Source organism: Pseudoliparis swirei, chromosome 15 (assembly GCF_029220125.1).
Source record: "Pseudoliparis swirei isolate HS2019 ecotype Mariana Trench chromosome 15, NWPU_hadal_v1, whole genome shotgun sequence".
NCBI lineage: Eukaryota > Metazoa > Chordata > Actinopteri > Perciformes > Liparidae > Pseudoliparis > Pseudoliparis swirei.
This window is the reverse complement of record NC_079402.1, coordinates 16,684,930-16,816,763: the sequence shown is the minus strand read 5'-3', so window position 1 is coordinate 16,816,763 and position 131,834 is coordinate 16,684,930. Positions and strand designations below refer to the sequence as shown.

Below are 131,834 nucleotides of genomic sequence, written 5' to 3'. Positions count from 1 at the left end.
AGCTCAACCCCCGAAAATCAGATCTGAGCCCATTTTTAAAAGCCTGCGTATAAAGTTCCAGCTAAAGAGGAAAGAAGTGAAAATTAGAGCAGGAAGTACATTCATATGATTGTGATCTGTCAGATGTGTCAACAGAAGGAACAAAGAGTGATGACTCACAATAGGAAGATGTTATTCCCCCTATTTCCCACAAACTTAATTTTGAATTCATTTTAATAATGATAGACAGCTTCAACAAAAAACGAATGTAATTTGTAACAGTCTGAGGAAAATGTGAATTGTCTACAGGAAGATATAAATAACCATTTTAAAAAGTATACTATATATAGTATCTTTTATCTTGACCTTTCAATCATTAGGATAAGATGCTAGTTGGCAAAGTGGACACAACTATTTTGTGCTTAAAAAAGAAGAAGATACTTTTCAAGCTCTTATTTTGGAGACTTAAGCATCCAACTTCCGGTATCAGTATGTATTATCATGTTTTCTCTCCTCACCAGTGAATGATGCTGTTGGAGGGAACTGGAACGTTTCTCGCTCGCGCTCACCACCGTGTGGCGGATGAGGGAACTGCACGTAACGATGGAGCGGGTCAGACAATGACCCAGACCCGCGTGTTTGAGTCTCTTTGGAGCCCTTTATGAACCCTTTCCGTAAATCCGCATTTCTGCAGACTTACCCACAATGCATAGCAACGTGACGGTAAACATGACAAAAAGAATGAAAAAAAAGGTAAACAAAGACTCAGAAACATTAAGGATTAAAGCTGGAACATAAAAACGCATGAAATCAGAATAATCATACGATTATATTCCGCAGATTTATTCATCAAACATTTCATTTGAGTTATTATAGCATTTTTTACATATAAGAGTCAATAGATTATTTGAAAATATCTCTCATCTCGTGAGGAAAAGAGCCCCAAAGACGAATAAAACATATAAAATAAATACCCACAATTGTACATCATATTTTTGGACATTGTCATAGTTGCAGCAAAGTGCTGTTCAGGGGTCAGGGGTCAAGGCCTTCAGGCCTGCAGGGATCGGGCCAACCAGTGCCCTCCCGAGTTCTGCTTTAACGTGCCGACAACTACATTAAATTCAGTTCCCTTTCAGATAATTTATAATCAACTTATGTAATCAGCCGGCGTTTGGGGCTGTTCTGAGTGCGCGGTGTGAAATACGCAATTGCCGGCGGCTAATAAAACCTGCGGAATAAATAAAGCATCCACAAATCTCGGCGTGGCGTGCGGACACAATTTGGCAAAGACGGCCGAATAGCTCGCATCCGTCGCCCAACGACGTGTTCAAAGACACAATTAACAGCCGGTTTTCCCGCGCGGTATGAATGTCATATTGTGTGTTGGGTAATTCACATTGTTAATGTCTCAAAATGCTTGTTTGTCTCCTCCTGGTTGGATGATGAACACATGAGGGCCCAGAGGAGGCTGCATGCCTCTTACTGGGATGTAATCTCAGCCTCATGAAGACACTCTGGGCTCATGCAGCAAACCAGTTTGGGGGATTCATATCATTTGATGGATTTTTGAGGTGGATTTTTTACCATTTAAATGCACCTGTTCACCAACACAGCTTAATAGACTACTTTAAAGTGAAGAGTAAACACCACACACTCTTAAACATCCATCGATAGTAATAATTTGGATTTTAATGGATGTCATCATGATCCCCTTGTCGCACATTTTTCATCCAGGAAAAAATATATCACCACAAAAATGAAGATGTATTATTTAGTTTCTTATTTTTTTATTTAGTTGGAACATAAATGAAAATCCTTGATTTCAAAGAGCTAAATAATTTAAGCTAGAAAACTTCTTCTATGTGATGCAATGCGAAACATTATAATTATGACTATATGGTAATGAGTCATAAGTTATTTTAAAATGTGTTTGAAGTGTCTCCAGCTGTAGAAGTTGTGGAAGTTGCTGCTGAGTGAGAAGCTGCGGGTGGTCGGTGTGGACGCGTCCACCATCTCCTGGATCACTGACTACCTCACAGGCAGACCACAGTTTGTCAGAATGGGCCGTGTGCTGTCTGGAACGGTGGTCAGTGATGTTGGAGCCCCACAGGGAACTGTTCTGTCTCCCTTCCTCTTCACCCTGTACACCAGTGACTTCCAGTACAACACGGAGTCATGCCATCTGCAGAAGTACTCTGATGACTCTGCAGTGGTCGGGTGTATTAGGGATGGACGGGAGGATGAGGACAGGGCAGTGGTGAGCGACTTTGTAAAGTGGGCCGATGAGAACCACCTGCGGCTGAACGTGGCCAAGACCAGAGAGATGGTGGTGGACTTCAGGAGGAAGGCGACAGCTCCTCCACCTCTGAGTGTCCTGGGAGTGGACGTGGACATGGTGGAGGAGTACAAGTACCTGGGTGTCTCCATCGACAGCCGACTGAACTGGAAGGCCAACATCAACGCTGTGTACAAGAAGGGGAGAAGTCGACTCTTTTTCCTGAGAAAGCTTCGATCCTTCAACGTGTGCAGCGAGATGCTGGAGTTATTCTACCAGTCGGTTGTGGCCAGTGTGCTGCACTTTGCCATTGTCTGCTGGGGAGCAGCATCGGAGCCGGTGACACCAGCCGTCTCAACAAACTGGTTAGGAAGGCTGGCTCCATCATCGGCTGCCAGCTGGAGCACCTGGAACAGGTGGTGGAGAGGAGGACGTTGAAGAAACTTGTGTCCATATTGGACAACCCGGACCACCCTCTCCACCACCTCCTACAGGGACAGAGGAGGACTTTCTCCAGACGTCTCCTCACGCTCCGCTGCCACAAGGACAGATACAGGAGAACATTCCTGCCGACGGCTATGAGGCTATACAACAGATCACCTCTTGCCAGATCGTAATATTTACACTATGTTGATCTGCACTTCACACATTTCATTTATTTACACTACACACATACACACACATTTCATTTTCATTTACACGACACACATACACACACTTTGCATTTTGCACACTGTCTATATTTAATATTAATATTTTTATATTTAATATTTAATTTAATTTTAGTCATTAGTATTGTATTGTGTATGCATATATGTTGTATATATACATATATATTTTATATTGTACTTTGTATACTTCTTGTATACATCTATATCTTTCACTTGTATACCTCTATATCTTTCATCCCTGTTTTTTATATTTTATTTTTTATTCTCGTGTGTTTAGTTTATTGGTGCTGCTACTGCTACGACAAATTTCCCCTTGGGGATTAATAAAGTATTTATCTATCTATCTATCTATATTAATAATATATAACATTATAGTGAAGTTGTGTTGGACTCATTTAGGGGCGGTTTGTCTCCCCCTTGTGGTCATTTAGTGTAACCGTCTCTATTTTGGTTGGAAACCGATGATATGAACGATTAATTCCTCTTTTTCAGTTTGTTTTATTAATATTATTCAATTAAAATCTACTCTAGCTTCAGGTCTTTACCCTGGAGCATTAAACGAGCAGAGAACAAATAAATTAACACACACGGTTGAGGTTTAACTACTTCCCAGTAAAATCTTAGATTAACTAGATATTAACCAGCAATTTTAATAACAGTTTTGCTTCAGGCAATGTTAGCTTGTTGTGTGGAGTAAATGTCAACACAATCAGAAAAGCACACATTTACAGTAATAGGTCAATGGGAATATATAAAAATAATAATACATAATAAAATAAATATATATATACCTTCCTGTGAATACCAAACCTATAGATGCTCACAAGAGGAGTATGAATCATAGAAACACATTAAACCAAAGAAGCCACTTTATAATAACAATGCATTATGCATGAACACACATGATGTATTGTTAAGTGTCTGTAAGGTGCCCTTTATTTACCTCTTTATATTTATTGTATGTTTCCCCCCCTATAACGAGGCTCTCTGCGCCACTGTCTCTGGGGTGTAGCGTTGGTGTCGCTCCGTTCATTAGATGACTTCATACGCATAATTATGTGTTCACACTGGAAACGTTAAATAAAAGGTGCATAATGAGCTTTAAACAACGAGGTTCCAGCTGTTTATTCCCTTTTGCATATGCATGTATATTTGTGATGCAATGTTAAAACATTTACATATTCAACCGGAAAAAAAAGTGCTTTAAAAAAATGTTTTTATGAATAAGTACCACAGAGAAATACACAGGCGGGATCATTCATTGTTTTTATGGGATTTAAATAGTTCCACATGAGCCTTGTTGTTGTTCTGTAGGAGTCCCCCGAGGGACTCCTGGGCTCCTGGGGCCACGGTGAACATCTGGGGCTTCGGCATTAGAGACGTCGTCATGCGGTGTGAAACAGAATAATTGAGTTCGCCGGGCCACCGTGTGAGGAGGTGGAACACTGACTGCAGTTTGATGTCATGCAGGTTAAGTACAATCAGCTCTTTGGTCTGACAGGGTGTGTGTGTGTGTGGGGGGGGGGGGCTGCAAAACCTGAACGGAGGGAGATAGGAGCGATACTTCAGAACCACTGGATGAAAAAAGGAGATTGCAAGGGGAATTAGGAGTCAAGGGTTCAGAGGGTAATTGCTTCCTCGGAGGGGTGTCGACCCTCTTTTAAAAGTGGGAGACGCAGTCGTCTGTGGACGGAGAACACGAGGTCAGAGAGGGTTTCATCACAATCTAGAAAGAGAGAGGGAGGAGAGTGTGAGGAGTGAATGGAGAGGGAGGGGAGTGTGTGTCTCCCAGAGGACGAGGTGCAGCGTGACTGATTGAGCCGAGGAGCCCACGGTTTGGTTTGATAGGGAGGCGAACACCTGGAGGAGCAGAGGTAGACCACCAGGACCAGGAGGGATCGGGTTTGTGACCTCACGGGGCAGACGGACGCCATTGGAAACGAGACACTGAGCACGGAGCGCACCACAGGAGGGCAGCAGTGACACGCACCACGTTTGCGCTGCAGCTCGTCTTCTCAGAGGAAGAAGAGCGTGAAGAGGATCAGTGGAAACAAGAGGACACAGAAGAGAAAAACACACTGACACAATGAATTGGAAATCACACAGCAAGCTAAATATATATACAAATATAATAATAATCATTAGTATTATAATAAATATATATATATGCTGGATGCCAAAGAGTTGTACATATTTTAAATATATATAAATGTATATATATAAGTATAAATATATAACAATATAGAAATAATCAGTATTATTATAATATATATATATTATAATAATACTGATTATTTCTATATTGTTATATATTTATACATATATATATATGTTAAATATATATATATATTTAACATATATATATATATGCTGGATGCAAAACAGGTACATATTTTAAATATATATATATTTAGATTTATACAAATATAATAATAATCATTATTATTATAATATATTATATATATACACATATATATTTGTTATAACTGAGCCTCATTGAATAGAGCTGAGATTGTTCTGGAATGGTTGATGTATAACACGTGGGTATGTGTCATATGCAAACGCCTTTAAAAGGTGAATTTTGTTGTTGTTGTAAAATGTATAAAATGAGCCCAGACTCCAGAGGGTCACGTGACATATGTGAATGTCAGTCAGTTACCAAGGCCACTGGTTCTGCTGCTGTTCAGTGTTAAAGATGACAGGACCAATGGGGTCTCAATATACTTCTTTTTTTTAACTAATCTGATGTTTCACTGAAGAAACAATTTATCATCCACAATATTAAATACCTCGCTGGCACTTTATATGTAGGAGCCTCTTTGAAAACACAGCTCTGTGTGAAGTTTGGTCTTTAAAAAGAATGAACTTTTAACTTTTAACTGCGATTAATCGCGATTAATGAATTTCAAAATGTGCGATTAATTAGTTAATTTTTTAAAATCGATTGACAGCCCTAATACATATACATATACATACATATAATTGAACTGCTGTTCATCATAACGACTCTAAAGTCAGCTGCTCGTCTCTTATACCTGATGGAGTTTTTATACCTGATGGAGTTTTTATACCTGATGGAGTTCAATAAGGTTCCTGCTGAGCTGCGGAGCTTATGAAGATGAATGTTAGAAAATAAGACTAAATTCTCGCCTAAATTACCTCTGAAAATCCAGCCAGAGTCTTCCAGAATACGAGACGATTGAACAGGGAAAAAACCCTCTCAGATATTACTGAACCTGTGTATTTAAAAAGATTAGTCTCAACTTTTTACTTCCTTATTTATCTTTCACGACTCGACAGCGAAGCATCTAAAGACAGTGGGCGGAGACTGAAGGGTCAGATTATTTCAACAATGTAAACACATAACAGATGATAAGGCTGTTATGTCACCGTCATCGATAATTAACCTCACAGTTTTCATTAAAATATTAAATCGGTAAACAATGCAGGAAATTGACAAAATAGTCCTGTGTGTTTTATTAGATGGCAATTAACTTCTAAACGATGACTGATGCACTGATTAGTGTGACCATATTCATGAGCTTGATCTTTAATTGGATCATCTAACAAAATCATGTCTTCTGCTTAGTGAATAAACTTGAGCTGCTTTAGTTCTGAGGATGAATTATAATTGAAATGATTTTTGTCTCGTCCAAACTTCGGTATTCCAACTTACTGCTCGCCATTTTTTGACAGGATTTCCACGCATTGTGTCTTTGTGAGTGTTAGGATGGAAAAAGTCACCAAATATTTGATAAATAGTCCATAGTTACCTCTACCTGCCTTATCTACCTACCTTATCTAACTACCTACCTACCTTATCTACCCATCTACCTTATCTACCTACTCTACCTACCTCATCCTACGTTAACCTACCTAACGTATCTACCTGCCTGCCTTATCTACCTACATTATCTAATTACTTCATCTACCTACCTACCTACCTACCTTATCTACCTACATTATCTAATTACTTCATCTACCTACCTACCTACCTTATCTACCTACATTATCTAATTATTACATCTACCTACCTTATCTACCTACATTATCTAATTACTTCATCTACCTACCTAGCTACCTTATCTACCTACATTATCTAACTACCTACCTACCTTATCTACCTATCTACCTACTCTACCTACCTCATCCTACCTTATCTACTTAACGTATCTACCTGCCTGCCTTATCTACCTACATTATCTAATTACTTCATCTACCTACCTACCTACCTACCTTATCTACCTACATTATCTACAAGCCTTATCTACCCACCTTATCTACCTACCTACCTACCTACCGTATCTACCTGCCTTATCTACCTACCTTATACACAATTATGTTTTAAAGTGCAACATGTGAGAGACATAATAGTCTGTCCAAGAAATACTTTTAAAAAACTCCTGTCTGGAGTAGCTCATCCATTTATTCTGAGGGGCGATGTGTGAGTCTGTATTTCTCCTGGAATACAAATAATAGGACAACCTATTAAAATCCCACAAAAGGAAGAAACATGGTTTCATTGAGGGGCCTGAAGCAAGGTCACCCCAAACATCTGCTACACCCCCCCCCCCCCCCCATATCTTCAAATCCAATTAGCTGTTAACCAGCTATAGCCAGCAATCCTGTTGTTTAAAAAATAAGCTCAGCACATGCCACACTAATCATATTTAACAAATCAATGTGAGGACCTGGTCCTACAAGCAATGCTCTACTTCTTCTTGTAGGATACTTAAATATATCTATATATTTATCTATCTACCTTATTGACCTACCATGTTTATACCTACCATATCTACCTACCATATCTGTATACCTTATTGACCTACCTACCATATCTATCTACCTTATTGACAGTGGTGTATAGTAACGAAGTAGAAGTACTTCGTTACTTTACTTAAGTAGTTTTTTTGGGTATCTGTACTTTATTTTACTACTTATATTTCTGTTTACTTTTACTTCACTACATTTTGCAATGAAAACTTGTACTTTTACTCCGATACATTTCCCCTGAAACAGTATCGTTACTCGTTACTACGGGGGAAAAAAATCATGAGAAACATCGTGGACTGTTGTGGAACACGCCGCAGCGCACCTGAACGCAGCACGAACACCAGGTTGGGGATCAGGGGTCCTTACCGCGTGTTTTCTCTTCCCAGTGATGCCCAGGATGCTAGCGAGCGGCTACAGATACGACTCATTTCATGTGGAGCAGCAATGGAAGCTACTCGAACAACCACGGTGACCAAGATCAACGTCCGTGGCCATATTTGGGCGAACTCTTTTCTTTTGTCGGAGTGAAAGTTTCTTCCTACCGGATGAAGTGCCTCTCATGCCGACCGAAAGCTACGGAGATATGGCCTTCAACAACTCACCAACCTCAGGAAACACATTGAGGTAAATTAACATTAATCCCATGAGCCGCAACGTTAATGGTTGGTCATCATAAACCTGTTAAGATATCTAGCAGTGTTGTCCTCAGGATTGGAGTAAATTATATCTTTGGCAGGAGAGGGGGGGAAACAGGTGTCTGATTGTCCTCCGCATGTTGTATGTTAGGCTAACGTTCGCTAGCTATCGTCAATTAAATGAGACAATTAGCGTGAGTGGAGTAGACGGATCTCTAGCGAGTTAATGAGCTGAAGAAGTGTTGACAGTTGTGAGAATTTGTTGATTTGAGTCGTCTTAGCTATAATATAATGCTAATCATTACAGCATTATTATAATTATTTGTATTAATATGATAAGAGTGACGGTCCAGTAATGGCGACGATATTGATTTGGGACTGTTGTTGTGTTTAACTACAGAGATACAAGTACATATTCACAAATCAACTCTGGATGCACGGACAGTGCATGAAACTAAATGTATAAACTTCAAATTAAAACAAACTATTTTGTACAAAACTTTAGGTTGGGGTCATGACATGTTAGGAAGTGTTATTAATTATATCATGTCTGTAATACTCTCACTTTATTTCAGGAATGGACTAATCAAGCAGCACATGGAAGAACCCTCCCTGCAGCTAGGTGATGCCACCAGGTCCAGTTCATCTGATGAAGAGGACTTCTTCTTTGTCATCTCAAGCGCATGACAGCAGCAAACAGCTGGATGGAGACGTGGATCACGTTGACTTGCTGAAATGCTTCCCAACTGTGTGCTGCTGTCTGTGAAGCTAGACACACTCTACCTGCACCATCAGGGCCTGTGAAGCTAGACACACTCTACCTGCATCAGGGCCTGTGAAGCTAGACACACTCTACCTGCATCAGGGTCTGTGAAGCTAGACACACTCTACCTGCACCAGGGCCTGTGAAGCTAGACACACTCTACCTGCACCAGGGCCTGTGAAGCTAGACACACTCTACCTGCATCAGGGTCTGTGAAGCTAGACACACTCTACCTGCACCAGGGCCTGTGAAGCTAGACACACTCTACCTGCACCATCAGGGCCTGTGAAGCTAGACACACTCTACATGCATCAGGGCCTGTGAAGCTAGACACACTCTACCTGCATCAGGGCCTGTGAAGCTAGACACACTCTACCTGCACCAGGGCCTGTGAAGCTAGACACACTCTACCTGCATCAGGGTCTGTGAAGCTAGACACACTCTACCTGCATCAGGGCCTGTGAAGCTAGACACACTCTACCTGCACCATCAGGGCCTGTGAAGCTAGACACACTCTACCTGCACCAGGGCCTGTGAAGCTAGACACACTCTACCTGCATCAGGGTCTGTGAAGCTAGACACACTCTACCTGCACCAGGGCCTGTGAAGCTAGACACACTCTACCTGCACCATCAGGGCCTGTGAAGCTAGACACACTCTACCTGCATCAGGGCCTGTGAAGCTAGACACACTCTACCTGCATCAGGGCCTGTGAAGCTAGACACACTCTACCTGCACCAGGGCCTGTGAAGCTAGACACACTCTACCTGCACCAGGGCCTGTGAAGCTAGACACACTCTACCTGCATCAGGGTCTGTGAAGCTAGACACACTCTACCTGCACCAGGGCCTGTGAAGCTAGACACACTCTACCTGCACCAGGGCCTGTGAAGCTAGACACACTCTACCTGCATCAGGGCCTGTGAAGCTAGACACACTCTACCTGCACCAGGGCCTGTGAAGCTAGACACACTCTACCTGCACCAGGGCCTGTGAAGCTAGACACACTCTACCTGCACCAGGGCCTGTGAAGCTAGACACACTCTACCTGCACCATCAGGGCCTGTGAAGCTAGACACACTCTACATGCATCAGGGCCTGTGAAGCTAGACACACTCTACCTGCACCAGGGCCTGTGAAGCTAGACACACTCTACCTGCATCAGGGCCTGTGAAGCTAGACACACTCTACCTGCATCAGGGCCTGTGAAGCTAGACACACTCTACCTGCATCAGGGCCTGTGAAGCTAGACACACTCTACCTGCATCAGGGCCTGTGAAGCTAGACACACTCTACCTGCATCAGGGCCTGTGAAGCTAGACACACTCTACCTGCATCAGGGCCTGTGAAGCTAGACACACTCTACCTGCATCAGGGCCTGTGAAGCTAGACACACTCTACCTGCATCAGGGCCTGTGAAGCTAGACACACTCTACCTGCATCAGGGCCTGTGAAGCTAGACACACTCTACCACCAGGCCTGAAGCTTTAATGTGTATCTGTGGAGACACATGCTAGACACACTCTACCTGCATCAGGGCCTATTCCAGCATGAAAAAACACAAAAAGTCCTTTAAAATCACTTTTTACAAAAAGCATCTAGTAAAACACACAACCCACCAGCTGGCTCAGACCAGCACTGCTCTGCTTTTTACTTTTTCTTTCACGAGCAGTGGAGTTATTGAGGCCGTACAAGTTCCCCCGACAGCAATAGTCCAGTTAATAAACGCCAGATAACGTAAACTGCACTTACCTGTCGAGGAGAAAAACAACCCGGCTTCTGCTTTCATTCCCTCAGACTCTCTCGGCGTATTGTTGTTGATGGCCCGACTCCATCGGTGACGATTTGCAAAGGCACACTGGATATATTTGGGGACTCAAAACACTGAATGCTCCTCCATCATATTTTGCATTACACACCTGTCCTCAAGACGGGTTGCAAAGCCTCTCGGAGCCACAGCGCCGCGCTGAGCTCGCTGTACGAGTCACAGCGTTTCAGTCCGAATAGTGTTTTTCATTGCAAACATGTTTTTCTTTTTTTTATTGTTCAGTCAGAACCAAAAACAACATTTTATTTATTTTTATTTTCTGTTTATGTCATTATTCACAGAAACATATTTCCCCGAATACTGCATGTTGGGCGAGCTATTCTTTTGGTATAGCAATGACACAGCAAATAATAACTTTTTTAAAAAAGTGGCAGGTTGTTATGTGGCACCAGAAAACAGAGAGGGATGATGAAAAATAAACAACTGGAGGCAAAAACCATAGCCACAAAAAAAAAAAAAAATGGATTTTTATTAAATTATAAATGAAAAAGAACCAGGCGCCTGAAACAAACCCCAGGAAGTTTAACAAAAAACAAACTTATAAGTGAAAGAAAAACTAATCACACACACCTTCAAGCGTTCCTCTGCCTCCTCAATGACACACCAGTGACCTTGACAGCCTCACCTAAACCGGGTCGTACCATCTGCCCAGGCAAACACGGGGGTGACCTACGCAGCTGTGAATTTACACACAAAAAACCACAATAATCTGTAATTTAAGTTCCTGAATTCAGTCACGCGCACACACACACAACCACACACAAACACATATAACTTATCCAAGAGCACAGAGATCATCAGAAGGTCATAATGTGACTGCCCTGTCCCTCACCTGAAGGAGATAAACACACACACACACCTGTTTCCAATCATCAATCACAATCAACCCTCACAGTGATTGTGACACGCGGTCCTTATTTACATAAACACACACATGATGAATGTTGTTATTAAGCCCGCAGCTTCTCCCCAGCAGGTGTGGTTATGTTTCTGGGGCACATTAAAATGTATTATAAAGCATGTAGTGTAACAAAAACTAACTCTGAGAGTTCCCAAACTTCAAGTTGCTTGAATCTCTCCCAAATACAATTATATGTGCATGACTACTTTACCATAGAAGAAGAACTCCATGATATCCATGAACAGGAATTCCATTTAAAGTGTAAACAAAAAACAAAAAAACACGGAGCCAAACAGCGACGTGGAGCCACGATGATAATTAGAGGGTACACAACACGTCAGCCAATGAGAGCCCTTTTATAATTGGGCTCTAGCCAAGAATAATACAAAAAAACATGCCACAGTCATATTCATACGACAATTATGTGAGTTAAAAAAAGGTCTGAGGACAGCAGGTAGGAAATGAGCCTCATTGTATTCATTAAATAATATAATAAAACATAAGTGAGAAAAAAAGAGATATTTAGTTGCAATGGATTTGTTTTGAAAATCTAATCTTAAAGCTGACACACACACACACACACACACACACACACACACACACACACACACACACACACACACACACACACACACACACACACACACACACACACACACACACACACACACACACACACACACACACACACACACACACACACACACACACACACACACAGCTCGATACCAGAGGAGATCACAGAAGGTGGAGCAGCTCCTGGTTCCCTTCTGTACTTTCTCCCCCTGACATGGATCCATGTTCTGGTTTTGGGTGGATAAGACATTTCAGGTCCAAACACATCTTCAGTTTCCTCTCCGTGAGTCATGTGACGACTGTGAGGTGGGACGAGGGGCGCAGTGGGGGGGGGGGGGGGGTCAGCAGCAGCAGCGACCTTTGATGTGGAGGATTTGCTCCCGAGCTGCCGGCTCCAGAGCCTGTCAGGTATTTTGGCTTCTGTGCTATTTTCGTGTGTTGTTGTTGTTGTTGTCGTCGTGTGGATTTATCATTTTTTATTTTTCCTTCAAACGTCTAATTTGACATCGATGTGTTCTTAGTAATCTATCCTCGGCACATGGTTGCCGCGTGAAAGACGTCCAGAGCCGACTGTCTGACTGCCAGCAGGAATGTGAAGGTTGATGCATCCTATGGGTGTCAAGGAGCAGCTGGTAACCCCCCCCCACCCCTCTTCACCACCAGAATAGCCAAATAACATCTAAGGGTCACTGCCAATTTCTGTCTGGCTCTCGGCTTATTATCACAGATCCAGCTCTCACTTGTCTGCTGGTGGCCATTTATTTTTGTGGACCCTGTTTTCCTGTGTGTGTGTGGGGGTGTGGTGGGGGGGGGGGTATCTGTGCAAATGAACATGGGAGGGAGGGAGAGTTCTAGTTGATTGAAGAGATGTTATTGATGTCTTAAATTTACTTTTTTTGCACTCAAGCAGTACACTGTTTTTTTCCATGCACATTTACTTACTAATTAGACCCTGGATTATTATTATTATTCCCTGGATTTTTATTTGACATTTTTTTGGCGGGGGCATTTGCCGTTATCCAGAAACATCACCAAATGTTGCAGACTTGTAAAGCTTGGCGAAAATAGCACCTCTGATACAGGCGTCATGTTTGTGTATAACACAATGTCTCTCTGGCGCCCCCTAGAGGTTGGAGAAAAGCCTCTCAGACCTCTAAGCCCCGCCTCACTAAATGTTCTTTTTAAACTCCTCTTCCCCGCCCGGTCCGATTTACACCAAACATTTTACACTTTATTAAAGTGAGATGTTGAGTAGCGAGCTCTCGTCACATTTAACGCGCAAACATGAGCGCAGTGAGGATCTTGTAATCTGACACTATTTTAACACGCATGGACAAATATAATGAACCGTTTGGTACTGAAAGGACATTTTATCTGAGCTGTTACTCAAACGCTGATGCTCCTCACCAAATGTTTTTAAATATCGAGCTTCAGGGATGAACATTTAATCCATTGTATTTTATTATTATTACCAATATCACCTTCAAACGCAACCTCGTAATCAGTTCTGAGCTCTTTTATTTCCATTGTGCATCGCAGCGTTGTACAATAAAGTTCAGTAAAAATAATTTGAGTGTGAAAAATGGCCCGATTCAAGTGTGAAGGCCACGCGGACTCAAAACAATTAGTATAAGGAGATGTAGATGTCCCACCGGAGCTGGTTGCATGAGAGTGTTTGTCTAAATCTGTTATTTAACGCGATAAAAAACAGAAATATGTTGCATCTTGCATCGCTTTGCTTAACCGTCACGGCGGTTTCTTGCAGAGACACAGTGGGACATGTGACCGCGACCCCGAGAACGGGAACATTGACCATTGGATCGTCACCACTGCGTTACGGAGAGGAAGGCGCTGTGAGCTCTTGAAGCCCGACCCGAACTCCGCTGAGGCCGCCGGGGACTAATTGTTAATTAAACCAAGCTGATGAAATAGAGCTCAAGTGTAAATGAATGTGTCAGAGTGGAGGAGCACTCAGACGCACCTTTTACCCCCGGAGAGGAACACAAAAAAAATCTGGATTATTTAAAAACTTGACGGGGCACTCCAGCGGTTCAGAACGGGCAGTTTAGTTATTCATGGGGTAATTAAAGTTCTGATGTTGTTGAGTGGGAGAAAGAAATTAAGGAGAGAGAAAAAAGATAGATGAGGTGTGAATCGTGGGAGGCGTGTGGCGAAGTCCACGGCTTCATGGTGAGAGCGTGTATCAAGGTGGTGAAATAAAATGTATCTCGGGGCGAGAGTTCTAAAAAAAGGGAAGAATTTAACGTTGTAACATAATTTTTTTGTAGCAGGTTAGAAAAATAAAAAACGACCATATAGACACCTTTTATTAATAAAATTTGTGGTGAAATAAAATAAACCTTGGGGCAAAAAAATCCAAAAGAAAAAGCAGAATATTAATGAGAAAAAAAACACCTTTTTTTTCTGAACAAAATCCTCTAATCATAACCCGATGCGTCTCATGTGCAGCATCTAGCCGTTACCTGCTCAGGTGGCCTGGGGGCACGACGGCGGCAGGTTTAAAGCAATGTCCCTGAGACTGTCTCTCTCCTCCCGGATCTCCTGTAAGTCCTGTTCGATGAAGGACATCCTGCTGTGCTGCTCCTCGGCGGCCGACTTCAGCTTCTGGATCTTCGAGCCCAGCGTCGGGCTCTCGACGCTCCCGCGAATCGTGCTCAGGCGGCGCGCCGTCTCATCCAAGATCCGGTCGAAGCGCTCCAGCGGCACGTTTCCATCTGGTTCCAGAAAAACACGAAGAAGAGGAGAGGATGCAGTTGAAAGAAGAAGAAAAAAACCCAGATGGAGGCATCAGGAGTTTTGGAAGATCGTGGTTTGTGGACGTCAGTCCTACATCAGTGATTACAAGCGGTGGATCAGCCGTGACGGCCTAATTACAGTGAATTTCAGTCATTATCCTCTTAATAAGCACCGCGGAGTGCAAGTTGCACAAAGCATTAAACAAGAATGTGTTTGAATAAACAGGGTCAGATAATATCGGGTCAGAAAGACGCCGCTTTAGACGTAGTCTAAGCTGGAACCCCGGCGAACGGCAGCGACTCTCACTTCATCACGGGGATACCAATCTGGGAGATATTTCCATGTTCAATGAGGCAGTAAAAGCAGAGAGCTCTTTAGTGACTTGACATTTGAGAAATAATGAAGATTCACGATTTTTAACAGATATGGAAGAAAAAGGTTGGCGCCGTAAAAAAATGATCTATAACTTACCAATCTTGCTGATTAGCTGGGTTAGTGTATTGGAATAGGCCTCCAACTGGAGCGTGGCTGCTTCCATGTCCTCCATGACGCCGGTCAGGGACACCTCGGGCTGGAAAGGAGAAGACAAACTCTAGAAACCTCTACATGTGTCTGCGTTAGCTACCTGAGACCGTACATGTGTCTGCGTTAGCTACCTGAGACTGTACATGTGTCTGCGTTAGCTACCTGAGACTGTACATGTGTCTGCGTTAGCTACCTGAGACTCTAGATGTGTCTGTGTTAGCTACCTGAGACTGTACATGTGTCTGTGTTTACTACCTGAGACTGAACATGTGTCTGCGTTAGCTACCTGAGACTGTACATGTGTCTGCGTTAGCTACCTGAGACTGTACATGTGTCTGCGTTAGCTACCTGAGACTGTACATGTGTCTGCGTTAGCTACCTGTGGGCTGATCTGGGAGCTGATTGTGTCTGTGCTCATCTCCTGCTCGGCCAGCTGCTGTAAAGCAGCGTCTATGTGGGAGCTCAGGTGAGCCGATGCAGTCCTGGTGTGCTTGGCCTGGATCAGAATGGCTTTGGACTCCTGCACAGACACAGAGAGAGAGAGAGGAAAACAAATTCACTTTTGGTCTCAAAGCTCTGGAGTTATTGGACATGTTTGGATCACTCCACTGGCATTTAATTCAACTAGTATAACACTATAAACATGAGCGTACGCCTTTATCCGTATCTGCAACTGTGCAGAAATGGCATATTTAAACAGAATGAATGTGTAAAATAAAAATGACAAAGAAGCTGTGCGCAGCTTTCAAATGTGAATGAACGTGTTATGAATAAAACTGTGGAGCTTCAATCTATTCAGCACAGTCCTAGAATTGTTTCATATAAATGAGTTTCATATGGTGTTTACTGATTAAGAAGCCACTCCGTCTGCAGTTTGTCGCATTGGCAGAGGGCGCCGACTACACTTCAACGTAGGAGGAAGGAAGGAAGGAAGAAGGCATCAAACCGCCAACCTTTTAAGGTACTAGATTTCAATATGACACACACACACACACCTTAGCCACAGCGTGCGCCGTCTGCTCCGCCTCCTTCGTGGTGTCGCTGGAGAGGTTCAGGTTTTCCAGCGCCGGGTTGAGCGTCTTCTCGATTTGCGAGAGCTTTTTCCGAACGTCGGCCAGAACCTTATCCTGCAGCGGCCGCTCCTTCTTCAGGGCGGTCTTGGTCTGGGCCTGCCGACGGGGCCACTCCCGCGCCATGTCTGAATGGATATCGAGGTGTTTTTCATTTTAATTAAACGGGAATAAATAGGCACAATTTAAAGTTAGGGAAAAGACATCCAGAGCGTCAGATATGTAGAAAGCCTGATTGGCGCGTGGATGGATGAGGAATCACATATTTACGACTGAGCTCAGACAACATCACACATACTGATATATCTCATGTGCAATAACCAGAATAGGTATTTGCGTTCCTGTAGAACTCGATGATTCATCGTAAAAAGCTGATTTAAGAAAATGGGTTTATTGGGCCTTAAAGACCGATTAAGCTTTCTATTAAATGATTAAATGGTGGATTCGAATAGATCATTGTCTATACCGGCTGGATTATATTTCCATTATTCATCCGTTTTTCTGCGCCGCTTTGCTAATGCAAGAAAAGTCAGAGGAGATAAAATCCCCTCGCGTCTCATAAAGCACAATTCGTTCATGAAAAAAAGAAAAATCTGAAAACATTCCACTTCATTGCATTTCCCGTACAAGACGCCGCTGCATTCAATACGTGACAATTAGGTCAACGTGTTACAATGGCGATGACACGTTCGCTTAAAATAACACTTCAGTCTGTCGCGCTTATATTCGTGTTCAGTCCCCGCACTCGACATTTCAATTTCAGTTGAACGGTGCAGTCGGTTGAACGTAAACAACACAAACAACATTGTAAAAAAGGAAGAAGAAGAGGAACAAGTCGGTTAGAGAGTGATAGAGAGACTCACGCTCTAGTCCTCTGTGCAGGACGATGGCGTCAGACTCCACCTCTTTCCCCGCCACCACGGACGACAGAGCCGTGACCTTTGACCCCTGAGCGCGAGCTTGCAGCTTGAAAGGGGGAGACACGTGAGAGGACGCATGACCTTCCGTTAGACTGTATTCGAGGCTCGTAAACAACGGGCATCGAGGCCAACCGAGCCGGCGACAGCGTTGAAGCGTCTGCAGCTCGGCGCCGCCGCGTTGAGGGCTAAACGATGACAGCAACACGCTTTCTCTTCTCTTTTTTCTCTTTCCTCATTGATTTGAAACCAAGCAGTTCTTTGTAGATTGAATGGAAAGGTCCTTTGTTTCATGACCATATCTCTCATAAAAGTAGAAGACTTATCAGGGTCAGCCTTATTAGCATGCTAACATTATATATATATATAATAATATAATAATAATATATTAGCTAGTTAACAATAAACACAAGGTACAGCAATGTCTGTGGGTTTGCAGGTATTTTGGTTGTAATGCAAAGAATTGCACAAATTAATTAATACATTTTGACTCGATGATGGAGCAGTTTATCCTCAGGGCGGCACAAGTTTCATGAAAATGCTTCCAGACATTAAATGGGATTAATAATTCAATCAAAAAATGTTAATCTTAAATCAAATTAACCTGTCATTTAGAACCACGAATGCGAATCTCAAAAAATGTCAATACACATTAAAAGTATGGAGACATAAAGCCCCGTGTGACTCACCTCACTGATGTCACCCACCACCTCCAGTTTGTCCCTGGCCGTCTGTTTCAGAGGCTCCACCTCCTCTCCGATCTTACTAATGAGCTCGTCTTTGGTCCGGATCTGCTGCTCCAGTTCTTCTTTTTGTTTTAGCAGGTCCTCGCCCCACTACACAGAAAAACACACAACTTTATATATACCGGTACACATACACTACCGTTCAAAAGTTTGGGGTCACCCAGACAATTTGGTTGTTCTTCAAACTTGTGGCTCAAAGGAAGGCCAGTTTTATAGCCTCTCTCAGCATAACTGTTTTCAGCTGCGCTCACATAAAAAGGGTTTCAAGGGTTTTCTACCCCTCTGTTAGTCTTCTAAGGCGATAACACAATGTACCACTACAGTAGAACACTGGAGAAGGGCCTCTACACACCTCTGTAGAGACTTCATTAAACACCAGAGAATAGTCATTTACACATTAACTATGTAGAGAGAGGATTTATGATTCATTTAATGTTATTCATTGAAAAAAACTGTGCTTTTATTTTGAAAAATAAGGACATTTCTACGTTTTTTTTCTTTTCTAAGTAACTCCAAACTTTTGAACGGTAGTGTACATATATACAGTATGTAATTTGTTTTAATCCCACGCTTTCTCTATCAGATTTACAAGACATTCTGCCTTTAATCAGCCATTTTTGAGCAGGAAAATTGGCCCATTTCTGTGTACGATGTTTGGTCTGCTCAGAGAGGCTGCGCTGGTTAATCGCCGTCCTCTGGAACAACATGTACCCTCGTGAGCGGCCAATCTTGCCAGGAGCCTCTCCGGGGCCTACTCTGTGTCCCCTCTGCTCGCCAAATGCAACATGAAGAAGGAAATAAAACCCAAATGATGTGGAGGTAAATGAGATACTCTCATCTGTGTATTAGCCTTAGTTACATGTCCCCGGAATGGTTTCTTATAGCCATCCAAACCGGCTCTAATGAGATCAAAATGATCCATTTACGAGTCTGTAATGCAACGTAATAATGCTTCAAATAACATTTGTGCTCTGCAGGTGGTGCGTGTTCCAAAACTGACCTCTGCTGTCTGGCCGCTCGTCTGCGTTTGGTTGAGCCGCGGTGGAGACGGGTCGCCGGCGGCCGGGGCCAGCTGGCGGAGGGAGGACGTGATGTTTCCCAGGGCGAGCTTCACGCCGGCAGCTTCCTCCTCCAGGGCCAGCTGGTGGGCCGCGGTGTCGTCCACCTGCGCCGTCAGGTTCTCCTTCCGCTGCTGCATCTGTGTTATTCTGAGACGAAAGGTGTTGTGAAATGTAGCGCACTGTAACCGGACGCCATTAAAACATCGGCACGCCTTTCCCGCTCACTCCATTCATATTAACCTTATAAGCACCAAGCTTTTTGTAGGCCTCTGCTCCGAAAATTGCATCACCAAACTAAAAAGGCTGTATCTCTGCAACCACTAGGGGGCTATTTTAATCATTTTTACCTTTAAAAAAAATAAAATCTTTTGTTCACATGTGTATATATCAGTATATATGTTAGTGGGTAAGAGTAAATGAAGATGGCACACAGGAAAAATATAAAAATTTCACGTGTTAACATTCTCCCTGCAAAGTTTGACTTTAAAAAGTGAAGCAGAACAAAGTTAGAGAGGTTTTAGTACAGAGAATTTAGGCGAGGTCTCAAAAACTGCCATTTTGTCAAATTTTGGATTTTAATTTCTCATTTATCAAACCATATATTTCACTTCTATGTTACTCATGATGTTCAGTATATACAAATACAGTATTTAAAAAAATTTAAAAAAGGAAAAATAATTCCACCCATTTAGAGCGGCGCACATTTAGCACGGAATGCGGCGCGTTGAGCTTCACATCGTCGCTACAGGAGTCATTTAAAAAGCATCACGCTGCGCCGCGACGAAATCAATATGAATCTGAGAACGAGGCATCGCTGAGTAAAGAGGATTAAAAAGGCACGCCGAGGTTTTCGTGCAAAGGAAGCGTTTTGAATTAGCGGAAGGTGTCGAGCAACACGCGGTGGGTGTTTTAAAGTGCCATTTCTATCACCTCCACAGCTGCATTGACATCCAATCTGTTTCACCTCAAGAAAGCAGAAACACACGGTGTCACACTGCTTCCGTTTAAACACGCATTCATTTAACGTGTTTGGTGGAACACTAGAACACTGGAAATGTAAAAGTATCAACACAGCGATGTAAAAATACTCCCTTACAAGTAGTACAAGAAGTATTAGATGAATACACTTTGAGCATCAACAGTAGAGACGCTCCTACTGAAGAGAAAAGGCCCCTGTGATGAATATATTTAGATATTATTCTACGTAGAATTGATGCATCAATGCATTAGCGTTACCGTTAAGCATCTTTGAGTGCTTCAAAAAGCGCTATAAAAATGTAATGCATTATTATTATTATTAGGACTATTTTACTGGTCACGGTTGAGCTGGTTTTAACTACTTTAATACAGTTATTTAATCCAGATGTTACCAACCCAGGGTACAAGTGTAGCCCCAAAAAATGTATGTAAAATGTAAAATCCAGTATGTAAAAAAAAAGAAAGAAAGTACAGTATGTAAAATCATAATATGAAAAGTAGATAGTATTTATATCGGGTAAAGAAATGCATGCGCGGAGTAAAACATTACGATATTCCACTTTGAGTGTAATGCAAAGCAGGAAGTGGAACATACGGTATCTCAGCGTGATTTAATGTCACACTACTTCTGCTTTTCTCTTCCTGAACATCAAGGATGTCTTTTATTGTCAACACGGGGCTACGTATTTTAAGGTAGGCTACAGTGGTCTTCACTGTAGCCTCGGAGGACTCGTGTTGGCAGCTGGTGGGGGGGGGGGGGGGCACTTTTGTTGTTTTCCTAATTGGATACAATGTAGCTATAATACAAGGAAATATGTGTAGAAAATGCCATTTTTATGCCGCCCATCTGTGCATAAACTGCTACATTCACACCCTGGAAACTGACACACACACACACACACACACACACACACACTGTCATACAGCAGCGCTCTACACAGATTAACAGAAGCCTCCTGAACTGAGCTGACGACTGTTAGAAGGAGGGGGGTAGGGTAATCAATTTCGAGTTTCTCGCTTCCTGCTCTCATCGTGGCCACCGGAGGGCTTTTAAAATTTATTTTTTGCATCACTCTCGTCTGGCGTCGGGGATAATCCTCGGAGCAATCACACGCTCCGAGATGCAGCGAGAGTGCGGCGGCAAATCCGAGAAAGCAAGAGGCTTACGGCGGCGGGGACGCTGTCCCCCACGCGGCTAAACGTCTTACTCCTAAAACTCCAATGTGCTTTGAAAAAAACAGTGAAGTGGAGGACCTCGAGCGGCTACGCAGGGAGAGGTGTACTTTGTTAGAAATATACTGCGACAGCGCCAATAATCCGGGGAGTCGCGCAGCTTTTCGTGCGGGAGACGTTTTCTCGCGTGTTTTTTCGGGAGGGTCGGTTGCCGCGCTCACTGTTCCGTTAGCTTCCTGATGTACTCCTCGGTGGAGTTGTCCTGCAGCAGATCCGTCAGGAGAGCCCAGGTCCGCTCCGAGGCCGCCGCCGCCCTGCTGGCGATGGCCTCGATGTGGTCCGCTGTTTCTCTGTGACTTCGGAGGGAGGGAAACAAAACGAAGTGAGCAATAACAGAGCATCACTACCGCAAGAGATGGAGTGGATATTGAGGCATCGACCCCCCGGCCTCAAGATGCTAGACGCTACGTCAGGGGTCCTTCTCCTCCGCCTCACCTTCTCATGAGGGCCTGTGAGTCGTTGACCAACATGTTCCACTGGTTGGGCTCTGACGGCGCCTCAAAGGGAATGACCTGCGGAGAAGAGGAGAGAGGGAACACGCTGAGCAGGCCGGAGAACTCACGTGAACTCAAGTCTCATAATTAAGGCTTTTCTTTTCACAGCTGGGTGGAGCGTTTTTTCTTTAGACCCCGTGCTGTTCGCTCCGACTGCTCAGAAAGCGGTGATCAAAATCTGGGCTCAAATTAAAACAATATAAATATATAGATATATATCTATATATTTAAGAGTAGAGGTTTAGATTAGTTTCGGCTTGATTTTAAATGCTTTTCTGGACTCCGGTAATGGTGGCCTGTGGTTTTTTATTAATTCTGAAAGTAATGAAACTCATCTAATGAACCTCTGCACTTAAGTATATGTGTTCAACATTTTTCAAAGAAATATATAAAAAACATCCCTCAAAATAAAACCCCCTCGAGTTGAGTCTGGATAAATGTAACCTGTAATGTGTAGATGGTCAAACGCACAATTCTTTTCCCCTAAGTGACATTTAATTTGAGAAAAATGCAAATACAAATGGGGAAAAAAACAACAACAACAACAATTGACACTCTCGCGTTGCTCTGCTTATTAATATGGAATTAAAATAGCTGCCGCTTCAGGAGATAAGGGCAACAACACGGACACACAATCAGAAATAGAGAAATAGACAGTTATACACTGGCAACAACAACAACAACAACAACAACAACAAGCTCTCTCTCGTCTACAGAATCTGAATTCCTGTCCAGCGTCGTGGTGAGAAGTTGTGAATGTTAGCGTCCATCAAACAGTCTTCGGAGGAACAGGGAGAAGGGGAGTTTCGTTTGGCCTCGGGGAACAGAGGAGCTCCACCAAGAGGAGGGAACACAGTCTCCATTAATAAGACACACACAAACACATGCTACGTTATAGCCGCTCGGGGGCATCTTGTGTAATACACACAAACTTCGCGGGCCGTTAGCCAGGCACGAGCACAGATAAATAGACCCCTAGTGGTGCTCAAGCTCCTCCCCTTTTGCCCTGGATGAGAAAAGTGCCCCTTCTGCTGGAGACACATGTTTTCTTCATTATTAAGTATTTAAGAATACAAATTACTCTCTGTCATCGATTCCCCCCAAATGTGTTTTTATATGTAACGGGGCATCGATTTGAGTTCTTGTGAGAATTTCGCCCCGATATGCCCCTCCCTCCTCCTCCTCCTCCTCCTGCGTTTATTATATGGCATTTTTTAATCCTATCATTTGGTAAATGAAAATAAATTGTAATTGCTAATAGAAAACATGTCATTTTGTTGAGCTCTCATGTCTCACGACACAATGTGTTTCAGGGGTTGCGTAGCAACCAATTACTTGCTAACTTTAAGTTTCAGTGATCAATAGATAGATCATTTTGGTGATGGGTGCCCCCATGTCTGTGCGTCATACGGTTTATTCTCCTACCACGCTGTCCAGGTCCAGCGCGGCCTGCTTCAGCCGCTTGTGAGACGCTGCGACCGCGGACATCGTTTCCGTGAAGGTTCGACACACGGCCTGCTTGCTTCCTCCATCCTTCCTCCCCTCCTCTTCCTCCTCCTCCTCCGTCGTGCTGCAGTTCAAGGTGGATGTGATGCCGTGCAGCTGGGCCAAGAGCGTGCCGGCGGACGCCTCCAGCGAGGAGAATTGTTTTATGAAGGCCTCCCGAGCTTCTGAGAAAATAACAAGAAAAGAAAAAAAAGAGCAGGAAGCGAATAAAAAAACCACGTTGAATCCATCACGGATTATTCCACAGAGGACATCACTCCTAAAACACAGGCTTATTTATCCTTTCTGTACACACCTGTTTTGTAGTAAAGAAAACAACAACAATATACAGAGAGTACTGTCTCACTTTGTTCCTAGTGCTACTGGATGCCTCTCCAGTCGGGGGGAGGGGGGGGAGGGGGGGGACTACAATTAGTCTTCATAGTGTGAAACATACTTTGCTTGTCTCTTTGACTTTGTCATGTGGAATGAGAGATAACAAGTGTGTGTGTGTGTGTGTGTTTGTGTGTGTGTGAGCGCCGGTGTGATTTGTTAGGCTCCCGGATGCCCGCACAGTGAGCCTGTTTGCTCCCACACACTCAATAAACCATTATTGGGCCCCTTAGTGTCATAAAGGGCACGGCTGGTCACTACATGTGTGTTGGCGTGGGGGGTGGGGGAGGGGAGGGGGGGGGGGGGTGTAAGACAACTATCATCGTGATTGCAACTACAATCGTAATAAACCGGGGATTAGAGATGCACCGTCTGTCACATAAACAGGGATTAAGTTGGTCGCCCGGCGCCTCGCTCTATATATATTGTTATGATCTGTCTCCATTGGGCCTGAGCAGCTGAGCCTGTGAGCCCTCCAAAGATAATGAGGACATCTCAGCATTGTGTTCAGTAATTGGCCGAGGTTCGCATTGTCGCCTTTTCCGCCCGATTTAATGGCTTTGCATTCGCTCGTATCCGTAACAGCGAGGCCACACAGACGGTCGTGGGAGGTTTTTTTCATGTCCCGATGTCTTCGCCGTGCTTTTGCGTACTGATATGGCGCCGTTAGCGCCTTCGCAGCCGAAATGTGACACTGTAGGGGACTAAGGACGAATTCACGAGGGCCCTTTAAGAGATGGGGCGTAACCCTGGTGACGGGGGGAGGGGTGTTAAAGAGCACCAGGAAGTAAATGTCAACACAGGTGTTGGGAAGAGAAATAAACGACCACAGGTCACGGCCGAAAAGGAAGTACCAGACTCCTCGTTCTTTCCACACTCCTACACTGGTGACCCCGATGCGATCAGAAGGTTGCGTGTTCAAATCACGATCAAGGCCCCCCCTCTTCTCTTAAAGGGCCCTCATGAATTCGTCCTCAGTCCCCGACAACGCGACACTTACGACGAGAGCTTCAAGCGTCTCTCCGGCGGTACCTTGGAAGGCCAGAAAGTCCTCCAGAGCGTTGGGTAGAGCGTCCTCCCTCTGGTGCTCGTGCTCGTACATCCTGGTCATGTGACGCTGCTGCTGCTGCTTCCCAAATCTACCCCGGCAATCAAAGTGAGCCAGCAGCTTCTCCAGATGCTGCAGGCGAGCCTTCGTCTCTTCCGCCTGTGTCAACGCACAGAGATTTATCATGAGAACAACGAGCAAAACAACAACAACAAAAACACACGCGCCAAAGACTAGCGCGGCAAAAAGATAGATACAGCCAGATGTGTGTTTATGTATAGAGACACGAGGAGTGAGATAGGACTTTGATTCTTGGTACGCCGTGACATCAAAATGTAGTATTTCAACAAAAAGCAATGAATAAATGAATACCAACAACAGGAACACGGGTTCTCATATCCACACACACATACACACACACAGACACACACACACACACACACACTGCTCTCCGCATAGCATGTGGCCAAAGAAAAGCTCTTCAGAAGATAACTGGACTGGACTCCTTCGAGAATGGAGGATCCGGGTCTGAGGTGCTGCGATTGGCACCACTTGTGTTGACCCTGGAACTTAAACGGTCCAGACCTATAAAAGGAGACCCTGAACGCACCTCATTTTCAAACCATCGCGTTGCATACGTCTCACACGCGCGTGTGGTTACGAGACGTCGTCCCTCGGGAAGCGGAAATAACCGCGCTTGGCGATTAGAAAACCGCGATGGAAGATTTTTGGGGGAAAAAGGGAGGGATGAAGTCTCCGAAATCAAAAGTTGCCTCTTGTCCTGTTTATTTCTCGCAAGGATGAACATGAACATTTTGGGACACGAGATTCAACGAAGTAAAAAAAGCCGCAACATGAGGGGTTACGCCTCGAAGCCTCAAACAAACTAAAAGTGCTGAGTCATGGTTTGTGCGAGAACTTCAAAAAGAGACGTTCTCTCTCTCCTTCGTCCCCGAGGGTCAGCTCCTTATCGGATGGAGACCAGAGACCTCGCCCCCCCCCCCCCAGAGTTTTCTCAGTCTTTTATAAACATGACACTACTATATTTTACCATTAGAATACCGAGGTGTTAAAGAGTTCACGTCTTCCATCCGGTACATTTTTGCATAGGTGCTCCTCTGTCTTTGAATGAGCACCCAGCAGCCGGCTCTCATTTATTACTTTCACTGTTATCCGGAGCCTTCTTGATCATCGATCACACATCCACCGCCTTCTCTCTCTCTCTCTCTCTCACTCTCTGTGTGCCCTTGTTAGTCTCTTCCTTCCTGGGCTGCAAAGCCGGATGAAAATGTGAGAAGAGATAGAGGGTGGGAGAGGCAGACAAAAAGGAGAGCCGGGGGGGGGGGGGGGTGTACCGAGGAGTAATTGCAGGTGTTCAGAGCAGACGAGGCCCGGCTTGTTCCCCTAATTGCTAAAACTGGAGGGGAATCGCAGCGTGTATTCACACAGGGACAAGTCAGTCCGATAGGGGTGGGGGTGGGGGACGCACAGCCCAATGTAGCCGTAAAAAAAGATGGTGTTCGGAGAGAAAGGGCGGAACATGTCGGCGGTATTGGATGTGCTTCAGGAGACAGACACCTTGGCGTAGACAGACGTGGGCTGCAACAGGACAGGAAGAAGCTGCCCACGGGGTCATTAGGGCCAACATGTGTTTACCTGCAATCTAGAAACACAAAGGAGCCACACGGCGTTCACCGGGGTCCACAAAGACAATATGTAGCAGGGGGGGGGGGGGGGGGGAGAAGGGGAACTATTTCAAGAACAAATTGCAGCTTATACGACGTTAGTGTGAGCTGATACGGTGAGGAAAACATGTGGCCAGCAAACACACATGAATAAGTGTTCGATAAGGAGCAATATACGAGATTAATAAAGCAGAAAAGATCTATTTGAGTGGATTATAGTGGATTATTTTACGTGTATATATCCTTTTTATGTCAGTTTAGTGCAGTGGTTCTCAAACGTTTTCTGTCACGCCCCATTTTGGAGGAAGAAAAATGCTCTTGTTTTGACGGGCAACAGCAGAAAAGCCGATCTCAATACATGCTCAATGTTGAGCTCTTGTTTTGAAAGGGCAACAGCGGAAAAGCCGATCACAATTCATGCTCAATGTTGCGTGTATATATCCTTATTATGTCAGTGTAGTGCAGTGGTTCTCAAACGTTTTCTGTCACGCCCCATTTTGGAGGAAGAAAAATGCTCTTGTTTTGAAAGGGCAACAGCGGAAAAGCCGATCACAATTCATGCTCAATGTTGAGCTCTTGTTTTGAAAGGGCAACAGCGGAAAAGCCGATCTCAATTCATGCTCAATGTTGAGCTCTTGTTTTGAAAGGGCAACAGCGGAAAAGCCGATCTCAATTTATAATCAATGTTGAGCTCTTGTTTTGAAAGGACAACAGCGGAAAAGTCGATCACAATTCATGCTCAATGTTGAGCTCTTGTTTTGAAGAGCAACAGCGGAAAAGCGGATCTCAATTTATAATCAATGTTGAGCTCTTGTTTTGAAAGGGCAACAGCGGAAAAGCCAATCTCAATTCACGCTCAATGTTGAGCTCTTGTTTTGAAAGGGCAACAGCGGAAAAGCAGAACTACGGGTGTAGTGTAATATGTGTGTTGTCATCCTTAGCCATAGTTTTGCACAGTTAGCACCGTGAGAGCCATTTAGAGGCAATCGAGACCCCCCCCCCCCCCCCCCCCCACACACACACACACAAAACAATCTACCTACCAACCGTCCGACTCACCTGTTTCTTGACGAGGCCGTAGCAGGCGGGGCACTCCTCACACTGGTGCGTGTCCCTGCTGTGGAAGTAGTTGGTCTCACACTGGTCACACTTGTAACCCACGAAGCCGCGGCGGCAGTGGCAGGTACCGTTACCGTGACACTGCATGGCAGTGGAGCCCATTGGGTCACAGTTACAGGCTGGGCAGAGGACAGAGGACAGAGGACAGAGGGCAGAGGGCAGAGGGCAGAGGACAGAGGACAGAGGACAGAGGACAGAGGGCAGAGGACAGAGGACAGAGGACAGAGGGCAGAGGACAGAGGGCAGAGGACAGAGGGCAGAGGACAGAGGACAGAGAGTTATACACGTCTTCCTGTGAGAGGACTTGAGGCCCGGAGGGAAGTCCTGTACCTCGGCAACCTCGTGACGAGAATCCAAAGAAGCCGGCGCGGCAGGCGCCGCACAGCGTGCCCTCCACGCCGGGGCGGCACACACACTGGCCTGTGATTGGATGACACGCGACGGACGACGAGCCGATTGGGTTACACTGGCACCTAAGGACGGCAGGGAAATGATACATACACATGTTGACCAATGGATTTCCATGAGCTTTCCATGACCTTTTCATGACTTTTCCAGGACTTTAAACCACATTTCCATGACCAAACATGATGTGAAATCTCCGAGTATACACGAGTATATGACCTTAAATCACACAAATGCATGAGATGAAATTTCCATGACTTTTCCAGGTTTTCCATGACCTAAAATATACAAAATAAAACATGCTCTAGCCATCTCAATACCTCTCGCACCCGACGCCCGGCTGCAGGTTGAAGAAGCCGATGTCACAGTAGCTGCAATCCCGTCGGGTCACATGACCGAGGCACCGGCACCCCCCGGTGTGAGGGTGGCACTCATGTGGGGGGCCAGAGGTTCCTCCAGGATGGCAGCCGCACGCTACAGGGAACAAATACAATGAGACACCTGCTAATATGTCGTATAACGTACCCACTTTGGTATGGATAACTATGGATTATTGATTTGATTGTTGATTTCACTCCTTGAGGGAAACTTTTTTTTAAAGAAATGACAGAGTGCCACTCGTGATTGGTTGAAGGCATATTGATGAATTTCTAAAAATCCCCTCCAAACATCTTTAAAGGTTAAAAAAAAGAAAATCTGGGATGTTTTTTGTAAGATGTGGCCGAGACGCGACACGTCCCATCAAAGATGTTTTATTGCGAAGAGCACCACTTCACATTTTCTCCGCGTCTCACTGCAATCTCAACGGCAACGGCCAGGTGAAAAAAATAATAAATCGGAACGCGTCTCTGGTATTGTTCAGGGGGCCGGTCCAAATGTGGAGGCGGGCCGGATTCGGCCCGCGGGCCGTAGTTTGGGGACCACTGATCAAGACCTTCCTCTGTTGCTGGTTCAGGTATAGGAGGAAGACTTTAACCCTTCTCGGTTTACTTACGTTTGCACTTCTGGCCGGCGGTCTGGTTCAGAGCGTCGCCGTAGTAACCGCGCCGGCAGCGCTCGCACCGGTCGCCCTCCGTGTGCCGCAGACATTTCAGACATCGGCCGGTCGTGCGGTCGCATGTTCCCAGGGCGTTGACGTCCACGTTGCCGTGGCAGTCGCATCTCACGCACCGCTGAGCCTCACCGGATTGTCCCAGGGGGTCGCCGTGGTAACCGTCTTCACACATCTGACAGCGCATCCCTACACACACACACACACACACACACAGCAGGGGGGGAGGGGTGAACGAGGTGGGCGGGATGTAAAGGGATGACTGAGCTGACTCATAATCAAAGTTAAAAACCTGAATGACAGGGTGCATTGTGGGAAGAGCTGCTTTAAAGCCTCAGTCGTCTCCTCATTAATGCTCTCGCCGCTTTGTTCTTCACACAAAGCCCATTGTTTAAAAACCGCGTGGTGCCAGAATGATATTTATATAGTGATGTAGTTATTGGCGCTCACCTGTCTGTCCCGCGGGGCAGTTGGTACAGACCACCTGTCCCGTCGCCGCGATTTCGGCACAGCCGGTGCGGTCCGGGCAAGGGCACGGCCGGCAGTCATCGGGCGTGCCGATCAAAGCGTTGCCGTAGTAACCGTCCAGGCAGCGCTCGCAGGTCGTCCCGGCGGTGAAGCCGGAGCACTCGCACGCACCTGCAAAACAGAGAGGACGGTGTAGGATCACACACACACACACACACATGCAAACACCTGTATTCACACACTTTAAAGGCCTGACACAAGGACACCAGAGGGTGGGGTTTTCTCCATCGCCAGCAGAGGGCGCTGTGTCTCTGACCATGACCGGTCCACGTTACACAGCAGGAAAACAAACATTCCCCACAGCCCTCCGCGGTGAGCGGAAGACAACGATAATCCCGCCCCCCCCCCCTCCGACTATAATTGCTTTGGGAAATATGAGAGTCCGAAAGACCTTCAAGTCAAACAATTCCCCCACCAAGTGGGAGAGATTACCAATTCTATGATGTCTCGGCAAAACAAACTGTTGTTCAGAAGCGGAAGACGGAAACAACGCTTCTAAACCCCTTGAAGGGATTCCATGGCGCGCAACACGTGCCGACATGCGGGCACGCCCACGTCTCTGGTGAATACTGCGCAGATTTGATACCGCAGTTCAAATCTATAGGAGGGCTAGAGGCGGAGCTGAACAGTGGAAACAGGGAAATATAACAGTGGAGGGAATATTAAACAAACTCCTGCTGCAGATCAGCGGCTCGGAGATGAAAACCCTGCCGTGTGAAATGAAACGTGACGCGATGCAACGCGGCCTTCTAATTTATAATTTAATAACTGATGAATGCTCAAGAGGACCACAGAGTAATACACGTCTCCATTCTTGGAAAACCACAAAGAGAATCCAACCGCTGCGATGCTCCGGAGACCAGAAGACCACAACGGGCAGACGTCTATTCCTTTTTAAATATTAGGGATGAACGAGGAGATGCCGCGCGGCGACGGCCGGTTAGTATTCAGCGTTGGTGTCCGTGTGTCACGGAGCTCTCGCTTGAAATAAAAAAAGAAAGAAAATAATGTTTAAAAGAATTCTCGAAAAGGCTCGATAACAAGAATTTCGCAGATTTTTCAAGAGAACACCAAAAAGATCTCCACGCACAGCAAATAATCCGCAGGGCGTGCATTAAAAAAAATTATTTTTTAAATACAGAGTCCTAATTAAAATTGCCCATGGCTCCCTCGTGGCCCCCGGTGTGATACGGCGAGCAGCTCTTTGCTGAGCATCTTTAACAAACAAAAAGCAGTTCACACCACTGAGCACGAGGGCGAAGCTACGCCACGTGAACCTCAGGCCCCGCGTGTCGACATTGATCACGCCGCAGCGAGGCGGGAACAATCATCCCTGAAGCCTCGACCCGATGAAGCGTGAAAAAAAAAACATTAGTTTCTAGAGAGGCGAGGTGAATGACGCAGAGCAGTTAGGGCCCAGAAGAAAGAAGTGAATCCTCCTTGAATCTCACGAGGCGTCACGACACTGACGGCGCACACACACACACACACACAAATGAGTAAATGTAACGGCGGCAGAAATGTACGCTGACTTTACCGAGAGTGAAGATGGCGAGGAGGCGGGGCCACGGGGGGGGGGGGTCGATCCATCGCCACCTCTCGGAAATAATGAAAAGGTTGAACACTGACTAGTCGTTATCACTTCATAACCTCACCCCCCCCCAGAATAATTTGTATCAATGGAATCAATGAGCGCTGATTCGGGCCTTAGTTATTCGAGATTTGAGTCCACCGGGTTAGGGCTCAAATTAAAAACTCCACTGAGAGGGCTTCACAATCCCTGACCTTTGACCTCTTGCATCGGATCAGGAAAAACTCCCAAACAACCGTTCACGGGGAAAAAAGGGAAGAACCCTTCAGGAGAGCAACAGAAGAGGATCCCTCTCCAGGATGGACAGAACAATAGATGTCATGTGACCAGAAGGAAGAGTTACAGAGTTACTGAAACACATTCAATGAGTATGACAGAGAGTATGAGAAGCTCATAGTACTATACTCTCCACACACACACACACACACACACACACACACACACACACACACACACACACACACACACACACACACACACACACACACACACACACACACACACACACACACACACACACACACACACGTCTAATAGACTTCACGAAGGATCCACTCGTGGAGGTGAGGGATGATGAATACGTCGCCGTGCTGTAGCCTCAGGGCCAATGAGAGGCCCTACAGACGGAGGAGAGGCCGGCGGCTCGCCATCAACCTCTCCGTCCACATTCCCTCATCCAGCGTGTTTATCCTTGTGCGCCATTCAGCCGCTACTCACACAACAAAGTGCGACGAGTAGCGCGGGGGCGGGGGGGGGGGTTATCATTTGTTTAGTTTTATGAAAGTATGCTTCTGTTGAGGAGGAGGAGGAGGAGATACGAGCGAAGGGCGGGGAGGCTGCCTCTCTTCTGTTATTGCATTCTCGCCCTGGACAAAAAACAAATTTAATTTATTTTTCCTGACTGAAATTCTGCACCATCTTGGGAGGTCCGCCCCCCGAATGTGTGTGAAAGAGAGAGAGAGAGAGAGAGATACTAGAACAACAACTGGCGAGTTCAAAGCGACATCCAATAAAGTCGAGTTCTAAACGAGAAGAGTTTGTTTCCTTTCACGGACACAACATGCTGAGAGGAAGAGGAAGAGGAGGAAAGAAAAGCTCCGGGCCGAGGACATGGATTCATTAAGAGAGAGAGGAAGAGAGAGAGAGGGAGAGAGAGGGTGAGAGTGGGAGAGGGAGAGAGAGGGAGAGAGAGGGTGAGGGAGAGAGAGAGGGAGAGAGGGAGAGGGAGAGAGAGGGGAGAGAGGGAGAGGGAGAGAGAGGAGAGAGAGAGAGAGAGGAGAGAGAGGGAGAGAGAGGGAGAGGGAAAGAGTGGGAGAGAGAGAGGGAGAGAGGGAGAGGAAGAGAGAGGGAGAGAGAGGGAGAGGAAGAGAGAGGGTGGGAGAGGGAGAGAGAGGGAGAAGAAGAGAGAGAGAGAGAAAGAGAGGGAGAGAGAGGGAGAGAGGGAGAGAGGAAGATAAAAGCTCCACGGCCCGACTTTTCCGCCGTTGCCCTTCAAAACAAGAGCTCAACATTGAGCGTGGTCGTATCAAGCCGTATTTTGTTCTTATCTTGAAAAGATATCCAGTATAAAACAGGTTCATTGGAGCCACAATAAGCTTTTTCTTTGCCAGTGTGCTTTTTTGCCCACACAAAGTGCACATTTGGTTTCACTTGAAAGTGATGACAATTTTATTTAACTCTATTATTTAAAAAAGCACAGATGGAGGAGCCACACAAAGTTATTTCAATGAAAAGTCAGCATAGACCATTTTGCCAGCGGCGGGGCGTGAACGGTACCTCAACATCGACTGGAGGGGAGGGGGGGGGGGGGGCACAAACACACAGACGATGCATCTCTTTGATGATCCCCTGACCTTTCTTCACGATGTTGACATTTGTGATCTTCAGTGAACGACTATGGGATGGATTGCCATCGCAGAGTTTATGACAGCCTTATAAATTAAACCTTTCACTCGTGGAGGGGGGGGGGGGGGGGCATCACTTCTCTCTGGAGAAAAATACTGAATAACCAATCAATCAGTCTCACATATTCCAGTGGTAAATTCTGAGTTTTTTTCTTTCCCGCTCTGAAAGAATACGACAGACAACGACTTGCCCGATAAACGTGTTGTTTAGAAGCCGGCATCACGACGACGTTATTAATTAACCTTAAAGGAGAAGACTCGTTCAGATGATCTTGAAATAATCCCGTTTCTCATGTTCGACGACACTATTAAAAGCTCATATCGCACCACGAGGGTTCACAGGCAAAAAACAAACACGGCTCGCTTCAATCGGATTGAAATATGAAACTTTGAAGAAGTCACAAAGGTAAAAAATGAAGAAGAAATATAGGAAACATAAAGGAAAGTGATCTTGTTTTGCCCGTCCGGGGGGAGGCGGTACACGACCAACCTGTGATGCACCTCTCGGCCACTAGGTAGACTTATTCGTCTTTTAATATTGACGTTTTAAGAAATTACGAAATTGGTTAATTTATTTAAAGTCACACACTCCCCCCCCCCACTATATTGACCATGATCAGCAACCTCACACAAGCTTCAATATATATATTTATTGAAATCACATATGGATAACACATAAAACAACCAGCAATAATACAATATAGGCAAAGTATCAATAACTTTGAAACTATTTATCAAACTATTGTCGCTACATTTCAGTCAGTTGTGAGGTTTTCTGTTCATATATTTGCTGTTTTTAGTTCCATTTCCATTCATTTTTAAAGACCCACCGGGCCGGTCGTGCTAACCTCTGACACGTTGTTTATCTCCTCTGTTTATTTTTAGGGCGTAGAATGAAACGCGCTGCTCACGAGGAGATAAGTAAAGCGTGCTGAACGGGATCAGCGGGAGGAATTACACGGTGAGATTCATCCTAACTGGCGACATCTGTCTTTCCTTCTCCCCGCTGTCGTTCCTCACATCCCATCACGCTGCTACGGGCCGGGCTTCTTACGGCTTAGAGCCTCCGCAACACACGCAGTCCACCAGAGAGATTAGAGGGCTTCACTCTCTCTTTATCAGTCTGCTTCCACTTGCTCCCATAACTAATGACCTCAGAGAGCTGCAGATGGCATTCAAGCCGGCTTCTGGGGAACGGACCCTTTTCTGGACTCACAGCATCTTCTATTTCAAGCTCTCATTCTCACAAGCAGCACGTTTCGCTCATTTTCTTTCATCTGCAAAATCCTAATTGGTGCAACGAGACGGCTATTCTAAGCGATGGCCTTTCATTTATTTTGTTTACGAGGTACCGCTTCAGTGTCCTTCGCTACAAGAGCCCCCTGGTGGTCAGTTTCCCCATCACAGACCAAGAACAACAACAATAACAACAAAAAAGCGCTGCCGTGTCCCGACTAGGGTCGGGTACAGAAAACCGGTGCCAATATGGTGTAGGCCAACAAATAAACAATTAGCCATTCCAACCATGTTTCAGCTAGCTCGTAGCTTTTTGGTCAGTGCTCCATGAGAACGTCTTTTACACGGAATTTGGCCGAAGAGGTTTTTAATGGCGTCATTGTCTATCGTAAAAATAAAAAAAACATACCCATCCCTAGTCCCGACCTCCTCCGCCGCGCTGCGGTGGGCGTGACATTTAGCTATATGCAAAAAAAAAACCACGAATGTACATTATTCAAACAATTTGGCCCGAAACAAATGTCACGGTGGGAACACGAGCAGAAGAACGAGGAGCCCGATTTATCCCGTGGAGGTTCTTTGCAGGCTGACTGTAGCTCCTCCCAAAGTAAGTGGACACGAGGTGGTTTAACTGGACGTCTACTTGCCGTGCAGACCGCGAAGGAAAACCACTTTGATCCACATCGATCCGCGTCTCAAACCTCCCGTGCACATGACGATGTGATGTTGATAACGAGAAGAAGAAGTCAATCAAATGGCTCCCAGGCGACGGACTCGGCCCCCCTTCATCACTCGCTTTAGTCTCCTCTTCGGACGCCGTTCTGTGAAGTGTGCATGAAGCGAGGCTCACAGTGGAGGATTTAACGCGCGTCCTTTAGGAAGTAGGCCTGAGAGAGGAGGAGACGGCGTGGAGAGCAGCGTGTGTTTCATTTGTTTAGGTGATTGATGCTCCCCCCCCCCCCCCCTTTGGTGTGGGCGGCGGTAAAAATTGAGTGTCTCCATTTTGATCCTCGCATTACAATCATCTCTTCTCCTCCCCCTCGACCCCGCCGCCTGGTAAATCACGGCCGCGGCTCAATTTTATGGATGGCGCTCATCGCAATTAAGACACGGCCATGTCCAGGACCAGCGGTACACGGGGACAACAAATGATGAAGTATGAAACCCCAAAACTGGTGAGACTCCACCCACTTTCCTGCGGCGTCGGAAGGACATATGTTTGCCTCCGCCGCGCGCTCGGCGGGGAAATCGCAAATATTAACAGTTTCCAATCTGTTGTGTTTCGCGACAGCAAACAGAAGCGACACGACTGGGCGCGCGTTGATGAATCGTGATTACGAAGCGCCGTCGGCTGCAGCCTTCTCCTCGGCATCCAGCGAACACAAGACTCCATCCTAAACTCCGTCTGCGGGCACAAACTCTGCATGGCGATGCAAGTCGTTAGGTAATTACACAGCAATTAAGATTCTGATGGGAGAAACAGCAGGTCGCTGCAGCCTCCAGGTGACGGATGATGAACGGGGATGTCTCTAATCCGCTCGCTTTGATAGCTCCCCTTGACCTGAGCGTGGCAGATTGATGGGAAACGTCATTTTTGTTTGTTAGGCTTCTCATTGAAGACGAGCCCGCCGGCTGTCACAGAGATGACACGTCGTTGGAAAAAACCCAAAGATGAGCTAATTTTAACTCCCCTTCCCCGATAGTCAGTTTACGCTAAACCGAGAGCGCCGCGCCAAAAGCACACAACCGTGTGACTCAGAGGACGACGCGTTCCATGTTCGAAATAATTCTAAAGCGTCCGAGCGATTGTGTGTTTGTGGGCGTATGAAGAACATTATAATATCTTTGCAGCCTGTGTGAAAGTTGTCAGGTGTGAACTCTGTTAAAAGATGCTCATCTCAACCTCAATGAATAAATAACGGGCGGCTGCTTTCAGTGGAAACTCTCGTCTTCTGACACTTTCAATACTTTAATCTTCTCCTTTAATTGCGCGACGTGTGCAGGAACAAACATGATGGATGCCGTATTAAAGTTATGGAAAAGACAAGAAGGAACGACAAGGAGAGGAGACGAGAGAGGAGGCACGCGGACAAATGATGCTTCTTGAGGGTTCTTCAAGAGGCTTTGTGGTTCTACGAAGAACCATCACCTACTGGAGAAGCATTTTTACACTTGAGGCACCTTTATAGGTTCTTTGAAGAACTATTTAAGGAAATGGTTCTTTAAAGAATCCTGGTTTGAAAGGTTCTTAGTGGAACCAGAAATGGGGCTTTAAAGAACCATTTTTTAAGGTTCTTTGAGACATTTTGTTAGGTTCTTTGAAGAACTCTTTAAGGAAATGGTTCTGTAGAGAACACTGGTTTGAAAGTTTCTTCGTGGAACCAGAAATGGGGCCTTAAAGAACCATTCGTTGAAGGTTCCTTGAGACACCTTTATCGGTTCTTTGAAGAACTAATTAAGGAAATGGTTCTTTAAAGAACCCTGATTGGAAAGGTTCTTTGTGGAACTAGAAATGGTGCCTTAAAGAACCATTTTTTAAGGTTCTTTGAGACACTTTTTTCGGTTCTTTGAAGAACTCTTTAAGGAAATGGTTCTTTAAAGAACCCTGGTTTGAAAGGTTTTTTGTGGAACCAGAAATGGGGCCTTAAAGAAACATGTTTTGAAGGTTCCTTGAGACACCTTTACAGGTTCTTTGAAGGTATTGGTTCTTTAAAGAACCCTGGTTTGTGGAACCAGAAATGGTTCTTCTACGGCATCATTCTGAGAACCATGTTCGGTTCCAGATGGCACCTTCATGGTTCTGTGTGCACAGGAAGGAGTCAAGAATGCTAAAAAACTAAGTCAAGGTGACTTGGGGAGAGCAGGTGCAATCCTAGAGGAGAGGAAGAACGAAGCCGGAGAGAGAGAGAGGCTGACCGGGGAGTCTGGGGAACGAGAAGAGGCAGAGAACAAGTGTGTGTGTGTGTGTGTGTGTGTGTGTGTGACATCCAGATTGAGACACATAAGACACACAGGAAATCTAAAAGCAAATTAGACATCATTAGCCGAGAGGCGGCTAACAACTCTAATTAGAGGGGAAGCAGCCAGGCGGTGATACCAGACTTTGCTTCTGGTCTTCAGATGCACCCACACACTCATAAAAACACACACACACAAACACACACTAACACACACAGTCACAAAGCACACTCACAGCCAAAGCTTTAGGCGTCTCCTAACTAGGTCAGATCTCTGATACTTTAAGTCTGAGGGTAGGAGGCAAAGATAGAGAGGAAGAGAGAGATTGAGGAAGGATACAAAATGGAGGTTTGGGACTTCGCGTTGGGAGAGTTGTGTGTTTCTCCGTGAAACGCGGCGCCGTATTTAAAGCTGCGAGAGCGAGATAGCGTGGAATAAAACATAAAATACTTAAATAAATAACCGCGCACAGATTGACTTGTTTACACGCCACCGACAGCCGCCGCTTCACTTCTGTCACTTACGGGGACGTCGCGTTCAGGATGTGAATCTGAAAGTAACGCCGCCGCCGCCGCCGCCGCCGCCGCCGCCGCCCCAGCTGCTGCTGCTGCTATCATCTCCCATGAAGATGTCAGGTGTGTTAAATACACAGACGCTACAGACGCTCAGCTGTTTATGAGAAAGATTTTCTAATGTGTGGTATTTTTTTTCGCATTAGCACATCGCTCCTGTTCCCGGCGTAAGTGACGGCTCTCCGGTGCACCTGAGGGGGGGGGGGGGGGGGGGCGGAGTCACGGTCCCTCGAAGCGATGATGACTCGGATGTCAGCTCTCGGGAAAAATGCTTCAGTCGGAGGAGAAAAAAAAAAAAACTTCTGACGATCCTTCATCTCGGAGGAAAAAAACAAAACGCTGACTGGATGCTTTTCGGAAAGAATGACATCGCTGGTTCACGAGCAACTTCGGATCGGTTGGATATTCACCAACGCCGCCATACACTCGTTTGTTCACACTGACCCTTATTCCTAACGGAGCGTCGTCCAAGGCTCTGTTACTCGGCACGGTTGTCGTAAGTGTGGCGTTCTGAATTTCGATCACTTTGACCGGATTGAAATCGGCGACACGTCCCCCTGGAGGAGAGCCGGGGTCATCGCGGCAGTAATGCGCCCGATGTGTGAACACTTTCTCGGGCTAAAGTGGTTTACAGACCCGCTTTTAAACACTTCCTCCAGCCCAATTGAGTACCACCAAGCCCCCCCTCCCACCTCCCTATGGGAGACCGGTCCATATACATGCCTCCCCCTGTGTACCCGTTGGATAGGGTTTCAGTTCTTTACTGTCCCCCCTCCAATAGCTCCAGGGGTGCAAATAAAAAATTGAAAAATAATTCAAAGTATTTGGACAAGAGAAGGAACAAAATGGAAGACTTGTCCATTTACATGCCTTAAGTATTTGGACAGGAGACTTGTCGATATCTGCCAACCGTTGAGTTAGTGGAAACAGTTTTAAACACTTTTAAATGACTTTAGTCCAATTCTTTCTTGCAAGTCTGATTAAATGCGTCGCTTCTTTCTGATGCTGCACACTAACTGTAGTTCACTAGGATCGGATGGTTTACGTATCGTGGAAACATTATTCTGTTTGACGACACGTTTACGTGCACGGCGATCATGTTGGGGGCGTGGCTTAGGAGGCTGTCAAGTGTTTTGCCGACTTGGCGACTTTCCCGCTAGATCGAGCAACTCTTTAAGCGAGCGCCGCGAGCTCCTTTTCATCCGAGGAGGCTTGGCATCACTCGGCCAGGGTTGTTACAGCTGCAAACTTTCACAGATATAGCTCACTTACCCGGTTTTGAAAGGGAGTGATTTCTGGCACCGCAAGACGTCTTTCAAAACTTAACTTTCGGCAAAGTATTTGTAGCCTCGAGCTTAAGTAATATCACTTGTTAGCAGTTTTTTCTTCTTCCATGAACTTGGCAAAGCTGCTCAATACCAATAGAAAACAGTGTTCACAGACTGTGGACTTAGAAATAGACGTTGGCATGTGAAACCTGTGGAGTTTGGCCTTTATATTTATTTATATATTGTTTTATAGATATATCTGTGTGCAATATGATGAATGTGAAATCCTGACACTGATATTTTCTCTTGTTTCTTTTATATATATGTATGCGATTCTTTTTTATCCATTGTTAACTTGTTATTACCGAACTGTTGTGTATTGATAGATATAGACTATAATTAATTGTAGTTTATTACTACCGCACTTTGGCATGACCGTTTCCTCTTGAACAATCAGCCTCTACATTTACATTTTCATTGAAAGTATTTTCATCAATTGTCGCTCTCGAACAAAAGAAAACTTGAAGCTTGAAGCTATGCACACGTGGTATTTTAATAAAGTTGTGTTTACCTGTCTCTGGATGACAGCTTCCATGCCGGTTGCAGTTGCACGGCACACACGGCGAGAGCGCCCCCGCGCCGGGGTCTTCCCGGGTGAACCCGGGAGCACAGCGCTCACAGAACTGGCCGGCGAACCCCGGCGGACAGGAACAGGACTCCACCCACGGGGCGGGGGGGGCGGCCAGGCCGGAGGAGAGGGACGCCGACGTCAGGGTCACCTCGGCCAGCGCCGACGTGTCTGGAGGAGAAAAGACGTGAAAAGTGACGCTCGCAAAGAAGTTCAGGGGTAACCGGAACAAATGTGGGCTGTTTGGAGCATCTGCTGTCCTCTGGAATTACTGCTGTGTGTGTGTGTGTGTGTGTGTGTGTGTGGGCGTGTGTGTGTGTGTTACTCTCCGTGTTTGTGGGTCTCTGTTTCTCGTGAAGCAGGTTATTAGCATTTGTTGCAGCGCCGTCCCTCCCTCCCCGTCTCATTACAGGTTCTGGCCTGTGTTTACAGTGAACAGTGCGACACACACACACACACACACACACACAATAACAGATTTATCCACCCACGCGCCCGTAAAAGCGCCACACTTAATGCTCACTTGCACACACACACACACACACACACACGTGCGCGAGTGTGTCGCCCCCACACACGTTCACACACTCGTCACCCGGGGAATCTTTTGATGTAGAAAATGAATAAATCAGTGCGGCACAGCAAGAAGACGAGAAGAAAAGGAGATGGGAGACTCGCTGGAGGTATGTCAGACGTGCACTTCCTGTAGGGGTTTCAAGACCCCCCCCCCTCTCCTCTCATGAATAGCGATGGCTGGCAGGCCATCCCGAAACCGAATGCCTTTCACCCGACACTCTCTAAAACCGGAAAAAACACTTTTGGGGGGTTTGAGGCATGCATGTCTGCTCTCAATGGAGAAACACAATGAGAGGGGGGGGGGGGGGGGGGGGCACGTTCCACTCGCTTTTGTCAACAAAAAACCCCCGAACCCTGCGTGTGAATCTGTGGCTGTGTAATGGGGAGGAGAGGATGGACCTCGACTGCTCAGACGCTGCCCATCCTCCCTCCGGATCACTTGCACCTCAGAGGGATAATCAGTAGGCGAGGCCGTCCTCCTCCTCCTCCTCCTCTTCCTCCCTCTCCGTGACTCGCCCTTTACTCCCCTCCACCTCCGGAATATCCATTACGCTCATTCGACACGACAGGGGGGGTGCAATTAAAACAATATTCACACACTGAACCCTGTATCGCGGTTCATTAGGAAGCTTTCATTCTCGAGCCGTGCGAGTGTTCGAGCCATCAAACTTTTTTTCCCCGCGAGGGAAACCTCGTCACAGATTTATTTAATTCCCGCGGATCTTTAACGGCTCGCTGCACCGCGACAGTTTATCTCTCGTTAGCTAACCTGTACGTTACGGCGGTCAGCGTCGAGCTCCGACGAGGCGGCGCTCTCTTTTTTCCTCAATATGCGGCGGAAAATATATGAAAAGGCCCTTTTAAAAAAAATCTTCTTTTTTCTTCTCCGTGACTGCTGTCAAAGCGCCCACCTTTTACAGTCGGCGAGACAATACTCTCATTAAATTAAAGCCGTTCTGTGAGAGGAGGAAGATGAGAGGAGGAAGATGAGAGGAGGAAGATGAGAGGACGGGCTTTACGGGAGTTTTGGAATTAAAGTTTGCGCGTGCAGCCGGCGGCGGATAGACACTTCTAACACACTTCCAACACACCACGTTTGAGCCCAAACACGTCGTTAACAGGGCCGCTCCCTGGTGATGTGCAGGAGATGCAGAGTAAACTTGTTTGCGTGTGGGCGGCTTGAAGGAATAATGACGACTGCAGCTCCAGCTTCTGTGCACCAGCCTCTTTGCAAGTGCACAAGTGTGTGTGTGTGTGTGTGTGTGTGTGTGTGTGTGTGTGTGTGTGTGTGTGTCGCCTGCACTGAGCAACTAATTAAAATGGTGTTAGTAAGTGGGAGGGCTCTGGTGAGTTTTGGCCAGCTGTTCTGTCTTCTTGCTGCTCTAATTCGCAGAATGCCTCTAAGATCCCGACTATCTGATGGAGGGGGGGACATGTGAGGAGGATTTTCAAAGAACTAGTTACTTAACATCTGGGAATAAATGTCCCGTTCTTTTGCTGAGCCACATTGGGAACGGTTGAACTATTCCCGGAGTACAAGCGCTGACATCGTTTTTAGCAACTCTCTCTTTTCGGGTACCGCTGTAGAGATAATGTGTTTTTCATTAAGATGAATGTGATGGTTTTTTTGTTATCTGTCTCTGGCACCAGACTTGGAAATGGTCAGTTATATGACACAATGTTAATTCTTTCAACTATAAGTTGCACACGCAATCACTCTTGAAAAAAGAGCTGAAATAGACAAAACAGAGCCCAAACTAGTCGTGTTAATTGTGTTAATCGTGCTTTCGCACACACTGAGAAACACACACACACTTACAGTTCGGTCCTCCGGCGTTGCTGATTCTGAGAGCCGTCAGGTTGTAGAGGACTCGTTGGAACTCAAAGGAGGACGACGGAGGTTTGAATCTCTCCTCGTTTTCATGGAGCCTGCAAGATGAGAAGAAGGGAAAACAGAGATTAATAACCGATAAAAAACGGTCTGAATGGTGTACGTGCGTGTGTGTGTGTGTGTGTGTGTGGCAGACTTATCAACAACTGGAGTGGGCTTTAAAGCAGTTTAATTACTCTCCACATCTAAGAAGACCCCGTGGCCTTTCACACATGTGCTTGACCTTTTAATGGCTACAGGCCCGCCAGCCCCCCCCCCCCCCACACAGTGAGAAGAGACGCTTGTAATGTGCTGACTCTCCTGGCACATTCTCGGGGTCTTGATCACTGAGCTCTGCCATCTGCTGAGGGATGTTCTGCAGTTTTATTCCAGACATCATGCTCATGCACTCTTTCCGTCTGCGTGAGAGTTGCCTTGTCAGCTCCTCGCGGGCTGCCGGCGCCGTTGTTACAACATTTTCTCTCCCGGTATCGTTTGGAGGCCCCGGGGGAGAGAAGAGCTGCCGCAGCACCACGGAACCGACTCATGTAATCTTCAAGCGCAGGTGTACGACGCACAATTACAGGCAACACCCCCCCCCCCCAGAATTATGAATAAGAATTCACAAGTGTGCAGTTATGAATACAGGTGTTCCAGGCTGGGGGGTTTTGGGGTTCAGGTGTTCACAGAAAAAAAAGACCAGTCAAAAAGATTTTTTTTTGCCACATTCATAAGGAACCCATGACTTAAAAATGAGTGCCACTATTTATAGTTTGGAGTGAATTGTCAGAAGGTTCAGTGGATGAATTGTGGAAACTTTTGGAGGATTCTTAACATCCTCACCTTCATAAAATAATGGCCGAAGCTACATATTGATAATGTGATATATTATAGTCCAGAGGTAGAATCACATGGTGTGTTCAACTGAGGATGTAGGTGGTTTTACCAGAAGTGGCTCGTATCATGAGGAGTTCATTAAGGCAAAAAAAAAAAAATGTAGGAAGGTGCCCAACAAACCTCTGCCGAAAAGGACCTAAATGTTGTCAAATAATTAGTGAATAGCAGTTCCTTTGTGTTGAGCAGCAAAACCTCATATTCACTTTTTTCAAAATATTTTCAAAATGCAACACACTTAAATTTTTTTTTTTTTCATTTCACATAAAGCAGGCGGATTCAATTTAGCCTTATGACGACCCTTTAAAGGAGGTGTCCAAATACTTTCAAACAAGTTTATAGAGGAAATTTTATTTCAGCTTCCTATTTTTCAAATTTATTTAAACCTTATTTTTAATAAAAATAATTTAAAAATAAAATAAAAACCTTGTAATCATTGGCCAATCGGTCAGGCCTTTTGTTGCCATTTTTGGTGTTTTTTTTTTTTATTCTTTGTGTTTTTCTCGTCGGTCAAGTGTCTTAGCACACAACTGCCTCACAGCTGGTGTGTGCACAGCCTCAGCGTGTGTGTGTGTGTGTGTGTGGCAGTGGTGTGTGTGTGTGTGTGTGGTGGTGTGTGTGTGTGTGGTGGCCTGATGGCCGGAAGTGGCCGAGAGTGCATGAAAGTGAACAAAGGTGGTCAGCTCGGAACTCGAAGCAAGCTTAAGTCACGGCAAGGAATCAGCAGCCAGCAGAGAGCCTCGCTGTAATTAAGAGGATGAGAGGAAAGCCCAAAAGAAAAAGAAGAGGGAGGACACACATGAGAAAACAGAAAAAGAGATAGACATATACAACAGAGAGAGACAAGAGGAGGTGAGACAGAAGAGAAGAGAGAGAGAAACAATGAAACTAAAGAAAATAGAGAAGAGAGACTCAACAAAGAAAAAGAAAGAGCAGATCAAATAGCCAACTAGACAATTGTAACATCAAGGCACCAATAGGTCAAGTGCAATACAGAAATGCAAAAATGCACACAGAGATACACAAAACAAAACACAAATTAAATAAAAATATTTTATTTTTATTTATTTAAATGTATTTATTACAAATATTTATTTATGTTTTTTATGGATTTAATATTATTTATTTGATTTTCTATATGTATTTATTTATTATTTATTATTTTTTTATTATTTATTATTTATTATATTTATATTATTTTTTTTTTTTTTTTTTATTATTATTTTTATTTTTTATTTTTATTTTTTATTTGTTTATTTATTTATATTTTTTTTTATTATTTATATTTATTTGTGTATTTATTTGTTTATTTTGTATATATATATGTATATTTGTATTATGTATTATTATGTTTTTTATTTATTCTATTTTTATGTTGCTTTCCTTCCGCCTCTTTTCACTTCCAAGTTTTTTTTATGTTCAATATATATTTTTTCTTCAAAAAGATCACAGTCACAGAAATTTGCTTTTTAAACAATTAGCACAAGATTCCTGCCAATTGGAAAACACCACTTTAATTCTTTTAAAAAAGTTTAAATTTTAAAAAAATTTTTCATTTAAAAGCTCTAACACTTCTTGAGGGTCTTTGCCTCGGAACGGGTTGATCGGCGCACGGGAGCGCTTTCGCCGGCCCTCGCGCGCTCTATGTAATCGCCCGGTTATTATGTGTGTGTCGTGTGTGTGTGTGTGTGTGTGTGTGTGGTGCAGAGTGTGTGAGAGAGAGAGACCACCCAGGTTCCTTTACACACTGAAACAACCCTTGACCACGAGTGTGCGCCGCTTGGCGCCGGCGGCGCCGCGACAGCGAGCGGGCGGGAGCGGCACCGCGCCTCTCCGGACTCACCGCTCGCCTCCTGCAAAACCGCCTCCGCGTGCACCGTCTACATACTCATATCAAACCATACATATTTCGAAGGTAGATTCTTGATTTGTTTTTGTTACAAAAAAAAACAAAAAAAAGCAAAAATTGCAAATTTCAAATAAATTTATAGTAAATTTGATGATATTTGATTTGTTGATGAAAATTAAAAATTGAAAAAAAATCAAAAATTTTGCTCAAATTGGTTTGTTTGTTTGTTACACAAATAAAACAACACAACTACATCAATAGGAGCTATTGGGCTGTGAGGGGCCCCTACCCCAGCAGCCCCCAGCAGCCAGGGACAGATCTGGGACTGATCTGACCCTCTCATCCGATGCACGGATGCACAATTTTTTTTTTTCTGCAGTTTCAAGTTTTTTTTTTGAACAAACTGTGGGAAACAAAGACGGTGTATATAATCCCTTCATCTTCGGGGGGGGGGGGAAGAAGGCTTTCAGAGCCGGCAACGACGATGAGGAGGAGGGGGAGGAGGAGGAGGAAGTTACGTTCGTCTGCGGTGTGCCGAGGAGGAGAATTAAAGATGGAAGCAAACAAAACAGCGCAAAGGAGGTGCTGAGTGGGATGGGACGGATTACCGGCTCCGAGATGCCGGGCCAAGTGTGTGTGTGTGTGTGTGGGGGGGAACCAAAATAGAGTGAATGACTTTGAATAGAGTGAATCTGTCTTTGGAAAAAGGTTGAAGCCAGCTGCACCCACACACTCCCCCAAGGTAGACGGACCACATGAGATCTCTCTCTCTCTCTCTCTCTCTATATATATGACACCAGTGGTCCGGTCCGGTGTTACACCCCCCCCCCCCCCCATCAGTCCACCTCCAGACCAACCGCTTCACAGTGAAGGGGCCGAGAAGGTAAAAAGGGCGTCCCGAGAACCCGTTGAAGGGCGTTTCTAGGAGAGGAAGTGGCGGTGGAACAGTTCCTACTCACAGCTGACGGGTCGGTCTCAACAAATAAAATGGTGACTGGTCTCACAACACGGGCGGTGAGAGTCGGCCGGTCGCTCGAGGAAGGAGCGACGTGTTCCAGCTGTGAACGTCTAAGGGGAGAGGAAGAACTATCGATGGCTTTGACCGTCGCGTGTGTTCACGTATCTTTGAAGCTAGCTGCATCTCGAATTACCCTGGAATTAAATAAGGAATTAAAAACGACTGTAAACGGTGACACGGTGATGCAAATGACTGTGAAATGCACGACAACTCTCATCCAATCAAATCCACGATTGGACGAGACAGGAATTTCTTCAATTATACAAAATATACAACGGAGGAATTGAGTTAAATTAACTTGAGAAAAACAATAAACCCAATCCAGGAAACCCATGCAACTCAAGTAATTAATTAATAAGTCATCTTAATATCACTTTTATAACGGAGGATTCAAAAGACGTATGTCTTGAAATTGGATCGTGACCTTCAGCGTCATTGTGAATCCTCCAGACCTCTCAGGTCGACTCGGACAGGTCCGCCTTCTCAGATCAAAGAAACTCAGTTTCAATGCACCCCCCCCCCCCCCCCCTAAACAACTTCAGGTCACCTTCAACCCGCCTTTTATACCCGTCTTATGTCTCTATTACTTTCTCTTGTCGTATTAAAATACTTCCATAGTATTTATTTTGGGCGATTTTCTCTCTTTTGAATTCGTAATAGTTTTACATTTCATTATGAGTCCTCCAGACCTCTCAGGTCAACTCCTTCTCAGATTAAATGTAAACACGGGGAAAAGAACTTCACTTTTCATGCTCCATCATTTTGGAACAACCCCCCCAAAAAAACTGCAGCTCACCTTCAACCCGCTTTTTACACCCGTCTTATTCTCTTTTATTTCTCCATTACTTTCTCTTGTCGTATTAAAATCCTTCCGTAGTATTTATTTTGCGCTATTTTCTCTCTTTTGATGTCGTAATAGTTTTACATTTCATTATGAGTCATCCAGACCTCTCAGGTCAACTCCTTCTCAGATTAAATGTAAACACGGGGAAAATAACTTCACTTTTCATGCTCCATCATTTTGGAACAACACCCCCAAAAAAACTGCAGCTCACCTTCAACCCGCTTTTTACACCTGTCTTATTCTCTTTTATTACCGTATTACTTTCTTGTATTAAAATAATCCTTTCATAGTATTTATTTTGCTCTTTTATTTTCTTACATAAATTGCTTTTAACTACCTGGTTGCTGAAATGTGCAACATCCATTAAGTGTGTGTTACACTCAGCTTCCAAATACAGACGCTAAGTTACCGTCTGCGACACAAATACTTTCACAACTGACACACACAACTTAATATCATCTAACGGTGGACAACGTGAACATAACTTTGTCACGCCTGATTGTGATTGCTGCGACTCGTTCAGGAGGCGCCGCCACCCTCGAATTATAACAATAAAATACACCTGCGACGTCCAGAGAGCGACTCATCGAATTAGGCAAAGTCGCGAGGAGGCGTAGACAAGAGGAACCGAGCGTTTAAATTAATCGCTCTGTTTATATATATATCTGTATTTCTCTGTGCATGTGAAGGGGGATACATTTGATCTGATAAGTATGCGTGTGTGTGTGTGCGTGGGCGGCCTCAGGAGGCATTATACCTGAGCAACAGGAACGACTCATTTAAAACAACCATTAACAGCAAAGTGCTGCGCGGCAGGTCAGAGACTCATGGATACAATAATATAAATATATGTAATTCAAACATAACTTGGCCATTAAGTAAGAACGTCCCTGAGCTGCAGCGTGGCGTGTGGGCTGGAGCGTGTTCAAACGTAGAGCTGCAATTCCCTTCAGGAAGAAATCCTACCAAAGAAAAACCTCCACAGTTCATGAGGAGGGAATAGTACAACTAGATAATACTTTAGACAAATACTATCGATATTTCATTAATTTCATACATGGTGATACAATCTACATAAAGAAATACAAATATATAAATATTATTTTTAATATATTTTATATTTATATATATATATTGCATATATATACTGTATATATATTTTTATATATATACAATATATATTAAATATATATATAATATATATACTGTATATACATCATTTGTACATACAGAACATTTACTCTGAGTGCATGGTGCCTTTGTGAAAAGTGTTTTTTATTGTTCTTCTGTTCCTTAGTCCTGCTCATATGTAGGTAAATGTAAAATGTGATCAGTTAATACAGCAATAATTATCTTGGGAGTTGTTCCTAATGCCATGTGAGATCAAAGGTCAGGGATGTTGTATGTGTAATGATTAAAAAGCCTTTTGAGGCAAATTCATAATTTGCAGGGCTCCAGACTGCGACCAAATGGTCGCATTTTGCGCCTAAAATTAGACACAGTGCGAGTAAATTTTTCATCAACTCGCGCATGCGCGACCAGTAAATTAGCAGATTTTTTATTTTTGTTATAAAATATTTTTTTTGCTGACAAACTTGTTCTACACTTCAGCCCACTATAGTTAGCGGTAATGCCTGAATGACTGGTTTGCTAACCGACATTAACTCCAGAAGAAGAAGAAAGGAGACGAAAACAGAAGAAGAAGAAGGCTGGCCTGTGTGTGAGAGCGGGGGGGAATGACCACGGTTATAGGCTAATGTGTGAAAAGAGGCGGGTCTTGGGGGTTATCGCGCGAATCCAAAGATTTTACATAGCGGTGTCTCCTGTAAACAATGGACAATGGCGAAGCGGACTATCAGTTCGTACTTTCTTCCTAAACCTAATGATATAGAGAAGACAAATCCCGAGAATGAGTCTGACTCAGATTGTGAGGAAACGGTCGTAGCGAAAAAAGGCAGGAAATTCAGCTTTCGCGATGAGTGGCTGCGCGAGTTCACCAATCTTATCTGCTTGGGCCTTGTGGAGGCCGGCCAGGGGCCAAGAACAAAGAAGATCACTGAGCTCACTCTCTATCTCTCTCTCCCCTTTCCCCTATCCACAGACACCTGTGGTTGTTTTCCCAGACCTTCACCATCATCTCGACCATACCACTACCTCACTGTGGGACTTGTGGACTGAGAACTTTGTTGGAGGACACTTACACAGACACACACACACACACAACACACCACCATCCCACCCCCTACCCCTCACCCACTACCCCCCCTTGGGGCTTTGCCCAGTCAGGGTCCAGGGGAGGGTTCATGGCGGGCTGGACCGGACTGGAACCGGACTGGGCTGCTGCCCTGGTCGCATGGCTACCCCTGCCCCTGGCGCCTTGGATCGCCACCCTCCCCCTTCCCTCTCCCCCTATGTACCTGCTGTGTCAATGTGTTTTTGTGATGCAATGGTTTTTTGTGTTCCTGTTCCTTTCTCATACCTCTAGGGGTCTAGGCTTTCTTTTCTTTTTTCTTTTCCTCCATGTTATGCTGTCATCTTTCATCATCTTTTTTCACAGATGGCGCATGAGCACGGCGCAGTGTCTGTCTTCTGTGATTCTTTGCACCTTCCGCCAAAAAAAGTTCCTCGTTTGTTTGTGAAAACATTCTTTGGCAATAAACCTGTTTCTGATTCTGATTCTGATTCTGATTCTGAGGTATTTCAGGGAGACCAATTCAATGAACTAAATTCTGCTGTTGATTCCCACAACATGCGGGGAACACGAAATGTGCTGATAAGACTGGCACTACACAATTAAAACACGACACGCTGATCAAACACAACGCCAGTCTGAAACATAAAATGTGCCGCGACCTGTGCAATGAAAGCTCCACTCCCAGTCCATTTAGAAGACAAGAGGCTGCTAACCAGTGCGCCGAGGAGGTCGAATTCAGGGCTCTCAAGTGTTTCGGTCTTAAGTCACGCACTCCCGCCACACATCGTATTTCTCACGCTGAAAAAAACTCTCCGCTATTTAATGTTTTAATGTGCCGCAGCGCGCAAACATGAGCCGCGCTGCCCTCACCGTGGAGGAATCAAGCGCTCCCCTGGAGTTCTGCTGTGAGGAGCCACTTATCAGCCAATCCAAAAAAAGAAATGGGCTACACAATAGCCAATCAGAAAAAAAAACGTATCTGGGTAAGATTCAATCCAGCAACCAATGAAAATAAAGCATCCTGGAATTGCGCGTGACTGACTAATAAACCGAAAATTGCGTTCTGGGGGGGGGGGGGGTGGGGGTATTTATCAGTAATACAGTAAAAATGATGGGAACACTTTGCAAGTCGATTTATAGTGTGCACCCCTAAATTTTCTGCTTGCGCCCCTAAAATTTTAAGTTAGGGGCCACTGTGCTCCTAGTAAAAAGTTAGTCTGGAGCCCTGATTTGTGATATTGGGCTATATAAAATAAACTCAATTGAATTAAGTTCAAAAGAACCCAACCTAAAGTTTAATAAATCAATTTATATATATATATTTTTGTATAATTCAGCCTACGTTCTACTCGTATCATAATTCATCTGCTGGACGCCCGTGGCTCCTCGCATCCAATTTGAATCCCCGGTTTCGGCATATTAGGCAGCAGAGGGACCACTAGCCACACACCTGGTCCACTAGCCCACGGACCCGCCTCACACTCAATCTAGCACTCCGCACGCTGTCGCTGTAATCCACTTAGCTCGTCCCGAAGCAAGCTAGCAAAGTGACTCCTGCGAGCTTCAGAGAGGTTTTTTCCCCTATATTTATATATTTGTGGTCTGATGTGACCTTTAAAAAAGAAAAAAAAGAATTCCCATCTTTCTTGCACTAACCTGTTTTTTGGCCGGTGGCTCGAGGCCCGGCCGGTCGACGGGCTCAGCGCCTCGGAAATATCTCGACAACAATCTGATGGGTTGACATTAAATTCGGGTCCGAACGGTCCGGAGGGGACGCTTTGAGTTTTAAAAACACGGCGCCAACAGCACGTCAACGTTTTAATCTCTACATCCGTTTGATGAATTGTTACAACATCTTCTGAAGAAGATTAAAAAGTGTGCCCAGGCTAAACAAATATACTGTTTCATAATGTATTTAAAATATACTTAAAATGTCAATAATTAAAAAAAACTATCAAAGAAAAGCATGCACATAGTCCAACACGTTTACTAAAGTTGTGCTTTCACCTATTAAAAAAATTCAACTTTAGGAGTTACATTTATAAGAAATGGAAATAAAAAATGGAAACGTAATGCATCTGCCTCTAGTATACTTGTAGAGCTACGTGACAGCTAGCGCAGGGGGGGGGGGGGGGGGGGGCTAATCACATCCTGACATCCAGGCAGCACCGTGACAGCACAGCATAGTCTGTACTCTCTCTCTCTCTCTCTCTCTCTCATATATATATATATATTGTATCAAGGAACAAGTCGGGAAACAGGGAGTTGCTAAGCTGCAGTGAAAAACAAACATCCTGACATCCATTCTTATGCACACATTAAGGCCAACACTTGGGAGAGAGATAGAGAGAGAGGGAAAAAGAGAGAGAGACACAAGCTCAACACACACAGATTTATAAACTGACGTACCTGACGACGAAGGAGCGCCGCAGCGCGAGGTCGCGGCGGAGCGCCGGTTGGGGTGAAAGGTCGGCCGACAGGGCGGCCCCGGAGGAGCCCCGGAGGAGCAGGGCCACGTGGTCCGGGAGCAGCTCGACGGTCTCCGAGGTGAAGGTGATGGAGAGGAGCTGGCCGTAGCTGAGGACCTGGTGACCCAGGAACTTCTCTGGTGGGCGATCAGAGGTCGTGTGTCAGGAGAAGTGGGCGGAGTCAGCTTTATTATGAGTTGGAATACTTCATTATAATTTTTTATTACTTTTAAACTTTTTAATAATTTTTTATAACTTTACATTTTTTATGACTTTTTAGTACTTTTTAAATGTATTGAACTTGTATTTACTTTTTTGTACTTTTTCATTACTTTTGTACTTTTTATTACTTTTGTACCTTTTCATTACTCTTGTACTTTTTTTTATTACTTTTGTACTTTTTCATTACTTTTGTACTTTTTATTACTTTTGTACTTATTTATTACTTTTGTACATATTTATTACTTTCGTACTTTTTATTACTTTTGTACTTTTTATTACATTATTACTTTTTTATTACTCTTGTACTTTTTATTACATTTGCACTTTTTCATTACTTTTTTATTACTTTTGTACTTTTAATTACGTTTAAAAAAATTGTATTTCATTATTTTTCATAACTTTATTAATTTGTATTACTTTACGCACAGACCAACGTTTGTGCGCGTGTGTGTGGCCCCGTGCGTGTGTCTTTAAATGGAGAGATATCAGAGGAGAACCAGCTTCAGAGTTTCTCAGGTCACATTTAAGCCACAAGAATAACAAACATATCGGCGCGTTCGGTTGAATCTTTCCTCTCTATTGATTCTACTATTTTGGTGATTTGATCATGTTTTGTTGACAAATGCTTTTGTAGAAAATCCACTCAGTGTTTAGTTCTCGTCTATCCTTCACCCTGGTTTCTCCCTCTCTATTTTTGTTTTTATCTTTCTCCTTCTGACTCTCAATTTCTTTCTCTCTCTTGTTCTCATGTCTGACGTTTCCCCCTCTCTCTCATTTCTTGGATTGTGATTCATATCTTTGAATATTTAGAAGATAACGTTTTGCTTATCTTTTCCAGTTATACATTTCCACCCAATATGTTTGTGCTTCAACATTTTCAGCAGGAAGTTTCCCTTTTTGATATGTTCAGATGTTTAAGCTATTTTCAGCCTATTTCAGCTCTTGGCAGCTATTTTCAGCTATGTTCAGCTTAAAAATAAATAATATTTCAGCTATTTTCAAACATTTTCAGCAATTTATTTTTCAGCTTCAAGCTTTCAGATGTTAGCATTCCAACGCATTTTCAGCAGGAAATGCATTTTGTAGTTGAAGTATAGTGAGATGTTGATGTGAGCTGTAAGAGCACGGCTTTATGAGCGTGCAACAGTGTGTTGTGGTGGAAGCTGAATTATCCTGCCACTCTCTCTGTGTGTGTGTGTGTGTGTGTCAGGCTTTTTGAGCACACACTAAGCCCTGCAGGAGTCCGGGTGTAATCGCCCACCCACTCGTCTCATTACGGCACATTTACAGGACTTCAAAGATGTCAGCCGCCACTCGAGACACACCTCCCCCCGTCCCGACCACCAACATCCCAAAAGTAATAGCTTAAAAAAGAAAAAAAAGAAACATTCACTCGTTGTTCCTTCTGATGTATAAAAATAGACCAACGTCCTTCAAATGAAACCACATCACATGCTAGATGAGAATATATTGTAGAATCTTTTTTAAAAAAGGGGGGGGGGGGGGAGGACTCGAGTGGGTGATTCTGCTTGCGTGGAGCCTCCGGGTCGTCGCACGAAGAAATTCATCTGGCTGATCGTCTAATATCTGCTCAACCGACAACGAAATTACTTGTTCAATTAGTTTTATTTTTTAAATGTTGTGGTTCAATAACTAATGCTTTACCAATCACTTATTTATCTTTATCATATGCATTTTTTATGTATCATGAGTTGAACTCCGGCACTGTGTTCAGATGTCCTTCAGATTTCATGTAAAAACTGGAGATTCTAGTTTTCTTGGTTTTGGGGTTTTCTGTCATCGACACACCTGTTCTAAATCAGCCTCGTTAGTCCTCTCCTCTTCCCCCCAGCCAATCAACACTCTCCTGCCCGTCGCCACATCTGCACTTCGCTCCTCGTTAGAGGAGTTTGGATTTTAAATCAGGTGGCGACGACTGGCTCTGACGGGCCTCGAGGCTGCACTCTCTCTACTGGCCACCGGGGGGCAAAGAAAATTACCACTTTATCTCACTTGATTTATTACCTCAGGAAAATATGTTAACATGAGGAGTTCTTCTTCTTCTTCTTCTTCTTCCTTCGTTATCATCTTCTTCTTTCTTCTTCTTCCTTCTTCTTCTTTTTCATCATCTTCCTTCTTCCTTAATCATTTCCTTCTTCTTCTTTTTCATCATCTTACTTCTTCCTTCTTCTTTTCCCTTCATCATCTTCTTCTTCATCAAATTCTTCCTTGTTGTTCTTCTTCCTTTTCCTTCATCTTCTTCTTCTTCATCTCCTTCTTCTTCTTCCTCTTTCTTTCTTCTTCATCATCTTCTTCCTTGTTCTTCTTCATCTTTTTCATCTTCTTCTTCATCATCTTCTTTCTTCTTCTTCTTCCTTTTCCTTCATCATCTTCTTCTTTCTCTTCTTCTTCATCTTCTTCCTTTTCCTTCATCTTCTTCTTCTTCTTCTTCTTCTTCTTCAATACAGCATGTACATTCAGTACATTATCGTCCCATTTAGAGTAAATATAGACCATAAGCAGGGTGTTGCATCATGGCTACCTTAGTTTTCAAAGTGTTGTCCGGTCTCTGGGTGTCGTTCATGTTTTTGTCTTTGAACTTTAACCTTTTCACAGCGTTCATGAAAGTTCTTTTTAACATTTTGGTTGCCAAACACATTCCATACGCAGCGTTTTACGAGCAAAAAAACAAACAATTAGATGAACTGGAGGCTTCAAGCCCCCACAACCCAACGGGCGACGCCACTCTGTTGACAGCTGAGTCACATTTAAGTGCCAGTTATCGGTCCTGAATCCTCGGTTTGCTTCTGTACGCTTCAGTTTCGCCTGGCTTTGAATAAAAGTAATTTATTTTCTATTCCTGTCGGTCCACCTGCTCCGCTCTCTGACGCATTACGGCGTCTCCGTTCCCTCTAATAAGCTGCAAGCTTTCTCAAATCAGCTTTTTTTCCTCTTCTACTTCATATTCTCAAAGGAAAGTAAAAAAAATAATACCCCGTCTGCCTGTTTCCCGTCTCCACCGTCGACTTCAAGCAGTTCCATTTTAACGAGAAGACACGTGAACGCACCGCGTCGCCTGTATTCACCAATTGAAGCTGTCGCATCAGGATTTTTAAGAAGTGAAAAAAAAGAGGAGCTGGAAGAGGGAAAGGTTTCCCTTACGCGACCCATCCACAGCACCTTCTGGTGCGAGGCCAGGCAGAGTTCAATTTGAAATAGATAATTCCAGCCAATCAGGAGCCAGGGGGAGCGGCTTTAAAAGCCACCAGTCGCTGCCTGTAAAGACACAACGCTGACTCGGGAGAAATGAGAGGTCGCATACGTCTCAGTGTAGTTTCAGAATCGATTTATACATCGATGACAAGGAAAAAGAAATGAGCGTGAGATTAAAATCCATCATCAATTAGACAGGAAGGCCTTCAACGAGCCACACGTGTCCCCCAGTGGAAAAACAACAGCTAATCGATCAATAATCACTCCCTAGGTTCTTTTTCTAGGTCTACGTCTCACACACTCCCCCCCTCCCTCCACACCTCCTGTCCCCCAACACCTCCTGCACATCCACCCCCCCCTCAGCCAACAGATCCTCCCCCCCCCTCTCGGCCCTCCTGACCCCCTCTCTCTGAGACGACTGGACCAGGTGAGGAACCAGCTGAGAAACTACTGAAAAGGCATGGCCAGCAAGAGAGCTGGCTCCAGACCTCGCCCAACTCCTGTCTTAATGAGTGACCCGCCCTTCAACCTCAGCTGGAGGCTGGGGAGGTCAGGTGCTCCAGTGAGGCTCGTGCCTGGTCCGAAGACATCAAAGTCCTTTCCATCTGGCCTCACCGTCACCCGACGGTGGCCCACCTCCTCACTGATCCTCACCTGTGAGAGGCTGGTCTTGGCCACCTCAGGGGTGGTGAGGCGCCGCCGCTACCCTTGGGCCTTTGCTTGCCCTCCTGGGGTGGTTGGCCACCAGCCATCACATGGGCCTGACAACATCACACACTCATCTGGAACCGGTGGTGTCTGTGTTGGAGTCTTTCTTTGACTTCTCCAGTGCATTTAACACCATCCAGCCACTGCTGCTGAGTGAGAAGCTCAGTGGTGGCGGTGTGTGGGACGTGAGAAGATCACTGGATCACTGACTACCACCCCAGCAGGCAGACCACAGTTGAATGGGGCCGTGCAGTGTCTGGGTGAGGTGGTCAGTGATGTGAGGAGCCCCACAGGAACTGTTCTCCTTCCTTCTCCTCCTGCACCACAGTGACTTCCTTCACAACAGTACGTCGGTGCATGTGCTCTGCTGATGATCTGATTCTGCAGCAGATGGAGTATAGGGCAGTGGGGAGGAGGACAGGGGGCAGGTGTGGTGAGAGTGTAAAGTGTGGTGAGCGACTTTGAGAACCTGTGGTTGACAAGACCAGAGAGAGTGGTGGACTTCAGAGGACTTGCAGGGGACTCCTCAGACTGAGTGCTCTGAGGGTGGACGTGGTGTGCGTGGAGTGGACGTGTAAGGAGTCTCCATCGACAGCCGACTCCGACAACACTGAACTGAAGCCAACATGTACAAGAAGGGATAGGTGAGGTTTTCCTGATCCTTCAACGGATCCTTGAGATGCTGGCGTGTGCAAACCAGTGCTTTGTTATTCTGGTCGGTTGTGGCCCTGTGCTCTGCCCTTTCTGTCTGCTGGGGAGCAACGCCGGGTGCCACAGCTAACAACCTTAACAAACTGGTTAGATCATGGCTCCCAGCTCGGCACCTGGCTGGCACCTGGTGGAGAGGGGTGGAGGAGGAGGTTGTTGAAGAAACTGGTGTGACCCACCCTTTCCACCCACCACCCACACCCAGAGGAGTACTTTCTCCAGTCTCCAGCCTCCTCCCTCACGCGCCACGCCACAAGGACAGATACAGGAGAACATTCCTGCCGGCCAGAGAGGCTCTCACACAGTTCACCTCTTTGCCAGATCACCCTAACTTCTTATATTTGTGTTTTTTTTTTTTTATTTTTGTGTGTGTGTTGCTGCTACTGGCTCGACAAATTTCCCCTTGGGGATTAATAAAGTATATATCTATCTATCTATCTATCAATATAACAAGCCACCGCTCGGTGAGAGTGTGGACACACAAACTAAATATGTGTTCTTACTTCTTTATCGCTGTCGACAGTTTTCATAAATCATAAAGAGAAATAACTTGAACAACTTTATAAAAAAGGGATACATGAATAGATAAAAATGCAAAAATATGCAGTTTTTTTAACATAATAATAATATTTAGTAATTTCCTTTTGTATTTTTACATAAAAATGTAAAATAGGGAACAAAATTACATAATAATAATAACATTTAGTAAATCATTTTTGTATTTTAACATGCAAATATAAAATGGGAATTTTTTACATAATAATAATAAAAACATTTTGTAATTATCTTTTGTATTATTACATAAAAATGTAAAATAGGCTATTTTTTTCATTAATAATAATAATAATAACATTTAGTAATGCCTTTTGTATTTTTTGAGCTCCATATACCTTTTTTGTGTGATACACCTGTGGACATTTTAACAAAATCTCAACAAAATCTCAACGCTCTATAAAATGCAATATATTTGACATTTAATGCACTTTTTTTGCCACTTACTTCCTGTTTTGGGGGGGAAACAGAAGAAGCGATTACCTAAATTTTTGGGAAGAGAGGCGCTATGATAATGAGTAATATAAGGAACTCGTGTTCACAGAAAATAAAAGTCAACCGATATTACTTCTGGAATGATTAATAGTGACTGTATACTGCACACTCCTTGCATCGCGGTGGGTAATGAGCCCAGTAATGCTGCTGTGTGACTAAGCTCATATTCTCCCCAAAGTGCTCCCTGATGGTCGTGAGTGGTTCTATTATTATTCTGCTGGCGTTGTCTTTACATCAGCGTGCTTCTCGTTCGTTCTTTCTATGAGGAACTAGAAGCCATAATTACTCATAACCCTAACAGAGCATTCCAACATGGCCGCTCGGGCTCCCTCTCCAGAGGTAATGAATCTCTATCAAATAAACCCGATGAAAGGATTAATCATGTGCGAGCGTGATCCGCTGTCTGCGCAGCGCCACTTCATTCATGTTCATTATTGGAGAGTATTAGAATACGGTGTGGTGGTATTTAAATAACGTCTAAACACCAGGTCGCACGTAAACAGGATGCGAGGACGTCTCTTCATGAGACACGTTGTCTTTGTGACATTCAGGGTGAACTTCAACCGTTTGGAGATCAATCGATCGGTCGATCGATTTAGCACATTGAGCGTTCAAATGTTCAATTATTCCTTAATTAACCCTTTGGGGTAATCTTCTCGATTTTACACAATTTCTTAAATTCACCTTTGAAAGGCATTTTGCATATGACATATACCCATGTGTATGTTTGACATTTAAAAAATGCAGAACAATCTCAGCTCTCGATATAATGATCCTAATTGTCCTCAGGCGCAAGTTTAAAGAGATAAAATGGCACTAAAGCTGAAAATTGAAGTTCGATTTTTCTAAAATTCTTCATTTCTCTTGTGAAAAACTGTTTTGGAGTTTGATATCGGTTTATCCAAAGGTCTTGGGTTCACAAAGCAGTGAGATATATGAATAAAATGGTAGAATCGTTTTTTGAAGAGAAATTATGTGGTCTGTCACATAATTCACCAAAATGATAAAAGTGGGACTAAGAAATGAATTCATACTGCAGATGAAGCTTCACGGGTTGTGCAAATGAAAAATTTCCATTACAATTTTTTTTGTTTTTTAGCACAAAAAAACCCCATATTTTGAATTTTTTTGAAGGATTAAATTCTCGTTTAAATTGAATTAAAAGTTGCAGGGAAAATCTAATATTTAAATAAATGATTAAAGATTCAACCTAAAAACCACGGTTGGTCCGACTGAGCGTTGATAATTATTCCATAATTCTCGATATCACGCCAAAAAGAAAAGGAAAAGATAAAAATACAAATATATATATATAATGTAATTTCTAATTGTATTAATTGTTAATCCCTAAAGTTTCTCTGCAAAAATGTTCCAATGTTGCATTTGAATGCATCTTGACAGTGTTAGAATTCACCTTCTGACCAATGCTCATTTCTACTGAATTGAGCCTGAACACATCACAATGTAACTCAATGCATCCTCCACCCGTCAGCTGGTAGCTCCGTCCTTTTGTCCAGCAGATGCCCTCTCTCCAGACAGTATGGAGACTGGTACACACACACACACGCACACACACACACACTGAATACCCCGAGGCGACCATCAGCGTTGATTCATCTTGAGATGCAGATGGCGTTTGATTCAGTGTGAACGCCAGACGTGTCTTTGAGGAACGCTCTGCTGTTGTGTCGGGGCGAACAGCTTCACGACCTCGGAGCGCTCAAACAAAGTGCTCCACACATTGCTCCACACATTGCTCCACACATTGCCCCAGAGCGTCTGGAGCGTCCTCCGATCCGCCAAAAATCGCCTCTCCAACCTCGGAATTGGCAGAACCGCTCAGCGATTGGTCGAGTGTTTGGAGGGCAAGGAAGCAGCCAGGGTCCGAATCTCTCTCTCTCTCTCAAGAGCTCTTTTCTACTACTTCGCCATGAAGACTGCACGAGAGTGATTGGGGGTAGGGCGGTGGGGGGTGGGGGGGGAGGAGGAGGCCGTGATGGGAGGCTCCCCACCAGGCCGCTGAGTGAGGCCATCTGGAAACGGGCAGCAACACTTTCAGACAACTGAGTGAAAGTGTCCTTGGCTGTCGGAGGCGGGTCAAAGAGCGGCTGCTTAGAGAGGTTCTTCATGTTTGTTTGTGATCGTTCCTGGCAGCTGCGGCCAATTGTTCGGTCGAGTCGGAGTCGCCGAGGGGCGACTTCCACCGCCGAGCAGATGTCGGGGATCAGGGGGAGGACGAGTGGCTCGGCACACGCAGGGTTCATGTTCATGGTGACCGATGGAGGACTCGTCCACGACTTTAAAACAAATTTCCATGAGCAAAACATGTGTGAAATCTCGGTGTATAACATGAAAAAGGGAGAAAACGTCATATTTAAACTAACAATGAGAATCCTAAAGCATAGAGCGTATCACTTTAAATGACTCAAATGAATGAGAGACAATAGTTTGATTAAAAGAATAAACATTCTTGTCTTTTCAGTTAAGGTGCGTTCACTTGCATGGCGGAAAAAAATTCGCACTGCAAGTGAACGTGTGATAGCGTAGGCCGGCTTATACCTGGAGCGTCATTCTTTAAAAAAAGCATATTAATTATTTAAAAATGCACCTTTTTCAAAACCTTGAAGTTTTTTTTAAAAGGACTTTTCCAAGCCTGGAAATAACCATTTAGAAAATTCCATGACTTTTCCAGGTTTTACATGACCGTACGAACCCTGACATGCGTCAGATGGCAGACACCCCCCTGACACGTGGAATCACAGACATGTGGAATCACAGACACGTGGAATCACATACATGTGGAATCACAGACACGTGGAATCACAGACACGTGCGTCTCGCTTGATGTTTTTTTTTTTTTCCGTCAAGTTGTCAATCAGATTTATCTCCGGCTCTTTGCTTGAAGAAAAACACAGCGGAAAGGATTTCAGCAAGAAAAAAAATACAAATTAAAAGTTGAAAGAGCAGAAGATAGAGAGAGAGAGAGAGAGAGAGAGAGAGAGAGAGAGCATGCTGCTTTCAAAAGCCGCTGCAACTCTAGTGTAATCTTTTAAAGTGACTGTACACATGCAACAACACACAATAAGTATGTGTGTGTGTGTGTGTGTGTGTGTGGATGGGGGGGGTGATGAGATCATTAATAGGGATGGCGAGGCACTAGATGTGTGTATTTATTATGTGGAGAAACATCATAAACGAGCACTGCGAGAAGCCGATAAGCAGGCGGCCAGGGACGCTGCTCTCGGCCAGCCGGCCACTAATCTGCGTGTTGTGGCCTCAGAAACGTCACCGAGGAAGAAAGACACTTAAGACACACTATTAACTATGTGCATCTATAACTACACACACATATATATATATATATATTTATATATATATTTATGGCAAAGAATGCAGACATTTATTCTGGACTGTAAACACACACACACACACACAGCAATCAAACCCGAGCCCCGTGTGTTACGAGCGTGTATCCTCGTAACGACATTGCGCCTGGCCGCCCGGGCTTTGTCACGACCTAAAAAAAGACGCCTCCCTAAATGGAGTCGTCCTCTGTGATCGCCCGTTTTAGGCGTTAAAACCTTCCGAGATGCCGAGTTAATGGGATTGTGCTCCTGTTTTTTTCTTTATTATTTGGCTGTGGGCTGCACAGGCGGCTGGAGGGGAGCGGGGGGGGGGAGGTGTGTGTGTGTGTGGGGGAGGGATGTGAATTCATGCCTGGAACCGAATTAGCTTCTTCCAGCGTGGCCAAGACATCCAATCCCATCCGGCCGGTGCTGCCGGGCCGGCTGATAGAAGCGGGCCCTAAGTCCCTTATCTCCTCACGGCTCTGATAGCGAGTCGGAGGAGACGCTGTCGGAAGAACCGCGCGTGACCCCGCCGCCACACAACCTGATTAATCCCACTCAGGAACAACGGGAGCACGCTGTGGGAATTAAAAGATGCTCGACCAAACACGAATATCATTTACATATTTACTCCGAGAGCCACGACTGGAGGCTTCATTATCGTCATGTGGTTAAATGTCAACTATGGGTCCTGAGGGTCTCCACACCCGTTGGACCCGGCCTGAGGGGAGTAATCTCTCAAATCTCTTATTATTTTCTCCCCGGACTCACCGGGTGCTTTGTAGAAGCCGATGTCTTCCTCGGTGAGAGGAAGGAGGAAGACTTCTCCTTCCTTCCACAGCAGGGCGTACTCCATCCCTCCGGAGAACTCTCCCACCCAGCCGTCCTGATCTGAAACATTTGAAGACATGAGTCAGCGCTTTTCAGAGATATGATGCATGGCAGAGTTTCTTATCAGAGGTCAGATTATGCTTCTATAATTGTATTCCATCGGTGAGATGAAACACACGCAATCGACACACACGCAAACACAGAAACGAGCGGCGTGCAGCAGCCGCTCGACCGAGTGGAGAAAACAGGTTGAAGATGACGAGCAGCTGAAGAATCATGCAATGAAGTGTTCCCGTTGAGATGAAACGCCATCGCTCATCTCCTAAATACCACGTCTTTCGTTGTGTTTTCAAAAAAAAGTGCATATATGTGTGATGTTAAATTAGTTGGCGGTTTTGTCTATTTAAATGCTTTAAAAAAGAGCAATAAAAAAATGAATAAGATGAACCAAACTAATTTTTTTTTTTTTTTTTATCTACATTTTTATTACATTAATGGCATATTATAATATTGCATGTACTTCTGTTTTTTCTCTGTTTCAAAAGGCTTGAGACACTAATAATAATAATAATAATAATTTATATTAATTATAATAATACGAGATCATTCCAACCGCCCCAAAGTCAGTGCGACATAATTTTTCTGTATAAATTATTGTCATCTATATGTGTAATAAAACTTAAAGTTTAAATGAATAGTATATTAATGTTTCTATTTTTTATTGATTTTCAATTCAACGGGTATCTGCAAATAATTTGCGAGCTCTTGATTTTTTCATATTTTCTTGGCCACGTGTAAAAAAGGCCTAAAAAAAAAAGAGGATAAAAAAAAAATCACTAAAGAATAAATACACGCAATGAAAAGAGGAAATGAAAACAGTGAAAATTCACCGTCAGAACAAAGACAGCCCCCAGAACAAAGACCCCCCCCCCCACCCCCACACGCTCATTAACGGCCGCCGAGGACGATACCTTCGATGAAGTCGGAGGTGATGCTGGCGGCGGCGTGGCGGTGGGACGAGGAGCACGCCGGCGAGTGGCCGGAGCAGAAACACGCCTGGCACCCGGCCGGGTTCACTTGTTGCAGGTCGAAAAAACCTGGCACGCATCTGTCGTTACACACACACACACACACACACACACACACACACACACATTACACTGTATACCCTCATGCATAAAGAGTAATTAACATCCACCCGCGCCTCACATCCTTTGCTATTCTGCCTCTTTAGGAGGTTCTCGGGGCGTGACTACAGAGTTCTGGAGGAAGGGCCCCGAATGGCCCCCGAGCTCTGACCTCCAGACACCGGCTGCCGTGCGGAAGCGGGAGAGGAGAGCAGCCACGACACCGGTCACATTACACAGGAGAGGGCCTCGCTCGGCGAGCCGTGAAATCAGCAAGAAATAAAGTCAACAAACGGAGGGGACGAATTATTCAATAGTTTGGGACCCGGGGGCGGTGTGTGTGTGTATGTGTGTGTGTGTGTGTGTTGCTGATGTCACGGTGAGTTTATCGGTTTTGATCCGTATCCCCCCGAGGAACGAGATCGGAACAGAGCGCGGGGGGCAGAGGAGGCGGGGCTTATATTGACACGTAACAATCACAATGACATGAAGACATTATTTAGACAAATTATTCTTTAACCTTTAGTGTACTACCTGCAAGAAGGAACATATTGCAATATATATATATATATATATATAATATATATAATATATATATTCTATATAAGATATATGTATAATAAATATATATATATATTCTATATATATAAATTTGTGGTTTCAAGATCAGACATTATTATATATAATATATAATATATATATATATAAGATATATGTAAAATAAATATATATTTCATATATATATATATATATCTTATATACAATATATATATATATATATATATCTTATATATATATAAACATATATAAATTTGTGGTTTCAAGATCAGACATTATTACAAACACTACTTTCTGTACGTGAGCGTGAAGGTTACGAAGGGTTTACAGTCACCGTTGCCGTGGTAACCACAGGTCGGTGCGTGTGTGTGTGTGTGTGTGTGCACGTACCTGTCACAGCTCTGGCCCTCCACGTTGGGCTTGCAGCGGCAGCGGCCGTCCAGAGGAGAGCAGGCGTCCACGCTCCCGCCGGTGTCGCACTCACACGGCCTGTACGGGCAAACAAGATGGAGGAATCGAACCCACGGCACCGAGACACACACGCGTGGGCGTGAACAAAGACTCAGAAGACGGGGATAAGGTCACAGGGTATTATTCTCTCTCCACTTGCGCGGCCCCCTTGTTCACATCGCAGATGGTCAGCTACCCAGGACACAGCGGGGTGCCTTGCTCAGAGACGCTCACCAGCATGGAAGCTTGTCTCGGGCCTTGAACCCTGAACCAAAGATTCAAAGGCCAGGTGTACGCTGTGGGGGTCGAGCGGCGACTGGGATAACGTGGACGTGCGTTTGATCGCCTTCGTTGGTCGATTTCCTTTTTGTTTGGAAACCGCAACGTGGAATCTATTTTTTGTTAATGAGGCATGATTACAAATAATTAAATGATCCCCAGGCAAGCCGTCTCCATGCGTCTCTGCTCCAGCGGCCTGAATAATTCACACCGCGAGTCGACAGCCTGATGCTGCTGCATGAATGAGAGAGAACAGTGTGTGTGTGTGTGTGTGTGTACGTGTGTATTGAAATCTTTATGTCAGCGAGGATAATCCAAACTCAAAGTCAGTTGTAAAGATTATTGTTCACTTGTAATATATGAATTTGTTCTTGCCAAAATGTGCTATATACAGTATATATATATATTATATATATAAATGTATATATTATACATAAATATATATATTAGGGCTGTGAAACGATTACAATTTTTAATCAGGTTAATCACAGGTTTCTGTGGATTAATCATGATTAATCACATATATACACTTACAGGGCTCTCAAGACAGGCAGGAGCTCCGAGAAGAGTTGTTGACGGGGGGGGGGGTGCTAGTGACTTTTCTTTCAAAGACCGAAATGCGTGAGTCTCATGCTCAATGCGTGACACTTGAGAGCCCTGCATTTATACACAGGGGGGCACATAACTTGCTCACCAGCATCGGAGCTCTGCCGCGCGAGCCGAGAGAAGAGTTGTTGACGGGGGGGGGGGGGTGCAAATGACTTTTTTTCGTCTCGATGTGCGCGCACACACCGGCATCCGAGCTCTGCGGCGCACGAGACGGAGATCGGAGTCGTGTTTACGCGACACTAGAGACAGAATGACATGCTGCTGGTTCGAGACCACCAACAACAGACGGATTGGAAGCTCATTCTGCGCATGCGTTAAATGCGTAAAAAAACAACAACTAATTAATCCTGTAATTTAATTAACTGAGTTAACGCATTATTTTTCACAGCACTAATATATATATATATATTATATATATATTATATATAAATGTATATATTATACCTAAATATATTTATATATATGTATTATATATAAATATCTTAATATATAATATATATATATATTTATATATTCTGAAAAACCTGTTGTCATATAACGTGACGATAATAACGTTAGTTGTAGTCCTATAACGTGACAATAATACCATTAGTTGTAGTCCTATAACGTGACAATAATTCCGTTATTTGTACACCTATAACGTGACAATAACAACGTTAGTTGTAGTCCTATAACATGACGATAATAACGTTAGTTGTAGTCCTATAACGTGACAATAATAACGTAGTTCTTGTGCTATAGGACTACAACTACCGTTATTATCGTTACATTATAGGACTACAACTACCGTTATTATCGTTACATTATAGGACTACAACTACCGTTATTATCGTTACATTATAGGACTACAATTACCGTAATTATTGTCACATTATAGGACTACAACAACAGTTATTATTGCGACCTGGCAACCTTTTACTTTCACCACTTAGATTTATTTCCACGTCCTTTGTCTGTACTAAAAAGCAGCTTTCAAGTCACTTTAATGAGGATTAACTTCCTAATCAAGTTTTACTTCCTCTGCGTCTACAATGAGATATTGCGCAATAACTTTAACGCCCAACAGTCATTGATATGCATTTCAACACCATCACAACTCAGCATTCCCTCTGCAGAAAGCAGAGGTCAGGGAAAGCCAGGATGGACTTCTTATGAATATAAATACTGCAACATATTCCTCATAGCCACACACACACACACATGCACCTTCATATGCAGGCTCATATGCATGCATACTCAGTCGGAGAGCTCTCAGGACACCGAGAGCTGGAATATGCTTTTCATCATCAGAATGTATGCAGCAGGTCGTTGCATCTCCTCACTGCCACAAAGCACGCAGGAAGAAAAGCTGAGTGTGAGTGAGTGTGTGAGTGTGTAAAGAGCCTCGGGCGGTAAATCAGGCTCATATCTTACGGATGAAAGCAACGCTGCCTATCTTGAAATCAATTAAACCCTCCTGAGCTCATTCTTGTGGCGTACCGAAGCGGTCCGGATCAGAGTCAAAGTATAAATATGGAAAAACAATACTTCGATACGGACGTGCGGAGTTTTGTTCGTACTCGATTGATGGAAAACAATCAGCCGTCAATCAAAAAGAACAATTCTTTCACGTGAGTTTATCTCTGAGGAACACCGAATGAATAGAATACTTCAGCTAACATAAATAAATAAATACGGCAAAAATGGGAATTAACTATAATTTCCTCCTCCTCTGAATTTCATTATAATATGACAGACTCCTCTCCAGAGCCCCGTGCATCAACACTGTCTTTTGTGGAAAAAGCAGGTTGTTTGAGGCTAATTTTGTCCTTGGGTGGTCGGCCGAGGCTAAAATGGTTCTGTGAAGTTTCTGAAGGCAGCCGGGCTCGATCCGGTCACCATGGCAACAGGTGGAGGAGAGACCTGCACGCTCGGTTCTGAGGGATTTTCAAAAAAAACACCAGTTGCTTTTTCTTCTTCTTCTTCTTCTTTCTCCCGGTGCAAGGATGGACTAAAAAAGCACCGGAGGAGGGAATAATGACAATAGGAAGCAATTTATGAACAATGGATTAAGAAGGGAAAAATGTTTTAATCGTCCTTTAAATTACTTTTATTTCTTAAACGTACAACAGCTGACGTGTTATCTCCATCGAGCTGATATTGAAAACGTCTTCTGATTCTCACGTCCTGCGGACGTTAAACTAGCAGCATTAATTTAAAGTCATGTTTCAGGTCACCTGTTGAGTACAAGTCCAATAATGAATCTCCCGTTTTCGTCTCCAGCTGATCACAACCAACGGAAACTCTTCTCCATGTGCTAATGAGCGCGGAGGAGAACTACGGTGGCTGTGAAGGGCCTTTTCCAGAGCCAGTATTTGGTTTGTCCCTTTCCAGGCTGCCGTAGAAACACGGTGGCAGACTCCATGAAGGGGTCTCGCTCTGTATACAGTTAATCATAAAAACTAAAACACACACTTGGTGATGTGCAAATGTATTATTTGCTGTGTTTTTTCCATATATATATTTTTATTTATTGTTTTTTGTTGTTCTTTACCCTGTTCTTTCTCCTTCTCTTCTGTATCGTATCCATCCTTTGTTATTAATTTGTAAAATCTCAATTTAAAAAAACACACCCTTATTTTCAGGTATTATACACTCAAGAAAACACACTAAATCCCTCTAAATGCGACACGCTGCTTCTTTAACAAAAGACACTCGGAGGAAGATGCCGTGTGGAGACACGAGGATCGCTCAGATTGTGTCAACGTCAGCGCTCTGCGGCTGTCAGATAAGACGAGAAGAAACGGACATTCACTCCAGCGGAGATGATTTGCGGAAATCTTCATCTTAAATTGAAAAAAGCCTTTTTATTCTCCTTCATGAGTTCATGAGTTCATGAGCGTCACATTCCTGGCTTTTTACGGCGCTCGTGAACATCCTGGTCGTCTCCGATAAGAAGGACTCTAAACGAGAAGGCTCTTGTTTAACGGCTGCTCTGTCGTCTGATGGATTCAAGGCTCGGGGGAGGGGAGGCGACATCACTGAAGAACAAAGTCCGTTTGACCCGTTTCATTAACCCCTCCTCTCTGTTGTCTGCCGTCCCCCTAATGGAAGCTCTGTCTTCACATGACACGCCATTTAGAGACTGACAATCACGTCACATTCACACGCAGACGCCGCTACAGGGAGCAACTCTGGGTCAGGCGTCTTGCTCAAGGACACGTCGACCAGGGCGGGGATTGAACCGACGACCCCCTGGTAGAAAGACGCGTCGGTGTGTGTGCGCTCACCTGCAGCCGCCGTGGCCGAGCGAGTGGAAGCCGGGCCGACACGCGTCGCACGTCTCCCCCGTCACGCCGACGCGACACGGGCACCTCCCGTCTGCGTCGCACTGCAGACTCACTGAACCTGGAGGGGGGAGGGGGGTGGGTGGGAGGCACGGAGGCAAGGACGACAAAAAAGGGGGAAACGAGGAGTGAAGTGAGGTGAATTACATGAAATGGATCAACGTGTCATTAATAATGTCTCATGACGGGGAAAACTGGAAAATCCATTTTTATCGAACAGCTTTGAAGTGACGTCGTCCTTTCATGCAGTTCTTTGGTTCCCCTACTTTAGTTTGTCTGTTCTTCTTTATATTTATATTTTTCTTTTCCATTGTTGTCTCTTTGGCCTCCTGTATTCTCTGAAACGTTGACGTGTATTGACGTTGTGTTTTGCCTTCTCTGCAGCGCGCCGCGTTCACCCGGTGTAACCTTTTAAAAACGAGCCTATTGTTGAGGTTTCTGCTCGACATTACATCCTCAAACTAAAAAGGGCGGATCTCTGCAACCATAAAGGCTATTTGCATAATGTTGGTGTTATAATAAAGGCAACACATGTGAGCTTTTGTTCAGATGTGTACATCTGTATATATGTTACTGGTTAAGAGTAAATAAAGATGAAACACAGCAAAAATAAAAGTTTCAATTTCGCCTCGAAAACAAAAAGCACTTTCAGGATGAATATCATTTGGAAGGATGCACAGAAAAGGTTTAAATTAACCCAGATAATAACACAACATGTGACCAGTCTCTATGTGAAATTTGACTTAAAAAGGTGAAGCAGAAAAATATTTAGACAGTTTTTAGTAAACAGAATTTAAAATGTGAATTTTCTCATGTATCAAACCAGATATTTCAATTGTATACTACTTATGGTGTTCAATACATCCAAATAGGTGTTATATACATTTATATAAAGCTATTATTATTATTGAATTCTGTCCAAAAATAACCCTGGAGATGAACTTGGAAGAGCGGGAAGAAGAAAAAAAACACCTCTCAACCCGGTGCAGCTGACGTGGTTTAATGGAGGCAAGAGACCAGCTGACATGCTGACGGAGCTTTATACAACCTTTGATCAACATAATCGACTCCAGCTACTCCGACCAATCACCTGACACTATCGGGGGAAATGTAGACAAAAAAAGATCTCTGATGTGTTCGTCCTTGTTTATCTCCTCACCCCGGTGACGGTGTCATGAGGAATGTCCCCTCCGCCCTAAAATCAGACTGTTAAATGAGCGCCGATAAAGTTCAGAGAGTCCAAATACGGATCGATTTACAAACGGCAAAGTCGTGGATTTATTTAACGGTTTATTTGGGGGAAACTGAGGCGGGGGTAAAAAGACACGAGATGAGCAAGATTGTAAACGTCGTGAACCAGAAAGACTCTACTCGAGGGGTTAGTGTAATGTGTAATAATGAATATGGATAATGACTTTAAAATGCATTCAGCCATAAAATATGCGACAATTAATCCTACGACGAGTAGCGTCATCTTGCTTATGGTGCCTAAATGTGCTGATGCAGCATTCCCAATCTCGCCATAATTACATTTTTCTCATGCAGAGAAAACCCAAAAGAGTGAGTGATGATATTTGCATTGATTATAATAGAGAGAGAGAGAGGGGAGGGGGGGGGGGTTAAGTTATTATCTGCAGTTTACCGTTGCTGTTGCAGTTGCACGGTAGGCAGGGCCCCCCCGCCGCAGGCCCCCGGTAGTAGTTCTCCCTGCAGCGCTCGCAGTGGGGCCCGTCGGTGTTGTCGCTGCAGCTCACGCAGCGCCCCCCGTTGCCCGTGCTGCGGTACTGCTCCGTGTCGAACTCGCACTGGTCCGACCTCCCGCTGCAGTTGCACCCTGTGGGCGAGGGACGAGAGAGAGAGAGAGAGAGAGGGAGGAGGGGGTCAAGTGAGGAGAGAACGAGGAAAGAGCAATCAGAGGTAGGGGAAGTGGGCGAGGTAAGAAGAGAGAGGACACACATGGAGGGATGGATACCGAGATGGGAGGAAAGAGACGTGTGTGTGTGTGTGTGTGTGAGAGATTATGTATTCTGGGATTGGATCGTAATTCAGAGGCTGGCTGCTAATCTCATTTCACACAGGCCTAATGAGGAGCCAATCGGTTGTCAGGGGGCACTTAGATAACCGTAATTCATGTTTATACAAGAGCGAATTACTCAGGTGATAACACACACCACAGCCGCCCTCATAGCCCTCGCATCAAATCCCTCCTTAGTTCACCCGTTACCCCGAGGGGGGGACTTGGGGGGAAATTGCCCATTTTATTATGAATCAAGCTCTCTGTTGAGCCTGTAATAAACCGTTTGATTACTCCCTCCTGTTAACGCGTCTCACCTGGTTTCAGAGATTAAGACAAGAAAGCTCCCCGCTTGTTGCTCTTAAGGTACAAACTTTGGCTTCGTGGTAATAAAAAAAACCTGTAAAAAAAGGGATTTAATAAAAATGTCTGTGTTTCATTTGGATCTCATTGATGTTCGTTAAACCTGGCATCAGTTGTTTTGGAGGGGAGGTAATTGGACGAAGCCCAAAAGGCGATGTATAAATACACAAAGTATTCCCTCTCCATCTCGCTTTGTTTGGTCTTGGAAAATATCGTCAATGTGATTTATTTTTTATTTAAAAGAGTCAATTACAATTTGAAATGTGAGCCTGCTTCGTCTCCGAGGACGCCGCTATTCATTTCATCTCATTTAGTGCATTCGGAGGGTGTTAGCGTGGCGTTGGAGCGAGGATGAGAGAGGTCCCGCCTCCATTTAAAAAGAGGAGGAGCTTACACTGCTGTTTTGGAGCCTTCGCACCGCTAAATGAAAAACCTTCGACCAATCACGTTGTGCAGAACCGACGCATTAAAAGCCAACGCTGTGTAACAGCAGGATGCTCTGTCGTCTTACTCTACTTCATAAACCAGATCCATGCCCGACATCCTCACCTGACACAACAACAGCCACGGACATGCACACACAGCGCGGGGAACTCAGACTCACTGGGATCATTTCACGGAGAGAGAGGAAACTCAATAAGTATCTGACACAACGACCTCCCCTCCGACAGACCGCCCGACGCCGCTCCGGGTCAATAGCATCCGGGTCCTCGGTACTCTACTGCTACTCAAATATTTATGGGAAGTGTGTATAGCGACGGTCCCAAATTCACTTTGCTGCATTTGTATTCGTCACGCAGCGGCTGTGAGGAGGCCTTCAATCTGAAGTTGTCTCATTCACACATTGTGTCTTTTTTGTGCGTTTCTTCGCAGTGTGTGAAGGTCACCGGGGTGAGGCTGTTGGTCTCCATTAAAACATTTTAACAGTTTTTTTGTTCATAAATAACATCTCATTTAGTATTTTCTATTATGTGTTTAAGAAATGAGACGTGTGTGTGTGTGTGTACTTGTGATAGAGCTGCAAGTCAAGAAAGTAATTAACAAATAATTAAACCAATCTCTTTTGCTGTTGAGTAAAGTCATGTGTTTACTGTTTCTATTGGCGACATGTAAAGGGTTAATTTGTAGTTTTTCAACTGAACTTGTTGAACTTCTCTGAGCCGTTATCTCTAAAAACATCCACCATCTGAGTCTGTGATCGACCCCGAAAGGAAGCGGCCAGAAGCAGCCAACACGGCGAGGCTTTTGCCAACAACAACAACAAACAATGAGCTGAAAGGTGCTAAATTACCTCATAAAACGGAGTGGAGCTGCAGAGTCGGGCGATCTTTCTTTGTCTGGGTTCTTTACTCCGTTCACATTACACAAGGGGACGCGACCCATTGTTAATACAGAAACACGGGCCGCCGCGGCTTGAAGCATCCGTCTTGAAATGGATGGAGTGAGATACGCTCACAGCCGGTGTGAGATTGGCCTTTTGAACGCTCCGTGTCACTCTCCACTGAGGCAGAGTCCCTCCTTAACACAATACTAGGTCATCTGCACTGAGAAATAAGCATGTGGATTCAAAGTCTTTGGGATTGTTTCCAATTGTGTACCACAACGCTTTGTATTTCAAATAGACTAATGAACATTAAACAGCCTTTGATGTTGATGCAACATCTAATAATGAATGAAGGATGACACGGATAATATGTATCGTCAAATGCATGTTTAAAAGCAAGGGCAAGTGGGATGAAGATTGCTACACGCACACACACACACACACACATACTCGTCTTCCTCCTTTGTGGGGCCTGAACTAATTGAACCCAATTGCAGGGCCCACCCTTTCCAGTGGTTCTACACCTCTGTAAAAAAATCAGGCAACATATTTACAAAATCTATATCATAAATATCACTTTGATTTCTGAATTTCAAAAAAAAATTTAATCTCTTGTCAGGTTTTTTTGGTCACTTTGTGGGTCTCCGTTTTTAGCATTCACAACTCACGGAATCAGTTTATCATTTATTTTATCTTTAAACTACTTTTTGGATTCAAATTAATTAATTCAATTATAATGATTAATTTGCAGACTCTCGATCGAGGGAATATTGATTCCTTTGAGAATCTGAGTGAATTTGAACTAATGCTACACACTTATCTGCACTCATTTAGTTTTGCACGTTATTATTTTAGAAAGATATTTAGTTTAAAACTCTTTATTGCCAAATATTTGAACTTGTTTTGTTTAGTTTTTCACAGGTTGCACTTATTGTTATTATCTTGAAAAGATATCCAATGACACAATAAGCAATTTGCCAACTATTAGTTATTTTTTGGACAACTTTATTAGCATTATTCTAACAAATTGATTACACTTTTTATTTGTTTTTGTCTGATGGAGCAATCTTCTTTAATTAAAAGTGATTGCAACTTTCTTTATTCTATTATTTAAAACAACACAGAGTCACAGGAGTCACACAAAGTTGTTATTTCAATAAAAATTCAGCACGGACCATTTAGTTAACATTTCGTTCGAGCGGTGGGGCAAGAACATTTATCTGTGAGGCGCGACAGAATAAGTTTCAGAACCACTAACTTACACACACACACACGCACACATACACACAGTTGTTGTTGTTTGTCAACCGATGCAACACAAAGACCCCCACCTGTCCTGTCACCCCCCCCCCCCCCCCCCCCCCGGCCCATGCATTGCCGCCACAAGCAAGGAGTTAGCTCCGCACTCAGTATGAATACAATAGTGCACAATGGACTTTTCCCCTGTGATGGATGGAGCCACCTCCTTAAACACCATGCCTTGCACATTTCTGGGTAGAGAAATCGACAGGATAAGAATGGAAACACTTTGGGCTGTTCTTGAGGTGGCCTGCGGCTTTTTTCTCTCAATTGCATAAACACGGGGACAAGTGGTAGAGTTGCATTTTTTGCTCAGGTTAACAAGTAAATAAACTGAAACGTGTGTTTTTTCACATAGCTTTTACACAAAGTCTGGGAGATGGTTTAGTGTTGATTTATACGTACGGTTGTGTGAAAACACCCGTCGCATAGGAACTATGTTTATAGATGTTTTCACAGCTGGCGTCAGCAAAAAACGTGTTGGCAACGGAAGTGGCGCTTTGTCCTGGCCATTCAGACGAGTTGCACCCGCGTTAAACGTTGAATTAAAATGGTTAACAGCATGAAAAATGTCTTGTTGTCACAATTGATATTCCAACAGCTGACTGGATCACGAGTGTTTCAGAGCAACGGGTGTTTAAATTGAACGAGTAACCTTGTTAACCGGTGATTTTTTAGAATCTGTAGACCTCTTAAGGGGATGGTTGGCATAGCAAATACACATAGTTAGGTACATTTTCAAGATTGATTGAAGAGCTTTTAATGAAGAGAACACCTACATATGATGTGTGTGTTTTCAACAGCTACGAACCAACCAACGGACACCTTTGGCTGAGAGTCACCAGTTAACACAGACACTCGATGAGCTGAAACACCGGCTGTCTACCATGTTGATCGAAATGCTTACGATTGTAGCGCCCACTTCCAACTCAATGAAGGCAAAACTCTTAATTATGGAGTTGGACGCATGTCATTTGCTTTTCATTTCTCACTGGACATGGCCACGGAATAGTGTGCCAGTTGCTAATGAGCTCTTCCCATTCAGCACATTTGGAACGTCTATTTATTCAGGCTGCGTGTGCACTTTTTGGTGGTTAAACCACAATTACGTGTCCCCTCAAATTACAGGCTACCTGGCAACAAATAGATTAGGAGTGTTTGTAATATATTTTGCCAAGGGGCAGGTTTGATGAACCTGTGAAATCAGTCAGGTGTAAAATGGTCACACTTTCATTTCCCTGCAGGATGCAGATGGGAAAGCTAAGTTAAGAGTCCGAAACATTTAGAATCAACCTTTTCTACAGATCCTCTACAACTTAAGTGTAGCCACTACAAAATAAACCTTCCCTATGAGCCACTAGCCCTAACCTTTCTCGACAGCCCGGTACCGGAGCACTTCAGACTCCTGCTGAGGGCTTTCAAGGACTCCTTCATTTGCATATAAAGCCCACAGAGGGGTGGACTTTGCCCAAATATTGCTCCTCTCATGGAGATAAGCCTGGACACAAAGTGAAAGGCATGTTCACTCTCTATCTCCTGTACCTTTTAACAGCCCACAGTCCTTACAGACCAGAATAAAACCACTCTTATGTCAGGGTGGTATAGTGGCACTATGAAACAAATCAAGTCATAGAGAGTTGAGTTATCGAGGTTGATTTTAGGACGTGTTCGTGGGATCGTCCTTCTGATTAGCAAAGTGTTGGTGCATTAACACTCGTCAGCATCAATCTGTTACACAATGTTTAACCTCATCAGCAAGTCTAGTATCAGTTTACATCCATGTGTGTCTAAAATGTCATCACTTCTTCATTTTAAAACTATGAGACATCTGTCGTTGCCATGAATTCTTGAGGTAAGGCCAAAAATCACGTTTCCGGTCACAGCGACCTTGACTTTTGACCGTCGACCACAAAAATGGAATAATTTCCTCCTTGAGTCCAAGAGGACGTTCGTGCCCAATCTAAAGCCATTTCCTGAGATATTGTGATATTGAACACATGGGAAAAAAAACACAAAAATGCTGCGCACGCCGTCAAAAAGACAAAGGAAGTGATGCAAATACTCCCCGAGCTACAATACCACGTAAATAATGTCACGAAAAGATATGCAAATGAGCGAAAAGGTTACGTTTAAGAGCCCAGCTATGAATGTTGTGTTTAGTTATTGGTGAAAAAGAAGAAAAAGGCTGGAATTATGGAAGTTTAGTGGTTGATGAAATGTCAGCGACATGCTGCACTAACTTTCCGATTGGATTATGACATCTCTGCAATGTGCATCAGCCATCTTTCAGCAACCAGGCATAGTTTTTCGGAGCCTAAAGGAATTTGGCCTCTCTTACGTCACCTGCACGAGAGGTGATGCAAATCACCATCTTATTGTCTTCTGCCCTTTTATATTAATGCGTTCTTAGTATTGCATTGCACGCGAGGAACCGCGGCCTCCTGCAGGCACAATCGTTTCTCATTTTAACATCTAATTTGCTGGACGAATGAGATGTCGGACGGCCCGGGAGAGCTCCGGCGCTGATAATAAACCGGCCGGTGAGGGATCGCGGTGCAGAGATATCTGTGCGACCTTTACTGTACTGCTACAGACAAATGAGAACTCTCTCTAACCCACGCACTGTGGCGCCCGTCACCTCTGCTCGTGGGTTAAAATGATGACGTTTTGATCAGGTCTTACAGAATAAGGAATCATGCATTTGCCATTTAAATCCATCACCAGATGAGTGCTCAAGTCTTTGTAGAACCCTGAAATATGTTATGTCTTATATATTACTGATTTAATACAACTGTGTCCATTTCTTATAGTTTACTTTGAATGTGTGTTCAAGGAGAGGGGCGCTGTCTCTTTAAGAGAGCGGCGCCGTCTCTTTCATAAAGCAAAGAGGCGTACCTGTCTTTTATACTGTTTTCATTCTAGTGTGGCTGACACTTTTTTTTTTATTGGAGCAGTTTTACTGTCGCTTTCTCCTGAGTTGTACCTTCTTCTTTTGGGCACACATCAAGTATTTATACTGTGTATACGTCACTAATATAAAGAATGAGGAAGCCGGCCAACAGCAGGAATGTCATGTTGACTTTAGAGGTTTAGGTTCTCCTGTGCTTGAAGCTGCTGATTGTTTGGGACTCACACACACACACACACACACACACGCACACACATAGTGTGGGAGTGCATCGTCACCGCTACAGCTGCTGTTTCCCCACAAAGTCACCTCGAAAACAGCCATTTACTGATTTCCAGAAAGATGGATTGTATAGAAATAAAGAAGGATATATTTATCCAAGTTATGGTGGCATTTCGGTGTTAAGTGTTCTACCTACCCGCTGTTCGATTGTGTGTAGTTCAGTAGAAAGATAAGCTTATTATTTGTTCCTAAATTACATACGAGATAATAAATCCACCAAAGCAAACACAAAAGCCAAAACATAGACACAAGAGAAACTTCAACCAGATTTAAAGCTCAAATCATATGTATTACATGTCACAGCAGGAACACCACAAGGGGGCTTAGACGATAAGAATCTGGCGGTATTTTGACTGAACATGTGATATTACCAAAACATGATCCCAGTCTTCCAGCCACAACGAAGCCTTCAACCTTAAATCCGCCGACTTAAAACCAACGAAGCCACCTGCTCGGGCTATAAGTGGTTTCAGTCGCAGAGGGGGCGAGTCTGGATGATAATGACATCACATTTCACCCCAATCTGCACAATATATATAAACAAACACACATAACCAACACGTTGCATATGTATCCACACCTAGTTTAAGCCCACAAAGCAGACAGCAGGCAAAAAAACAATCAGCCGTCCAAATATCCAGCTTTGATAAACAACCTTTACTTGATAGTGAAATCCGCAATAAAAAAATAAAAAATCCACAAAATATTCACATAACACTGAAGCACTCGCACATAAAAAAACCCTGAAGCTTCCATTTACCACCTGCTACTACTATTTACGAGTCGATAACAATTGCAAAGATAAACCGTAATAATCACACGCCATTGTCACCAACCATTCTTTCCCCTTTTTTGGGAAAAAATAACCACAATTTCAACACTAATGTTAAGTGGCCCAGAGACACAACAAACAGATATGGAACAGAAGTAGCAATAAAAAAGGGACCATAATGCATCACTGAAGAGCGTTGGTATTATGTCATAGTCTGTGGGAGGAATACGCTACACTTTGCCTAATTGACTGTAACATTATACTCACTCTCTCCATCAAGGGGTCACCAACGGGGTTACTTTACATGTGTGAGTTATGGCGCTTATTCACTATTTCTGGCATTCGGGTTGATGAACATTGTCAGTTAACTCCCACTGGGATCCTATCTTCTTCTGACATGCAGAGACTTTGAGAACTTGCATCTCATCAGCAGAGAAGAGAGAACCACGGCCTCAGACTTGGGATGTATTGACTCTCACCCCGCCCCCAGTGCATGCTGGGCGGTCACATTCTGAGGTAGCCAATAGATATCTACACATCATCTGCAAAAAAACAAACATGGGTGCAATTCTGAGGGCTAACCTTAAACTAACGTTCAACAAGTGAGGCGTCTTTCCCTCAAGTCTCCAAAGCTCCACCCCCAGGTTTGATTCCTCAAGGGTCAGTGAATCGCTCTTAAGTCTGGCCCCGCCCCTTGAGATCCCTTAGCCTTGGGAGACCCTACCAGGAGCTACAAGGCCCCTGACAACACACAAAACCCCTTCACCACGTTAAGGTGGTGGTTTGGTGGAGGGGTTTGAGAAATGTGATGCTTAATTCATATTACATGCGTTTATGTACAAATATATAAATAATAATTTTTATGTAAATGGCCGACGCAGTTACGCTGCACATGATTTGACTTTGACCGTTCAAAATAAAAGCCTTTTTTTGCGCCGCAATAATCGAGTCGATATTGCAAAGTGTTTGTGAATTAGGGGCCATAAACACAAATATATCGCTCTCAGATTATGTTGTTGTTGTTATTGGTATAAAGTTTTGAAGAATTGCTATTGTAACAATGATAACGCTCATATTACATTATTTAATGCTTGACTTAGTTTTGATGGTTGTACTTTTTTTGTGTATACTATATTAGTGTTTAGAAAAAAAGTTAAATCCACACAGTCGAAGACGTACACAATATACAAACAGGCTTTATATTATATTTAGATATATTATATTTAGCGTTGAGTGATGGTAACAGGCTGAATAAACATTTAAAAAAATGTTACGTGTGGGAATAAGAAATAGAAAAAAAGTGATCATCAATAATCTATAGAGGGTACGAGCGTATTCAAATCAAGATTAGCATTAAATAGGTAACAGTACTAATCTCCAGGTGTGATTCTAATCACTGATCCTCCTCAGTTATAGATGTGAGTGACACTCAAGACCTTTCTGCTTCTCAGATAATCTTTATAGATTTTTATGGATTCTTCCACAACAAAACATCCATGTGCAAACAGGTGCTAGTGTAAACAATGGCAGATGGGTTATGTAAACAGCTCACATGAGAAACTGCATTAACAGAACCAGCGTCTAAAAATATTACCCCGCACGACTTTCCCTTTTCTCTTTTTTATTCCCCTCTTTAGTTCCTGCAAAGCTAACGATCACCTTTCCTTATATTCGATTCAGCCTGCTGGAGATATTCTGAGAGTTCAGCTAATCCCTTCTCCCCGACACCAGAAGGAGAGCAGCCGAAGCAAAGCTCCCCAAACGTGATGTCAGGTATCACAAAAGGCTTCACCCCTCGGACCTCTCAGCCCAAATGAGCTAGTCTGAAGACGTCTCTCCCATAACGAGGAGAAGAGAGGCGGGCCATCATGTAACGAGCGAGAAGAGAGGCGGGGCCATCTCCCGTAACGAGCGAGAAGAGAGGCGGGGCCATCTCCAATAACGAGGAGAAGAGAGGCGGGCCATCATGTAACGAGCGAGAAGAGAGGCGGGGCCATCTCCCGTAACGAGGAGAAGAGAGGCGGGCCATCATGTAACGAGCGAGAAGAGAGGCGGGGCCATCTCCCGTAACGAGGAGAAGAGAGGCGGGCCATCATGTAACGAGCGAGAAGAGAGGCGGGGCCATCTCCCGTAACGAGCGAGAAGAGAGGTGGGGCCATCTTGTAACGAGCTAGAAGAGAGGCGGGACCATCTCCCGTAACGAGCGGGAAGAGAGGCGGGGACATCTTGTAACATGTGAGAAGAGAGGCGGGGCCATCTCTTGTAACGAGTGAGAAGAGAGGCAGGACCATCTCCCGTAACGAGCGAGAAAAGAGGCGGGGCCATCTCTTGTAACGAGCGAGAAGAGAGGCGAGGCCATCTTGTAACGAGCAAGAAGAGAGGCGGGCCATCTTGTAACGAGCAAGAAGAGAGGCGGGGCCATCCCGTAATGAGCAAGAGGAGAGGCGGGCCATCTTGTAACGAGCAAGAAGAGAGGCGGGCCATCTCGTAACGAGCGAGATGAGAGACGGGGCCATCATGTAACAAGCAAGAAGAGGGGCGGGGCCATCTCAGCGTTGTTTCACCTTTTGGGAGGAGCGAATGTAGACAAAATAATGTGCATAGTATCTTTAAAAAAGCAGACACGATAGGAAAGATGCCAAATTATGTCAATTTTGAAATAATGGCATAACGCAATTTATTTTTCCCCCATTCCTAAATGTTTTATATTCCTAATGATTGTTTACTCTGCGGTTTAAGTCTCCTTTAAGCCTTTTCATGTTAACCGCCAAACTGTAAAATGTTGTGATTGACCCCTTGGCAACCCTGGGATGAAACAAGTGTGTATTGATTGTAATAAAACACAGATTATGACCTCAACAACTGCATTTCTACTGTTCGCAAGTTCGTTTAAAAATATCTACTTAACATTATATTTGTTGCAAATCCTTTTCTTGATGCATACTAGCTGACCACCAACCCATAACTAACTATGTCACGGAGAAAATGGTACGCACCTAAAAGGGAAATAAAAAAGGCAAAATGACTTTTGTGACAGAGAGAAATATACAATTACACTGGGCGTTCAGCATTTAGTTTACATATTCTGTGTCTCTGTTATATGGATTGTGTGTGTGTGTATTTATTTATGAATATACCGTATATTGATTAGGTTGGGTTCAGTAGTCCATTTAAGACGCCATCTGCTTGGAACCAAGAGGAAGAGTAATTAAAACACGCTAGCTGCTTAATAGAATTCAGCAAAAAAAAAAAAAAACACAATTTGTGAGACACTTTCTCTTTTATGGTTTTTACCCCTTCGCCAATTACAATTCATCCTCAACGGCATTCAGTAAACGTGCACGGTGTGATGAGCCAACCCCGACATTATTAATAATGCAAATTCATACACACACTGCAGCTCTCAAGGAGGAAGAAGAGGAAGGGAAGGTGCACACATCCATTTGAATAGACACACATCCCCCATGGTGTCAATACCGGAAATGTAATAAATCAAATTTAAAAAATACATTAAAGTTCATGCTTATTTTGTGTTCTTCTTACCACATATATACTGTTGTGGTGTGTCTTAACCTGTACTGTTTGTTATAGTTTTATGTTTGTTATTGTTTACTATGGTCTGTCAAGGGACTACAGATGCTAATTAGCGGAGTAGCTACAATCTGGTACAGCGCATCAAATGGTGACATTTATGTTTTAACTGTATCTGGTGCCTTTCAAATGAAGATTATAATTTTTTTAAAGTGAGAACAAGAGTATCTTGGATATAATTTAAACAAAATATTCATGCTTAAACTGAGTGAATGTACGCATGGACAGGGAATGCACAGTGATCTTCACCACATCATTTTCTCATAATATATATATATATATATATTATTACTGAATATTTAGGTTTACAAACGGAATATGCACAAATTTGTACAACAAGCTGAATAATTATAGAGTGAGAGGAGGGACCCATAGTGGGTCATTCAACATATCTAGGAGGGGGCCCTTTCTTCCCCCTCATACAGGACTGTCTCAGAAAATTAGAATATTGTGATGAAGTTCTTTATTTTCTGTAATGCAATTAAAAAAACAAAAATGTCATGCATTCTGGATTCATTACAAATCAACTGAAATATTGCAAGCCTTTTATTCTGATTTATTGCTGATTATGGCTTACAGCTTAAGAAAACTCAAATATCCTATCTCTAAATATTAGAATATCATGAAAAAGTATACTAGTAGGGTATTAAACAAATCACTTGAATTGTCTAATTAACTCGAAACACCTGCAAGGGTTTCCTGAGCCTTGACAAACACTCAGCTGTTATAAATCTTTTTTTTTACTTGGTCTGAGGAAATATTAAAATTTTATGAGATAGGATATTTGAGTTTTCTTAAGCTGTAAGCCATAATCAGCAATATTAAAAGAATAAAAGGCTTGCAATATTTCAGTTGATTTGTAATGAATCCAGAATGCATGACATTTTTGTTTTTTTAATTGCATTACAGAAAATAAAGAACTTTATCACAATATTCTAATTTTCTGAGACAGTCCTGTATATATAAATATATATATATTTAGAAAGGGATTCGTGAGCTGAGGTGGCGAGAGAAAGCCCTGTTTTTGGAGTCCGTCCATGTTATTTTGTTTGTTGATGTATAATCTAGTTTACGGTTTAAAAAATGTTGAACAAAATGTTGAACAGTGAAATCAATCACAATGAGCGTAATGATATAATACCAAAGATGTTAGCTGATGTCTTTCGATGTTCACGGTTTTGGGGGTACTCTGTTTTAAAACGGCCAAAATAATGACAACATTTTAAAAAGAGGAGATGCATCCGATTTTTTTTCTCCAGAAACCGAATTACCAAAATAAGAGCCTGAAAAAGGATTTGGGTCTAACGCCCCATTACACCTCACGTACGAAGAGGGGGAAGCCGTCTGGATATCTAACTCGGTTACATCTGATAACTATATGAACTAAGAGATACAAAAGTTTAAAATGATGTTACGACGCTAGTAAATATGAAGAGAAAGATTACGCGCGATTCGACGCCACACTTTATCCCATAATAGACTTTTTAAAGCAGAAAGAAGACCGCCATCGAGCAACACACTGAAGAATTGGCCTCGCTTATAATATAATATACACCAAACAAAAATAAAAAATATATATTCAAATGTTCTGGCAAATAAAAACAACAACTGTTAAAAAAAATGTATATCAAACGTTTTCCTTGTGTGAAGATGACAGTGGTAAAGAAGATCCACCCACACTACGGGAATAAGACAATACTAATTAAACAGACCAGAAGGGGGACATTTAATATGTTGATCTTAGATCCGACGGATTGAGAACCAGAAGAACAAATAAAACAAAAGGACCAGAAGATTCATGAACAAATAGATGGATGGGTGAGATATTGGCTCCAGAGTTGGAGGGAAACGCAAGATTCATAACAACAGGCGTATTACGTAAACAACAGGCTTCTGAGAGCTCTCACGAAATGAAGAACCCCTTGTGTGGCCAAAAGATATAGCATATGTCCACCATTGGTATTATACAGAAGTATAAACACAATCCTCGAGAGAAGATGGGGAATAAATGAGGATATTTGTTTTCTACCCTGACCTGGAGAGATGCAGAATAAGAACAATCACAGCAGAAATACCACGGGGGAGGGGGAGGGGGGGTGGGGATATAAAGCGCCGTCGGCAGAAAGAAAACTCCTTCATTCATAAGGCCATCCTCGGTCGACTCCCAGACTACCTGTGTGTCTTCATCATGCAGAAAAGAGTCGTAAAGTCCTCTCTGCGTCCTCAGGACTTCCTGAAATGGGGGAAAAAGGGCTTTTTTGGACTCTGCATTCTCTAAAATATGTTGCAGAATAGTTTAAAACTCAAAGAACTGATGGCTCTTTCTGCTTAAATTAAAGAAATGGAGGCAGGTGCCAAACAATGTCAGTGTTTCATATATTAACTGTTGTGTCACCGTCTCTTAACTGTTAGTTTCTTGCTGCCCGTCTTGTGCCGGGTCAACCTCGAAAAAAAGAGATTTTTAATCGGGATGTTAAAAACAAACTCCAGGCAGATTGGTTTTTATAGAGACTTCCAGTCACCCATTGAAAAGTTCACGGCAGATTTAATGGCTGGGGATCGAAGTTGAAGGAGGAGCTGCCCGTAGTAAAAAAGGTGAGTGGCTCCACATCTCAGAGACGTGTCGTTCGCCAGGAGAACGAGACGGGGATGTTTGTCACGGTATCGAACCGTTCGCCCCCCGAGAAATCCATCGAGACGGGGAAGCGAGCCGGGGTGGACGCGCGACCTAGAACCACCGTCTCCATGGAGACCCAAAACAAAATGTGGTTACACGCTAGGATATACACATCGAATGGTTCCAAAAAACTCGCTCGTTCAATTATGCGCCTCCGAAAGAGAGTTTTAATATTAAATGTGATTTTTTTTTTCTTCAATCAAATACCTGGGGCTGTATACAATATAATAATTACCAACGTAGGCACGAGGAAAATTATAATCACATCAACTGAAACACGAGAGGAAGACGGTCCAATATGTTGCAGAGGGTATTTTATTCATTGCAATACATGCCAGTAGGAGTGGGATACACCACCACCGGGGGAGGGAAGCCAGAGACGCGCATATGCAACGCTCCAGTTGCTCTGGGTAACGGTGGAATGTCGCCTTCCAGATTTTAAGGTATATTTCTCGGCAGCCATCCTTGTCTACGCCATCAAATTACTTTTAGGCGGTAAAAAAAAGCACTTGTTGGACATATTGTTAGTATGATTAATCCAAAATATTATAATATTCAAGTTATGGATGTGGTTCACTCAGAAAGACGATTGTGAATGTGGAGTCAACGTTCAAGAGAGCGTTAAAAACTGTATTACGCATGTGTCGTTATTAAAAAATAAGTTTGAAGGATACATTTGCACTTCCACAGCGTGACTTATCTTTAAATATCTTTGAAGTGATTTTTTAAAATCACAACACAAAAGTAAAAAGGGACAAATGTTCATAGGGAAAAAAAATAAAAATAAAGAAATGTTCCTTCTCCCCGAGAAGTGACGTGTCCTCAAAAACACACCACAGACTATTTGTTAACTATTTGTCATATTAAATGGAAGGTCAGGGCTAAAACTACATTTTACGTAAAAACCTATAAAAAGGTGAAAAGGAATTGAACTAAACATTTACATACGTGTGTAGCATTAACGACATTAATGCATTTGATTGGTAAATACATTCTTATTGGTCTAAATGAATTACATGTAACATGGAAAGCAAAACAACTTGTAATGCAACCAACAGGCGGGAAGAAATGTCACTGTACACGTGTATTTGGGAGTTTCACTCTCGGAGAGAGGTATTAAATATACAAGGTATTATAATATTTAATCTCCAAGAAGTGTTACAAATTTTATACTGGGGCAATATCGCTAAAGTGGTGTTTAAAATCATATTCACAGCCATCGGAGCCAGAATATATAGCAACACATATTTGAGATGACTTTTTATTTAAGAGTGAAAGAAGATGAGTTCCACATAAATTAGGTCGAAAAACAAAGAAATGCACTCTTAAAAATGACAAACCGTCGCGACCCACTTTTACAAAAGTTCCATAAATTCTGAGAATAACAAAGCGGTTTCGAACCATCTTTACTGCCATATCCTGCATAGCGTTACATCATCTTAAATAGATAAAACAGCCATTTTGGAAAGATGTGCGTCATACATCCAAAAATGTTATCCAACACTTTAGAAACGAGACAAATAAGTAGAAACATAGTGAAGTATTTCAGCATAATTAACATTCACATCACACAGAACCATCCACGTGTTGACCAATGGACGTCCAGGACCAAATTTCCATGACCACAAATGTTGTCAAATCTCAGCATCTACGTGATAGTGGATTATCCCTGAGCTACGGAAGTTTTCAGTTAAGGTGCGTTCACTTGCAACGGGGAGAAAAAAGAAATTACGCAAACTAACGAGAGCTTTTGCCGGCTTATATTTTGAGCGTCTTTCTTAAAAAAAAAAAAACTATTAATGATTTAAAACTCAGCGTAAATGAACATGTGAATATAAACAAATTCCCAGGACTTCTCCAAAACTTTTGGGCTTTCAGGGGAGCGAGGGCGCTCTCTACTCACTCAGACACTCGTTGGCCGAGTCCCCGGTGGCCCGAGCCCAGGGCCGGTCCCGGTAGGACGGGTGACACCTCTGGCAGTCGTCCCCCGCCGTGTGATGCTGGCAGGAACACACCAGGCGGCGGCTGAGGCCCGTCTCCACGCACTCGCTGGCGTGGCCGTTACACTTACACCTGGGAGAGGAGGAAAGGAGGGGCAGGTAGTCATGTCAGGGAGGTAGGGACTACTTTACCTAATCTCTCTCTCTCTCTCTCCGGTGTAGACAGACTAATGCACACGGTGAGTGGTGTTGAAGGCAGAGAGGAGAGGGCAAAGCGAGAAGGTATTTCCACCTTAAGGAGATGTCACTTCCTATTATCCATCACGGGGCATGGGGGAGGGGTTTCATTTCCCTTTAGCAACTGCACAATTCAAATGTGTGGTAACACACACCGCATCCACAAGTGGAAGAGGACAGGGCATCGAGGGTATACGCGCGCAGTCTATATTTACCCACCTCATCTTTTTGTGTTTTCACGGGTGAATAATCTTGGGACATTTTTTCTTTTCTTCTCACGACAAGTTTAGCTTATTTATTCCCCCCAGCCGCCACGTGTAGAAAGCCTATCTCCCCCTCCCCTCCCCCTCCCCGTGTGTAATGTCTCCTGGCAGCGTTGTGGAGTGGCATGTGGAAGGGGGACGGGGACTCGTCCCTTGAGTGGCAAGCCCTGTCAAACGTAGCCAGCTGTCTTAGATCCAGACTCTCGCTCGCCCCGAGGCTCAGACCCGGTTATTATTATTTCCGAGACAACGGAAAAACCTCGTGACTCCAGAAGTGCGTCCCATTCCGCGCGTCAGATTTCCTTCTGCTGGAGTAGACGTGCACTTCCACGTGGGATACTTCAAAAAGGGAGTGCCCGGCGAGGGGAAGCTGACATCAGTCGTGTGAAGTCATCAGCATAAATATATGTCGAGTCATCACGTCGTAGAGTGATAAGTAAACGGACGCTATTTTGTTTTTTGGTGGGTTGTCGCAGGTTGTCGCAGTCCCGATTGGTTGCTTTGATATTCTATATGAATCACGAGTTGGCGGCGTGAAGGCACGTGTACTCTCCCATGTTGCATTGTGGGTCCTCTTCCACAGGTGTCATGTGTCCCCCGGTCCCCCGCGGTGATGCTAAGTGTTTATGACATTTGTCAGATGCAATTTATACTCCGTCTGAAGGCTTCGTCTCGAACTAACTTAAATCGCCTACTTCCATCTCGAGCTCCAAAGTGCTTGGAACCGCGTCCCCTCTCATTACCGTGAGGAATAAAGAACGAAGAAGACGTGTAGGAGGTTTATTATCTCGCTCTATTCTCAGCTGATGGACACTTGACGGACAGCAAGCTGGAAGCTGTCTTTAAAAAAAATCAGTTTTGCATCACAGCTTTTGAGGATGAGCTGCTGATTGCTTGTCACGCTGTGGACACAAGCAGCAAACCATGTGTCCCCGAATATTGATATTCATGCATATACAACGTGTACTGTGTTAAAATACCTTCTGAATGAAAGGGAACACTGTATCCAGGAAGAAGAGGAGAGGAAAGGGGGATTTTATTTCATGGATAATCTGTTAAATGTTTATACTGATTTATACTATACTAATTGTAACAGCTTCCGGGCCGTTACCCGTGGGTTTCCCGCAAAAGCACCAAGGATCAGCCGACAACAACAATGTTCCGTTGGATAGCATACTTTATTGTGTTCCACACAACACAGAGCAGACCGCAAGACTGCGCCTCTGCTCACTTTCCTCCACTCCAGCTCTCAGGCCGGTGTCGGCTGCTGACTGATTGCCAATTAGTCAGAGCAGCTGACTGATTAACAACCAGCCAGCAGCCGAGGCCAAATTGGAGACAGCTGCCACACTAATATTCTGGTAAATTCTCTAAATAATTCCTTATTTTCATGATTCAGAAAGAAAGACAATGTTGTACTTTGGAGGAAAAAGAAGTAGCGCAACTTGAGACGAAGAAAAAAAATTAAGAGGCTGCAGATCTGTGAAGAATGCGCTGCGGTAAACAATGTTGCTGCTCCAGTAAACAACGTTAGCATAAACACATTGGTGTTTTTTATTTATCCCCCCCCTCCCCCCCACGGTGATCGCCATTGACCCCCCGAGCAGACTGGAAGAGCACGGCTATAATAATAATAATAATAAAAAAGGGAGTGCTGGATTAATAACAGATTAATCTTTGTGACGGAAAAATTCCCCCCCCCACCCACCCATCTCTCTGAAAACATTTTTGGAATTAGTCGAATCGTGAAAAATTCAAAAGCCAAATCTTGAAACACCAGATTGGAGTTGCTGGATTTTTTTGTATTTCACCAAAATCATAATCTTTCCGCCACTTAACTAATTTCTCTACGAGCCGTTGCAATCTGTGAGATATTGCACCTAAACCCTGCATGTATGCTCTGGCCTCAAAATATGTTCTTTGTAAGCTAACCCCACCCACACACACACACACACACACACACACCTCCTCAGGCAGCAGTTGTGTTGCCTCCAAATCATATTTGGCGAAGCCAATTAGTGTTATATAAATGTGTTTGTAATGAACAGGGTTGTTTGTGTTCATTACGTTTGAGATCGCTGGAAGCCAGAAATAAATTATTTTAAAAAAACACTGTGGCACAACAACAATATTTTTTGGGGGTGTTTTCAGAACTTTTTTTTGGGCTCAACCGCACTTTCAGGGGTCCGTGCTCAAGATAAAATCTTCAAATACCTTTTGAACGAAAGGGAACGCTGCCCGGGGTAATGAGGAGAGGAAGAGGGGTTTCTAATGGGGAGAGGAAGAGGGGGATTCTACTTCATGTATAATCTGCACAATGTTCAGACTGATTTATACAGATTTTAAGGCAAAATTCTTTAAATATATATTATATTATCATGATTACACACTCGCATTCAGAAAGAAAGACAATGTTGTGCTTTTGAGAAAAGAAAGTTGCGCAACTCGAGAAAAAAAATGAATTACAGGAAAGTGTACCTGTCACTTTCCTGCAGGTACAAGGAGCCAGAAATAAATTATTTTAAAAAACACTGAGACACAAGAAAAAAATATGTAATTTTTTGTGTTTTCATTACTTTTTTAGGTCCAACCACACTTCCATGGGTCCATGTCAAGGTAAAATAACGTGTAGTCTTTTTTTCCTTTTGCTTTTGGCACAAATGTTAATAAAAATAAATTACATTGAATTTAATTTTCCCAAAAAATGTAGATCAACAAATCTTACCCAAAAGAATTACAGCATAGAACACATAAGAGCTAAATTCCTCAGTTCAGCGTACCTAATTCTCCATGAACCCTACTCTGCCCGGCGACATCATCCCCTCCCTCCCCCCCCCGGTCTCTTACCGGCCTCCAACGGAAAAATCGGAGATGGCGTAGAAGTACGAGCGCAGCACTTTGGCGTCCTTGAAGAACTCGTCTCCGAAGGTGTTGAGCCGGTCCAAGGAGATGAGCAGGTCAGTGGCCGTCACCCATTCCTGGAAAAGAAGAAAAGAGAAGAAGAAAAGGACCGACGGGGGTGAGAAGGGATGTCATAAAACTCAATTTGATGTCATCCACTTCAGTCTCTCCTGCAGGTACAAGGAGCCAGGATGTAAGAGGAGGATTTAGTTGAGCCGGCAAGTGGAAAGGAGAGTCGGTGGATCAAGGAAAGGAGACAAGGGGGTGACGGCGTATCGGCATTGAGGAGAGAGGTTTTGGGACTCTGTGGTGGTCCACGGTGCTGTCGAGTACGTTTTGAAGCTTCTCCCAGAGGCCTCTTTAAAGAGAGACGGGAGCACACTCCGAAAAAAATGAGTGATGAGTTCCTCCGTTCATGTTTTTTCTGAGTACCGCAGCTTTGTACCGCTAAAGATACACCAGGCTTCTGACTATTACGGGATTTTATAAAAAATACAAATGCAGTATGCTCTCTAGGAATCCTAATCACTTTGGCGATCCCCAAGAAATATCAATTCTCTTGTTTGACTTTTTACGTATGATTTGCATTTGATATATATATATATATATAATACATAATATATATATAATATATACACATTATATATATTATATATATAAATATATATATTATATATATTAAACACCAGAGAATAGTCATTTACCACATTAACTATGCAGAGAGAGTATTTATGATTCATTTAATGTTATCTTCATTGACAAAACGTGTATATATATATATATATATATATACACTACCGTTCAAAAGTTTGGGGTCACTTAGAAATGTCTTTATTTTTCAAAGAAAAGCACTGTTTTTCCAATAAAGATAACATTAATCAAAAATACACACTATACATTGTTAATGTGGTAAATGACTATTCTAGGTGGAAACGTCTGGTTTCTAATGAAATGTCTCCAGAGGTGTATAGAAGTCCATTTCCATCAACTATCACTCCAGTGTTCTAATGGTACATTGTGTTTTCTAATCGCCTTAGAAGACTAATATCTGATTAGAAAACCCTTGTGCAATTATGTTAGCACAGCTGAAAACAGTTATGCTGGTGATATAAGCTATACAACTGGCCTTCCTTTGAGCTTGAAGTTTGAAGAACAAAATTAATACTTCAAATATTCATCATTATTTCTAACCATTTGATAAATAAAAGTGAGTTTTCATGGAAGACACAAAATTGTCTGGATGACCCCAAACTTTTGAACGGAAGTGTATATATACGTATATATATATATATATATATATATATATATTCAGGGATCCTCCAACATTGCACAAACCGAACGTGGCTCTTTTGGCCGCCTGCTGTGATCTTGGCTCTAGTGTTGAAGGCCCTGCTGACATCTGCATCATTATGAAATGATGCAGAGTCAACTCTCGTGGATTATTGATCTCAAGCCAGTTTTTAAATGTGCAAGTTGTTCGTGCCGTAGAGAAGATGAAAGGAACCAATGCGCGGTATCGCTCTGCTAGTTGAAGTCAGTTACAGTCACTGTGTTGAAGAGACCAGAGGGCCCTACAGCAGCTGGTTTGAGATGCCTCTGTAGAATCTGTGTTGTAATGCGACGCCATTTCTATTGGTGAGCTTCTCAGCCGTTACCACGGCGAACAAAGCAACACTCGTCTGTGGCCTATTTGGTTAGTAGCAGGGAATTGAACAAAGGTGACACGGTGGCCTGTGAGGTGCCTCACGTGACCTCCCTCCGCTTGAAATGGCACTGCGGTAAAAGTTAAGAGCCAGGTTCTATTCAAAAGAACTTTTCGGGGGTCTTTCTTCAAAGGGTTCTTGGGGATTCGGACCCCCTGCCGGGTCTGCAGCTTGCAGTCCCGAGGGGGCACCAAGAGGTCACCAAGAGGTCGCGGCACATTACTACAACATCTGGGCTGAATCTGCCGTGCATGTGTTCCTGATTGGTTGTTCTGTGTGACGGCGTCCGCCAGGAGCAGAGAGGAGGAGGTTCTGTTGATGAAGACGAGCAGCTGGAGAACCTTCAGCGCACGATGAAGAACCCACCCGACCTCTATGGCCTCACCTGAAACCTCCCCCAACACCCTCTCTCTCTCTCTCTCTCTACCTATATACCTCTCTCTCTCTACCTCTCTCACTCTTCCTTTCTCACTCTATACCTCTCTCTCCCTCTATACCTCTCGCTCTCTCCCTTTTCTATCTCTCTCTCTCTCTACCTTTCTCTCCGTCTCTCTTTTTCTACCGCTACCTCTTACTCTATACCTCTCTCTCCCTCTATACCTCTCTCTCCCCCCTCTCTCTCTCCCTCTATACCTCTCTCTCCCTCCCCCTCTCTCTTTTGCTTCCTCTCTCTCTCTACCTCTACCTCTCTCCTCTATCTCTCCTTCTCTCTCTCTCTCAATTCAACAGGCTTTTTTGGCATAAATGTTGCAACAACAATATTTCCAAAGCATCAGGACACAGCAACACGCAAAAAATATACTTATATAATTCATATGGATAATAATATGACAGAAATTACGTGTGAGAGGTCTCTGCTGGCTAATGGGCTCTGGGAGACACTGAATGACCATGATGCACTGCAGTTGCAAAGGTAAAAAGAAAAGACTCTAATTCTTCATTTGGTTTTAAATCACCTGGACATCAACACACAGACACAAAAGAGGAAGAAGGGGACTGTTTCTCGTCCAATAATTCCACAGTTTAAATCCTCTGTGATTGCTCTCACGCTCCCGGCATAAAGGGGAAATCACCACGATCTCTTCCGATGCCCTTGTGATGATAATGCATGGCATTTTGCACGACACGTGAGGGTTTTTCAATCAGCGAAGGAGTTGAGTAAAGGCCACGTGAGCGTGATTCAGGAGCAACAATGTGGGGACACGAATGGCTGCCAGAATCTGCACAAATTAGACGACAAAGAAACCGTCTAATTTTCTAAAATTACCCCCTCATTGTGCGCGTCGGCGCTCCTCCGGTATGTGCACTTATTTAAAGTGGGTGATGTGCACACATTTTCAGGTGCTGAATTGGCCCCTTTCTATGCAAATGAGGCTCGTTGGCAAAGTGCTTTCAATTCTCAAAGATCAACGCTAACAGCCGCGCGCATTACGGCGGGAATTACGAGCGTCTTCAGAGAGACGGCGCTAACTGAAGCGCATTTAAGCTACTAGGGGCCGTCTGTCACGGCTCGTTTAATTTAGCGACGCGGCTAACGGGCTGCGATGACAGCGGCGTGAGCAAATAAATGAATACGAGAAGATAGAACAATAATGAAAAAAGAATGAGTTTTTTTCATTTATATGAACAAATCAAATGAGTATTTCTTCCCTCTCCCTCCTATATCCTTTCCTCTTTCTTAATTGCCGCTTGGATGAAAAGGCCTCATGATGACCCTCACGCCTGAAGAACCAAACCCACCGGCCAAATGCACCAATCAGGGTCCATACACATGGGGACCAATGGGTGTCCACGACTTTAAACCAAATTTACATGAGCAAACATTTTGTGAAATCTCAGTTTATACATGAAGTGAGAAAATGTCGTATTTAAACTAACAATGAGAATTCCAAAAGCATACAATATATAACCTTAAATGACTCAACTGAATGAGAGATAATAGTTTAGATTTAAAAAAAAACATTTTTGTCTTTTCGGAAAAATGTGCGCTGCGAGTATTTAGAGCGTATGCCGGCTTATATTTTGAGCGTCTTTCTTTTAAACGCATATTAATTATTTAAAACTCAGCGTGAATGAACATATGAACATAACACATTTCCAGGACTTTTCGAAAACTTTGGATTGTACTTTTTTTTTTAAATGACTTTTCCAGGCTTGGAAATATCCATTTATAAATTCCATGACTTTTCCAGGTTTTCCATGGCTGCAGGAACCCGGATTAATACATTGTGTCATAGAAAACGTGCAATAAAAACACAATTAAAGGGCCAGCGTAGTTATTCTGCTTTTGCTTTTTTAAGTTAGCTTAGCAGAAAGCTAACAGCAGATGCATAAAATGAAGACCCAGGGAATCCAGAGTTGAGTTCAGGATTTTTAGAATGAATCTTTGATATTGTAAAACTGTGGAGACATAACATAACATACAAACTGTCCACACACATATATATCAATACAACTATGATTAGCATAAAGCCATCATGCCAGAAATTACCCCTATACTACTACTACTACTTAAGAGTTTAAGCTAACCCTAACATGACGAAATGCTAATCGCGATTAGCATCTAGCTAATCGCAATTAGCAAGATTAGCGTCTTTTGCTACAGCAAAATATAAAACTATAACAGTTATTACACAGATAGCAGATATTTACATGTTACATACATAGATACTCACAGACTTAGCTCTTTGAAGGCTATCAAGCAGTAGGCTAAAGGGGAAACGTAGCCGCAGAATGCGCTTCAGTAGAATCATGAAACAGGAAGTAACTACGGTAAGAAAGGAGGGACAAATCCAAGAACAAAAAGGCAATTGCATTCTACACCACTTGACGTCTCTAATGCGACACATTACAATGTGGGGCAGAACAGTAGTACGATCATGAATTCTTTAACTTTTTTTTCTTCACGCGATTAAATCTCAACCAAAATGTAATATTTCCCAAAAAATAACAAAAATGCACGACTTTCTGTCCTCTAACACTGAGAATGAGAGTCTGAACAGTATACTCGTGTGCCCCCACATCCAGCTCTCGTGCAAAAGACACGCAGCCCATAAAACATTTGAAGTGCACTGTGAGCATTTTTGAGTTTTTACTTTCAAAATGAATATATTATTAGATTTTCAATAAAAAGCAAACGCTCTCCTCCATTCATCACACACAGACCATTATCATATGGAAGAGTTATTAGCCATGCTTGGTAGAACAGTGCTAAACTGTGCGAGGGGGGAATAAACAGACACGGTTCCAAATATCACAAACTGCACTGAAAGCAAGCTCTTTATTAGGTTAATTAGTCGTCGGCCCCTCGTGTATCATTTTGTATTTTTTTGTGCAAACCACAGCAAAAGCTTAATTAACTTTGATTTCTCGCTCCTTTGGAATTTGGGTCCACAAAAGCTGCAGCGATGCTGACTGAGGCGTTGAGAGTGGCAGCGGGCCAGCCCTGGGCCGGAGACAATAGCGGTCTAATGATCACATCACACGTGCACACGCACACGCACGTGGACGTAAGCCGCCCACAGCTCGTTTTCTTAAATATCAATCATCGTTTTTTTCTGCTCAGGGGGTTCATAACCTTCTCTTTCGTCTCCTGTCTCCTTCCCTTCTCTCGTTTCCTTGACCTCTGAAACCTTACGGCTTGCATGCGCTGACAGCAAAGAGAGCAGTGTCCCCTCTTTCTCGACTTAATAACTTTTTATTTTATTTAATTGCTTATGTCCACTGTGGCCTCAATATGTACTTTTTACTCATTGTCATTCAACGCCGGAGCTCCAATTTGTCACACAGCTTTCTCGAGAGGGAGGAATGTGTGTGTGTGTGTGTGTGTGGGGGGGGGGGGGGGTGTTGTTGGGCTGGTGGCAGGAGAGACAGACAAACCGTTTTTAATGGATGACTGAACAAATTAAATTAGAATTTTTTTTAAAAGCGGCTTTCATCTTCTGCATTATTATTGAAAAAAAGAAAGCAAGAGAGAGAGAGCTCACTTTGAAGCCATTACTGTGAGAGAAAAAGGTAAATGTTGAACATCCTAAATAAAAAATCATTTGGCGACACACACACGGCACGTGAGACGACGGGAACACAGGTGACATTCACACCGGACAAAAAAACACCTGTGCGTACAAACGACACGTGATGCTTTGGGGGATTTACTTCAATGCGATTTTTGCTTTTGACCTCTCAAAAATGACATGCAGATATATTTTAATAGCAGCAGATGAAGCGTGTGAAGTCTCTATAATATCTAAAAACCCATCACGCGCTCTTCAAACTGAGGCACTAGCGTTAAATGTGCACAAGGGGATTAAAATGCTAATAAAACAGGCGGGATGCAATTCTTGTTTTTAAGCCTTTATGAAATATGCATGTTCTGTACGAGCCATATGCAGAGGAGAGGAAGAGGCACAGAGGGGAACGGGGATCATTTTATACTCGGTCCGCAATCTGCATGTAAAGACTGCAATTTAACCCCCAATCTTTTATTTTCCCTGCAGGAAAAAGATGAATAATTATCTTAAAAACCTCATTTTGTACAATCCATATAAACTAAGATAAGGTCAAGACTTCTGGTTTTCAAATGCATTCCTTTCCCGTGTTCCACGGCGGGCTTTAGGCTCTTTCGTACCTCGGGGGGATGACTTTACCGCGTTAGCTAGATAAATGCTCGCGTCACATGCAATGTTGCTCCGAACAACGCTGGACAGCGAGCGCCTCGGGCATTTCCTCCGATTACATCAACTTAATGAAAAACACATTCTACTCCCAGCAACACATTTGGAGACTGCTGCTTCTTTTTGTTGTTGTTGTTGTTTGTTTCATATAGCGGCTAATCGGCGACCACAATCACGACGCTGGCATTTTTCTCGTCTCTCGGGAGGTTTTTTATTCGGAGGAATTCAAGTGTTCGCCGAATCAATTTCAGATTGTTCTGCAGCTCTGACAACGGGCAACATTTTACACCAAAATCTAGGATTTATCAATATTACAGGGTTCATTCGCTTTAAACCACATTTCCATGACCAAACATTATGTGAAATACATGGGTGTAGACCTTAAAGGACAGAAATGAATGAGAGATACTAGTTTAATTAAAAGAATACAAATTTATAGAAATATTTCTTAATTTAATCAAACTGTGTAGATTAATGAATGTGAAATAATATAAGAAATGTCCATGACTTTTCCAAAACTTGGGATATAGATTTTTTTAAAGGACTTTTCCAGGCCTGGAAATAGCCATTTTTAAATTCCATAACTTTTCCAGGTTTTCCATGACCGTAGGAACCCTGATATTATCCTCCTTGAACTCCATGTGTTTGTTTCGAGAAGGTGATCAAGCAGTACTACCCCGTGATTAAAGGCGGGAAGTGGCGCCTTCGAGCCACGCTTCCCCTTGACCGCTACTAATCTTGCACCCACACGCCTCACTGTACACCCATGACCATTATCCCATATTAGCCACAGAAAACCGCCAATGGCACCTATATATGCCGAATATAACCGCATTCACACTTAACAAAGAGGTATCTGGAGCTGAAGGACTTCTTCTGGTGATTGCTACCCGACGGGTACGTACAACACCATCATTTACGTGGAACTGTGAAACAATTAAAGTATTGTCGAGTGATTTCTTGGAGTTCTGTATTAGACAAGGTGGAGAGTGTAGAGCCGTGCTCGCGGCTCTGTGAGGCTTTTCGAGTTAAATACTAACATCGGCATACTAATGCACTGATGGGGTGATGATGACACGCCGAATTAAAGCAGGTTCAGCCCAATGTTATTGTGACAGGTTCGTGGCCGTCACCGGTAGGTTTCCCCCCCCCTAAGCCCCAAGGAATGCGCAACCAGAGGGAACGTTGGTAACGTGTTTTATTTGAGCGCTCTGACCGCCGACTGTGTCTCTGCTCATGGCTCCCCTCTTCCTCCTGTCCAGCTCCTTTATGGGGACAGAGCCTCGCAGATACACAAACCCAGATTGTCATCAGCTGGTCTGATGACAATCAGACCAGCTGATGACAATCAGACACCGTTCCCTGAACCACACCCCCGCTCCACCCACTCTGCAGCCGAGCTTAAACACCCCCCGCTGCCACATACCTCCACCGCCCGACTTAGGCCGGGCCAACATCCGGCCTAACCTACTCCCCCTCCCCCCCATGAGAGCGGGAGAGGAAGTCGGCCACGACCATCTGTGTCCCCGGCCTATGGATCACCTTGAAATTAAAAGGCTGTAAAGCCAGATACCACCGAGTGATTCGGGCGTTGGTATCTTTCATGCGGTGGAGCCATTGGAGCGGGGCGTGGTCCGACCAGAGGGTGAATGAGCGTCCCAGGAGGTAGTAGCGCAGGGAGTCGACCGCCCACCGGATGGCGAGGCACTCCTCCACCGTGCTGTACCTGCCCTCCCTCTCCGACAGCTTGCGGCTGATGTACAGCACGGGGCGGTCAAACCCCTCTACCTGCTGGGACAAAACGGCCCCCAGCCCTCTGTTCGACGCATCAGTCTGCAGAGTAAAAGGGAGAGAGAAGTTAGGTGTGTGGAGGAGTGGTTCCCCACAGAGAGCTTGCTTTACCTCCTCAAACGCCAACTGGCACCGCTCCGTCCACTGGACCGGATCTGAGGCACCTTTCCGGGTCAGGTCAGTCATGGGGCTGGTCAGCTCCGCAAAGTTCGGGATGAACCGCCTGTAATAGCCCGCCAGCCCCAAAAACTGCCTCACCTCTTTTTTCGTCTTGGGCGGCGGGCAGGCTGCGATGGCGGCGATCTAGTCCACCTGAGGCGCACCTGCCCGGCGCCCAAGTGGTACCCCAGATACCGTACCTCCCTCCGTCCAACTGCACACTTCCCCGGGTTGGCCGTAAGCCCCGCCTGCCTCAGGGACTCCAGCACCGCGCCCACCCGCTGCACATGCTCCGCCCAGGTGGTGCTGTGTATGATCACATCATCCAGGTAGGCGGCAGCATATGCAGCGTGCGGCCGCAGCACCCGGTCCATGAGGCGTTGAAAGGTGGCTGGGGCCCCGAACAACCCAAAAGGAAGCGTGGTGAATTGGTATAACCCAAACGGAGTGGAGAAGGCCGTTTTCCTTAGACTCTGGCGACAGAGGAATCTGCCAGTAGCCCTTGGTTAAATCCAGTGTCGTAAGAAACACGCGGTGCCCAGTCGGTCCAGGAGCTCGTCGACCCGGGGCATTGGGTAAGCATCGAACCGTGACACATCGTTCACCCTGCGATAGTCCACGCAGAACCGAATAGACCCATCCTTCTTGACCACAAGAACAATGGGACTACACCAGGCACTGTGGGACTCTTCTATTACCCCCATCTCCAGCATTGCAGCCAATTCCCGCTGAACCACCTTTCTCTTGTGTTCAGGTAACCTGTAGGGTCGTAACCGCACTGTCACGCCCGGAGGAGTCTCAATCTGGTGCTCTATGAGGTTTGTGCGTCCTGGAAGGAGAGAGAACACATCAGCAAACTGCTTTTGCAACCAGCAATGTCTGTTTTCTGGGTCCCGGAGAGACGGTCTTCACAAAGGAGCGAGGCCGGATTGGTGGATTTTGGGACCTCAGGCCCCAGCTCCTCTCTCTCAGATACCGAGGACACCAGAGAAACAGACTCCGCCTCCCTCCATGCTTTTAGGAGGTTGAGGTGGTAAGTCTGTGTAGCGCCGCCCCTATCAGAACGCACCACCTCATAGTCGACATCCCCCACTCGCCGTGTGACCACAAAGGGCCCTTGCCACTTGGCGAGGAGTTTAGAGCTGGAAGAAGGAAGCAATACAAGTACCTTCTCTCCTGGTGTGAATTGTCTCAGCCTGGCACCTCTGTTGTACAGCCGCTGCTGACGCTCCTGGGCCTGGAGCAAATTCTCACGTGACAGCTGACCCAGTGTGTGGAGCTTTGCTCGCAGGTCCAGGACGTGTTGGATCTCGTTCTTACTGGTGCTCGGCCCCTCCTCCCAGTTTTCTTTAATGAGGTCGAGCACCCCCCGTGGAGTCCTGCCGAACAAAAGTTCAAAGGGCGAAAATCCCGTGGAGGCCTGGGGAACCTCCCGTACTGCAAACAACAGAGCGTCAAGCCATTTATCCCAATTACGTTCATCGTCATTAATAAATTTACGGATCATGGACTTCAAAGTCTTATTCAGATGCTCCACCAGACCGTCGGTCTGTGGGTGGTACACACTGGTCCGAATAGACTTGATGCCCAGTAACCCGTAAAGTTCTCTCAGTGTTCTTGACATGAACTGGGTGCCCTGGTCAGTCAGAATCTCTTTCGGGATTCCGACTCGGGAGATGACCTGAAACAGCGCCTGCGCGACACTCTTTGCAGAAATGTTGCGCAAGGGTACCGCCTCCGGGTATCGTGTTGCGTAATCCACGAAGACTAACACAAAGCGATATCCGCGTGCACTCCGGTGAAATGGCCCGATGAGGTCCATAGCGATTCGCTCAAATGGAACCTCCATTAATGGCAGAGGGCGCAAAGGTGCCCTCGGAATGGCCGGAGGGTTTACCAATTGACACTCCGGGCAGGACGCACACCAACGGCGCACATCCGCCCGGATGCCCGGCCAATAAAATCGGTTCATTATCCGGTCCAGAGTTTTATCATACCCCATGTGACCAGCCATCGGGTTATAGTGAGCCGCCTGGAAAACCATTTCCCGGCGGCTCTTCGGCACCAGCAACTGGGTGCTTTCCTGCCCTGTGTGAGTGTCACGGCTCACTCTGTACAGTCTGTCCCTGATCAATGTGAAGTGCGGATATGTCTGCGCTGCGTCAGGGCGCACCAGCTGACCATCAATTCGTATCACTTGGTCAAAGGCTGAGCGTAGAGTATCGTCCCGAGACTGCTCGAGTGGAAAATCTTCCATGGAGTGAAACTCGGGAGCCGGAGGAGTCGCCATAGGAGGCTCCACCGGTTCCCCCTCCCCGTCTGCAGTGTCGGACAACCTCGCGTCACCGCTGAGCACGGCGCACACACCGCATGACCCTGTCTGCCGTGAACGCACCCCCGCAGCCTTCCCCATTAACTTATCAATGCCCGGCCAATCGGTTCCCAAGATTAAGGGGTGCGTAAGGCGGGAGCTAACCGCAACCTTCACGTTATGCTTTTTACCCCCATGTCTAATTTCCACTGACACGATGGGATACTCGTGAATGTCCCCATGCACACACCTTATCTTCACCCACAATGCCTCCACCAATGCCCCTGGTCGAACCAGGCTCTGGTGGATCATAGACTGTGTACAGCCGGAATCCACCATTGCCTGATGTATACCCCCCTGGATTCTTACCGGTACACGGTATGTCGCTCCCGGACCTGGGGAGGGTGTTGGAGAGCCGGCAACCCGGATCACCTGGCCCACCTCCATCAGCGGACACTCCCGCCGGATGTGTCCGGGCTGCCTGCACCTCCAACACTCCTGCCCTGGCGTTTGAGGGACTACCTGTGGGTTGGGAAGGGTGCCGTTGTTTACTGGGGCCGGTATGGGTCGCGTCAGGGTCTGCATCGGCTTGGCCGGAGCCAGTGCGCCGTCGCTGTCTGCCTGGCCGCCGGGGTGCACCGCCAGGTGGTCCTCCGCCAGCGTGACGGCGGCCTCCAGCGATGTTGGGCGGTGGCAGCAGACCCACGTCGACGTTTCCGCCGGCAACCCTCCAACAAACTGCTCCAGGATCGCCCGTTCTGCCACCGCCTGCGCCCCTCTTGTGCTCCCGGGCTGCAGCCACCTCGTCGCGGCGTCCCTCAGCCGTTGCGCGTATGCGAATGGCCGGTCATCGGGCCCCATCGTCGTCTCGCGGAACCGCCGCCGGTGATCCTCAGGAGTCAGCCCCAGCCGATCTATCACCGCCTTCCGCACGTCCGTGTAACTGTGGCGTGAAGCTGGGGGAAGGCCCAGGGCCGCAGTCTGCGCCTCCCCGGTGAGCAGGGGCAGGAGGCGCACCGCCCACTCCCCCGCTGGCCAGCCGCATGCCTCCGCCACCGTCTCGAACGTCTCCAAAAATGACTGTCGTCGTCCTCCGCCGTCATTTTCTTAAGCTCCACCCGCCCAGGTGGAAGGGATAGGTGTAGCCGCCGCGGTCTGGGCGGCGAGCAGTTCCAGGGCCCGAGTCTGCTCCTCTGCCTGGACCAGGAGCCTCTCCAGTATCTGCCGGTCTGCCTCCGCCCGGTCCTTCATCGTTGCTGCCATCTGACACAGCATCTGCCCCAGCAACATCACGTGCTGGGTTGGCAGATCTGGGTCTTGTTCGACGCTCTCCATTTGAGGCGAGAAAAAAAAATCTATTTTGTAAAAAAAAAATTTTTTTTTAAAGGGGTCCCACGTTTGGCTCCAGTGTGACAGGTTCGTGGCCGTCACCGGTAGGTTTTCCCCCCCCTAAGCCCCAAGGAATGCGCAACCAGAGGGAACGTTGGTAACGTGTTTTATTTGAGCGCTCTGACCGCCGACTGTGTCTCTGCTCATGGCTCCCCTCTTCCTCCTGTCCAGCTCCTTTATGGGGACAGAGCCTCGCAGATACACAAACCCAGATTGTCATCAGCTGGTCTGATGACAATCAGACCAGCTGATGACAATCAGACACCGTTCCCTGAACCACACCCCCGCTCCACCCACTCTGCAGCCGAGCTTAAACACCCCCCGCTGCCACAGTTATGTTAAGCCTGTTAGTGCGCTAGGTTTAGCTAATCCCACTCAATGCACAGTAAACCGCAGGCTGACGGTATTATGTCATTGTGTCATTGTGTCATTATGTCATTGTGTCACTGTGTCATTGTGTCATTATGTCATTATGTCATTGTGTCATAATGTCATTGTGTCATAATGTCATTGTGTCACTGTGTCATTATGTCATGATGTCATTGTGTCATTATGTCATAGTGTCATTGTGTCATAGTGTAATTGTGTCATTGTGTAATTATGTCATTGTGTCATTGTGTAATTATGTCATTGTGTCATTGTGTTATTATTTCAGCCGATATTTGAATATTTGTAGGGCCAATTAAAAAGTTGACCTGCAGGTGGCGATAGAGGAAAAGTCCTACAACGTCTGCAGAGAGCTGGTAATGACAGAATTGCAGTAGCTTTACTGAGTGTTTTTGAATTTATTTTTTTGCAGTGCATTACCCCGGTGAAAGAATTTAAACTATTTTAAATTCGTTTTGTATTTATTGTTCAAAACCAATAGCTATCATAACCTTTACTCGTACTCCCTCTTCTTCTCCGTTGACCTCTCCTCCCTCCTTTTCACGCCCTTCATTTTGTATTCAGGAAATAAAGTGCCCGTCGTGGGAATCGTATCGAGTGCTGCTCTCCACCTCGACCTTCGTATCGAGTTGCCCGTTTGCTGCTTGTTGTTTTTCTAGGATTTCGTGGCTCAACTGGCAACCAGTATGTCGTCATGAAAGAAGAGCTTGCACCACCACCACCACCCTTTTTTTTGTCTGTTTGATGATTCACTGCAAGGAAAAATGAATATTCTAAACATTCCCCCGACATTGATGTGGTTTTTTTTGTCTTTTGCTCACGACTCCCGCCGGCCTCCCAAAAATAGAATGGGAATCAGAGATTTAATGAGAGAAATTGTGCAATTGATCCACCTTTTATACTAATGGGAGAACGGATCACAGTCAATTATGGCTCTCCTCATCTCGTTGTTTAAGAGGAAGGCGCCGAGGGAAGGTGGAGTGAAGGAGACGCGTCTGGAGGAGAGATTTACCACCCAATCTCTGTATTCTGGCTTTATATTGATCCTCCACAGCTTTACAATCACTGGGTCGATGTCATCCAACACATACTAAAAATCCAGCCGGCGTCACCATTAGTGGGTGGGTCTTAATGCAAGTAAGGCCTCTTTTAAGGATCACCCGCGTCTGTCTTTACCATGACATTAAAAACCTCTAAAGGGTCAAGAGGTGTATGAGATGAGAACATGCAATATGCCCTGTTGTTATGAAACAGTATTAAAGTTTTTTTATTCAAAACTGCAACTTGTAAGGGGGAAAGAAAAAAAATCTCGTTTATACGAGAATAGAAAATAAAGGAAAGGCTGGTCTTATATCAACACAGTAATTACAATCAAAACCAGCAATCAGAGGCTGATATGAATGGAACAATCCTGCAACTCATAGCAATATGAATAAAGATGTAATTATCGTATTCAATCTTACTCAACTGCAAATGTATGTTGCAGAAGCTATCTATTCAATAACTATGTGTACATAGCAAAAATGTACACCGAGTTCAGATATATTTATTTTTCTTTTCTACATTATTATAATATTTGTAACAGCGGTGTTCATATCTTGATACATGGGATCTGATAGTGACGTAATGATAGTGATCTTAATTACTTTTTGAACAGAAAATAAATGATTCAATCCTATTTCATGAAATCGGGAATTTACAATTGACCTGAGATTTGACGCCCTGGGACAGATATTACATAATGTTTTGTGCAAAACTGCCATAATAGAATGTAATTGAATTAGCGGCAGGAAAACATGCAAATCTAGATATCTTTTCAAAAGAATAGTGCTGAGCTTAACCCCACACTGACTAATGCGTACATTTATTGATTATTTATTTCCCCCCACAACAGCAATGATCACAGAGGAACAGAAGCCAGAACCAGAAGAGCTGTGGCTATAGTGGAAGTGCTCTTGGATCCATTGGCGTCCATCAGTGATTCAACAGGCTCTAATGTAGCGTGCTATTTTTTAATTTTTTATAATATGTTATTGTAGATGCCAAAAGAGGACCTTCAAGTACAATAACTCTCATGATGTCGCAGGGTTCAACGGCGCCACCTCCGTGTCGACTATAACAGGATCACACGTGCTCACCGTGGCGACGTTTAGCGTGTATAGTGGTCACTACGTGTAGCATTAGCTTAGCATGTTATTACGATGTTATTACATTGGATATTAAGGCGAGTCCACCCCGACCACGGTACCATTTCTCAGACTCAGACTACCGGTTTCTATGCCACCCTCGCTAATTCTCTCGTCTCCTAATTCCTTAAATCCCACATAATACTTTGATGGTAAGATTTATTTCATGCATGTAAATTCCAAGTTAAAACAGAAATGCTTTGCAAAATTTACCGCAAAAGGCTCATTTCTGTACGTCCCACAAATCTCGGCTCTCCAGTCTGTTATTGTTCCACAATTATATAACAGATGGATACAGCGGTAGAAGACTGGTGTGAAGGGATTAATCAAGAGAGAGGACAGTTTAATAATCTCTGAACACGGAAACCAGGCGGCTGCAACCTCTTTCTTGAAGGCATTTCACAACAGCCGCGGGGATGTGAAGCAAAGTATTAAAAAAAACCTCTGATGATGAACATCCTGGTGCTTGTGGAAACTTACCGAGTTGGACAGTTGGTAAGCAACATAAATATGTTTTATTTTTTTCATTCACTCTCCTTTTTTTGCGTTGTCCAAGCGAGACGGATACGAATAGAATCGCCGGGCAGATTAAGGACCAAATCCAGCACCGGCTCCTCTTTAATGTGGTCTGTCACACACATGTGCACCGAAATAACACTGAAGCTAATCCAACGGTGCATTTTCCTCTGGAGGATCTATAAAAAAAAGAAGAAGAAAAGTCTCTACTCTGCTCCTCAGTGCGGCTTAGCTAACGCTTGAGAGCTGATGTGGCTTCGCCATCTTCATCTTTTCCCAGTTAAAAAATGGGGAGGACTCTTGAGGAACGCTGCCTGCTTTCTACTCCGTAGGGGATTTTACGGATGTCACCCAGTCAAAGTGCCGTGGGTTGATGGGAGGGATAGGGGGGGACGGGGGAGGGGTTTATGAGAAGACAGCATCCGGGCACACAGAAGGCATGTGTGTATAAGGGGGGTACAAGGTATGTGTGCAGGCAGATACCACATGTAGCCCTCGGGGCCTGTCAGCCCCATCACTCGGCTCCGCTTCTGAAATCTCACGGCGCTTTCATGAGGTTTAGTCAGTGGCGGTGCGTCCATAGAGGGCGCTAGGGCGCAGCCCCTCTTAAAATTTTGAGATGAAAAAAAAAAGAAGAAGAACAAAATATAATATATACTGTCAAAAAACATTATATACCAAATCATTTAAATAGTAAATATACCGTGTTGACGCGCTAAATGTGTGTGGGAGACCGTCAGCCCCTGTCAACAACCACTTAAATGTGACATAAATAATATATCGCCACTCATCATCACGGAGAGAAGCCCCTCCCTATTTTCGGGGCACCGGCCCAACGTGTGCGTGCGGCAGCGAGCAAACATTTCACGGTCGTTTCGGCAAGGACGGCTTCTCATTGGCGGATGAAACGTGAATCTTGGGGCGCAAAAATGTGAGCCCAGGCCAATCACATGGTTTCTTATTTCACGTGGTTGGACTATTCGGCCAATCAGAGACCGGTATCGTTCCCTCAGCCAGAGAGCTCCACGGAGCTACGCGAGCAGGCTGCTAACCGGAGCTGGTTAGCTGGAGGCTCAGTGAGTAATGCGCTGTTTAGTTTCCCCTGTCTGTTGTTCCAAAGTCCTGGGACTGAAACTCTCTGGACTACAACGGGGGGAGGGATCTAAAGAGCTTCAGACAAGTGTAAAGCACAAATCTTGCCGCAGTTATCTAGCTAACAGCATGAAGCTGACTCGCTAACAGCCTGAAGCTAACCCTGTTTGCAGAGCAGAGCAGCAGAAGGAGACCGAACTGGCATCGAAAACACAACGAAGAAGTTCTGAAAAACAGACGCATTCCCTCAAGAATAATAGAAGCAGGCTCGTCACAGATATGATTGACTTTAACCAGAGAGTTATTGAGAAGTTTGCCAACTTTAAAGAGAGGAGGGCTACTTGTCTTTACAGTAGTGGGTCTACTCTGTCAAACACCCAATGTAACATGTGATCTCTTTCTGACTCTATTCTGCTCTGAACCTCTTTCATGTGAGGGTGAAACTCTTTTATTTTGCAAACCTCTGAAATCCAACCCAATGTTCCTTAAAGCTGCTCTGAACCTCTCATGCCCAAAGTTACAGTGTGTTGATAGTTGTTATTGGACAGTGTTGAGCACGGTGTTTTCTTGAAATAAAGCTTTGTTTTTTACAATATTCTACTCAAAACCTCTTTTCTTCTCATTGTTGAGTGCTATTTAAACCGCGTCGCCCAACTGCGCCCCCCCCCCAAAAAAAATTCACCAGCCGCCACTGGATTTAGTGCAAATAAAACAAACGTGGCGTCACAGCCGATCCTTATCAGAGACAAACTCAGCCGCTCACAATGTGCATGTTGCGCATTAGAAGATGTAGTTTGTTTATATCCAGCCTCACGTTGCACAAACTGAATACAATGAGTCACAAGCAGGGTTCATAACCATGTGGACCAATGGGTTTCAAGGACTTTAAACCAAATTTCCATGACCGAACATTTTGATTAAAGAAATAAATGGAGTATTTATTCTTTTAATCAAACTTTAAATGCACATTTCCATGTCCAAAAATGTTGTGAAATCTCCGTGTATACACGAGTCTTTCCCTTAAATGACATAAATAAATGAGAGACAATAGTTTGATTAAAGGAAAACATTTCTATAGAAGTATTTATTCTTTTAATCCAACTTTAAATGCAAATTTCCATGTCCAAACATGTCCGTGTATACATGAGTAGGTATATACCTTGTATAACACAAATTAATGAGAGACAATAGTTTGATTAAAAAAATGAATGTTTATATAAATATTTATTATTTTAATCAAACTTTAAATGCAAATTTCCATGTCCAAAAATGTTGTGAAATCTCCATGTATATATGAGTATATACCTTGTATGACACAAATGAATGAGAGACAATAGTTTGATTAAAAGAATAAATGTTAACATAAATATTTATTCTTTTAATCAAACTGTGTCAATGCAAATGACTTTTCCAAATTTTTTGAGATTTTATTTTCTCTCTTCCATTTTCCAGGCCCTGAAATAACCATTTTTTAAAATTCCATGACTTATCCAGGTTTTCCATGAACCCTGTAAAAAGTAACGGTCGTATAACACGAGCGCCGGCATCCATCTGCTCCGAGTCGCTCTCCAGTTTTTCATCGAACGCCGCATTCAGAGATTTCATATTTCATCATTTTCAAGACATCGAGAGCGGGCCGAGAGGCGTGTTGGAATCCAGGTGTAGCTCTACGGCTAAATCACCTTTCTATTGATTTCTTTACAGACCGCACGCAGCACACTGCAGATACACTGAGCGTCTCCCATCCTCCAGAAAATCCCCTCGCTGTTACTTTAAGTTTTTTATGAAGTTTCCGCCTCCATGCGTCGTGGCTACACGCGGGGTTACACCACGTCTACGCGCCACGAGACACCTTCCTCCCCTTCCTCTTCTCATTTAATGATGTGGAGGAGGACAGCTTCCTGTACGTGAGGCGGCGGAGTCTCGTACCGCCGAACCGATTCCCCTCACAACATCGCGGGAGAAAGGTCACGCGGAGGAATCGAATAGGTTGTCATTAGCTAACGCGAGAGGGGGCGGGGGAGGGGCAATTTCACGGCGGCATGCATGTGCTGAACTAATTGAAGAGTGACGTTCGAAAGACGTGCGTCCGCGACGCGGCGATGGTCGATTCTTTGTTATTATAGAGACGAGCTGTAAAAATAGCGGCATGCAGACGGCACTGGGAGGAGGGACAGAACTTCTATAACGTCCACTTCCTGTTCAACAGGAAGTGGACGTTATAGATTTATTCATCCGGTTGCTCCCGGCTGGTTGTCAATACAACGCAACGCAGGGGGCGGGTCTTAATGACGGCTTTATTTCTTCTTCTCACTCGCAACCTAAAGATGGCCAGGTCACCCTCGAAAAAGAGCCCACCATTAATTCAGCTTCAGGCTTTTCCTGGTTAAATACATTTAAATCCTTTTTTCTTTTAATAACACTTTTTTTTGGGACAGTTGTTCATATTTACTCCCCATCAAATATTTCTCTCTTCAAAGAAATATTTTATAGATTTTTTTCCATTGCAGTACAACAATGTTGTTGTTAGATTAATGTCTGTTAAATCCCAAAAAAATCATCACAGCCATTAATTTATAAAAATAAATAAAGTTACACAAAAACTTTATGTCTCTTATAAAAAGATGTTCAATCTCAATGAGGCATTTCCTGGTTAAATACATTTAAATCCTTTTTTTTTTTAAATAACACATTCTTTTGAGACAGTTTTTCATATTTGTCTCTTCTAAGAAATATTTAATATTTTTTTTCCCACTGCAGTCCAACAATGTTGAGTGGAGATGATAACGTCTGGGTCAACCCAAAAATACACAGGCAAAATAAAAAATAAGACTCATCACAGCCATTACATTTATAACTAGAACGAGCACTCGGTAGAGCGCATACCTTCGCATATCACAAGATTGGGCATTGAATTATGAAAATGTTGGCATTAGTTGCATGCCAATTGGACAAAAATGTATCGTGCTATGGTAAAAAAAAGATGTTGACCTTTCCATGACCTTGACCTTGACCTTTGACCCGATTGATCCCAAAATCTAATCAAATGGTCCCCGGATAATAAGCAATCATCCCACCAAATTCCATGTGATTCAAGAAGATTTGACCTGTTCATGACCTTTGACCTTGACCTTTGACCCGATCGATCCCAAAATCTAATCAACTGGTCCCCGGATAATAACCAATCATCCCACCAAATTCCATGCGATTCGGTTCAATACTTTTTGAGTTCTGCGAAAGATTTTGACCTGTTCATGACCTTTGACCTTGACCTTTGACCCGATCGATCCCAAAATCTAATCAACTGGTCCCCGGATAATAAACAATCATCCCACCAAATTTCATGCGATTCGGTTCAATACTTTTTGAGTTTTGCGAATAACACGCATACAAATAAATAAATAAATAAATAAATACATACACGGCGATCAAAACATAACCTTTCGGCATTTTCAATGCGAAGGTAAAAATAAATAAAATACACAAGCTAAGTGTTTGCCCTCCTCACCTTCAGCACCGCGCTCTGGTCGAAGTTGTAGGCACTGGGCCGTCCCTCCAGGGTGGAGAACGCCACGTTCCCCCCGGTGAGGGGGGAGATGTCGCTGAACTCGTCGGTGCACGACGCCGTCCTCTCGTCGTCTCCCGGCCGGATGTACGCCTTGGCGTCCTTCCCGTACGTCTTCGCGCAGGAGGCGCTGTAGAACTGGTACGGCGTCCACGGCCCGCCTTCCTCCGTGCGCTTGTAGATGGCGAAGCTCTCCGGCCGACTGGTGTAGAATTTCAACCGTATGTAGGTTATCTCGAAGGCCTTCCCTGCAGGGAAACAGATGCACACGATTAGCTTCTGAATGGAAGAGAACTAGTGCTGCAACGAGATGCTCTGTAGTTACACAGTTAGCTCTGCGCTGGTTATGTAAGAGACGAATACTGCAGCGGTGAGAGTTTAGGGCGCAGGAGAAAAATACATAATTGTCTTATAAAAAGGAAGGGAAACAATGGGGCACAGGCTTAATGCCCCCGCGCCTCCATGCAGGATGTTGCTCATGCCGCAGTAGAAGAATACCTGGGATCATGTTCTCATTATCCAAATCATCAAGGGGGCCCCAGAAGTGAAACATAGGTCAAAAAGAAGGGAAAAAACGACACTTATTTGTTCTTATTATTACAATAACTGCGGGAGAGAGTAGTCCAGTGAGTGCACGATAACAAGGCTGCAGACTCACGATGGATGTGACGCAACACCGGAGTGCGACGGGGAGAGAAGCAACAGGTGAGATCGATGGAAACGTGATTGGTCAAACATGGGGGGGGGGGGTCAGTATTAAACGTATTGATTCATATATCAAACGTGAGGTTTTAGTTGTATATCGTATCAGCCATTTGTTTTTACGAGGTGGAGACCTTTTCATAGATTTGTATTCTACCTAAAAATCTGGGAAGAAGGAAAATTGGTTTCGGAGTCCAAATCTCATCCGGAAGAAGATCTGCACCAAAAACGAGGATATATATATACATATATATATATATGTATATATATATTAGGGCTGTCAGCGTTAACGTGTTAATCTATGCGATTAATTTGGCCGCGTTAACGCACTAAAATATTTTAACGCAATTAACGCAACTTTGTTTACTTCCGGTGTGCCTTGAAGTTTTTACACTCCTCTGAGTGTCAAACCGCGGCAGTATGGTTTAACACTGTTTCCGTTTTGAAAACAATTATTTCTCCGCGAAACTAAGAAGCAGAAATCAGTTTAAACTCGTGGATGAATCAGTCGGGTTTCCTCCTGCTCTCCTTCCTCCTGTCTCCCCCTCTGATACACAGAGGAACGAAGGGGCGACGTGTCGGGTGACGCGGCGCGGGAAGAACTCGTCACACGAAACCTTCAACGTGATTTGTCAATCCGTTTGTCTGTCAACATTTTGCGAAAAAAACAACCAATGACCGACCCACCAAAACAGGTGAAGCTCATTCGCAACCTGTCAGTCAGAGAACAAGAGAATACGGCGCGAGGACAACTGAGCCTCATTGAATAGAGCTGAGATTGTTCTGGAATGTTTGATGTATAACACGTGGGTATGTGTCATATGCAAACGCCTTTAAAAGGTGAATAATTTTTTTTTGTAAAATGGAGAAAATGAGCCCAGCCTCCAGAGGGTTAACGTGACATATTTGAATGTCAGTCAGTTACCAAGGCCACTGGTTCTGCTGCTGTTCAGTGTTAAAGATGACAGGACCAATGGGGTCTCAATATACTTCTTTTTTTTTACTAATCTGGATGTTTCACTGAAGAAACAATTTATCATCCACAATATTAAATACCTCGCTGACACTTTATATGTAGGAGCCTCTTTGAAAACACAGCTCTGTGTGAAGTTTTGTCTTTAAAAAGAAGAAGAAAAAAACTTTGAATCGCGATTAATGAATTTCAAAATGTGCGATTAATTAGTTAATTTTTTTAAATCGATTGACAGCCCTAATATATATACACTACCGTTCAAAAGTTTGGGATCACTTAGAAATGTCCTTATTTTTCAAAGAAAAGCATTGTTTTTTTCAATGAAGATAACATTAAATCAATCAGAAATACACTCTATACATTGTTAATGTGGTATATGACTATTCTAGGTGGAAACGTCTGGTTTCTAATGAAATATCTCCATCGGTGTATAGAGGCCCATTTCCAACAACTATCACTCCAGTGTTCTAATGGTACATTGTGTTTGCTAATCGCCTTAGAAGACTAATATCTTATTAGAAAACTCTTGAAAACCCTTGTGCAATTATGTTAGCACAGCTGAAAACTGTTTTGCTGATGAGAGAAGCTATAAAACTGGCCTTCCTTTGAGCTAGTTGATTATCTGGAGCATCACATTTGTGGGTTCGATAAGACTCTCAAAATGGCCAGAAAAAAAGAACTTTCATGTGAAATTCGCCAGTCTATTCTTGTTCTTAGAAATGAAGGCTATTCCATGCGAGAAATTGCAAAGAAACTGAAAATGTCCTACAGCGGTGTGTACTACTCCCTTCAGAGAACAGCACAAACGGGCTCTAACCAGAGCAGAAAGAGAAGTGGGAGGCCCCGGTGCACAACTCAGCAAGAAGACAAGTACATTAGAGTCTCTAGTTTGAGAAATAGGCGCCTCACAGGTCCTCAACTGGCAGCTTCTTTAAATGGTACCCAAAACGCCAGTGTCAACGTCGACAGTGAAGAGGCGACTCCGGGATGCTGGCCTTCTAGGCAGAGTGGCAAAGAAAAGCCATATCTGAGACTGGCCAATAAAAGAAAAGATTGGTATGGGCAAAAGAACACAGGCATTGGACAGAGGAAGATTGGAAAAAGGTGTTATGGACAGATGAATCCAAGTTTGAGGTGTTTGGATCACACAGAAGAACATTTGTGAGATGCAGAACAGGTGAAAAGATGCTGGAAGAGTGCCTGACACCATCTGTCAAGCATGGTGGAGGTCATGTGATGGTCTGGGGCTGCTTTGGTGCTGGTAAAGTGGGAGATTTGTACCAGGTAAAGGGATTTTAAATAAGGAAGGCTATCACTCCATTTTGCAACGCCATGCCATACCCTGTGGGCAGCGCTTGATTGGAGCCAATTTCCTCCTCCAACAGGACAATGACCCAAAGCACACCTCCACATTGTGCAAGAACTATTGAGGGAAGAAGCAGGCAGCTGGTCTGCTGTCTGTAATGGAGTGGCCAGCACAGTCACCAGATCTCAACCCCATTGAGCTGTTGTGGGAGCAGCTTGACCGTATGGTCCGCAAGAAGTGCCCATCAAGCCAATCCAACTTGTGGCAGGTGCTTCATGAAGCGTGGGGTGACATTTCAACAGATTACCTCAACAAATTAACAGCTAGAATGCCAAAGGTCTGCAATGCTGTAATTGCTGCAAAAGGAGCATTCTTTGACGAAAGCAAAGTTTGAAGAAAAAAATTAATACTTCAAATACAAATCATTATTTCTAACCTTGTCAATGTCTTGACTATATTTTCTATACATTTTGCAACTCATTTGATAAATAAAAGTGTGAGTTTTCATGGAAAACTCGAAATTGTCTGGGTGATCCCAAACTTTTGAACGGTAGTGTACATACATAGCATACCCAAGTTATTTGGGGGGATTCAGCAGATCCGACTCTGTCGTCATGTAATTGGTGTTGCATTCTAGCATTCTTTTTTTTAAGGTGCATAATAAGTTGAGGCAATGGGGGACGGGTGTGGGGTTGGAAAAGAAATGCCTTCGAACATCCTTTTTTTCCACATTTTGTATACTCAGGTGGCTTGAATTATTTGGCAGCGTTTGCCTGCAGCGGCGTCCCTGTGGGGGGACTTAGCCCGTCGTCCTTATTTGGGTTTCGTATGAAAGATGACATCTTCTCTTTCCTCCTAATCTCGGAGCAAACAGAGAGCCGGGGGCCTTCTTCGTGATCGAATGTGTGTCATTTTCTCCCGTTGTCTACTCGCTGTGGACACTTGAAACTGTAAACCCGGAGCCGTGTCGTGGAGGCGAGTAACGCGTACTCGAATATACACGAACACAGATTCAGAGTCAAGCCCGATGTCATATCGACATGACATGAAGAAACCCTCCTGGCGGGGGCGTCTTCATTGCACTCTTGGGGTCCTTCCCCCCCCCCCCCCCCACATCATTAGATACCAAGTCTCTGCCTGCTCTGCACAATCCATCGAGCGACGCCATCCACCGCCACCGCCGTAACAACATCTGTTGCTCTTTTTAACATATTCTGCCGAGTCAGCTAGGCGGAGAAGCGTCTCCGTCTCCGATCTCTGCAGCACGATATCTCTAATGGTATCTTTCCTTTAGGAGCCCCGAGATCATCAGCTTTTCATTTACTCCCCGCAATGAGGTGAGCTCCGCCCCCGCCGCTGGGGCCGAGGCAAAAAGAAAAAAAGCATGAAAAGAGGCGGGAAGATGAAACATTTGTCGGATATCCCGTGATGACACGCCGACTAATTGCAAAGGATCTTTGTGTGTCGTTGTTATGCACAAAGTTTCATGATTTGTGGTTGTTCCTCTTTCAGGAGTGCATACTTTAAAGCATTTATCAGAGTGTGTGTGGCACGACAAAGAGGGATTTTAGCAACCAGATCCTAACCAAGCTAAATAACCACATATACTACCAGATCAAATACACCCTGGAATAGAATTCACACGTTTTCTTTGGCCGTTCAGAGCATGAGTCTCTCTTTGTTTGCCCGTTCTCTGGTCCGTGAACCGAGGAGAGCAGCACGGTGTGTAACTTCGTGACGCCGATGCCGAATCGGATCCGGCTGAAGCGTCACTAACGGGAGGAAAAAGAAGCGTGTTTGGATGCAGACTTTAAGAGTGTAAAGCTGCTGCGGGAGCAGCGTCTGACCCTCCTCTGAGTCATTAGTGTCAACTCAACACAGCTGCTCTCGTCCACCTGGACCGAGGCGGGCTGAGACTACACAGCAAGTCCCGTAGACTCAATATTTACGATATGTTTACTCATCTAAACGGAGATTTAACATTTTTTTTTGTGCCGATTTTTTCTTCCAGTCACGCTGCGTCTCAAAGATGGCGGACGAAGTCGAGCATCGTGACTCATGTGCAGGCCGATATTCTGCCTGCGAGAGCGTCAGACCCTTTTATTTTATCATTGTTTTACATCGAGACAGGAAGCTGCTCGTCTCCGACTGAATGAGAACCAGCTGCTCAGGCCGTGTGGATCTCAACGAGTCTTTGTGGGAAAATCCTGACCCCAATTCCTTACCAGCTAAACCGCGCAGTGTTTTCTTTATTCTACCCCCTTTTTCCTCATTATGTTTTGTTTACTCCCCTTGAAGCAGCCCTCCTCCTCCTCCTCCTCCACTCTGACCTGGCTGCAATATGTGTCCCCGCATCCGACTGCTGTGTTTATCGTCCCAGCATTTGCCTGTATTCCCTTTCAGAGAGAGCTTGTTTGGTTTGGAGAGGCAAAGGAAAACAGTATTGTCGAAAGACACCCCCCACCAGCGACCCAGATGGATCGCAGAGCTTTCATGTGGGGACCAAAGCGGCGGCCACACATCCAACATTGCAGGATAGCCATTCACATAAAAACTGCGTGCTAAGAAAACAGAATCAGCAATCATTTTGAGGATGCCAGAATAATATTCCAAAGCGTCGGATCGGGTAAAACACACGTTTGGGAGAGGGGGGCAAAGGTCAATTTAGTCCGAGAGGAGACGGACATGTGGGTGTTGGGATTGTCTGAAGAATATCAAAAACCCTCCAGACAACGCGGAGCAGCAACATTGGCAGCCTTTCTCCAAAAAGCGTCATAACATAGCCGTACATCTAACTTGCTATTGAAAAAAAATAATCAATATCCTCTATCTGATGGAGGCCCCGCTTGCTTTTCGGAAGCGTGTCACAAAACAGTTTTGACTACGGTTAAAGTTTGTATGTTCAATTTCTGTCATCTCTTTGTTTCCCTTTGAAGAGGAGCTTCACACTCCAACCGGAACAGAGGAGGAAAGAGGAGACAGGAAATATATAAATAAGAAAAGTTTTTTGATGAGCAACTGTCTTCCCTGACTGAGTCCAACCAAACACCGAGTTAGCTAACGTAGGGTGACCAGATTTGAGTTTGTGAAAAAGAGGACACTTCGTCTGGGGGGGGGGGGGGGTGCTGAGCGAATAAACATCTCTCTTGTTCTGCCTGTTTTGTGATATACATGCCTAAAAGGTGCCTAATATTTCTAGACTGAAATAATATCGGCATTATAATTATTATAACTATGAGGATTTTTTTGTTGCCTATTTTGTTGAGCCCCCTCAGAACTTGGTGCCCTCCGCACAGCGCGTAGTGCGCGTGATGGGAGCGGCGGCGCTGGTAGGAGTTTATAGCATGCCGCACAAACAACAATGAACTAGTGGAGGCGGCAAGTTGCTCAGTGTTGCCAGATTGGAAATGGTGAAGTATCGTACCAAAGGCCCTTTTCCAGACGTCCACTTTTCCCCGGACATGTCCTCTTTTTGAGACCTAAAAAATGCGTCCGGCAGGGATTCAAAAAACGTCCGGGATTTTGCTTCGTCGGATATTTGTGTTTCTTTGGGTCTTTCACAAACTAGTTATTACCCCTTACAAGTTTTGGAAATGGTATCTCTCTTACGTTCCACCTTCTTGCGCGAGCTCTGACAGAATAGAGAACAGTCATTGGTCGACCGATCTCAGGGTTGCCAGATACACGATAATTATCCTCCAAATACAACCATTTTGAGCCTTTGGTATGATACTTCACCATTTCCAATCTGGCAACACTGAGCACCTTGCCGCCTCTACTAGTTGCATTGTTTACAGCACATGACATCTTTTTTATTTGTTATCATTATTGCTTCAATATATGAACAAGACACATTAAAGATTTGTTTTACATTTGCACTTTGCAGTTTTGTTAAAGTTCAATAAATAGATGTTCATATAGTCATTTGTGTCATTTTTGTCATTTCATTTGTGACATTTGTATGCATTCACATGGTCATGGTGCGGCATGCTATACACTAAAGAATGAACCATGCTCAGGCTGATGGATTTCCATCTTCGGTTTACCAAGTGCCCAACGAAGGAATTTGACATTTTGGGAAAAAGCCTAGATGCTGATTCATTCACTTTCTTGAAGGTTATAACCTGACAACATGTGTGTGTGTGTGTGTTGCCTTATGGTGGCGGTGCAGAAGACAACAAACAAAATATAACTACATAATTGTATTTAATTACATTTTTCATGCTCAGCTAAACCAACAATCTGCTTTATGTTCAATGGATGAATAAAGAGTGGTAGTGGTCTTCTCATCCAACTAAACCAATTGGCGTTTCGACAACAATGTAGGACTATTTATTTCGGATTACACGGCGGTTTAATTGTCCAAATGTTTATTTGTTTTGGGTTGTTCGCAGGAAAGTCCCTTTTTACTTCTCTTTGTTGAGTAAAATACTGTATTGTTATAGTGGATAGCTCATTTACAGGGCGAGAGGAGATTACAACCAACACACATAATACATTTAACACCATAGAAATCCTGATTTCAACCTTTAACCTGAAATAAATGAAAAAATGTAGATGCACATTAGATATTATTGTTTATATAGTTCAACAAATATAGGGGGCCCAGAGCAATATTTTTCAGAATGTCCCAATTTCCTGTGTACGTCCTTGCTGAGAAATTCCTTTACACACACACACACACACCCACACACACACACACACACACACACACACACACACCACGCAATAACACAGCTCAGCAAATAAATGAAAGTAGGAAAAGGTAATTTCATTCTTGCTTTGTAACATTAATCGTCCCAATTTAATTCAGTTAAAGTGACAAATGTGCCGCGTTACTTATTCCAGCAGCTTTGCGCCGCATGCTAATGGGGTAATGACGCTAATGGCTCAAGCTGATCTCGTAAAAGTTTGTGAAACGAGAACTGTCTTCAAATGCAAATATATACGCAGGGTGTGCAAAAGGAAAAAGTGAGTCAAAGAGTGCGTGAAGGAGGCAATCATAGACTCGGTATTACTAAAGCAGGAATAATGGTCGCATATTTGTTTTGAACTGCGACGACCCAGCTTCAGTTTAAGGGAAGTGAAGTCTAATTATTTAAATTGATGGTTTTCACATTATGCAACGACTAAATCCGAAAACCCAAACATTTCTCTTCCTGTAATGAAGCTTTCAACCCAGGAGCCTTGGCCCAGATGCAGTGTGCTGTCCATGCATGTGAGTGACTGCTACTCCAGCTTTTCAAATGCCCAACAAAAGAAAAAATGTTTGACTTACACGCTTCACTTCACGCTGGAGGAACATTGTGTTTAGATAACAACAACGAAATGAAATGTACCTGCCTGGAAAGTCAGTGCACAGCGTTTGAATTCTTATGTTGCACGGTATTATTTGGCCATGTCCTGACCCAATCCATTTCTATGAAGAAACATGAACATGGGGCTCTGGCCCAATTCATATCTTAAAAAAACCACCAAAAAAACCCTCTCCAGCTCGAGTCGTGACTGTATTGAGGCATCCGGATCCAGACAGGGTTCAGCACAAATACCCCTGGTGGTACGTGGGCTACAATGTCAACCATCACTCAGTCGCTATCTAGACACGCCAGATGCAAGAGTGTGTGTCTCCCAGACGCACAAACACTTCCAAGTCTTGGGCCACGTCTGGGCTAAAGTGTGTGTGTGTGTGTGTTTATGAGGACGTGCAGTGCAGAGCCGCGACTGAACAACACGAAGAATGCATTGGTAAGCACAGCTGTTTGAGATTAAAGATTTCCACATGAGTGTACCGGCAGCACTCGGAGCAATATGCACCGAGAAACTCTTTGCGAAGAAAAAGAAAAGTGAAAGAAGTGCTGAAGGTTCAACTCTACCCATCCCCCCCCCCCCCCCTCCCCCGAGGACGCCTGACGTGCACTGACTGATGTGAAATACCATCAGCGGACTGGTTAACACTGGGAACCACCTGCCTCCTGCGTCCAGCGCTATACGTCTAATGCTGATCATCATATGTTACACGCACACACACACACACACACACACAAGTGGAGGGAAGTCCGTCCGTTCTGGGGGGGGGGGGGGTTGGGTTCTGCCGAGCTCGTTCTTACCCAGGTGGAGGGTGAGGTTGACAGATCCGGGGTGCTGGACGCCGTAGTACATGGACTGGCTCTGCCACCACGTGGGCTCCTCGTTCCTGTGGAAGTCCGTCAGGAGGCCGGCGCCGTGGCTCAGGTGCGGCGCCGACGCGTCACAGTGGTGGCAGGAGCGCGTGGAGCCGGTCTGCATGCAGTAGTCTTCGGGCGGGGAGCCGCACGCGTTGGACGCCACCGCGGTGCGATTGAAGGCCACGTTCTCGAACCTGGGCAGGCAGCGGCTCGGCGCGCCGTCCTCGTCCACGCACGAGTCCATGGCGGCGCCGGCGAGGAGGAGGTGGCGGTGGGGATGCAGAAAAAAGAGCAGCGGGAGAAGAGAGCTCACGGCAAAGTGTGTTTCCATGTCTACAAAACACTTCTAATCACACACACACACACACACACACACACATTCACAGTCATGCACTCGGATGCAAAGACGCCAACACATGCAAGACCCTGACTGCAGAGAAGTAATCCGACCACAAGAAAGGAGTCCAGACTCTGGGCGGTGCTGGTCTACACTGACATGTGTTCTCCCTTTGTGGACTGGAATGAAGTTTGTGCAAGACCTCCTCTCAATCGGGGGGCAGCATGAGACCCAGAGGAGGGACAGGGGTGGGGAGGAGGAGGAGGGGGGGGAGGAGGCTAGAAACAGGCCTTGAAAACTTCTCCACCTGCTGGTCGACAGGAGCGCTGCACCCCTGTTCGCTTGAGCTGACGCCGTTTGACAAGGAGAAACATCTTCAACGGCCTCTTTAAAGAAGTAAAAAACGAGAGTGAGGTTGTTATGCCCTCGGGGCATCAGGGGGGAGGGGGGGGGGGGGCGTTCAGGGACGAACAGAATATCGTCGATATGGTGATGAATGCACTCGGCGGTCGGCAGGACGCTCCGATAAACGCTGACTGCGGGGATTCGCAGCGGAAACACGAGAGGTGCTAAAAACTGTCGGCTCGGGTCATCTCCATAAAGATGTGTCTCTCAGGGGACGTCTGTGACCTCGAGGGGACGATTTATTTGCAAGAAATAGAGGAGCGAAGCAGCTGCCATTGCTTTTTCAGCAACAACCACTCGAGGCCCAGCCAGCGTGAAAGTGACAGTAGGTTTGCATTTATATTGTAATTCATGCAAACTGCTCGCACGTCGCCGTGAATTAAACGGAGTGGCGAGTTATTGTAACTCGTCACCGATTGGTGGGAATGCGATAGCTAGTTTACGGTGAAGAGCATCGCGGCGTCGGAGACCCGCGGCCGCCGCTCCCGTGCACGTCTGCTCGTTAATGGCGGGATCCTCCATTTTAAATCAGCCGAGAGGAGAGTTGGTTTGCATTCATGCAAACTGCTCGGCGCATGAATGCAAACCTCGTCCGGCAGCGTCCGCTCGGACGGAGCTGTGAATTAAAATGAGTGGGAAACTATGGCGAGTAGTTGTAACTTGTCACTGATTGGTGGGAATGCTATAGCTAGTTTACAGTGAAGAGTATAGAGGCGTCGTCGTGTTTCAAAAGAAAGACTTCATTTGAAGATGCTACATGTTTACAGTGCATATCTAATATTGAGGCGGTTGCCTCAACGCGGCTCTCAAAATGGCGTCGGCTGCTCCCGCGGTCGAAGCTAACGCTGCGTTCACACCAAAAGCGCTGCGGATGGTTCTCCTACGTACAGACGCGAACGGTTTTGACGGGGAGGGGGGGAACGCAGAATTGCATGTCGCGGAAAATTTGCCCCATTGAAATATTTTTACTTTGCCGAATATTTCGCAACGTTTTTTGGTGTGAACGCAGCACAACAGCAAGGACAGTGTGCAAACAACAGCAAGGTAGGAGGGTTTGCAGACAGTGTTGCCCTGGGGGGGGGGGGGGGGGGGGGGCATTGTAAAAAGGGGCAACGTCAATTTGCAGTGTAATCCTCCGCTGGCTTTCTGGATGAGAGCGTCCGTGTGCGGATCAGCCGGCATAATGAATAATCTAATCCTCCTCATTCACTACGGGGAGGTTCATTACGACACGCCACCTGCACGCCACGTGCAGTGTGAGAGAACACACCTGCTGCCATGGGTGAGCGGGAACGTGTTGGAACAATATGCCAGAAGAAGAAGAAGAGAAAAAAGAAGTGATGTGGAAACATTTCATGAGACATCAGCCGTCTGGGTCACTTCTTTTTTTTCCCCGGCATGACGCTGCAGAATTCATCCGCCGAGAATAATGATTTCCCAGGTAACCTGTGAGTCATCCATCCGGTGGAGAAGCTGCAGAATCAAATTCTTCCCCTCCGGAAAAAAATAATGAAAAAAATTCAATCAACACAGTCGTATTCTTGACTCCAGGCTTGCGGCAGTGTTTGAGTTGGGTTGAGTGAGCTCAGCAGGGGGCACGGCAGCAAGCTATATGTGGAGGAACGTCTGCAAAGCACCCCGGGGTAAACTACTGCCGGGGACCCCCCACTGGGTCCAGCCCATTCAGACGAGGCTGCACAGAGACTCACTTCCACTTTCATACCAGCTCTCTCTCAAAGAGTCACGCGTATTAAAATATACCCGCGCTGTGATATGAACGTGTAACTTATATCGATGTTTTCTGGACTGAAAAAGACAGAAAACTAATCCATCTCTGTTTAGAAGACAATATATCTTATCTATATACATGGATATATGTTTATAATATGCATTTCCGAAGAATTTTTTGTTTTATAATGAGTTACTTTTCAGATTTCATACCTTGTCAATGTCTTGACTATATTTTCTATTCAATTTTCAATTCATTTGAGAAATAAAAGTGAGTTTTCATGGAAGACAAGAAATTGTCTGGATGACCCCAAACTTTTGAACGGTAGTGTATGTTTGTAATATTAATTTCTGAGAGAGTTTTTGGTTTTAAAATGAGGTAATTGTCAGATTTCATATCATCCATCTGTTTTCTGGACCCCGAAAAAGACACAAAACTGATATATCTCGGTTTAGGAGACACAATATGTCGTCTATATACGTGGATATATGTTTAGAATATGAATTCTTTTGAGTTTTTGGTTTCAAATGACTCGTTGGACATGTCGTTCCACTCTCATATCACTGTTTTCTGAACCTGAAAAAAGACATTAAACTGAAACATCCTCTAGGAGACACGATATGTCGTCTATATCCGTGGATATACAGGACTGTCTCAGAAAATTAGAATATTGTGATAAAGTTCTTTATTTTCTGTAATGCAATTAAAAAAACAAAAATGTCATGCATTCTGGATTCATTACAAATCAACTGAAATATTGCAAGCCTTTTATTCTTTTAATATTGCTGATTATGTCTTACAGCTTAAGAAAACTCTAAAATCCTATCTCATAAAATTTTAATATTTCCTCAGACCAAGTAAAAAAAAGATTTATAACAGCTGAGTGTTTGTCAAGGCTCAGGAAACCCTTGCAGGTGTTTCGAGTTAATTAGACAATTCAAGTGATTTGTTTAATACCCTACTAGTATACTTTTTCATGATATTCTAATATTTAGAGATAGGATATTTGAGTTTTCTTAAGCTGTAAGCCATAATCAGCAATATTAAAAGAATAAAAGGCTTGCAATATTTCAGTTGATTTGTAATGAATCCAGAATGCATGACATTTTTGTTTATTTAATTGCATTACAGAAAATAAAGAACTTCATCACAATATTCTAATTTTCTGAGACAGTCCTGTATTTTTAGAATATTAATTTCTGATGAAGTTTTTGTTTTCAAATGAGCTAACTGTCAGATTTCTTATCATCCATCTGTTTCCTGACATCTCCCCTCCCCCCCTCCCCTCAGGGGTGCCATATAAAACCTCCTCCTCACATGCTCTACTCCCCATATGCATCTCACATCCTTGTCTCCTTGTCTCCTCTCAACGCCACAGATCCTTTAGCCTCCACCTGCCCCCCCCTCCCAACCCTCCTCTTCATCGGAGCGGCAGGGGCCTGTCAAACGGGGCGAAAGCTTCGCTTTGCATCCCGAGAGCGGCGGGTAGGTCGGGCGACTTGCGCCCCCCCCCCCCCCCCACTCTTTCTTTTTTCCCTCCACGACGCCACGATGTCGTATGGCGACAACTCTTTTTTTCTCCCCCGCTTTCAAACAGCGAATTCGATGTCACAGCTGTCAGCGCTCCACTTTGCGATGCAGGAGGCAGCTGCCATCGGCCCCGCGGGGGGAGAAGCTTCATCTGACAAAATAACGAGCGCCGCCGCAATGGGCGCCGCGGCGTCGCGAAAATGTCCACCTTTTTTCGTGAAAGTTCTGGTATAGAAAGCGTAGAAAAGAAGGGAAAAATGATTTTATTGTATAAGGAGTGTTTATACTTTATCTCCGTATTTAATTATGTTAAATGCAGGTGATAACAATGTTCCCACGAGCTGAATATTATGATGTCATATGAAATAATACTCAGATGTTCATGGAAATATGTTTCCTGAGTTGGGTTCATGGTTGGACCGTGTGCCGCTCAACCTCGGAGAACAGTGATGCCTTCAGGGTCTTCAGAAACAGAACCTTTTATTGCCATTCATCTTTTCACATAAAGGGAATGTGTCATGGACAATAGACAATAACATTAACAACAATCAACACAGTGCGAGGATTATGAATATTAATATAAGATAAAGGGCTCAGACCCGCTGGTGAAGAGCTACGTGTATTTAAGTGTGTTCTCATACACTGTTTAAAGATATTATCACCAAAGGTTGTGTTCTATAATTCATATGTCCATGAGAAACACAGAAGTCAATATTAAACTTAAATAAATTCACTCCTGTGTCTAGTGTGTCAGTTATCACTTTAAAATAATCAAATACAGTATTCGAGTATGTTTATGTACTCCTCGTCTATAGCAAGCAAGGAAACTGTGTTTATGTGGTAAGTAAGTCAGTAAGTAAGTAAGGAAGTAAGTCAGTAAGTAGGTAAGTAAGTCAGTAAGTAGGTAAGTTAGTAAGTAGGTAAGTAAGTAGGTAAGTAAGGAAGTAAGGAAGTAAGTCAGTAAGTAGGTAAGTAAGTAGGTAAGTAAGTAAGTCAGTAAGTAGGTAAGTAAGTGAGTAAGTAAGTAAGTCAGTAAGTAAGTAAGTGAGTAAGTAAGTCAGAAAGTAAGTAAGTAAGTAGGTAAGTAAGTAAGTGAGTAAGTAAGTAAGTAGGTAAGTAAGGAAGTAAGTCAGTAAGTAGCTAAGTAAGTAGGTAAGTAAGTAAGTATGTAAGTAAGTGAGTAAGTAAGTAAGTAGGTACGGAAGTAGGTAAGTAAGTAAGTAAGCAAGTACGTAAGAAAGTTAGTAAGTAGGGAAGTAAGGAAGTAAGGAAATAAGTAAGTCAGTAAGTAGGTAAGTAAGGAAGGAAGGAATTAAATAAATTAGTAAGTCGGTAAGTAAGTCAATAAGTAATGAAGTAAGTAAGTACGTAAGTAAGTTAGGAACTTAGTAATTAGGTAACGTTTATTTATTTTGTACTTATCACAAAGTGTCACACAGTTCAGTTCAGGAGTGAATTAAACAATGTGTAACAACAACAGGCCAAAAACAGTTCAAATGAAACCAGCTGATCCAACATTATTTTAGTATCATTACATCATATCTTATAATACTCACATGCGTTGTTGTCACATGATGTCATACTAATAAGGATTACCCAGCATGCCCAGAGGCTCCTGGGCTAACGGGACCAGATTTATCTGCAGCAGCCGCGTGGGCAGAATATTCATTAAACACACACGTCAGGGTCAACACACACACACACACACACACACACACCGCGGCCAGCTTTTACCGCCATGAAACCGGAGGCCACGCGCGGCTGCAATCCACACAGTAATCTGCCGAGCGACGACAGCATCCGCCCGGCAACAGGCCACCGCGGCTCTGAATCCATCAATAAACGAGAGAAAACAAACCCGCCATGCTTCTCTGTCTTTACACTGGCTGACCTGTGTGTTTAGAACATGTTGAATAACCCGATGATGAGATATGGATGTGAAACATATTGGACTTTATTCCTCCAGATGAAGATAATTCAATCTGATGAAGACGAGGATCTAGTGGAGGAGGACAAATTAGGACCAGGAGATTTCATTCCACCTGTGACCCTCATGACCATAAACAGGAGATGCCTTGGTAACCAACTATTTGGGCCACCGGGGGGGATAATCACAGTGGCCCGATTACCCACGATGCAACAGCCTTGATTAAACCGACTGTTACCGCGTGTGGCGTTGTAATAGCAGGCCGACTTTTAACAATGTCCTTATGTAGGTTATTCAGGTTGAAGAGAACCAATCATCTGTGACCTCGTGGCTGAGGCCGACCGCGGCGAGCACGGAGGAGTCAGAGGCTGGAGCCGCATGGCTGAATAGACCAATGAGAGGACGGCGTTTGTTTTTTTGCCGTCGACGCTAATGGACGTCTGTTGTACCGAGAGCACGGGGAATCGAAAAACAGAAAATGATGCAACAGTCTCAATCATCTGTCGTGTTCACTCACAGCCAATAACGAGATTTGATTTCATTCGGATAATTAATTTGAATGCGGTCGTTCCAGTGCGTAAAAAGAACAGCAACAACAACAATAACAACAACAACAACGTGCACGAGCCGACGCTTCTGAACCTGGAGCAATGCCGAGGAATGCTAAAGATATACCATGCTAACGGGACAATCGCTGCTAATGAAAGGACCGTAACAGGTGGAAATGACTTCATTCATTGGCTTTTTTGGGGAATTTTTACTGAAAAGCCAATGAAACAAACCAATTAAATGTGTTTAATTCAGGGAGTTGCACCACAGTTGAGGGAGGGGCAGGTTTTAGGTTAGTACATATATATATGTATATGGATTATTATATGTTAAGAGTTATCACTTTCTAAATAATGTAGATTATAACATCACCTCCAATTGCTGTGCTAACTGGTTAGCATATGCTAGCATCATGATATGATTGACAGATTTCAGTTTGATTGACAGGCGATAACGGGGCTGATCGTGTCACCTGTACCTGCATTTAAGTGATTTAGTAATCCTGAACTTTTAATGGCTCCAGTTCTAATTGGTTCATCCCTTGGAATATAAAACGTTATAACTTTCACTTTAATGGGAGAAGGATTAAAGTCTTCATATTCTGGGGGTGAGAATGAGGCGAATAATGAGCCATAAAGGTGCAGTAAAATAAATCTGGGATTTCTTCCTGCAATTGAGGTGCGAAAGTGTCCGCCGCCTTATTAAGAGCAGACCTGAGATCAGATTTCCAGACACTGGAGCTGATGGTGTGTCTGAGCTAACAGGCAACAGTTCCCCACTCGGTGAAGGGAACCTCTCCACCCATAACTTTAGCCTAATGTAGGGTGACCAGACGTCCTCTTTTCCCCCTAAAAAATGCATCCGGCAGGGATTCCAAAAACGTCCGGGATTTTGCTTCGTCGGATATTTGTGTTTCTCTGGGTCTTTCACAAACTAGTTATTACGCCCTTACAAGTTTTGGAAATGGTATCTCCCTTACGTTCCACCTTCGTGCGCGAGCTCTGACTGTATAGAGAACAGTCATTGGTCAACCGATCTCAGGGTTGCCAGATACACGATAATTATCCTCCAAATACGACCATTTTGAGCCTTTGGTACGATACTTCATCATTTCCAATCTGGCAACACTTAGCACCTTGCCGCCTCCACTAGTTGCATTGTTTACAGCACATGCCATCTGCAGCCATGCCGAAACGTAAATGTAAGTTTTAACTTTAATATATGAGGACTGAAAAGTGTATTAATTTTCTTATTTTAATATGTGGCCATATAAAGAATGTATTATTTATTATTTCGAATTTTGTATTTGTTATCATTATTGCTTTAATATATGAGGAAGACTGAAAAGTGTTTTAATTTTCTTATTTTAATATGTGGCTATATAAAGTATTTATTATTTCGAATTTTTTATTTGTTATCATTATTGCTTCAATATATGGACAAGATACATTAACCCTTGTGTTGCCTTCGGGTCATTTTGACCCGATTCAATATTTAACCCTCCTGTCGCCTTCGGGTCAATTTGACCCGATTCAATGTTTAATGTCGGTGTTCTTTCGGGAGTCAACAAACAAACATAAAGTACCTCACACTTAAACTTGGAAAACAATATTAATTCTAATAATTTTCTGGAGATTTTAATAGCTGGGGTCATATTGACCTCAAGGGTAAAATATGTTAGTAAATATAAAGGTAACAGGAGGGTTAAACATTGAATCGGGTCATATTGACCCGAAGGCGACAGGAGGGTGAAACATTGAATCGGGTCAAATTGACCCGAAGGCAACACAAGGGTTAAAGAAGCGCCGGACTAAATGCCACAAAAAAGATTTGTTTTACATTTGCACTTTGCAGTTTTGTTAAAGTTCAATAAATAGATGTTCAAATAGTCATTTGTGTCATTTTTGTCATCCCACGATGCTCAGTGGAAGACATACTAAACTTCTTATATATTTGATTCACACGTTTTTTTCTTCTTTTTTTACAACACATAATTTAGGAGGTTGTAGCCATGTACAAGTTTGTCAGTTCACTGCAGCCTTTAATTCTTCTTAATAACTCAGCCCACTTATAATCTATATAAAGTTGTCTTCCTTCCAAGGCGACCGGTCGGCTTCCACGGCCGACGTGAAAATAATTTACAGTGTCGGGGAACAACCTCATCGATCTGGAGGCCGCTCTCCAACAAAACTTCAAAGTTTCATAAGACCTACAACCGTGGGAACATGACACTTTTTCTTTTTTTTGCACAGGGACAAAAAAAAAAAAATCATTTGAACAATTTAAGGGTCCCAGAGCTGAACAGAGGGCTGTAACAACACAGGGATAGGAGATATTTATTGTGTCTGAGCTGTTGGTAAGCTGTTGTCAGAGGCCCAGAATGTGTAGTTTCTCCTCTTCCCCTCCATCCTGCAGAGTTTTCTTTCCTTTCTTTTTTCACGACAAAGGCCATATCTTTCTTATCTCTCGGTCCACACATATTCTTCAAACCGGCGGCTTTTTTCTTCGCGTAACATCCCCGGGATAAGTAATTAGTTGACTGTTGATTAAAAAAGGGCTTTTGAGAGAAAGGAGAGATCCGGTAATTACCCGGCATATTAATCCCCTTCAATGGCTTCCAACCCCCCCCCACCACCACCACCACCACCATGTCTTCAAGTGTTTTACATTTTACATATTGAGATGTCTTCACGCCGCAATTTGCACCTTTAATTTTCTCTTCTCGTAATTGGACGTGGACGGTTTGTGCTTGAGTCGCTTTGTAAGTGGAGCCAATGTTCTGTCCTGCTATCTGAGTGTGTGTGTGTGTGAGAGTATGAGTGTGTGTTTGTGTGTGTGTGTGTGTGTGACTGACTGCACAGGTTTGGAAAAGAAGGGGAACATTTTGTTTTCCTTCTCTGCCGTATCAAAGTTTATTTTCCGTGCTATTCGTTTCCTCCCCTGCCTGCATCACGATCACTGTTACTCTCCTGTACAGTACAGTTGTGTGTGTGTGTGTGTGTGTGTGTGGGGGGGGGGTATTTGCTGTAACATCATTTTAAAGGTCACCTACAGAGATTCATTTCGGACATTAATCTGCTTGAAATAATAAATGCTCCAATATGATTCCTTTCCTCCCACATTAAAGTCACATGTGTGGAAAAAAAAGAGTCTTAAAATGACATAAAATATAGTTTGTTCTCTTCACAGTGATATAAGAACTATAACACAGGAATAAAGCCTTGTACACAAAACAACAACAACAACAACAAATTGAACGCAAACACTTCCTCCAGGTTTATTTTTCTCTCTCTTGGGCTTTAATTCAACATGTGGTTCAAGAAACACTTAAATTATAATTTGGATATTGTGGATTTTTATAGAGCTAATTTCATAGCAAGATTAATAACCTTCACTTCAGTTCATTTTGTATAGACCGAAATCTTAAATTACAAATTTCCCTCCGTGGGCTTTACAATCTGTACACATAAGACATCCCTGACCTTTGACCTTTCACATTTGATCAGGAAAAACTCCCCCAAAAAAACAGAAAAAAAACCTTCACGGGGAAAAAAAGTGAAGAAACCTTCAGGAGAGCAACAGAGGACGGTCCATCTCCAGTGTGGACAGAAGAACAGATGTCATGTGACCAGAGTTACATAAACACATTCAATGAGTATGACAGAGTGTATGAGTAGTTCGTAGTAGGTATGATCCACGATCCAGACCTCCATGGTCCACGATCCAGACCTCCATGGTTCACGATCCAGACGTCCATGGTTCATGATCCAGACCTCCATGGTCCACGATCCAGACCTCCATGGTCCACGATTCAGACCTCCATGGTCCACGATCCAGACGTCCATGGTTCATGATCCAGACCTCCATGGTCCACGATCCAGACCTCCATGGTTCACGATTCAGACCTCCATGGTCCACGATCCAGACCTCCATGGTCCACGATTCAGACCTCCATGGTCCACGATCCAGACCTCCATGGTCCACGATCCAGACCTCCATGGTCCACGATCCAGACCTCCATGGTTCACGATCCAGACCTCCATGGTCCATGGGACAGGAGGAGGTAGAGAGGAGGGGCATCAGCAGGGCCATGGAGGCAGGAGACATTGCGAAAGAGGCCAGACCAATGAGGTCGGCCTTTGAGGCAGGAGGCACAGAGAAGGAGGCGGGGCCATTGGGATGGAGGCCAGGTCCAGGTCAGAGGCTGGACCCAGGACCCAGGGCCCAGGACCCAGGGCCAGCTTCAGAACCCAGCCAGGTCCAATGGACCCTATGAGACTCCGGAGGAGGAAGCAGAGTTAATAATGTGTGATGAAGAGATGTAAATTCATCCATAAGGAGAGAGAGAACAGTAGAGAGGAGCTTAGTGTACCCTAAACGTCCCCCAGCAGCCTATAAACCATTTTTTTCTGCTTCACTTTGATTTTTTAAAAATGTTCCGAAGATGAAAAAAATGCAGTCCTTGAGATTTGCTTCACGCCGGAGTTAAAGGACAAGTCCCGATCAAAGATAACGCCGAGGCTCTTTTCAGTGGTGTTGGATGCCGGCGCAACGCCATCTACAGACGCCACATCACCAGATAATTGATCTCTGAGGTGCTCAGAGTAAAATATCTTCAGTTTTGTGTGAGTTTAACAACCTTGAAGCTCAGTGGCCCTGCAGACGTATCACAGCTCTGAATTCCAAAAGGACTGAGAGTTTCCATTGTGTATCTGAGTTATTTCTTCTGAACAGCTATTTACTCACTCGTCCTCCAGGAAGTGTCACATCCTCGGGCCTTTTCCTTTTTGTTGCTTCTGCCTTTTTATCCGCCTGCCTTTCCGATGCTTACGTCTCAGCACAGCGACTGAGTAAAATATCAGAAGTGATACGTCCATATGTGCTCGGTATCGGTAGCTCCTGAAGACCCTGAACACATCGTGTCGGGCTGTTGGTGGAGACCAGTGAGGAGGCCCCACACGAGGCTCTTCTCATGCGTCATCTTCATCGCATCTGATTATTTCAATATGCAAATACATTCACAATGACGTGGCCCTCTAGAAACGGATGGAATCGAATTGGCTAATTACATATATATACTGTATATGTATACATATACATATACAGATATATATATATACATATATATACATATATTTATATATATCCAGTATATATATATATGGATATATGCATGTATATATATACATATATATATATATATACATAAATACATATACATATATATATATACATATACAGATATATATATATATATATATATATATTATATATATATATATATACAGCACCAGAAACGTAGGGCTGAACCGGGGCGAATGATCTCATCTTTGAAGTCAACTTCACCCCATCATTATATGTTCACGCTGGGTTATTGTTGTGTGCTCTGTGTGTGGGTGCATGTGTGTGTTTTATCATAACTGGTTTGCAGCATTGAACTCCTGATTCTGTAGTTTAAACCTTTTTTTCCATAAAGAGCTGAAAGGTGGGAAGCCACTCCGACCACGATGTTTAAATGTATCAGTGCGTAAGGACCGTCGGTTTAGGGTGGCTCCACTTGGTTATCATATCGGTCTTCTTGGATCGGCCGCTGGAGGCCAGGTTACACACACAACCGGCTGGCCATGGGCTCGGTTGTGTGTGTGTGTGTGTGCTTCAATTGGATCCTCGTGGGTGAGGTTAAGGGGCCGAGGACAAAGCCGCTAAGTGTTTGTTCCTCTCTCTTTAAAGGAGCATCACGTTGTTATCGTGTGTGTGCGTGGAGGGGGTTTGTGTGTGTGTGGGTTTATGTGTGTCTGTCGACAAAAAGAGAATGAAAAATGTAGAAAGATGGAAGCTTGACCAGGGCAAAGGGAGAGGAAGGACATTTCATTTCAATCTGTGAAGAAATGAACCTTCATTCAGCATCTTCTATGAGGCCAGTGATGACATATTCCCCTTTTTTAAATGTTTTTTTTATGCTAGATTAATTTTATTCAAAAACATTGTAAAACGAAGACAATGGATACAGATGTGAACTAAATTTAAACTATACAAGATAAAGTCATTTATTTGTACATTTGTGGAGGTTTTGAAATTGCATATGGAAATATTTTGGTTTATTTTTGGTCTATTTTTATTTATTTATTAATTAAATTATATATATATACAGGACTGTCTCAGAAAATTAGAATATTGTGATAAAGTTCTTTATTTTCTGTAATGCAATTAAAAAAATGTCATGCATTCTGGATTCATTACAAATCAACTGAAATATTGCAAGCCTTTTATTCTTTTAATATTGCTGATTATGGCTTACAGCTTAAGAAAACTCTAAAATCCTATCTCATAAAATTTGAATATTTCCTCAGACCAAGTAAAAAAAAGATTTATAACAGCAAAACAAAATCAAACATTTGAAAATGTGTTTCCAGGTGTTTCGAGTTAATTAGACGATTCAAGTGATTTGTTTAATACCCTACTAGTATACTTTTTCATGATATTCTAATATTTAGAGATAGGATATTTGAGTTTTCTTAAGCTGTAAGCCATAATCAGCAATATTAAAAGAATAAAAGGCTTGCAATATTTCAGTTGATTTGTAATGAATCCAGAATGCATGACATTTTTGTTTTATTAATTGCATTACAGAAAATAAAGAACTTTATCACAATATTCTAATTTTCTGAGACAGTCCTGTATATTCATATATATATGCATTTATATATTTGTGTGCATTTATAGATACATATATATATATGTATCTATATATGTATATATATATAAGTACATATATATGTATATACTGTTACTTAATTATATATGTATGTATTTATACTAGTGCTGTGAAAAATAACGCGTTAACTCAGTTAATTCAATTACAGGTTTAACTAGTTTTTTTTTTTACCGCATTTAACGCATGCGCAGAATGAGCTTCCAATGCGTCTGTTGTTGGTCGTCGGGACGAAAAAAAAGTCACTTGCAAAATGAGCTTCCAATACACCACTTCAATCTGAACTCTGTCCGCTCTCATGCAGACGGTCTGTTCATCGGTAATGATCCTTCCGCAGGTTCACCTCCGGAAACCTTGTTACGACTTTTACTTCCTGTAGATCAGGGTCTCAACACGTCGATCGCGACCTGCCAGTCGATCGCGGCGTAGTGTTGGTAGATCGCATGACATTAAAAGATTGGCCCGCCCCCTGACATGTTCTCTAGAGCACGTCTTTGTTCTTTTATTAAACTAAACGTCTGTTGTTGATCGTATCTCCACAGCAGCATGTCATTTCTGTCTCTTCGCGTTGCGTTAACACTTATCGATCTCCGTCTCGCTCGCCACAGAGCTCCGTGCGCGCGCATCGGGACCGAGCAAAAAAAAAGTCACTTGTCAATCTGTCCACCTTTAGATTGTATCATGGTGGAGTTAATGGTTGACAAACAAGAGAAAAATGCTCTGTTTAACCCTCCTGTTACCTTTATATTTATTAACATATTTTACCCTCGGGGTCAATTTGACCCCAGCAATTAAAACCTCCAGAAAATTATTAGAATTAATATTGCTTCCCAAGTTTAAGTGTGAGGTACTTTATGTTTGTTTGTTGACTACCTAAATAGCCCTTTAAATAAATAAAAAGTTGATATTTCTGATATGTTTGACACAGTGAAAAACAGCCTGGGGTCAAATTGACCCCAAAGAA

The 131,834-nt window shown here is 44.0% G+C and overlaps 1 protein-coding gene across 1 annotated transcript; it reads right to left on the bottom strand.

Moving 5' to 3' along the window:
* Nucleotides 1-11,162: 11,162 nt before the first annotated feature.
* Nucleotides 11,163-118,149, bottom strand: lamc3 (laminin, gamma 3). Its single transcript, XM_056432134.1, has 28 exons — nucleotides 117,625-118,149; nucleotides 108,480-108,784; nucleotides 88,711-88,841; nucleotides 85,327-85,496; nucleotides 69,836-70,027; nucleotides 68,137-68,254; nucleotides 63,920-64,018; nucleotides 62,816-62,952; nucleotides 61,785-61,904; nucleotides 51,710-51,905; nucleotides 42,451-42,560; nucleotides 39,999-40,226; nucleotides 29,821-30,009; nucleotides 29,314-29,559; nucleotides 28,640-28,793; nucleotides 28,245-28,387; nucleotides 27,855-28,033; nucleotides 25,095-25,269; nucleotides 23,610-23,854; nucleotides 22,126-22,202; nucleotides 21,852-21,986; nucleotides 19,419-19,626; nucleotides 18,362-18,508; nucleotides 17,619-17,721; nucleotides 16,681-16,883; nucleotides 16,065-16,205; nucleotides 15,632-15,731; nucleotides 11,163-15,138 (listed from the first exon to the last, which is right to left on the bottom strand). Exons 1-28 carry the CDS (start codon nucleotides 118,010-118,012, stop codon nucleotides 14,891-14,893), a joined length of 4,887 nt encoding a protein of 1,628 aa, XP_056288109.1. The 5' UTR covers nucleotides 118,013-118,149; the 3' UTR covers nucleotides 11,163-14,890.
* Between the last annotated feature and the right edge of the window lie 13,685 nt (nucleotides 118,150-131,834).

Coding starts and splice junctions, on each gene's coding strand:
- lamc3 (XM_056432134.1), bottom strand. CDS start 118,012: ATGGAAACACACTTTGCCGTGAGCTCTCTTCTCCCGCTGCTCTTTTTT. Junction 85,497..88,710: donor GATTTTTCCGTTGGAGGCCG/GTAAGAGACCGG, acceptor CTCCTCTCCCAG/GTGTAAGTGTAACGGCCACG. Junction 30,010..39,998: donor AAGCTGTCATCCAGAGACAG/GTAAACACAACT, acceptor TCTGTTTTGCAG/GTGCGTGCGAGTGCTCCGGC.